The sequence below is a fragment of the Metopolophium dirhodum genome, chromosome 7, assembly GCF_019925205.1.
Source record: "Metopolophium dirhodum isolate CAU chromosome 7, ASM1992520v1, whole genome shotgun sequence".
In the NCBI taxonomy this organism is placed as follows: domain Eukaryota; kingdom Metazoa; phylum Arthropoda; class Insecta; order Hemiptera; family Aphididae; genus Metopolophium; species Metopolophium dirhodum.
Window position 1 is genome coordinate 21254944 of NC_083566.1, and position 131790 is coordinate 21386733.

The 131790-nt window shown below is 30.7% G+C and overlaps 1 protein-coding gene and 1 long non-coding RNA gene across 3 annotated transcripts; both read left to right on the forward strand.

Annotated features, from left to right (window-relative positions):
- The first annotated feature begins 28132 nt into the window (after positions 1–28132).
- On the forward strand, positions 28133–69007 carry LOC132948455 (protein charybde-like). 2 transcript variants are annotated; one of them, XM_061018907.1, is made up of 4 exons: positions 28133–28307; positions 65933–66125; positions 66307–66462; positions 66592–69007. In XM_061018907.1, the coding sequence occupies exons 1-4, from the start codon at positions 28175–28177 to the stop codon at positions 66674–66676; spliced, it is 567 nt and encodes a 188-aa protein (XP_060874890.1). In that variant the 5' UTR covers positions 28133–28174; the 3' UTR covers positions 66677–69007. The 2 variants fall into 2 exon arrangements, with proteins under 2 accessions (XP_060874890.1, XP_060874891.1); XM_061018908.1 differs by lacking the exon at positions 28133–28307 and adding an exon at positions 65248–65718.
- A 42563-nt stretch (positions 69008–111570) lies between these two features.
- On the forward strand, positions 111571–117442 carry LOC132948456 (uncharacterized). The gene is made up of 3 exons (XR_009665025.1): positions 111571–111719; positions 111824–111884; positions 117087–117442. It is a non-coding gene; the product is annotated as an uncharacterized LOC132948456 (long non-coding RNA).
- Positions 117443–131790: the final 14348 nt, after the last annotated feature.

The window sequence follows — 131790 nt, forward strand, 5'->3', positions numbered from 1 at the left end:
GTTTTGAGTAGATTTTCCATGACGGCTTGACTATTGAAAAATATGCAGAATCTATTGTTTGAAATACGTGATACAAATTGTATATTTTCTGCAGGTATAATTTTACTGATAGCGGTGACGTACTCAATTTGTTTGATATTGTTAATGGAGTTAAATACAATTGCTTGGTTCATTTTTGGTAAAGTAACCTTGGAGTTATCTCTGCGAATGTTGTAGTATTGCGTATATGTTGGGAACCACTGTCTGTGATATTCATATCGTCAGATATGGTGACGGGCTTATCGTCCATCGTTATAGATTTGGGTATTTATTTAATTGGAGTAATTAGGGCGATAATTATAATCGTAATCATATTACCTGCAACGCTGTAGTTTGAACAAACTGGTGTGTTACTGCTATCGATAGCTATAAATGCGATACTATAAGAAACACACGTGTGTCACGGTCGGGCGTTGAACACGAACTGATTAATTATTATTATATTATCAATTATATCATTTAATTTATGAATAAACCTATATATTCGTACATATTATTTTACCAATTTCTCACTACTTATAATAAAATAAATAATACTAATGATAGAATGTACTCCGTGTCGCCGTTATAATATGCGAAATAATGCTGGAGTGCCAAACATCGTGTATAAACGGGTACAGAAACTATACTCTGGAATATAACAGAACAATCTGGAACCACTGAACTGTATTATAGTATGTATATAGTGTATACAGTTCAGTGTCTGGCCACAGAGTGCTGGATTCGGATACAAAACGTAAATGCTCGGCCAGGTATAAAAATAAACTGTATATAACAGGGATCAGCGAGTCTTCTGCAGAACAAACATAAAAAGTGCGGCCCTTCACGGAACATTTTACTCTCTTTTCGTAATGGTAATTTTTTAAACATTTTTTTTTTTATTAATAACAATTAATACACATAATTATTATTTTAGTCTCATATTCCAAGTCAGAATACTTCTAAAAAATATATTGATGCGTAATAGTTTTTTTCAATCGATAAGCCGCTGACGCTTAGACGAGTGACGACGCGGGGCTTGGCTGAAGGAAGATGTACAGAAACATTTTGTGTGTACATTAATTATTCGTGTAAATATTTTTACAATCTAAAAAAAGGACCTATATAGGTATTAGTTTTCCGAATAATAAAAACCTCGTATGTCGGTCGATGATACGTTTTCGTTCGATCCGCCCAATCGTCCGCGGCATCAGAATCCCATAAAGGTTATAGCTCACCAGCTCACGTGTCATAACACACACATCTCGTGACTTATTATTTATAATAGTAATGCAATATTGGCACGCGAACCGCGTACGTGGTCGATCACACGCACGAAGCGTATATTCGCGTCGTGTTATTGTGAGTCTTTTACGTTTTTATTTTTTTTGTCTTCGTCTACCCGCCACGTCGTCGCGGCAGCTTTCGTATTCATAACATTAATATTATGCACAAGTACACATCATTATGGTCTATTATTATTGTAATACCAGTACGCGTATCACATTGCACCGAAATGGAATAAATTCGTTTCCCCGATGTGTCAAAGTACCTACCGTGCGGGCAACACTATAAGTTATAGTGTTATAATGTTATAGTCTATAACACTATAATTTATAGTGCCTATATTAGGTATACCATATTCCTTCTATTATATTAAAATCTATTTATAACGCTTTGACCTTTGGAATTTACATGGTATATTTGTTTTGTAAGGCGATATTGGATGGCGCGCAAACATGTTATAATAATATTATTATTAGTGTACACAATATTACATTAATTGTATAATATAATTCTTCGAATTATTATAGTCAAAATCGCGTGTGCTCACTCACTCAGCATCTTTACGAAAGTCGTAAAATATTTACGTTAGTTATTATGCTTATTATTAGGTTTTGATAATATTAAAATACATGATATTTCTACAGTCTACAAACGTTCGTTAATCGTTTGGTATAACCGTATAACCACGTACAGAATAATAAATAATAATAGGTATTATTCTAGGAAGTAGGAACTACATAATATAGATCTATTATATAATACACATAGGCAAAGCAAATTCAAGCAATCGACAAATATTTAAAATTACATTGTACACAGGTAAAACTTATTGTACAACTGTACAAGTGACAAGTGTACGATTAAGTATAACCCCGGAAACGAGTGTCCCTCAGTGGCTCAGTCCCTCGAAATATTATCATTTTTAAATTTTAGTTATATTATTAAAAAATAGTAAATACAAACTGTACGAACATTTTAAACCAACGTCAAGCAAACCTTGCAAGTCTTGCGTTTTTAAACACCGAAAAGTACCTACAGTCGATCTGTTGAATGCTGATGCGTACCTATACTTTCGTCCTGACTCCTGAATAAATGCGAAGTATATTGAATTTAAGTAAACTTATTTTGTTACTTTATATTTGCTTGGCAAGGTATTAATTCTTAAAAGAAACAAAGTGTGATGAACAAAATAATTAAATGGTGAAGGACTATTAAAATATAACTTATTATTTCAAAATTATTATTATTAATATTTATATACTATTCTAAATAATTCCTCGCCAAGTAAATAAATTATTGAAATAAAATAAGTTTACTTAAATTCAATTTACCTACTTAGCATTTATTCGTGATATAATATGTGCTTAAAGATCTTATATTTTTTTTTACTTGTTGATGTTTTGAAGTTTACTAGGAGTTAATTAATGCATTAGAAAATTAGTTATGTCGTATAACAAATTTACCTGTATTTTACACAGTTTAAATAGGCAACTTCTGCTTCGATATACTATACACACACTGTCGTGCAGTTATTATTATTTTTTTACTTGGCTCGCGCCACGACTGTGGCTCTGGATATATACCTAGCCGTCCTAGCCCCACCGGCGAGAATTTCTTCGGGCGCTCTTGCTTCTGAGTCCTGAATTACTCCGGATAAATCCTAATGTATAGTCGATAAATATAATATGTTATGTACCACACAAACCACTCGAGTGTGCTGTTAAACCGCGTACACATTTTTAACATTTTCTGTTACGCCGTAACACCGTTCCACCAGTTGTCGGTAAATTTGGCCGCATCAAAGGATGTTAAGCGCAAATGTTACAAGTGTGTACGCGGCTTTATACACACGAATAGCCTTCCAATCATTTTAAAACTATCATCCTATCATTCATTCGAATTGCCTCCGACATTATGCAGTAAGTTGACCATTTTAATACTCGAATCGTCTCCGATAAATATAGTACAATTGGTATATCGAAATTATTTTTATAAAATATTTATTCCATAATCGACAATAAAATCTAAAGTTATTAAATTTGCATGTTAGCGCACTATTTGTTTTCTCTCACTGGCACACGCAGCCACGCGCCGTATAGACAAAATTAATTTACGCAGAATCATTTTTTTTATGTTTTTAATTAATCTTAGATTAAAATCACCCATTACAAAAACGATAGAGAATACTATTTTGAGGGTATGACATAGCGATTTGTCTATACTATATTATTGTCTCAAAACAATTTGAATATATAAATTTACAAAAAAAATTGTATTTTTAAAGTCAAGTAATAATAAAGTATAACATCGATAAATTTCACTGACATCCTCTTAACGAATTATTATTTATTATGAATAGAATTTATATATATATAGTTATAAATCATAATAATATTATACTTTAACTGATAGCTGGATTATTAAACAAGCTAAACAATATTTTTTCGTACCAACGTTTTTTGTTCATTTGCTAGATATTAAACAAAACTTTCATCCATCCAAAATTAAAATGTTTTACCTAATTTACTTAAAATGTTAATTTCATATTTGTATAGCGAACGTACGTGTTGATAACGTAACGGTACGCAACCGCAACTGATTATGTTGTACTAATTTTCAACGATTTTTAATGATCGACGATGCCCAAAAATCTAAAATAATAATAATATTTGTTTAACGAAAATCCATATAATTCAATAATAGAATAAAATGTATTAATATATTAATATGGGTATGATATTAGAGGCAATTCTAGTACACCCAAATAGCAATAATAGCAATATAGCAGACTACTTAATTGCCTCCAAAAACAGCTGGTGACAATTCCAGTAAAAAAAGGTCACTTATCTAGATTTGGGAGGCAATTTGTGTGCTATGGTGTGGCGGTGTCTATAATTAATGACTAATGAGTGTCAGTTGTACAAATACGACTAATATTTAGTAAATAATATTTATATTATTATACGAGGTGGCAATATTGTCAATACTCAATATTACTATACTGCAATCATGTTTGGACTTTGAAATATAATTACTAATTAGACATGTTGCAAGCAGTATTGTAAAGAAGAATACAATTTTTAAAGAGGGTTAATAGTTAACTATTTGAAAAATATATTTCAAATATTATATAAGGACATAAGGTACATTTACTCAAATTATAATTTCGAAGTATAAAAAAATTTTTTTTAAAGTAACCTACCTACTGATGTTATTTATGTTACCCAATATGCGTTATCGCCGTTATCTGTATAATGCAGTATTTTATATTAGACAATAATAGGTAGGTAATTATTATTATTAGTAGTATTGGTTATCTAACGTTTATCTAAATTATTGTTTATTGTAAAAGGTAGGTAAGTACCTAACTTATTATAATTTATTTTAACGTTTTAGAATCGTTAATCGTTATTAATAATAACTTATTACATATTATAATAATTTTATTATAAACCATTAAATGCTTATGATTTACTTTTTAGAAAACGAACATTCAATAGAGGTGCCTATATACTTCTTGTATAAAAATATAAAAATCCGAATACTTAATTACTCGCGGCGTTTATTGAACAATAGGTATGAGAAAAACAAATTGAAAAAGTCAAAACGTATCAATTACGCATCATATCTAAACGAGACGGGTATTTTAATTTTTCATAAATGTTGTAATGTTGTGGTGAACGGTAAAATTTCGGGAATATTTCGGTTTACAGGGTATTGAGCCAGGTATGGCCGTATGGGCAAATTGAATTTTTCATATAAATGTTGGTATTAAATATGTTATATAACTTTATTACAATTTTAAAGTACAATTAATATAATATATAGATTACATTAATTATAGGTGGCAGGTAATATCATTAAATTAATTACTTACTAAAAATAAAACATAGGTATAACAGATGAATTGGAAAAACACATCTACCAGCTATTCCAAATTCCAATTTATTTAAGTTTTGATAATTATACAGTTGTTTGGCATGATCTGCAGTTGTCATTTATCACGTAATTTTGGGTGAATAGAAGATTTAATACATATATTCATCTGCATACCACGAAAGGAAAGACTGGAATGAAAAGACTCGCTGGGTTAGGTCATCGTAATCAGATCACTTACCTAAATATATTACTGTCAAACTGTCAAAGTAGGGTCATCTATAAATATTGTAGAAAACACGGCTGAATTAATGTATAATGTATACCTATACTTTATAGCACAGGTGTACGGATAAACCAGGAATAAAAGTATTTAAAAAAATTCACATTTTTGAAGAACTGTTAGCCAGGGGCGTCATTTTATGTTTTTTTTCGGGTGTTCGAGGTTTCAAGCAGGTCATTTTTAAATTTCGCCATGGCCATATAAAAATAGATATAATACGTATATGTACATTATCCTGTTTTCATTATTTCCATACATTATGGACCGAATCAATTCGGAATCATTACATCAAAATAAATAGTAAATATCAATTAAGAAACTAAAATAAAATAAAAAATTAATTACCTTAACAGTGAAAACCAATAATAATTGATTTAATTTTAATCATATTAATAATTGTGCATTCATGGCGCGTGCATTATTTTAGGCCATCAGCGGGACGCAGGCCAATTGGAACTATTTTAAAAGTAAGGGGTGCTACCGCACACTCTGACCCCCCCCCCCCCAAATGACGCCCCTGCTGTTAGCTGCTATAGTTTTAGGCAATGTTTTATTTTTTTAATAGTATTTTGTTCTGTGAGCACTTTTTGTGGTAAAAGTTCTTTCTCGTATTTCATTTCTCACGTTAATTTAATTTTATTGAAAATTAATAATTAGTCTTTATGGTTTTCAGTACCTATATAATATAATATTATATATTATGTAAATTATTTTTTCAATGTCGTTCTCGGAATAATGGCATTAAACCTATTATTTCATTTTTATATACTTATCGTAAATTGCCAAAAATGTCTTATCGCGTACAATGTAATTACGTTCGTGTAAAAGCACATAAAAATGTTTGTAGCCTAATGCTATGACATTGTAACGGAAATTTGGGACCCGAAGACAATAATATCGTGGAAGAGTGGAACTTGCGGAACGTTAGACGCACGGCCACAACATTTTGCCAGCGGTCACGCCATTGAAGAATTGGTAAAAATAATGATACATAACAAGGTTTCTAATGCATTACGTATTTTGTTTTTAAAAAATTATTAATCCGAAAATACAAAAAATAATGGTTGATGTAACTTAAATAATAACTTGAATATTTCTTAACTATTTACGCAACTTTTTTAAATATTTTGACAACTATATTATTTCCATGAAAATATTTTTATGTAGTGTGAGGCGTGAGCCATAAATTAAAAGCCGTAAACCGCTCAAAACAAGTCAAAATTGTATCGTGTATAGAAAATGCTAATATAAACATTCAGTAAACATTTCATGTATATACGGTTATTTGTTTCAGAATTACATATACAATTAAGTATACACCAAAAACCAAAATTGAATTTGTCAAAACCCAATATTTCATAAAAATTACCGGTTTTTCTAAATTTTTGTTTTGTTTTTTCCTGTTTTTTTAAAAATTATTGAGAATTTCAATTTTTGACCTCCCGAATGCACCAACTAGATACACTTTTCCATCGAACAAGATACTGTTGAAGAAAATCGAAGCAGTGTTACTGCCAAAAACGGTGATGACAGACACAAAAATAAAAACACACATCATTGTAAAATCAATACATTCATCGCTCCGCTGAGAATCTAAAATATGTGTGGACTAGCTGATCTGCTGCATTGGAAGCGTTGTTATGGAATTTTTTCTAAATTAAATTAATAAATGTTTTATTTATTGCTTGTTATTTAAATTACAATAAAAAGCTAGGTCCTTGTGTTTCTAGATTTAGATTCAAAAACTACTTTATTGATTTTGATGAAAGTTTCTGATACATTATTCTTGGAGATATCAAGTTTAGAGATAAGTTTGAACCACGTTCGAAAATATACCAAGTGCTACATCCAATCGATTGCCGATCTAGTTTAATTAGTTCACGAAGCGAAACGTACTTCACCAATGCCGTTTTGCGCTCGAACTGAGATACGGGTATATAGGGCGCTATAATAATAACGAGAAATTTTTAATAACTTCATTATATTTGAATTGTACAGAAAATATAAATTTGTTTTTTTTTTTAAGGAGAACACAACTTACCACTTCTGTTAACTATTACGCATGCACAAAAAAATCTTCAAACACCCACAAGCCCACCTAATACAAATTCTATTTGTTTTTTTCGTCTATATTTGTACGAACTTTAAATTATTTTACTTGAAGAAATCGTATTGTTCCTAAAAAAAATATTAAGGTCGACCACGAATGCTAAATTATGGCTCACTGACGTAGTGACGTGACATAAGAATAAGCCAATATTCCACGGCCATTACTCATTTATAATTATTAAACACAAAACAAAAAAAAACAGTAAGTTATGAACCAACAGGTACATTATTATACCAACATTACCATTGGATGTTCTTTACTCGCAGTCGTCTTAAGTATATTATATAATAATATATCGACCGGAGAAGTGTTTAAAACTTTAAACGATATAGGAAGTTTTCATGTTTTTCGACTTAAAAGTTACCAGCTATGAACATGACGGACTAATTGGATAATATTTTTTAGAAACAAATTGTTATTATTAACGTGTATGCGGCGCGTGTACGTGAAAATCAATATTACAAGAGGAGTTAGTTGGACAGGCACATATTTATGTACAAAATAAACACGTTTGGTTTGTACACATACAATATAAACGTATATTTTAAGTGATATAATATATTGTATATTTTTTTTTAGAAAATTGAAAAAACTCTTTTACATAAATATATTATATTAATTAATAATTATACTATAGGCTAGGAAGAACTCGGAGGGGGAGGGTCGACGATGTCCGGACATTTATTTTCTACAGGCTCGCCTAGACAATATAACACTAATTACACGGTTTTCGATTTGCCATAATGTTTTTAGGCAATAATAATTGACCTCGTTGCAGTAATAACCGTTGTAAAAAAACCTCCTTACATTACCTAAGTATAGGTAGTAGGTATACGCTTCTAAGAATTGTACATATACGTACTTTCTTACGTAGTGTACCAACTTACTATTATAATATGTCTCTATATCACGGTTGTCGGGTTGTAGATATACGTCTAGTTACACAACTGAAATATTAAATTGCTTATCAAGACATAATGGACCATTCAATATGATGTCTACGATGAGGCACAGAATAATATTATATTAAGGCCCCCCGTATAACTTGATTGTAGTGAGCCCTAGCGGCAAACCTCATAAAACTGTTGTACAGACTTCTGATATCTTATCTTATCTAGATAAATATTTTTTAAGTCACGGTCTTAGAAGACCGTGACTTAAGTTATCTAATATTTATCTTAGATGAAAAAATTCCGTACCTGACTAGATAAATATCTGTACATATCCGTGAATGATTTTAAATTTATTGTTATGAAATAATTAAAATTAAATTAACTATTCTTGGAAGAGTGTTTTAATATTATTTATAAAAGTAATTTGAAAAATAAAACACATAATGAATAAATGAGAATTCTTCAACGTAAAGTCTATATTATTATATACCACATAGATTTTATCGACTTCGTACCTCTATACCAATTATGGTAGTATGTAAGTATTATGTAATAGAATGCATGTTTTCGGTTATTTGACAACAAAACAGTGGCGTAAACAAGGGTGGCGTGAGGATCAGATCCACCATCGGCTTTTTATTACCTTAGTGAAAAGTTTTGAGAGGGTGGGGGATTTTCCAATTTCCCCCTCCCATTTAGCTATGTCGTTTTTTTTTACCCTCCCCCCCTCAAATATCATGTTTATGCCCCTGCATCACAGAGTATTCATTTAATTAACAAGATAATATTAAGTATGTATTATTATGTTAAATTGTATAAAATGTTTCATCTGACCTGTGGGGATAGTATGAAATAGTTTTTAATACTTAGGCACGTAAATAAAATTGTAGAAAAATGGGTAACAAAAAAAATGCATTTTTTAAAGTTTTTTTGAATTTGTGAATATAGTCCCTAAGAGCTTTGCAAAATAAATGTCATGGCTTTTTGAAGAGTTGAATCTGTAGTTTTGCGCTTATAAAATAACAATATAGGTTAGTCATTGCGACCTATATTCATTGCATATATTTGCATCATTGCCTTAAAATTATAAATGAGCGTATGTCATATGATTATTTTTATGAAAACACCACTGGTAAGACTTTGTCTTCAGCAATCCTCATTCACTACTGTCTTAAGTCCCAGTTACTTCAGGCAGCAATAATTTTATTTTTTAAATATTATCTTCAATTTGACAGTTTCTATTAGTATTTAATAGAAATTACACGAAGTAAAGGGGATCTAGATCACGCCTGACGCCATAGTCATGGCGGAGATGTTTTGGGGACTTTATATTCCCCAAAAAGTATTTTAGTGTTGTATCTCTACTTTTTATTATAATATTTAATGTATTAAGATGTTGTTGATACTTATACTTCTCATTGGTAATATAATTATAGGTATAATTTATGTATACGATAATCGGATAATGTATAAGTTGAATATACCAGCTATATGTAATATGTATATACCTACTCAATAAGATAATATTTTCTTGTATTATTCCAACAACAATTAGTAGGGTACTTGAGTATATTCTTATTGTAAATTAATGTAAGTTATATACTTATATAAGTAATAATGTAATATAATATGTATATTATATAGTATAGGTATAAGGTATATACTAATTCGTCTAACAAACGTAGTTAAAGGTACAACATGGCAAATTTGCGTCCACCAGTGGAACAAATGTTGCTGGTTTTTTTTTTCGATTACTTATATAGTTATGCCGTGGGCATTGGGCTGGTCAAAACTTTTGCCAACCTCTATGGAAAATTTAAATGACACTACAGCAGGTTTATTAGGTCATGGTCCACGACCTTAATAAGGTAGATATTTCAATTAAAACATTTTTAATTACTGTAAATCTATTTATTTTGTAACCTATACTTTTTCTTTTAGTAGAAAAAATATACATGCCGTATGTTTACGTACGGTGATGATGTACACCTCCGTTGTATTGTGTTATACAAATGCTAATTTTTACTTTTAGACTAGTTTTTGTCTTTTCATATAGGTATACATTTTTGTTGGTACCTACTAGGTACTGTACAATTTACATTTGACGGAGTATATTATAATGTTATACAGAAATACATACTGCAGTAGAATCTCTTGCAGACGTGTACATTTTGTTTTTATTTTTCATTAGGACAACGTACATATAGGCATAGGTATAATATTTACTTACGGTATATATTACGCCAGCTACCGCAATATTATTATTTTGTTAGTAGCATAATATGTTTTTCTACCTTTAAATAACGTAGGTAGGGATTAAGGAAGCAAGAGTAACATTGCGGTTGCATCATTCCGTTTGCTCTGTCGAATTTGTTATTTTATAAGCTTTTTTTATTTGTATTTTTTAAAAGCTTATCTCTTTTTCACGCCATAAAACCCCGTAAATTACGGTAATCAACTACGAATTCCTTACAAATTAAGCCAAGTGAAAAATGTTAGTTTATAGAAATGTACACGCGAGAGCAATTTATTTAATTATTCAATTTTTACGGGAAAAAAACAAACAAGGATTACAGTGGTATATCCGGTTATTATATGAGTTTACACTGCTTTTTTATGCATAATATTAATATTATAATATACTAAACAATATATACAAGACCGATTCTATGTAAAATATACAAAACTATATTTTCTTCCGAATGGAGTAAAATCTAGACGTACAACACATATAGGTATACCTATTTGTTCTGATCCTTCTATTTAGTGACATATTTAGTTAATACATATAATAATAATATATATTATACATAATATATAATATTTAAGACTGGACTAGTTACTTTATTTATTAAAAAGTAGTTGAAGTTAGTAAAATATAAGTAGGCACAAGTGCACTAGTGCACAACACAGTACGTAGTATTATGTTTTATTATATACTAGGAAGTTACTTATTCTAAAATATAATTTCTGATATTATAAGTATTTATAATTTATTTAGGTATTATAGTTTTTGATCGGTGATAAATGATGATCTGTAGATAGGAAAATTAAGCTTTATTTCAATTTAATAAATTGATTAATGATTACACAACTGTATCCATGAAAAACTATTTATAATTTTATGTTATAATTTGTTTTGATTTTAAAATGAAAAAATTATAGGCATTGTACAATTTATTTTATTTTATTTTATTTATTATTTTCTAAAACGTACAAAAACGATACATGATTTTAAATCATATTATGCAACGAATAAAATTAAATATTATTATATTAATTGTGTTATTTTTACTATGCAATCAGTAATCATCCAACTAAAGTGCTTCTTTATCACCGATCTACTTATCGTATATACATATAGCTGCTATAGGCGTAACTAGCAAAATAATAGGTATGGAGACAGTGAGTCACAGTTTTAACTTATAAGTTATAACTTTATAAAAAATAAGTTTATCGTGTTATTCAATATCGTCTGTATTAGTTTAAACTAAACATATTTATAGACATTTTTAAAAATTGTATAAAAAATAAAAAGTTATAAATATCTGCAGCCATCAGGTATGAATACATATTTCAATATTTTCTCAAAAACATTTGAGTGGGCCCCAAACAATAAATTCTGCAAGAACCTATATTATACTTTGCACATTGTAGGTACATATTATATTCCGTAATATATATATATATATATTATTTATTTTTCATGATACAGCATCAACTATTAGGTTTATATTAGTACTATGCATTCTCATTTGTAAATTAGGTAGGTACCTGGTACGACGTATACCTACGTGAAATTGGCACGAATTGGGACGACTGGTTTGTCAGAAACAACGGATAACGATTAACGATGCACAATTTTTGACTAGTAGTGCAAATCAGTGCTAATTAGGTATTATGTGCATACTAATTATTGGCGCAGAAAAAATTTTGAAATTAACACATTGATGGACTTGAAATATATCAAAATTTATTAAAAACCATGCTTAAATTGGTCAATGTAGCTATAGCAGTAGTATTTACTTGTAATCTATACGTTTTGCATTTTCTATTTTAAATAGGTTATGTCACCATTTTTCCCAAATCCTACCTCGCTAATATGTCACTTTGTAATTTTTATAGTGTAGGTATGCAAAATAAATAATTTGTTTTTGAAAATGTATCCAAAAAAAATATGATTATATATAAAGATTAAAGGTACATCATAAATGTATAATACAATATGAAGTAAATTGTAAGTGTATATGTATGTATTATACTATACAATATATAATTATATAAAGTGCAAAACTTTTGGTTGTTAATTTACCAGTGATACCTAACTATTGTCCATAAAATATAACCTGTAAATAATAATATGAGAGTGATGTGTAAATAGTAAATAAAATATTAATATACAGTATTAAATATTAAAATAATAAATACAATTCTAGTTGGTAAATGATAACTAAAGTTAATAAGAAAACAAAACATAAATAAAATATATGGTGTTTAACAAAACAAAATTAAGTATCGTTCTGGCTAAAGTAATACATATTTTCCCGTTTTTATATAGCAAAAGAAACTATAGAGGTTATACCCCTCTTCCTATCATGTGTACACAACTGATTACAATGGGTAATTAGATAAATTGTTTCTAAAACGAAAACTTATTTAACCCTTTCAATTGTTAGTTCAAAACTTCAAAATGCGATTATTCCGTTACTATGGACAACAATATACAGATCGTATTTGCATGGGTCAAGCAGCATCATGGAACTTTTAATTTGTAATTTGGTACTAAACATTTTACTTTTCTTTCCAAACCAGTGGAAACATGATATACTTACGTATAAAATATAATCATTGTGCACAATGATTATGCAATTTATAAAATATATAGTATAGGTACTAGGTAAATAGGAACCTATATACATAATATTATAATACATTTTAACTTTAACTAGTTGAACTCAAACCCTAACATCAACTATACACTAAATTGTTTAACCTAATTCTAATTTAGCTACCACAACTATAGATTAAATACCTTAATTAAATTTTAAACAATTCGTGGTAAATCAAACTTCTGACTAATTTTAAATCGAATCCGGAACACGCTATTTCGTTACAGCTGTATGCCTGTATGACTGTATTATATAAATAATATATATATATATATATATAAATTATATATACATAATACCTGTACAATATTAAGCATTTATGTAATATTATTTAAATTTAAAAAATAATTATTTTTGCATACGTTTAAAGTGTAATTGCAGTTAATTTCAGTTAACATATTGTTGTAGGTTAGGTTAGGTTAGTATATTATATACGTAAGAAAGCACAGAATAAATCCCTACATTATTACACATATAATGTTCTTATTATGCGGACTTAATGTTGCGAATAATGTACATTATAAGCATTTATGTGCTCGTCTCTATAAGGTCATACCTAGTTGTACCGTATAGGCACCATACAACTAATTAGGTGTGATAAAATAACACTGTTTTATTTAAACCTTTATAAGCTTCATAAATCATAAGTACAAATTGTATATGCTTTAATAAAATTAATTAATTAAAGAACCGTAAAAAATGATTATAGTAATTACTATAATATAGCATTGATTAAATAATCAAAAATGTAATCAATGCCTGCTACCTCCCCCCTCCCACCACAAATGAAATGTCTGCAGGGAACAAAAGTTAAGTGTTATATAATTTTTATTATGCATTATTGGTATTACGATTTTGTTTTCTATTATTATTGTACTATCCGTTATCATTTTTAATAAAACTAAATAAAATATAAAAGTAAAAATAAAATGATATAACAATATCATAGTTAATAATTTATTATTATATATTAGGTAGGATAATATTATTATGCTATATTTTTGGAAAAAGTTAGTTATAGAAGAATTAACTACCAATAGTAATATAAATACAGCGGGTTTGTCTTCGCTCTGAATCGTTTTTCGTATGCAATGATTTGTCATGGAAATATTGAATACAAATTTAACAGATTCATTACAGTGACTTTCTCAATATGATAAGGTATATTTGAAAGTTTCAAACAAATACTACACAGCAGAGCTGCAACTTCCCCTGTTTTTATTTTAATTATATGGACAAATGTCCCGGATTTATAATTCCGTGACAAAAAAAATGAATATTTAATTTTATACCAATTATTGAAATATAAACAACAATACCGAATTTAATTAATTTACATCATTATTTATTCGTCATTGCTGTTATTATTTATTTTATATTAACCCTTTTTGCTATCACGAATATTGTTAACGTCCCGTGCTGAGTGTAATAATATGTTTGTGTGTATTTAGGTGCACTCGTTATGGTCAATATTACACGATTTAACGATTTCTATTGTTTCGTTTGAAATGCACCACAATATGCTGTAGATGCACGCAGACGCTTAAAAATTCAAATTGATATTACGACGGGCGATTGTAAACTCGGCCCGGGGAAAAAAAATATTCAAAAGGTCTATTGTAAACTCGGCCCCAGTTTTTTTCAGGTAAAAATTATTTAGGTGTAAACTCGGCCCGAGGTTTTTACAGGTAAAAACGATTGACATGTAAACTCGGCCCGGATTTTTTTCAGGTAAAAACGATTGACGTGTAAACTCGGCCCGAATAAAAATATTATACGTATGAACGTATGTACTTATAATATTTTTGAGAACCATCTAGCATTACCCAGAGGACACCACGAGGAGGTGATTCTCATTATCCTCCAAAAATTATTTTCATTTTCATATTATTATTCATAGTATGAAATGCGTTATATAAATGTAAAATTGCATGTGTAAAAATTTAAGTAATATGTTTCATATGTTGTAAAAAAATATAAGTAAAATGTAATAATGTAAAATGTGTAAAAATATAATAACTAATAATAGGTTATAATATAAATTTATTTTTTGAAGTGAAAAGCCATATGTTTGACGTATTCAGTCACCGATATTTCCTTATTTTTATATTTTGTAAGTGTTTTTTCCAATAATTCTTTTTTTTTTTGGTTTTTGTGTTTTGAAACTGAAATGGTGCATTTAGGCTATGACAGAATATATATTGGGGTGAGTTGAATTGAAACTTGCATTAAAATGTGCATGAAATGATTCACATGCATTGGTTGTTAAATGCGTATCAACTAATGCACAGGCCCACACATCAGGCGGAAAAATAGCGGTTTTCCACGTTGGGACTCAACTATGCTTGCCATCGTGACGGTTGTGTAAACACTAAACACTAGTGAAACGTCGTTTCAAAAGTCCAATACGAAAATGAAATTATTTGTCTCAATGTTTAAATATATTTTAGCATTCGAACAAAATATTGTTCACGATAAGATATAGATAAGTACGTTATTTATTATTTGCAGATAAAATTATGTCGTGATAATTATATATTATTGATCAAAATTATCGGGCCGAGTTTACAACCGGACCTTTTTTATTATCTTAAATTTTCCGGCCGAGTTTACAATCTACCTATTTTATTACCTAAAATGTCTGGGCCGAGTTTACAATCGACCTATTTCACTACTTAAAATTTCCGGGCCGAGTTTACTACAAAAAAGGTAACCGCGGGCCCAGTTTACATTTGCCCATTACGACATATAGTCCATGTGTCCGCATATGGCATATAATATATAACCTACAAACAAACCTTCATAATACCTATACCTGCATCGGCAATACACGGGCGATTGTAATCGATTGGTTCAATACTACTTGACGGGAACATGTGATCTCTCCCGGGTCTACTTCAGTACTACCTGTAAGCTTTACCTGGTCTACTAGCATGGGGCATTATTCGCATTACACATTTTGCAGTTGGTAACACTAAAATAATTCAAAAAATATATAATATAAAATAAAAGTAACAGTATAAACAAAAAACACATATCTGTACTATAATAAATGTGAAAAATACCTCTTTTACAGATGGTACAGAATCAACTTTCAGTTTTTGTGATTAAACCCACTTCATCTGTATACATGGGTGGTTAGGCCTACCGGGAAACCGGGAATTTCCCGGTGGGCCCCCTTCGTATTTCGGTAATGGGGCCCTTTAATAAAATGCAATTACCTACGATAGAAATAATTTGAAATATCAAATAAAATATTTTTATCTTATATCTCATATACATTAGGTATATAAACGTATGAACATATGGACAACCAAAAATTCCAAAAAAAAAATATGTACAATCGGCGAAACAAGATGGTGGTCCAAAGATGCAGCATTGACAAAGGTTTTTGGACAATTTAATGAACCCGAAAATGGATTGTATGTTGATCTCATAACTACATTAGATGAAATTGAAAACAATTTAGGTATAACTCCAGATGCTCGATTCAAGGCAATAAATTTAAAAGAAGGTTTGTTAAAATATAAAACTATTTTAACTGCCCAAATGTACTTGCGAATTTTAAAAAAAAACCACTCCTCTATCAAAATATTTACAAGGGCATGGAGTTAACTTAATTGCAGCTTATCAAATGGTGAAACAAACTTTGAATGATTTACAAGACTGTGCCCGCCAATTTCAATGTATAAAAGAAGCAGCCAATACTTTTGTTGAATATACCAATAAAAAATTTGATGAAATGGAGAATAATACTTTAGAAATTCTAAATGAGTTACCTCATATTAGAGTAAGAAAAAAAAAACAATTTACTGACTATGAATCAATAGATGATCCTATTACAGATCCATTACGTACATTTGAAATCAATGTTTATAACCAAGTATTTGATACTGTTATTGAAAGTATTTCATCAAGATTTGAAAAACATGAACAACTATGTGCCGATTTTTCTTGTCTCGACCCAAACAATTTTCAACCAGATTTACCACTTCCAACAAATGCTTTAATAAAAGTATATGAAAAAATCAGAAATTTTATTCCGGACATAACTTACGATGATCTTAGAAATGAATATGTTGACTTTACATCTAAATGGAGAGAATTGAAAAAAACCATTGATTGTGTGTATTATGAACTAAATAATCAAGTTACTGATGATGGTGATGATTCAGAAAATGGTAATCTATATTTATTTTTACGTAAATATTAAAAAATAAAATCATCAATAATTATGTTATATTTTATTTTATGTTTTGTTCTAGGACTCAAGAGTGATGATGATATTATAGTATGTGTGCATAGTGCCAATACCAAGTATTGTGTAACCTGCTGTTATGAAGTGTTGGTGAAATATAATTTATACGCAAATACATATCGTGGCCTCCATTTTGCATATAAATTTATGCTTACTTTATCCATCACACAAGTAGAATATGTGAACGTACATTTTCGAAATTAAAATTTGTAAAAAATTATTTAAGAAATACAATAGGTCAGAATGTATTAATTTAGAGAGTATGTCGCTAATGAATGTAGAGAAAGATATTCTCAACAAAATTGATTCCGAAGACATCATAAATAAATTAGGAGCTAGGAGCCCAGTATTTGGTAGAATGTTACTATTTTAAAATGAAAAACTAAATTTGATTAAATAGCAAAAAAATGTTTTGTTATACATTGTTGGTTATGTGTTATGATTTATTTTGATGTGGTACTTAATAAAATTCATATAGTAATGTACTTGCGAGCGAAGCGAGCGACTTTTTTTTTCATGTGTGGGGCCCCTTTGTAAAATTTCCCGGTTAAAATTGGCTTATCCGCCCATGTCTGTATACCTACCTCTTTAGGAAATCTATGTAACATAATCCTTTTATGGATTCTAGGAACTTAGATAAAATAACTTGATAATGGTAATAATGATAATAATTAATAGTTATAATGAAATAAAATATAATGTTTAAAAACATTCAGTGTAAAATAATACTAATGAATAATATTGTATTATACCAGGGTGATTCACAAAAAAAGTCAATTATATAAAAATAATAATAATAATTAATAATAAAAATCAATGTCGCTGTGAGCTATAATATTATAGTAAAAATATTACTTTTTGTATTGTATTATACAGGGTGATTCACAAAATTCAATATAGTTTTAAATATTTAAATTAAAAATAGGAAAATGGTAATTAAATATTTAAATATTTAAATAACAAATCCAGGTTAACGGTAATACAATTGATAAGCCAATATTGCCAATTCATCGGGTAGCAATAACATTCAAAACAACTCGGGAGAGTTTACCATCGGGAGAGTTTACTAGTTTTAAAAATCGGGAGAGTTTACCTCCACCCGAATACACATACAAAATAAAATGATAACGTCTGCATGACTTTAGCCTGTAGGTATTACGTCCCGCTACAAATTATTTATTTTTTATCATAAATTATAAATAGGTAGTCACGTGAATTATCGTAATAATATTATGTATATAGAAGTAATAAATCACACACGTTTTTATGATTTTCGTGATTTCAACTCCATTATTTTATTATACTCGCATCATAGGTATTTTTGAGGCAATAGCCATATCTCATCACATAAAAAATCTTGCTTTTAAAAACTGTACATTTTTTTTATTATATAATAATTTATTTTAAATGCCTTGAAAATGAGTAGTATCTATTTTTGTTTTGTTGTATTATTCAATTATTGTAATAGTACCCTATGTAATTAAGTTGTTTCATCCATCAATAAAAAAAAAGGAAACAAATTGACAATAAACCACTGGTCTTATGATAAATAAAAATTATTAAAATAATTGCTTTATTATACCCAATTAAACTAAAATACAAAAAAACTTGTACATTCTGATAAAGAACGTGATAAATTTTTGAGAATAATAAATTTGAAATGGGATTCTCTCGAAACACAATTTTGGTAGATCCGCCCTTATATATTATGTGGAACAAACGACCTCAATTGCACGATTCGTTTTGAGACCCTTAGATTAGAATTTATGTCCAATTATACGGGTATTTAAAAAAATTAAAATAAATGAAAACGTTATAACGACGCTACTGTAAAAGTGTAAACTGTAGTCTGTATAATAACTATTTTATTATATCAGACTACCAGACTATCAGACACTATATAACGATATTATTTAAAAGTCTAAAAACGCTGTTCAAATTAATTATAACCTAACCAGAGAGAATTAAGAACGAACTATTAATATGTTACAACGTAAAATCCAAAACGGTTGAGTATGCAAATCACAAGAAAAAAGTAATTTGTTTTTAGATTTTTACTACGCTTTATTATGAAGTGCTTCTGTCGCAGAAGACAGAACTTCTGTGTCGGTTTAAAAACAAAAAAAGTTAGCTTGCTTGTAGATATTTTTGACTATTTATGTTTAAAATATATTTAATATTTTTTCCATCAACAAAATAGTTATTAGCCGATAGTCGATAGTCAATATACTTTTTTTTTTTGATGGACAAAACTGAAAACCGTACATGCCACGGGCGTCCATTGGGGTAGGGGGGACATGTCACCCCTGGTTTTTCTGTACTTATGGTGGGTTTTTTCAAATTGTATCAATAATTAAACATATAGTTATGTTATAAATATTTATGAACATATAGCAACAATGCATGGACGTAATGATATAATATTAAGATACATAATTTTACCTATGACAGTTTAACACAAAGGGCTATACAATAGGCTACAATTTGAAACCGGACTTTACAATATGTGGGTTTACACGTTCAGTTATAATATAATACTTCATAATGTAAAATTTAATGGAAAATAATTCACCTAAATTTTGATAGATGTTCGACATCTATTAAAAAAAATGTCTACAATTTTCTGTTAACTATATTGGAAAATAATAAAACGTAAAATCGTAAAACTATTTGATATTCTACTTAGTTATTTTTAGCGTACCTATTGAAATAGGTGTATTTATAATTAGATCAGTAATAAAATACATATTAGAAATAAATAAATAATGTTGAATAAAATTGAGACTATTACAAACTACGATAGTAACCTATTTTGTAATTTTCAACTAAACAGGTGTAACAGGAAGACCTGACAGATTAAATAACTTTTGTTCTAATCATTATTTAAAAATGTTGTTTTTTATATATAATTTATATTCACTTGCGTTACATGTATAATATAAAAAAAAAATATTATTATTTTTTAATACTGAAAATAAAAATTTTTCGTTTTGATTTAAATTTTTTTGGATAAATTAAAAATAGCCAATTTGTTAATCTGATTATAAGAATAATTTTGATGAAAAAAACATTTATCTAAGTCAAGTAGTTTATTTTTTAGAATTTTTTTAAAATATCAATATATTTTTTATTAAATTAATTTGGAACGTAATAACTTTTTTCAGATATTATTTTTGGGAATTTGTTAACATGAGTATATTTATTAAATTATTTACTAATATGATTTTAACAATTTTTGTCAAACGTTTAAATAACATCATTTTTTTCCTTCCTGTTACACCCTGTAATCTGTATATATGTGGATGAAAAACCAAAATTACATTCAGATTTAACACCCTATGTCTTTTTTAGTTTCTACGTAAAATTAAGTTATATCGATTGAGTGTTGCCTGAAGTCTTATGAGATATAAATGTGATTATAGGCCTAGGAGTTGGGTACTATTAAAAATCGAAACGGATCATTAATCATATTAATGTTAAATATGTACCCATTGTTTTTTCTTCTTCTCTATTACTCACACAAATAAATACAATGTATTTAATATATACAATAAAAATAATTTTAGACTTATTTATTATCTGCCAACGGATAAAATAATGTATGTGTTATAAATTATAACCACATTTAAATTTATAACCATGGCTTAAGTTCTTCAACAAACCTAACGAGCCGCCACTGATCAGTGGTCAATGATTTTAATATGTTAGTCTCGCGATCGAAATTAATTTCGTTCAAATTCGCGTGTACTTTTAAACTGTAACTTATTCATCAGAAATTTTGCTCGCAGAAGATTTTGTTTACTGTTACTAACCTAACATAGGTGTGACAAATTTGTATGGCCTCTTATCATTTTAGTATACTATTCGTAAAATCGAAAGCTGTAAAGACGCAGAGTTACCATCATAAGAACGTGGCCAGCGCGTTATAATTAGACTACCTACACAACATTCCTATTATTTTTATACAATTGTATAAATAATGAATATATATATTGATATTATTATTGTTTGATAAAATAAAAATAAAACATTCATATATAATATCAACTGTCTAAATATCATTTTAACACTATAAAAGTTAATAAGTACTTTGAAAATCAATATTATTATTTAACAAAATGTATAATAAAAATAACAATAAAGTAAACACGAGAAAAAGACAGTTGATTTATGTCCGAGTAAAACCTAACAATAATAAAATAATGAGACGTCAGGTGATAATATTATTATTATACACTGACAATAATGGTTCATTTAAAGAATATCTAATGACGATAACAGGTTGTGAATTATCATTTTAAAATATTTAATTTACTCTTTTTATACATTAAAATATAAAATATATTTTACTGTCCTTTATAATATTATTATATATTAATAACATTGCTATAATCATTATTTATTAGCTGCACTTACCTAAATAAAAATGCTTTAAATCATAATAATATTCAATGTTATAACTTATAAGCTATATATTATTATTGTAACACAAATAGTGCCATGATATAAATATTAAATTATAATGACCCCAAGATATAATCCATAATCCAAGTCTATAAAAAAAACCTATTAGGTTTAGAGTGGTTCAAACCCATAAATTATATACAACACAATAATTAGAAATTAACAAAAATTATTTGCACACCCAAGTTGAGGCCTTAAAAATGAACCTAAGCAATTTTAAACCGTTCTAATACAGTAAAAAGTTAAAATATATTTTTTTATTTCGAAATACCAATTGAAGTAAATAAATTTAACTTATAAAATATAAATGCACGTGTGGCGAAGTCCACCCCCTGACTTTACAAGATCAATTCGAAAAATATGCCAACATTTTTCAAATTAATTGCCTTTTTTCAAAATCATAATTAATTACAATAAAGTGTTCAACGAACCACATAATTTTACATAATTTCTCACAAATAATCCCTACAAAGCCTTATAAGTAAATATATTTAAATACATTATAGTAATATAGTAAATATATTTCTAATTAGTAGATATACGAATTTAATCACTATTACCTATGGCTGATAATATCCTGATCGGAATATACCACGAAAACGAAATTATAAATAATAATAATTAACATTTATCATAATATCCGATTTGTTTTTGTAAAAATAAATTCATTCCTACGTATTTCAAATTGATTTTATTTTGTGATTTTAATAATTTTAAAACCAATGGTATTACTAATGTCTTATAAAATAATTTAATTACTAACAGCAATATATTAAATTTAGTAAAATATTCAAAGAAATATAGGCTGACGGACATTCTCACTCGAAATCGTTTTTCATCATATATTTTTTATCGTATCAATTTTTCATTGAATTTAAATTAACACAGCCATTACTCCATCACTGCGATCTACTCAATGACGAAGTACACTTCACATCCCACTAAACAGCAGAGTGACTTTTAATTATTATTAACTATTAATATTTACTACTATCTATATAAACATTTTTTATTTAAAAATAATTTGTTAATATATATTGATATTTAAAAAGGTGGGTAAGTGGATGTCGCTCTGCTGTACATTAGGTTACAAGTGGGTATTCTTTCCCACTTTCAAACTTTCAGTTCCAACTGTAATGGATGGTGTTAAATTTGAATTCAATGATATAATATCATTGTATAAGAAAAACGATTCTGAGCGAAAACGGTCAGTCAGCCTATGATTTTACCAAGTATATTTGATGATATTATTGTGAATAAAGTAATTTATATATAACCTATTTACGTGGAGCCTTGTTTTAAATTTTCAATCCTTAGCCATAAAAGTTAAAAATTTATAAATTAAGAAAATATATAATAAAGAAAATTGTTACATGAGAAATCGAGTAAATATCAAATGTTGTAAAAATATAAATTTCAGACGCTCATAAAAATTTAATTTAAGTTTCTTCTAGACATTTTTTTTTTGATAAAGGTATACAAACTTATGAGTAATCTTATATTACATTTTCAAATCTTAGATTTAAAAAGAAAAATTTTTATAAATTCTCAACTCAAAATAATTTGCTATTTTTCGTGATTTTTCCGTATTTTGTCAAAATTTGAACTTTAAATGCTTATAAATAATAACTGTGACTAATGCCCGGTTGCACATACGACCAATAACTAGTTATCGGTCCAATAACCAGGTTATCGAATCGATAACAATTTGACAGGTTGCACAAAGGATCAATAAGTTTTATCAATCCAATAAATATTGTGTTATCGGTTCGATAAGTTGTAGACCTGATTTCGGTTCGATAAATATTCAAAAGAGTTCTATAACTTTATTGATCTGATAATATCGAATTATTTTGTGATAACTGATAAGGTAATATTATTATTTGTCATATTTTAATTAAATATTTTTGAAACGAGTTCAATCTTATTTTCTGCTTCATCAGTGTTAGGTAAGTTACAGTTTGTCAGTTTATAGTTTACTAATATCGAAGTCAATACGAATACCAGCGGGTAACTTCTCTACTTTGTCAAAGTAGTAATGTATTTATCATCATCATCATCATCATCATCGAATTCCGATGAAGAACATGAAGTGTTTGAAGTTTTGATAAACCTTCCTCGACCACGAGTTTATTGAATAAAGTATAAAAACGATAACAATTAACACTGATAACATTAAAAATATATGATAGAATGATAATTTCTTGTAACCATGGTATCTAAACTATGGTTAGAGCACTAACCATTAAAATGTTAAAAAAATGTCTGTGCAACCGAACAACACTTTAAGGAACCAATAAAGTTATTTATCCGACTGTTTATTGGACCGTTATCACAGCTTATTGAACTGTTTTTATTGATCTTTTGTGCAACCGGGCATAAGGATTTTTAATTTTTTTCATCTGCCTTTGAAACAATAACCTAGGAGCCTTCTATTAAATTTTCAAGCTTTTTTACTCAACAGATAAAATTTCATTGATATTTATAGAAAAAAAAACTAAAAAAATTGAAAACTGACAATGGCCGTAAGCAGCTCAAAAAGAGTCAAAATATTTTGTAAATTTTATGGTGTATAGAAAATTCTAATATAAACATTCAGTCAAAATTTCATGTCCCTACGGTCATTTGTTTTAGAGTTACACCAAAAACCAAATTTTCTCGAAAACAGATTTTGCGTAAGAATTCCCGTTTTTCCTTAATTTTTCTTTTGTTTTTCACGTCGCTTTTGAAAACTACTGAGAAATTTTTACCTTTGTCCCCCCAAAGTACCAACTAGATTCACTTTCCTATCAGAAAAGTTACTGTTGAAGAAAATCCAAGCACTTTTACTGTCCTAAAAGGTGATGACAGGCACAAAAAATAAAAAATAAAAAAAAAAACACACATCATTGTAAAATCAATACATTCATCGCCTCGCTCAGAATCTAAAAATGGAAAAAATGAATTTATTCCCTTTTACCCGGGCACCATCCTATTATTCTTCACCATTAATCCTCAAGCACTGTCTTCTACTCATAAAGATAGATCCAAACACCTTTTCAATGTGACTCATAAATCATAACTGATATTAGTCAGTAATTAGAAACATCAGATTTATAAACAGGACTATATAGGAGCTATTTGAATACTTCATTCTCAGAAGATATTTTTTCATTCATGCTTTTGTACTATTATAATATACTTCATTATAGGTTACTTACAGGGATCTTGAACATATATGTTGATTATATTAGCTGTAGATAAAAAATCCTCTTTCACCGTAATCTGCTTATGATTTTTTTATTTTTTATTTTATACACTGTGCTGCACGATAACACGTATACATTTTATTATAGGTTCATACTATAAATTTCGTAGTCCGTGGTTACTGATTATGTCGAACATTCTAATTCGATTGAAAAATCTACTTTGGTAGGAATCGGGAATGTATAGGATTAAGAGACCAAACCAACAAAATAAATACTAATATTATAACAAAATATTATCTAATGAAGTAATGACCAGGAATATAAATGTAGTAGCAAGTATCAACATCTCAATTTATACCTCCGACCGATTTCAGAGAATGTTTCAAGAAATTCATTAATTCCGATGATCCCATAATTCTAAAATTTGTATTCTAATTAAACTTTGATTAAAATACGTATTTTGATATCTGTAGGATAATTGGTTCAGGATAATTTAGCTGCTCAGATTACACAATACACTTTGACATTCCATAGTATTTATAGGAATAGCCTGCAGTGGCTACATCCGCGATTCATTTGGATATATACGAGCGCAAGTGTACTTCAGAGAGTGCAGATGATATAAAAGAATAAGACTAATGTGACATGGCCAAATTGACGAATGCAGTAGTAAGTTCCATAATCGATTGGTACGATAAGTAATATGGAAATCGTTCTTTGTTATGGGCAGAAATAAAAACTGTTGTGACAAAGTCGTACAAAATAGAAAAAAAGTAGGTATAGCCGTGTAGAGGTATAGAGATGTAAGCTTGAACATTTTTTATTTATTGAAATACTTTGAAAATTTGATTTTTTATGTACTTTTCTTAACATAATTAATTTTTAGGTTTTACCGTGCCTATGTTAGTTATATGTTTTATTGTTATATATAAGTTATTTAATTAAGAATTAAACGACTGAATATGAACTACAATTAAAATATATATTCATATAAATGATATATTTATCAATAATAAATAGTTCTGACTTACGGTCTTGAGTTAAAACTTAAAACTAGATGCAATGTAATTTATAATAAACTAATAACTATAATGACTAGGTACTCATAAAAAGAAGTTAGTGTAAAATTGTGATTTGTAATAACTCAAACAATAAACAACAAAAATGGAAAAAATGAATAAATGTAAGAAAACGTTTATACTTTATACACACAACACTTAAACTGAAGTAAAAATACAAATTTTTTAGTAATAGATAAAAATGCACATTTATTACAAGGATAAATTAATTTGGATTTTAGATTTCCTATATTATGTTTAATAGGGTAATATTAATATGGGTAAATGTCAATACTGCAAGTACACAGTTGTCAGTTTTAAATATAATTATTAATTATGTAAGATGAATATACTATTCCTAAATATTATCAAGGGATTTATTTAATAAGAAATTAATAAGAGAAATTATAAAATCTTACACACCAAAAAAAGCTTATGAAAATGTACATCATTAGGTATAGGATATAAGTATACCTACATGTTAATTATTTATAAAAACGATTTTTAAAATATTTTAATAGCCTTAGCAATTTGAAATCAATTGAGAAAAAATGTCGATAACTCTAAACGTCATTCAAATATAATTCATTACAAAATTGTAAATAAATAGGTTTGGTAGGTACTTACATGCGAAATACTTATAAATAAAAACATGCGTAAGATGCCATTAAAATAAAATATATATTTTAATTCTGTACAGTATTTACTCTTTTATAAGTTAAAATGTATTGTACTTATACAACATTTATAATATTTCAAAGGTAGGTATGTAATTATCATATTATATAAAACATTTGCATTTTCACGTGTTTCACTGTGGCAACCAAAATATATGAGCGATTTTCGAACTTTCTTAAATGTCAAATATGATTTGTATATTTTACTATGTATAATTATAAATGCAACAAATTATTTAAAAAAAATTAATTAGATTAGGTGTTTCAAAAAATATAATTTTTCAGACTTTATGAAACATTTTTTGATGTATTGAAAATAAAATAATTCATAATTTTAAGTAAGTACAAAGTATAAAGAAATATTTGTAATGAAACTAATATTTTGACTATGTCTCATCAGTCAAGTGTGAAATTGATAATTGTTGAGCATTACAGCTTTTTACCCTTTTAGCTGGCCAATGGCCACTGATATTTTTTATATCATACTCTTGATCAGACACTTTTTTCTATAAGTGTTTCAATCAAAAGTTTATTACTTAGGCATAAGAATTCAATGTTCACACAGAGTTGGATTAAGGTTGGTTGGGCATTGCTCGCCACACCACTCTCCTTCATCAACATTGGCAACACTTTAAAATTACTGTTCAGAGTATTGCGTATGTAATTTAAGATAAAATGAGTTGTCATTGAGAGTAATAAAAGACAAAAGTACAAAATCTACGAGAACGACAGTGGAAGGGTCGCTTTTCTACGCCGAGCTTGTTTAGTGCTGTAAGTAGATGTATACGTCCTGTACCCGTACACGACACAAATACGCAACGTCTTGAACTTGAGGATACTTTTTTTTTCTTTAAAAACAGTGGAAACCTGGGTTGTAAAAACGACGGTCTAGCGCGTCAAAAACAAAAAAATAACAGAAAAATCGGTCCGCGTAGATGCGGAGACAAAGGAATTTACGTGTATAATAATAGGAGAGTCGCGGTTCGACTCGATCAGCTGTTGGGTTCCTCTCTCATATGTTTTCGGGCAACGAAGAGGCAACAGCTGTTCGCCGCCCGGCGAAAGTAGCGGCGGCGGCGGCGGCGCGGCGTCCCGGCAGGTCGTTGTTGTCAGGCCACCGCCGCCGGCGATCAGCAGTGTTTTGCCGACGACGTTCCAGTACGGTCTTCCGTCATGTCCAGCAGCAGTCGCCGTCGCGAAGTCGTACGGTTATCGGACGTTTTCAGAAAAATTGCCGGCATGTGGCACAGTCAAGACGCCCTAGTGGCCCCTGCCGACAAGGAAGGGTCGCTGATCACTGCTGCAGGTCAGTTTCTCGCTAAACATTCGGCGCTGTTCGAATAACAAAAAAAAAAAAACCGCGTGCAGGATAATATTAAATTAAACACCGGGATTGCGGGATAATCCAACTGTATTTTTTAATACCGGCTAGGGGCGACCGACGACATGAAATATTAGAATATTATCACGTACGGCACACAATACACAAATTAACGTGTGGTAATTTTCAATAGAAAAAATAATAATAAGTGCAGTATGGGGATGAAAATAATTACGATTCTCGGTGACACATGAAATCATAATTTCTTGTTTTAACAATACTTTATTTTTGTCGTTTTGCACGTAAATTAAATAAATTATAAAATATTATTTATTTTTTATTTTTTATTTAAATTATTATTTATTGATATGTACCGTATTATTGTATAGCTATAATTGTACGTGATACCGCAAAACCTTACAATAACAAAAAATTGCCTAACCATCCTTAAGTTAATTGGTATAGTGGATACTCCCGCTACAGAACTGGAAATAATTAACGTTTTAAATATTGTACATATTGTTTTTTGGTTATCCACGAATTTCTTAAAAAATATTAATTTATAATCTCTGTTTGTTGTAGCCTATGAGTGCTTACTGCATTCTACTAATTTTGATTTGTCGAAATGCCTCAAACAGATTTTAAGGTTTTAGATTTATTAAAAAATTTACTCTTTCTACTCTTTTGATATTTTTATATTTTGTTTGGCCGTTTTAACTTTAACTCATATTATAATTGAAAATGTATGATTAAACCTATATATTATATTATTATATTGACATGCTAAAAAATGATGGCACATTAAAAAAATAAAAAACCATAAGGCACAGTAACACTATTAAAAATACTATTTCCGTTTATTCTTATCAAACTCTCAAGGACTACCTATGATATAATTGTGAAATCGAAGTTATCCCGACTTTAATAACTGTATTAACTTTTTATCTGAAACAGTAATACAAATTAAAAACATTTAATTTCGGCCGAACCTCAAAGAAACAATGTCAAAATTGCAACTGAACTCTCATGGTAACAGTGATTTAATAAACCCGAATGTTAATTGTTATGACCGTTTGATTATAAATCATAAATGCATTTTCCAACATATTATCTAAGATTTAAACTTTTCCTTTTCTTTCAAATATATTTTTGACACAGTGTTAGATTAATTTTGTCATTGTTAATTCGAAATGTGTAAGGCGTGTATATTTAGTAGTCAGTAATCACTAATTTGTATTTTGTAAATTAATATACTAAAAACAATAAGTACCTATTCATTAAATAATGATAGGTCATTAATAAAACAAAATCTATAAAATGTTTAATTAATTAAAATATGGATTATATTTCAACATCGTCGAGTTAAAATAAAAAAGTACTCTACCCGTTTTAATACTAAGAAATTTTATATTTCATTCAATATTGAAATATTATATCATTGATACATAAATCATAATATAAGTATGTGTGTGTTTACGCTAGTAAAAAAAATTGAAAAACTGGGGCATTTTGATAGTAACAAATTTCGGGTAGGTATACACAATTTTTATCTTTCATAGGTTAAATGTTAAATGGTCCTAAGTGAATGTACTTTTATTTTTTTGTCATGACGTTTGTCTATAGAGGATGGTCATAGTTTTTTAAACACCGTCAAAATGTAAAGCCATTAGTCTGTACCATATTATATATAGGTGCAACTAGAAATTACATTTTGTTGGAAAAGATTTTACATTACTCAGCTATTCTAGCACTACACATAGTTAATTCTAATTAAATAATACAGCTGGCTGTAAAATACAAATCATCGACCATTTGAAAAATATAAATATGGAAGACAGTTTGAAGGAAATTGTTTTTATGCACATCGAGAATTTAAATGTATCAAGGTTTTTTGATAGGTTGCCGTAAATTATTTAAAATATATAAAACTAATTAAATGTTACATATTATTATTTTTTAATATTTTGATGAAATTTTAAGTGAATTAAGTGGCTATATCTTGTACAGTTTTCTTATTATTATTTTATTTTTAACAGCTTATACAACTAGGTACGAGGTACTTATCACCTATGCTACAGTTTCTGATTATGAATATTTGTGTCTCTTTCTATTTATTACCAAAATGTTATTATCTTTCAATATTTAAATGACACCTTATATTTTTAATTCTTAAATGCTGGATGTTTTTGTATATAATCCATATGAAAGGAAAGCTCTTTTTACAATAATTACCTGATTTACTGTGATGTAGTCTTAGCCACTCGAAGAAACTTGTTATGACTTAATTAGATTGAAAAATCTAGTTACCTAATAATACCATCATTTTCAAAATCTTTTATTCCATTAATATTATAACGATTCTGGACAATATTGATTATTTCGATTATCAGTTGTTTAAGGTACATGGTAGTATTATACTCGGAGAAAAAAATAACAGCCCAAAAATGTTCACACAAAATTATAGTTAGAGCTACATATACTCGTGTCGTGGAAGGGGTGTTAAATTGTAAGCACTTCCTAATTACCACACTTGTGGAATTGCCCGAGATTTACTAATATGTCCTTCTTAAAAAACTGTATGTGTACGTAAACAAACAAACACACTAGGTAGGTACACTAGATGAGCACAGCTATAGGTATAGTGCTATATAATACCTACCTAGTCTATATACCTATGATTACTGATTAGGATACAATGAGTATTATAATTATCATATATCCCATTATCCCAAACAATCATAATATATAATATAGTCGCAGTATTCCATGACGTTAAATTTAGGTTTTTATATTCCGTACACGTTCCGTATTAGGTTTGAACATTGTGTATAGGGAGTAGAATTTAAATTGCATATCGCACACGATCAACATTTTTTAACCATTCAGATGGCATATTCAAATTTGGTTTTCCAAAACACTTATAATGTTTACTCAGCTGGAAATTAATAACTGAAAAACAGTTGTTTTGTTTTTACTAATTTATCATTTGTTTCTTTATACGCGACTAGTAGCCATGGAATGATGGACGGTATTGACCCATTATGTCCAGAACCGATCTTTATCGTCCGCACGATTTACCCGTAACGATTCAACCTTGAATGAATGGCCATAGTACAGCGGAACCTATATCTACACAACAGTGGGTTGTTGCTAACAATAATTGATGGGTAAAATTTTAATGCTGTAAAACATCAGAAAAACAAACCATTGTATTTTTGATGTACGGATGAGATAACATTATACGTTTTGCCCAAATTTCTCAGTCTTCGCTATTTGGTCATTTTATATTCTAGATTTCTATATATATATCATATATGTGGGTGTATATAAATATTGGTATAAAATATAACTACAACTACTGCATCCGAGTCCCCTTCGTGCGTGGACTATCGAATTATATTTAATGACTACATAATATAGATGATATATCGATGTTAATATTTGTATGTATACGATATAGATATACAGATAAATAATCATTAATCATATATTAGTATAATAGTATATTACGTATTTTTCCGAGGTTCTTTGATTTTTTTTTCATTTGAGAATTGGATCTATAGTTTCAAATGGAATATTATAATTTATACTATACATGAATTAAACATCTATATGACATACGGTATACTTACCTAAAGTCCTTAAGACATTTAACAAAATTCATTAAATTCACTAGACTCTACTCAAGAAAGCGACAATTCAATATAAAACGTAAAAAATGATTCAAGTAGGAACAATTTTGATTTAACCAATTGTTGGAGTATATTTTTTATAATATATTTCTATATGTCAGCGTGGACTTGTGATAATAATATTTTTCTTAAATTAATTTAAATGATCGACGGGCTAATATATAGTGTTAAAAAATGTCCAGAAGCCCATGACAATATATAATTAACTTATGACAGTTTTGTTGTTTCGTTTAATTTAGGGTTCAGGCATCAAATGCACATTATAATATATCGATAGTTGAATACCTATAATATTCGTTGACGTGTATAATGCATATTATATTTCTATGGCCAAATCATAAGAACGAATACTTATACGGCTATACCATATTTCGTTCTTATTTAATTATATAAATAATAATTATTATCAGTTATCGCAGACCAACTGTCAAGTTTTTAAGTGCATATACCTCATCATTCGTAATTACACGCGATTTTACATCTCATCCATAGGCGCAAATAGTGTTTGGGATTTGGGGGGGGGAGGGGCTGAACTCAGGTTCATACCGATCTCTTCGAAAATGTTCAGGTCTTTTTTTGAGGAGGGGCTCTATCTCTAAGTGGTTAAGGGGTTAGCCTTGCAGTCCCTCCCTAATCTCGCCTATGATTTCATCAAACCTTTGAAAGATATCTAAGTTAAATTAAATATTATAATAGACAACTGTATAATTAATAATTACAATAATATTAGAATAGATTTGCATTTATTCTCTACTGTGAATTAAAAGATCAATTTTTAGGAATAATGGTACGACGAAACTCATATTTTATCATTGCGCCATCATTGTCGTTGAAACATTTATTGAACACTCAAAATTTTTACTCTTTTTTTGTCACCTATTTTCTATTGTGAGCGTTTACAGTTAAACTTTAAAAAGACAATATTTCCACCCTATTTGAATTTTTGTAAGACGCCGATAAATACAGGATAACAGGTGCGAGTGGTGAAGAATGTGCATTTTGAAACGGTTCTGGTAATCTGGTCTGTTGTTGTTCACTGAACATCGACGGCATTTTCGTCTGGCAAAGACCAAATATATGGTAATAAAAACACTGACGTATTGTAGACATCGATAATTTCTGTATGTAAGAGGCGTTGGTGGTCCCAGATTTCGTGATATAATTGTATGAAATCGAGCTATCGTCTATAATCAATTATAGACGATCCTCTAATTTTATATTTGTATGCATTCGAGCAAATAATAAAACACTAAAAAGACGGAAAAGTGGTAATTATTCGTAGTTCTCAAAATATGTAACTTGTATTATAGAGTATCTGTACTACCTAAGTGTTGTATTGTTACAATATTATATACGAATACATTCATTGGTATATTGAATATTCCCATATCGCACGTCAGGGACTGCACTGCAGACAGTGTTGTGTCGGCACGGACATACGAACCGAATTTTTATAGTCGAGAGCTTATTATTATACTATAAATTATAATTATAATATTTTAACATTACATTCTGTATGATATAATACTAGAGTCCCCCTCTCATGACGTAATTTTCTGTCGGGCCTTTGAAACGTCGTTCTCGTGGTTACGCTATTCCGCGTATATAATTTACACATAATTATATGTTAGAATCTCAATATAAGAAAAAAATATATATATATACACATGCCGATGTATCTACATAATAATATAATCGTGGCGTATAGTACTGGTCGCCAACTATATATATTTAATATTTATATTACATTTATCATTTATGTAGGTATAAATGCATAATGTATAATATTATAATGTTACGGTAAAAGTACGAATACCGGAATATCGGTGAAACCTAGAATTTACTGGTAAAATCTAGGATACACAAAATAATTTGGTCTAACCTCGAATGATTTTTACAAACGAGATTTGGTAAATCTTAGGATGAAAAATCAGTATTAGTAAAAAACACTAAAAGTCCGACATTTTTACCAATTTTGTGATATTTTTCCATTGCTTACTATACTTACGAGTATAATTACTAAATTATACGTTAATTTAAAAATAATAATTATTATTATTTAAGTATGTTAGGTACTACATTAGGTATTACTATTTTTATTACATTTATTTTATTATTATAATACATTAATCCAAAAATTAAAATTATTATTGCCTATATAATTTTATGTTAGGTATATTTGTATGACAAAAGTTATTATTTATGTGTGTGCATAACAATAGTATAACTCATTGTACAAGTATATATTCAATAGCGTAATAGGGTTGGCTTTGTTATCGTGCCACCAAGAAGAATAAATAAGCAAAGATTAAGTTATTGCAATCCTTGCTTTCAAAAATAAAATTAGATTTTATATTATATATTTAAAAAAATATATAATTTTACTATAATTTATTACGATTGGTATTACTTATTTTATTAGAGCCGCACTAAAATTTGAATTTTCCATTCCCCCTCCCCTCGATAAAATCATAAATACGCCCCTTTGTTGTTCTATTAAGGAGAAGATTCGTGATTGGAACGTATACGGTATACGTACAAGAATGATGTGGCTCATTTCAGCATTCAAGTATACCCATAGGTATATCTGATATCATAATATAGTATATAATATCATTATTATTATACATATATACACCTATGTGTTGTACTATAATATAATATATAATAGATATAATATCGTGCAGCGGTCCAACCCAACTCTTAGGTAGGTAACGCGGTATAATTACCAGTTACCCAGGCGTTGTTCTGAGAATACAGAGATATAGAACGCCGCCGCAGCTCAGTTGAGAACGCCGTGAATCTCTCCTGCGCCTCGATCGGTGCGAACAATAACAATTCGTGAAAACCCACTGCAGAGAAATTCGTATAATGTATATTATTAATTCATTATTATTATGTATACCTACGCGGTTTATGTTATTATATATATTATATTATTATTATTATTTTTTAGCATATTCGTACATTTTTGCAGTTTGGTGTGTATTGTTTTCATCCCACCCGAGCTTGACCCACTTGGTCGATACTGCTACAGCTAGTTATTTAATTGTTTTCAATTTACGCGCTCGCTCGTGATGTTGTACACAATATTATTAACTAAATGTCTAAATGCTAGCTAGTAGCTAATTCAAATTATTTAAATAACAATAAAATAATAAATATACTCACGTCACAAGGCGTATTAAATAGGTGCCTACTTGTTTCGACAATTATTAATATTATTATTATTTATTAGACGCGCAGTGCGTGCGTTTCGTTTCCTCCAAATAAATAATAATAATATTAAAACAATTTCACATCATTATAGTGTAGCCGGGAATCAATAATAGGAACAAAAGATAATCATTTTTAATAAAAAAAAATGACAACCATGCCATTATCGCGCGAGCGGTCAGACAGACTCTGCAGTGTTCGTACTATAATAATATGATACCTATATTAATACCTTATCTTGTACTTTTGAGCGAAATATATACAGTTTTCCCGATATATACATATTATAATATTATTAAAATTAAAATTACTTTCTATTTTATATTTTTTCTGAACATCAATTGCGCATAATTTATGCGTTTTAATATATTCAGAACTTGAACTTGAAATATTTAAAAAATATTATCAAAATTATATTTACCAACTTTTAACATTTTATACATCAAACCGGCAGCGACAGGTTATTCAGCTGGTTCAATATTATAATATGACAATATGATATACATATTATTATATACGTGTAGTACGAGTGTATAACGCGCACCGTATACCTACAAGGCGGTTCGTACGGAAAAGATTTGCACGAACAGTGAAAACATACACAATACAATAGGCCGACGGCCGTTCGCTTATTATAATAATATATTACTGGAATAATAATAAGTAATAACAATAATACACGCGTGAGGACTAATACGCTATTCCTTTTGCGCTTGCGATCGTACGCGTGCCGTCTATTATAATATTATTATTATTGTACTGCACATAATTCGTGTGTGTGTGTGTGTGTGTCTGTGTGGGTGTGTGGGTGTGTGTGTGTGACTGCGATCGTGCCGTGTTATCGGTGCGCACAGTCTTCGCGGGCGGCGAATGATTTGTGGTGCACTCGTGTAAGTCGTTTATTGCACGCTGTACACGCGGTAGGTATATATTATAATATATTACCTATATAATAATATATGATATTATAATATAAAGTAGTAGCAGTATCATAGTACCTATTTATTATGTATATTATGTAGGTAATTGGTATAATATCAAGTGACTATAATAGTATAATGTATAATATAATAATAATAATAATAATAATAATAATATAGTGGCTGAATGCCTGAATAGCCTACATTCGGCGTAACGTCCATGAATCGCGCTGCTCCCGTGTTGTATACAGTGCGTTCCGCTTAAAATGTGTAACACGAAATTGTTTCTACGGAAAACCTTAAATTCCCATCAATGCATTGATTTTTTTTTTTTTTTGGTTAAGATAAATGGAACGTTTTGGGATTTTTATAATTATTAATCTTTGTGTTGCGCAATACAATTCACACTATTTTAATCAGAATGCCAACGTTTTTTACATCTGGTTCGTATAGACCAAATGATTTAATAGTTTTAAACCAATTAACTATAGTCCTAAATTCAAATGTATCAAAGATGAACCAACTTGAAAGGAATGTGTACTATGTACAGTGTATATATAGGTAATGATTAATTTGTACACTTAAGTAGATTTTTTTTCATACCTTCGATTAATATTCTAATTTTAAACTGATTAACGAAATTACATTTTTATTGGATTTTATATTTCTTAATTAAATAATCATTTAAACATTTGAATTTTGAAACGTTCACGGAGTGTGCGTTACTTACCATCTACAACATTTTCCTTTACCAAAATACTAGATTCAAATTCAAGGTCTGCTGTAAGAATATTCTCATGTTACATAAAATGTGGAACACACTGTATACAATGAAGCGATGATAACATAATGTATGTAAAAAGGTATATAGTAGAGAGGCGTGTGTGCTGCCGAAGGACATTCAGGCCTCAGGGCGAAAGGCATATTATACCTAATATTAATATATACATTATTGTTGTTACGAGCTACGTGCAGCAACAGTAGCACTAGTAGCAGTATGTATATATTTTATTATATATAGGTATATATGCCAACATCTTCGTCGTATCTATATCTATATCTATACTTTATATTATATTATACTACTATATAAAATGAAGTCAATTTTTTTTTTTTGTTCGGGATAAGCTCCGAAACTACTGAACCGATTTGGCTGATTCTTTTTTTGTTGTGTTCGTAATTGTCAGGACAAAGTTCTTATGAAAGAACATTTTAGGAAAATCCACCAGAAAAGTAGGAAATATGGATGTCAAAAATACAATAGTGGCGCCATCTGTCCAGGAAAAAAATAAACTGAATAATAAAAAATTTAGTTTATTGTTCCAGATTAAAATAATAATAGTGTACTATATATTGGTTGCTATTGGTTAATCGGGCATGTTTGTTGATTTGTATTATTATTTTTCGTAAAAATATGTATAGGTATATATAAATGAATGTTTGTGTGTAGATTAGACCTCTGGGAAGAAGATAGATTAATTTAAAAAGGGTTACATTTGATTTTAGTATGGTTAGGTTAGGTTAGGATTTTGTATTAATTAATTATATTAATCCACCATAGGTGGAATCAAGTAAAAACGACAAACTTCGTATAACTTTGATACTTAAGAGTTAAATTATACATTTACGAACAAACAGCTCGGTGTCCGAGATCTACCTACCTGATAATATACATGCGAAGCAGAATTTTTTTCTGGGCAACGGAAAAGTTAAGATAAGTTTTGAACACCATACACCGATTATTAAATAACGAATTGAACAAAGTTTGAGTCATACAGAGTTGGTACTTACATTTAACGGGCAATGAAGTGCAAGGGATCAGCTATTTTTGATAAAAATATATTTATCATTAATACCACTATAAACATTTCAATACGTTTTCATTAACCATTTTTTATATTTACTTGCCGATCACATTAAACGTTAAAATTTGAATAAAAATTATACATATCATCTTCCGGAGGCAAAATAAACAACCAATCACGGCCGAAGCTGTGACGGGTCGGCTAGTAATCTATATACAGTAATATAAAGTAATATATAAACTATATTTCCCACCGACGATCCAGTTTCTGTCGACCTGCACAGTTGTAAGTTTCGTTACACTTATCGCATCTCTACATTCCGTCTCGCAAATCGTTCTATACAATGAATTTAACCCTACATAATAGATACGTTTTGATACCGATTTCGGGTGAGATAATATATTTGTGTATGTATGAACTCTTGTAGAACTTTGAACATTTTCATCTAAGCTAGTCGGGCAACTGCAGATGAATTCCGAGAATGGACTCGAGAGTATAACATATATACGTGAAATCGAAAATCAAATATTTATACCGATTTCGAGAGGAAATCGTATGTGAAATGCTTTCGGGCAACTAATATTTGTGTCCATATTATAGCGGATACCTAAGTGACTCGAAAGTTATTCGCGAAATGTCGGCACAAGTCTGCAAGTGATCTTTGCTGCAGTGCATTAGCATATGGTTAGCAATCATTGCATCCGATATGTATCATAGTAATTAGTTATTACATACACTTCAGTGTAATATTATATGCGTTTAATATAATAATTGTGTGTGACAACTGACAACTGCAATGATCGCGTGTCGGGTAATTATCGATTAACAGACGTTTCGCGAGACATAATATAACTAAGTGAATGGTCCTTGGTAAATATAATAGTATATGGAAAATCTATACGCTCCAGTCTGACGACCTTTCGCCAGAATTCGTCAGATCGGAGTGTGGAACGATGTATTATTATTTATTATTAAACCGGAGAGACAGCTATCAGTTATTATACTTATTACTATAGGTGCCTATATAATAATATGATGTTATATAATGCATTTATGTAATTTTTTTTTATTGATTGAGAAGTCTCATTGGTGGTATCTTTGGTATAGTTAAATAGTTGTATATTTTATGTTGTGTAGGACTTAGTCCCCCAACTCTCACCTCCATAATTTTGAGATCACGTATTATATTTTTCGGTGGGGTAGGACACTCCGTCACTTGGAACTGAACCATGAACATTCCTTCTAATTTCTATACACTTATAAGGGTCCTCTAAACCAACCCTAAATTGCCTATATATTGTAGTATATATTGTATAACCGTGAAAATAGAAATATCGCCGACATAACAATGCATATAGCGTATTATCTAAATAATAATAATATAGTATATACTATACATATATACGCGCGTAAATAGTATTTTATTTTCATTAATACCCTTGTTATTATTATAGTCAATATACCTAACTAATAACTATGAATGTATAATGATAAATTAATAACGTGTGCATAATAGATAAATTTATAGTATGCCGTGGCCGCCTGAAAGTTTGTATCGCGCCGCAAAAATGTATATATAAAAAAAAATACTAAATACTACCACAACTCCGCGTGCAGGGACTGCAACGAAAAATCGCTCAACACGTCGGCGTACATTATAATTTTGAAACTGCGCCAACAATAATCTCTATACACAGGCGATATAATTGATGACACGCCACCTACCCCTCCTCCCCACGCCAATGTAACCACCAACAATTGTCGGTGGGTCGACTTTTAAATGGAAAATCCTTGAAACCGAAATGCCGTTCGTTCACACCGCTAATATATTTAAAACTAATATTATACATCGGGGGCAACTGTATACATATAGGTACGTTTATATATATATTTAATTAATCACTACATTATTATGTACACAAAAACAATGTTTTCAAATGCTTAATTATTACACATTTAGATTTATTATTCGCGTTTGAAAATAGTCGTGCTCAATACATCGTTAGCATACGTTAGCTTTGAATGATGTTTTTATTTTTATTTTTTAAGAAAATTCATAATAATATACAAACAGTTTTAATGAATAAAACAAATCGCATTCGTGCGAGGTAAAACGCACAGAGCTAAACGACATGGAACCGGAGGATTCGCTTATGGTAATATTGTATTCTCTTTCGCTGAACATGGTATATTTTGTACCGAGCCTAATATATTATATTACCATGGTCTATAGCCAGTATAGGTAGATAATATTATGGAAAACAACGCCAAATGGTAACGGAGCGTGTTTAATGATAACTGCATTACAAATGTTATGCTTATGAAACATCTGTGATAAATAATAATTGTGTTGTAAAAATATCAAAATTCAAAACATTTACGAGTAGGTATTCAAAATTAATATACGAAAATTAACATTTGCACTGAAATAACACATACAATGATAATCTCGGAAATCCTTCTCCAAAACTTGCAGTGATCTATATACATACCTAGTATATAATATTATTTTAGTTGATCGTTTCATTATTAATCGGTTTTGTTGTTACGTCGTGTTTCATTTTGTTCACTTTTGTAAATGATACATTGTCCTCATTTCATATCACAGTTATAGTTACACTATTAGCATGTCTTTAAATATTATCATTATAACGCATGCCCTTGGTTCTCTATAGTAGTATATAGTCACAAGTGTAATATAATATAGCATCAAGAACTATGATTTTTTCGAATCGCGTACAAATACAACATTACAACTGTTGTACACTTGTACTATATATAGTGCTCACATTTAAGGCAAGATGTATACTATGTACATATTATTATTGTGTACATTATATACATGTTTAATATATTGGTCTGGTTATAATATTATGGTATAGTATTACGATCCGTGTCCACTGATTAAACCCGTCCCTATTGTAGACAATTCTAAAACGCGACCGTGTAAAACGGCAACAATGTAGACAATATTTTTCGATATTTTTTTATTCTTCTTTATTTTGCCTGTATACACGTTCGTTTGCTTCTCCGAACTGCACGCGACGTATAATAATATTCTATAAACACACTTATAAATGTGTATTGTGTACACAATACATCTATAGTATATAAAATATTATATATTTATATATATGTATTATAGATATTGTATGTAATATATGTGCTTCATACCGGACTCGTATCGAACGCTCGGAAAAGTAAATAGTTGTTGGCAAGGTTTTAAAATATTTGACTGAAATCCCTCCTAAGTTCGTGCGTGGGTGGAGAGACGGAGAGTGTAAATACATCGGCCATAGTTTAACACGTTAGAGCAAATAGAAACCCATCGATAAGTATTGATTCGCCGTTGAACAACTTTTTTTCTTAAACGAAAGTGGGTCGTAACATTTTCCAAGATTTTAATATTTTGTGACACGTTTATACACAATATCTATTTTACTCATACCTGGAGTACAACGAAATATTATTGTATGACTTTCTTTCGTTTCCCAAAATAAGTTGTACATTATTATAGCTTTCCGACAAATCCCAGAACTACCGTATTATTCGTATATTATAAAATTGTGGTTGAATTACTTTCCAAAGGTTTATTTTTTCGGATGTTTGTTTTTTTTACACCTCCGGTGATTTAATAATTTATTTTTGTAACATAGACTGCGTTAGTTAAAAACCTTATAAATGTTGTTAGATCACACATGTCATGCTTACGATGCGGTAATTTAAAATTGGAAAAAGATTGTTTCGTATATTATTTTACAGTCCAAAACGTTGCATAATAATATCAAAACAAGATGATGTTTGTGTCTTCATGGAAACAAAAAAGAAAAAAGTAAAAAAAGTCGAGAATTGATGTACAAATAAAATACATCATACATCATTATTTTTATATAATATGGAGTTTCAATACTTGATAAATAATCAATTATGTTTTAAAATATCCGACATACATGGTAAACGGTCTATTGTGAAGACTGCCAAAAGTTAACTTTTACCATCACTATCCATTTTTTTTTTGTATTTGGAAAATAATATTAATTAATTAGCTTTAATCGGTGTTTAGAATTGTCATTAAATTTAGTAAACCTTCCGAGTGTTTACGTTAGTAACCGCACAATTAATAGTATTCGTGTTTGTACTCTGCATTTTTAACTGTCTAAACATTAAATTGATGACGATTACAAAGAAAGGCAGAAAACCAAGTCAAATATACATAATATATTATTACGTATTTATATACATATATATTAAATATATACTAATAATTTTTAATTCGTTCATTTTATACAATTATATGTTATATATCATAAAATTAAATATTTTTAATATTTTTTATTTTATGTTAACCTTTTTAGTACATAATACGAATATTTTAATTATATTTAATCAACTACTTTATACATTAATGACTTAATAAATTATTTTATTCGTTATTTTATCATATTAAATGAACGCGCTCCGCGTTCTGAATTGTGTACAGAAGACTGTACAAAGTCAAAATGGTGTATAATAATATGTAAACGACAAATAATAGAATATATTTTGTTGATATAGAGTTTAACAATATAATATAGCAATCGACACACGATATTCGCACGAAAACAGTTTGTGTAATATTATTTCTATAGTTCTGTTATTATTATGATACCTATTGGTTCTCAACTTTTCTGAAATTTGCTTAAAATAAATAGAAACAATTTCACGAAATAAGATAGGTAATAAATTGTATTTGCTGTGTATTAAATTTATACGTCGGTTGTCGGTATATGAAATTTCCAATAGGCAACAGTATACAAATAATTAAAATATATACGTATGACCACGTCTAAACGATAATATATTGGCACGATTATAAGTTATAACTTATAATAATCTCGAATTTTAAATGTTGATTTATTAATATATAATTTCCGCCATGGTACCAACAGCATATTTCATTGGTACACAACTGACAATTTATAGGTATAGCTAATAGCTGTATAGGTAGTAGATACTATATACTTATGTGCATTTAGAATCGATTTCGGGAATTTATTTATAGCCCCCCCCCCCCCCTTACGAAGATTCACAAGGTTAGGAGGGTTACGATAAAAGTCAATGTTCTTATTTAACTGGTAATTATATATATATATAATATAATGATATTTATATAATTAAGCTATATATGTATATATAATATATATCATAACATTGTACATTCGTTTGGACGATTTCCCAGACGAAATTTCGATCATGGCTAACTTCCTGATAATGATGTGCCTGTGTTATTATTGTGTAGTGCTTACAGCCGTGAGGTATTCACCACATATTAGGTCATTTATTATTTTATGTACTTATCTCGTATCCTACCGCCGTGAACTATAATAATATCATTGACTATCACGATATCTGCAACGTAGTATATTGTTTTTAGGTTTTCTTCATTGGAAAGCTCGTGTACGTGTGACGCGGATTGTTTTTCTTTGTAAAGGTATGACAAGCAGCGTGATGAGGGGGTTTTCCGGGGGTTTTCTAGTTGGGTGGGTAGGTACCGTACTTGGTGTCTTTGAAAACTAGACTAGAGATATTTAATTAAGTAAGCAATAATTAATTATTAATAGGTAATTAATGCAGTTAAATATTAATTATGGGAGTGGGTGGATCGGTGTTCTGTATTTGGCCCCTGCTCAAAAAGTAATTCACCACGCCACTAATACCTGATACAATTGGCTCCGATTATTTTAGATCGGGGATTATCCCCTGAACGGTATTCTGCATCGATTATGACTATATTATGTAATATTTTGAACATTTAGAGGCGCGCATGAGTCAAAAGAAGGGTGGGGGGCTTCCCCGCGTGGTTATTTTCTGGCAGCTACACAATCCTCTATTTTTGACTCCAGTGGATTCGGATTTGGTGACTTTGGCGCGCAAGGCCATTTCACATTCGTTTAAAAATAATATGACTGTATTTCACAGCATATATAATAATATACGCGATGGATTAAAATATAGTATACTATACTAACTATACTATATTGGGAAGCTGCGTAAGTAAACACTAAGTATATAATATATTATAGAGATTTGAGATTCGGTGGCATTTTTACGGGGACTACACAAAGTTGTATTGTGTTGTATAGGTACGTCTTGTATATGTCAAGGAAAAATCTAAATAATTCGTTTCAATCGTCATATTTTCTTATTTTTCTGTGTTAAGTCCCGTGCTGCTGCCACCAGCCGAACACGATAGAAAGTTGGCTAGGATCCCGCCTACAATGCCAAACGAAAGAGAAAAAAAATTACAAAGAATATAAAAGAAGACCCATACACGACCGATTCCAATGTCAAATTCAAAACTATATGTATATATTATTATATATTGCAAACACACACACACACACAGGCGTGTGAGTATTTGTATACTCTACTCAGTATAGTACTATAGTGTAGGTCTTCTGTTGGCGAGTGTATAATATACATTATTATAAGCCCTAGTATGTATATGAACATATTTTATTTCCACGACTGAAATTCGTTTTTTTTTAAATTTTACTCTGAAAATCAATGAAATTCTATATTATAATATTGTGATAATATGATATATAATTGTATTATTGCTCGACGCTCCGACAACGATCCCGTATAATATTATTATTATTATTAAAAATCCACCGATCGTCGCTACAGTATTATATTTTATTATTATTTATTATACAATACAAGATTGGTACATTATTCTGTAAAAAATTAGTATTCATCTCATTTTCCCATTGATTATACAATACACAGTTGATATATCTATTCCTATAATATATCGGATAACCAAAGACGATACATTTAAAAACTGAAACGTTATCCGTCTGTTTTATTTTTTCATCTAAATTGCATTTGATTTTAAAGTATTCAAACAACTCTATGCATATTATTATATTAGATTATATCCTGTGTCTGTGCATTGATTTGCAGTCGTCGTTAGTCGAGAGGGTTAATACGCCCATTAAAAAACGTTAAAAATATACATTTTTAAATTAAAAAATATATTAAGGGGATCGATAGCGGACAGTTATTTTACATAATTATGAGACAATCATTTTTAAAAATGTTTTGAATTTTTCATTATGTCTACTTGAGATTGTTTAGTCCACTTTTCCAATTTCACCCCCCCCCCCCCCCCCCTCAAAAAAAAAATTGTTAAATATAACAACATTTTCATAAATAAATGACTTTCAGATAAAATTTGTCAACAATTATTTTTAACTCCACCCCTCCGAAAAAAATTTTGGATACGCCACTGTCTATAGTAATATTATATTATAATATATATGTAATTTGTTTTTTTTTGAAAATTATAGTAATTATAATTACTAATAGAAAAATAAATTAGTAATATTGAATATACTTAGAAATATAGGCTAATTAAGCGGAGACAGACTGTCTCCGATCAGATTTGTTTTTCGTATTCGATAATTAATATAACTATTGAATTCAAATTTAACACATCCATTACAGCGACCTACTCAATGACGAGGTACACTCGACACATAGGTACTATACAGTAGAGCGACTTCAACGGATTTCATTTTCAATTCTTGATACATGAAATGGCAACACATTACATTATGGGAAATGGGAATGGCTTATAAAAAGTAATTTTCGAAAATGTGGTAAATAAATAAGAATTTACAAAAAAGTTTTAATGTGATAACGCGTTATTATACTATTGTTTCGAATTTCGATACCTACTGGCTACACGATTTAAAGACTATAAAATATATTATAATATTATCTTGGTGTTTACAAACGAAGTCGTGAGATTATTGTACTGCAGTATGAGACACGAATATTGCAGTATAATATTATCGTGAAAAACAATATCCTGACCAACGCTGTCACCGGATCTGTGAAAAAAAGAATTTACAAAAAAGTTTTACTTCGAATAATTTCGAGTCATCAGATTCACGTCGCGCGCCGCCGCCGCCGGTCAACCGGCCGCGGCGTCCACGACCTGCGTTTCTCCCTCCGGAACTCCTAAGCTGCAGTGCAGCGCACACACACACACACAATACCGATGGATGTCCAAGGACACAAACACCAGACACGCACTTAATCATTGTCCAATAACGCGTGTTTGATGGTTGGTACTTTGGTAGGTAATAAGTACCTACACAATGTAATATAATACACGTATAATGTATTAATATGGGCCTATAGCATGGCCACATAATAATATGATAAGTGGTAATACGGTAGCCACTGGTCAACGTTATTAATACCGTTTGAACCGAGCGACGTGCCGAAGATAACGCGGGTTGTAGGCATAGAAATATAGAATTAAAATATTATAAATTTATATAAGTATTATAATACTATATAATAATAATAATAATATACTATATTATAATACTATATAAACGTGTAATAATAGTATAATGAATCCGGTGATGGATATTAAAAATAACAACATTAATATTCCAAGCCGTTTTCTTCTCTGACGGTATAGCATCGACCGGGCTTTGTTTTAATACTTTGTTTTCATAGAGCGATAAAATTAATGTAATTTAAGTGTATAGGTCATTTTTGTTTTAAGTGTTTAAAAACACTAAAAAGTTGTTGTTAGTTTTTTTATTTTGTGTTAGATGTGTTTAATAAAAAATAATTGTAGAACCGTAAAGCATATTAATATGATACATAGTATATGAAATAAAATTGTTATTCTAAGGCACCTTAAAACGTTAAAAATAAACCCCAAAAGCACAATAAAATGTCGTAAAATGAAAAAAAATACCCATTCAATACATCTGAAGGAATAACATACAGCTATAGTATACGATATAATATTTTTTGTGTATAACTGCATGGCTAAATACTATTTTTAGTGCGACTGTTAATACTTGATTATTTCGAACGATAAATCAGTACAATATAGGTAAATAGATTTCTAAATTATTTTTTTTTTCAATTTTCTCAATATGAAAACAGTTTTCAATTTATATATTAGGATATTTCGATTTCCTCCATTGCAGTTTTTAAAAACCGTTTTAATATACAAAATAGAACAGGTGTGTTTGACTGTATGCCTGTCGAAATTGGAAATTAAAACTCATTATTTCGCAAGTAGCGCTATACTTCCAATTTTAAAATAATACATATTATGTTTAAATAAAGATAATAATATGTAATAATAATACAAGTACTTACCATTATAATAGACTAAACTTTTTTCGCGGACATTAGTACAATGTATACTGTATGTTAGCAACTATATTAAATAACTAACAATAGTAGACACATAAATAGTAAATACATTTTATTTTAACTTCAGTGGTGCTCTGAGCTCTTATTAACTATTATAACTTATAAGTAATAATTATAGAGTTGGATATTATAACTAATAATTATTGATTAATGATTATATTAATATCTGATCATTAATATATATTGTATACTGTATGTATTATGGTATCAGCATTAAGTTATTCAAACTGTAACTATATCGTAGTTGTCTACAAAATTTGTAAAATCCATATGAATATTTATGAGTCTGCCGAATCAAGTAAATAGTTACACGGTCTATGTTTTTGATAAATCATGATCGATAAAAATAGACATCGTACTCAACAGTCATCAAAACCCACAATAATTAACGGTACATTTAACAGCCATTAAAACCAACAATATTATATCACGAACGTCGTAGACAAAGTACAAAGACAAACGCATACTGATTATAATTTATAAGTACTGACATTTTCTGAAAGCGAATATTGGGCACCGACTGGCAACTACCAATGTATCATCATCATTGATTTTATTATTGTCTATTATAAAGTCGGCGATATTAAATTGTATTTACATCCATTAGTTGTGTACGGTGTACGCAAATTACACGACACTGCGACAGAGACATAATAATATTACTATTACCGACTGTATACATGTACGATGTACCATAATATAATATGGATACGTATATTAATTTATAATGTATCGTATAATTCGATTATCGATTTCATTTGACTATAGCGGGAAATTAAATTATAAAATTCCCCTACTCGAAACGGATTACAATTTTTTCTATTAAATCGGTAAATAACTCGAGATACATCGATCTAACAATAACTGACACACTGAAACATTGTAATAATTCGTTGTCCGCTAAGTTCTCTAAGTTTCCAACGCTGCACATAATATTATGCTTTTCAATAAAATCATGTACGTCTGCTCGATTATAAATTCTACAAACTAATTTACTACGTTCAAGGCTAAATCCCGTGAAATAATCAACTTTAATGTTCTCTTTACCTGTACTTGGTTACTACTAATTAAGCGATCCGCAGGGAAAAAAATTGAACAACGATATACCGAGCTTAAAGTATACTTAAAAGTTAAAATATTTGTCGGAGTGCCAAAATTCGAATATAATATCAAAATTAAATTTTTTATTAATTATAAATTATAATAAAAAAAAGTAAAATAAATTAGTGGAAAGTAAAAGGATTATATTAAAAAACTTTACGGGCGAACAATTTTACCTTAAATCTATTCAAATATTATTCTAATTATAAAAGTAAAATCTTAAATCACTGAAATGACTGATGATTCTACAAAAAATTAAACTATAAATTGCCGCCATAAAAATTAATGAGAAACGTCTAAAACGACGAAAACAATATATTGTAATTTGATCGATTATAATATGTTTTACTTGCTAATTTGGAAATTATGAACTCAACGAGCATAAATCTCTATACAAACATTGAGGTAAAATAAATTATGATTAGCCAAGTAAAAGTAGGTATATGTCCAATTATTAATGTTGGTATCTATATAGGTACATATTATATCATTATGTTTTTGTCTAATTGAATGTATCATAGACCGTAGTATACGTACGCCAATATTTATAAATGTATTTTACGTGCCACATAAAAAAGAAATTATAACAATTAATGGAAATGTATATTTATATAATTTATACACATAATTATTGTTTAATAAATTATAAGATAATCATAATGTAAATTTATAGTTCACACTGGAAACATTTCAATTCCTCTTAAATTACACCACAATTGTGTATGATGTATTGATGTATATTGTGTATCCCGTATACGTTACATTAATTAAATTTAAGGAATATATTATGACATCACCATAAATAAAATTGTTCTAAAATCATAATATGATATTATGAAGAAATATATTTTGTTTACTGAAAACCAGGAACATCAAAATAACAGAGTACAATATTGTTTATTTATTATTATTATTGTCCGAAGACCTCGTCGGTATTGGATTGATTTCAACGACATTACAATGAATACAATGTTTTATGGGTGTGTTTGCGACAATAATTGTGAGTTATTCACGAGATTATTTTTTGTTTTAATTTTCGTATACGTTGCTCGGGATTTCAATAAGATGAAATGCTTACCTACGATCGTATGAAATGATGAAATCAAAACACCCGTGTGGTGTCCGATATCTTATATCTTCATGATATATACTTTTTTAATCTATTATAATATGATTGTAATAATATTATACCGTCTCGTACGATATTATAATAATGCTATGTAATATTATGCGTGTTCCGCCGCTCGAAGTAACCCTATACCTAGCACCTACGACTTACGAGTCGAATAATAATATCCAGTCTCGATTGAAACCGAAACGCATTAATTACGGATAATGGGATTCGTCGTTATACCGATCGGTATTCACTATTCAGTCGACTGAACGTTTTAAAAACAAAATCCTATAGAACAATTCTGACGACGACGATGCGACGGAGTATTGTACGCATACAATTAAATAGGTACAAGGTACCTATTAATTATTATTGTTACCTATACATGAACGTACTGATTCGTCGCATCCTGAATTGTTTGTGGCGTTTTTAGTGAATGCCACGATGGCGAGTGACGCGCTTATTGTTCAGACGTGGATGGAACGGTAAAAATTATAACGACCTAGTCGAATTTTCCAGAAGACGCGCGCAACGTGTAGTGTACTAGTGTAGGTACAATAGGTACATACTTAACTATAATATCTTTAATGTATTGCGTGTGTGGTGTACTGGTGTGAGGATAGCGATTTAAATATCATGACGTTATATTATATAGCGGTGTAAAGGTGCGGTCCCGCAGGAAGTGTTTGGCGTTTTCAGCGTTTTCAACAAAATCATAGAAATTATAGGTACATATAGGTACGCATTTTAAATTTCGTATACATAAAAACGTAAGTGTTGGTACGCTAAGTATTACGTATAGGACCTATTTGAATTCCGACGGCGAAATACAATTATATTGTATATACCAGATACCTACAATGTCCTACATAATATACAAAAATCTTATATTACTCGAATAATTGGTGCCGAGTTTACTTTTCGGGGAAAGTAAATCGGGGCCGATATGACCTTTTTACTATATAAAATTACCAGACCGAGTTAACAACGTCAGAGAAAAACTGTAAGTGTACGGGGCAAAAAATACGCCAATTGTTTTAGTGGTGGTGGCGTTTAGTGTTTTTTATCTTGGCAGTGGCGCGAGCACTCGACGGGAGAGAAAGAACCCGAACAAAGCTGTTATATTATAATATATACAAGTGATCAAGTCCGTTAGGTACATATTATATAATATTTTATTATACGTGTAAGTATATAGGTATACTGCATACCCGTACTTACGTGGAAAAATTGCGGACGAATTTTTTCTTTGTTGAGGCTGGCTTTTCCCCCTTCTACCGACACCACCGCTATAAGAGGCCTCGTCGTATAACCCGTAGGCATTGTTATATTACAATATTTAACCAAATAATACACATTATACACATATAAACGCACTAGTGTACGACGTATATCTATAATATAACGTTATATATAATATATATGCGCGTGTCGGATTTCACTCCCCCCCCCAAGCGCAAGGGCGCGGGCGCGAACGTGAACCTAAAAATAATAATAAAAGGGAAAACTACGACTGCTGTGACGGAATGAGGAGAGGAGGAGTGAGAGTGAAAGGGGCGGCCTACCCCTACCCCACCAATACGCTTGTACGCTCTTCTTCACCGCCGCCCACCACCGATTATGTATAAATATATATATATAGAGACGTCGAGCGTTAAAAATCAGCGGCGTCATTGTCCCCCTATATATACACCGTACAACAAGGGAACACACCCCCTACCCCCGTCGTGTGCTCAAAGTCACCCCTCGCCCCGCACAGCTGCGCAGATCAGGGGTGGTGGTGGCGGCGGCGGCCGCGGACGGATGAATGAAGTGCACCGGGACAAAGAAACTAGCAGTGCGCATGGCCGCGGTGGCCGGTAACGATTTTCCGGCGTCCGCCTCCCCCTCCCCCCCGGTCCACGTACGCCAGCTGGTCGCCGACTGGCTGTGTGGCCTTTGCCTGTGCGTGTGGCGTTCCACCGTCGCCTTTGTCAAGGTTGACTATTGATTTGCCGGGTCGATGAAACGCGTCCCTTTGTTCGCGGCCGAGCGCGCGCGTGTCGCTTTCACCCTGAGCGCTGCAGCGATAGTGTGATACATTTAATAGTCTTAGTAACGCTCGCTAATATTTCACTATGATGTGCAGGAAAATCTAAAACGCGACCTTACGACGTTTAATATTAATGTACGACACACTTTTTCAAATATGGTAATAATATTATGTTATATTATTGTAATGTCGCCGCGTCACCGCGGCCTTTATTTTGCCTTCGCCTAGCAGCTTCTTACGACCATGTAACCTGCACGCGAAAACGTTTTTAATTTTCGGTCGTTCGCCGTTTCGCACTTTTCCTTTTCATAACGTAAACACGATTGCCCAAACCGTTTCGTATGACGTGGCCTGCAGTGACGGGTTAAGTAGTACAAAACGAAATAAATATAATGTACACTAGGGAAAATCACTCTGCTGTCGTTAAATAGGTATTACTGCAGTAAAGTGTACATGTTAAATTTGAAATGATAAATTGTAGCACATTAGGTATACGAAAAACCACGATTCTGAGCGAAAAGCCGTAGACGGCGTGTCGCCTCTGTATATGAGGATATTTAATTTTTATTGTAACTAAAAAAGATATAGGTATGAGCATAAACAATAAAATAACTAAAAAAGTCGAAAATTTTAAATGTTTTTAAATAGCTAAAAAAATATTTTAAGCCCCACTTGGGGGACATAATGGGACATTTTAGTGACCAAAGATTTCTCCGGATACAACGGCCGGGAACTAAAAAACGGGACCGTCAAGTTTTAAAAAATGAACTTATAATAATTATATGATCACCTTAACCATGGTATATCTTTTTGTCACTGCCACTATTCATACTGAAATATCTCGGTTTTGTCTATACGGTGTAAGTTGTGAATCCGGGGTGAAAACCAGCCCTCCAACTAAACGTTTTCTCTTACACAATCCATTCCCCGTTTAATTTTGTTTAAAAACGGCATCCCCCGTCTATAACCAATTAAATACATTTTACATATTATTTATTATCTATAATATATTTGTATACATCTTCTTATTGTGATTAGGTTAATATTACAGAGGTATTAATTTCTTGGATATTCTTATACCTTATGCCTATTTAATTTAAAAAGTGAAACTACATTATACATTGTAACATGCCTAAGTGAAATTTTCAATGTTTGAATACCAATTTTACCATCTTTAATTCTTAAGCCACTTCGACCCTACTAGGTATATTGCTATGGTTACCATTTAAGCATTACCCATATGAGAGATTTCGTGAGACGAGCGAGTCCGCAGTCCGGTTCAGCCAACTTGTGCAAATGACGACATTTATACGACAATTATTCTGTGATTTAAACGCATCCTTGACCTGAACCGCGTTAATGACGGAACATAAAAAATTGCACATTCAATGATCGAAAGAAAGGAAAAAAAGCCATACCTATTTTTACACTTAGATGTTCGTGACGCTTTAATTCTCGTACATTTCTCGGTTTACTATCTTTCCATTTGTGTAGTAGGTAGTTAACGAAATCGTTATTTGCAATTACCTACGGCGCGATCCTATCGTTCAACCGATATAGCATGGTGTTAACAAACCGTAAATGATTCAATTTTTTGTTGTAGTTGTAACGTTATTTTTCTATATTGTGCTCTGTCCTTGCAATATTGCAGTTGCATCGAAAACCTAAGACCTAACGACCGCGGCGGTGTATACACTACTTAGTATAGACGCTCGGTTCTTACTTATTATAATATTTAAATATTTAATGAAAAATATGCAATTCGATTTTATCACATATTGCAATTGGCGTAATACTTGTATTTTAAAAATTAAAACGATTTCTCTAGTCCGAGAACTAAGAAGAATGACGTATATAAAATACAATTATGATACAATAACAACACTTCAAAACAAAACTGTGGTTTGGTGGTTAAACACAAAAGTTATTTTAAATAATATTTAATATTTGTATATAATATTATTAAATACAAAAATACAATACATAATTTATTAATATTTGTATACTGTGTGACCATCAGACCATTAACCATACATATAACATAATATAGGCGTATCTATCGATGGTAATAATGTAGACATTATAATTAACAATCATTTTTAATTTCAATAGGTAATAAGTAAGTTCAAAACATTTTATCGGTAAAAATAGAACATTTTATATGCATACTTGTCATACGCACATATGTCTTTAATGTCTTGCATATCACAATTTTATATTTGTTGTACTTTTGTATAATGTAAAAGGTTTTTAATGCTAATGGTGATAAGCTGATATAAGGATTACGTGAAATAATGTAAATACTAAATAGCTTATTTACAACAAGTCAATAACGACAATAACATTACTGATACTGATGAAAAAAGGCAAAACATCTATTTTTAAATGTGTTGTATAGTTTATTGCACCGAAAGATAACATATTATTATAATATTATTATTTATTAGTTATTACTAAATATTTTAGTTATTATAGTGTTATTACTTATTAGTGGTTATTACCAACTTATTATCCACATCATAAGACGAGTTTATTATTATTACTATTATACATTAATTTTATAGCAATAGTTTCCTGTCATTCTTTCTTGTCTATGACTAAATAAATAATAACTAAAACATTATCTTGAGATTCAAATACTTCTAAGTTTCAACAGTGAATACAAAATATTACAAATCGCAACGAATTAATTAGTTGTAAGCCATTGATGGGTGTGAATAATACTTTATTTTTAAATTTTAAAACTTATGCAAGCAAAAAATTTAAATCAAAACAAAGAATAAGATAAACTGGGAAAGTTGGTCTGCTTCTGTAGAGTAACTATACTGATATTTTATAATACAATAATAATTTCTCGTACTGTAGGTTCGTGGTATAAATAGCTTCACATTTTTCTAAATATTTTGAAAATTCCATGGTGTATAGAAAATATTAAATAGTAATATACTATACGTAACGGCGAAAAGTTTCAAGGCCCTATTATTAATATATAATATTTTTTGAATTACCACATATTAACTTAAATCATGATTTTTTGTGAATATCTAATTTTGTCAAAATTAGAACTTCAAGTGTCTTTAAAATAAATTGTTCGTGTGTATTTCCTATATTTTTGGAAAGCTATATAACCAACTTATGAAAAACCATGTATTACATTTAACTATTAAAATTGATAATTTTATAAATATTTAACTACAAAATAATTGCACATTTTCGATATTTTGAACACACATTGTAAAATACATTAAACGCTCCCCTCAATACTCATTAACTATAACAAACCATTTTCGATATTACAATTGTTAATATTATATAACATTTTATTATTATGTTTATCTAAAATATTTCGTTTCTAGTGTTTCGACAAATCGACAAAGAAAAAGAATTAAATCGTACAAAAATAGTAGGTATTATATTATAGTCTAAATAAAAAACGGACAATTGTAATTTTTCGGTGACCCGATAAGACACAAGTCTATGATAAGTTGCTCCTACAATGCCATATACATTTAATCATTTGATACACGCTTACATTACATAATTTAGTACTTATTATGTAAACAGGCGAATGATTTTTTTACTGCAAAATCTGTCATCTAATGTTTCGACAAAAATAAGAGAATCGTCGGAACGTCGGTATGTGCAGAGTGTTGAGCATTTTCCAAAGCCCAATGGAGCGATGCTGTGAAACTCCTGTTGTTTTTTATGTCGTAAATAAACCTATATAAGGAATTGCACGCATCGAAAACAATTAATTTGTTTCGCTGTCCGTTCACAAGTACCTACGTAACGTCGGTTGATCGACAAACGGTAGTTGTGTAAAGGTTAAATAATAATAATAATAATAAAAAAAAATAATAATAATAATAATAAACATCGATTTTCTCTTATAGAGTTAATTTAGCGTACCCATCTATATACCTATCTATATCTATCCATCTACACCAGAAATGAAATATAATGGTAGTAACAAAAGGATCGAAAACCTTTTGTTACCTACAATGTACGATGATAGTCCCGCATATATTGTATATTTATACGGCAAAACCAAAAATAATGGATCAGGTTTCACAAAGGTTTAATATATTACACTATTATGGTATATTGATATATAATATGTATATTGAAGAAAGAAAAAAACTTTAAGAAAAGGCCGACGCCAACACCCCTTATATTGTCGATAGTCTATGATTTTCGTACGGCATAAAATGAATGTCGTTCAAATTTACTTTTAAGCATCAAAGAACCGATAATAATTGTCTAATTGAAAGTTGTATTATTTATTTGGTAATTAAAAAAATGTGAGCAGACATATTAATATGATGACTTTGGTCTTTGGAGGTGAGTCGAAGAAGTACGTTTTATATAGGCTAAAGTGATCAAATGAAAAATATGTACCTACATATTTGATTTCTTTTATTCATTTATATACAATAAACACACAACAAAGTGAACATAGAGATCCAGACACTCGACTTTGCGTTGTCATAGTATTTACTAGTTACTACTATTGTACTACGTCTAATATATTTCATATTGTATCATATTATATTCTGTATATTATATTAGTAGTCACTAGTCACTCAGAATTATAATTTTTTAACCACCACCACAATAAAGGTTAATATAGGCCCGCAAAGAATATTAAATTTTATTCGGGGCGAAATTATTTTTGTATAGCGCTGCTGAGTGAAGTTTGTTGTGAACATTATTGTGACTTGTAAGTTGTGAGACGTGCTCTGTTCCGGTTCGAACTACAGTGAATAATTTATTATAAAAATAAGTCACTCGCCAGGCGCATTTCAAAATATGACCGTCGAAAACAAGATGAATGTCAAATCCGCGTCGCAGTGCATCAGTTGCGTAATTAGAGGGAGTAATTTGGGTGACATATTTAACCCCTCCCCCTTCTTGACTTTTTTTAGAGACCCACACACCACATTTATTTACTTATTTAACACTAGGTACTATATTTTATTTTCTAAGAATAATTTTTAAAAATCCCAAAATCTCTTAGCTGTACATAACGAAGATAATATTATTCCGTACTAAACACTATTGCACAGTTAATATTGTATTGTGGTACTAACTACAAACTACAAGCACGACCCACTGAACGGTCGAATATTATTTTATCGCGAAGCGACGATGCACATCAGTAACATCGTAAAATTAATAACTTCATTAATAAATTGTATGTGAATATTAGGTATTGTGTAATTATTTGTTTGTGTTTATATTTATACGTATACTTATATTATAATGTTTATGGTTGTGTTGAAAGGTGCTCATGATACTTGCAAACAATTTTTTGGGGAGTAATAGGTAAAATGTACAAAAATTTCACCAAAAAATAAAAATACAATTTTGACTTTGAGCATATTATACAATTTATAAAGTATTGAATTTATTTTTTATATCTGACACGTTATTTAAGTTATATTTTAATAAGGATTTTCTAGTGATAAAATTAAGCGAATAGTAGGGTACTTATTATTATGATAAACCGATTAGGTTTATTACAAATTTGTGGAAATCATAATATTATTGTTGTTGTATATCTAGCCGGGGACACTGGAATTTCACGTACTTAATTCATATATTTTGCAATCAGACAAATATTAAAGGAATTATAATGGGAAAAATGAAAATATTATTATTATAATATAGTTAATTAATATATTTTAGACATATAATATTTATTAAATGGTAAATAAATTGAACGTATTAAAAATCGATCGAATTCATTAAAAATATAAACGTCGTTCACGTTCACGTTCTACTTGCAAAAAACGAGTGACGTTCACGTATCGTTCATTATATATGAACGTGAACGACGTTCTTTCCAAACACTGGTCACAACTCGGTAGGTTATGACCACATTCATAATGTTAGATGAATGAATTTAAAACGCATGTGCATAGGTGCATACAATGTGCTGTGCAGTATATTCGTTGTGCAGTTGTAGGTAATAGCATTGATTATAAAATATACTAGTATTCGCCGTCTCACCGTTTTAGTCCTCGTGTATAGGTACTATAGGTATTTGAATAGGTGATGAATATTAGTGATTACAATTTTACAATATTTACATAAAATAGCTCTATATATTCTATGCAAATTGATTATCTCTGCAGAGAGCAGAGTTTTAATAATAAATACTAAAACCACAATATTTTGTTTTTTCCAGCTTTGATATACCAAAAGTCACTACAAGTTATAAAAATATTAAATAATTGACAACATTTTATAATCTACACCATTTGCAATGACTCAACACACAACATTATCGATTTCGAGCCCATCGCCAAGATTTTATAATACCCATCGTATCATCCATATATATAATATAGTAATATTATATACAATACATTATTATTATTATTATTATTACCATGTTCAAAATAATGGAAAACTAAAAACTACCGATGTCGTTATCGTCGTCGTCGTTGTCGTATATAGCTGCTGTGTAGCAAACAAACGATTATTATACGACCGGTTAACACCCACGACCATTGTCGTGAAGTTTTTTCACCCATGAAACCAGCAGAGAACAATCTTAACAAAACCCCTCTCTCCACCCCCAATCACCTCCAATAACTACCACAAACCACCACCACCCGAACATCGTTGTAGTAATATTCGGTCATATCTTTATAGAAGGTAATAATTCTTTTATGTCGTCGTCGTTGCAGCTCGTATATATAATAATAATATTATTTCTATTCATATTGTGTGATCGAAACCAGATTTACGTATTTTTACTATACACGACCGTGTACCGTACCGTATTAATATACTTATATTATACTATGATATTAATATATTATATTGTCATTATTATTGTGCGCACACACGGCGGTATGGTGGGTAGTTTTTTTTATCCTCTCGTACATTATTGTATAATACCTATTATGGGAGGGAGGGCCTCTAATCCGCGCTCAGAAATCCCTGTGAGAAGGCCACACGCCGACGCGAATCGACCGGGGACATCCGCGCGCGCAATGGTCAGGAAAAACGCATCAACCCTTTTGGGTATTTTTTCCTTTATTATTTTACAAATGTCCTCGGCGCGAGGGGACCGTTACTACGACGGCGGTGTAGGACGGAGAGGGGTCGACAAAGAGGACTATTCAACTCGTACACTTTGTGATGTATATATATATATAGGTACGGTACACTTAACACAATGTCCCTCGCTGCACGGCTATGTATATGTATTCCATTATTTTACACGCGTATACAGATATTCTCTGCAAGGCATACGCGCGGGATCTATCGATCATTGGACGATGCCACCCCTCATTGTTGTTATTATTATTATTATTATTTTTATTTTTTACAATCCACACAACGCGCACCGTCGCTGTACATATAACATGTATAATAGGTAATATGTTTTGCCGTCATTGTGCAGTACACGCGGTACAACGGCGATTTTTCGCGTACAAACAATCCTACAATCATGCTATGTATACACCGAGTACTGGCGATGACAATAATGTGCACACAAGCACGTAGTCGTTGTGCAACATACTTAATAGGTAACCGCCGGAAGTACCATTATTCGCCCTAATCCTTTTTTGTATTTTTCGAGTGTGTACCTTTACACAACTTACTTGTAACGTGCAAAACTGTCGTACCTACTCGTGTCCTGTATAATAATTAATAATACGTGGGTGTTACTGTGATGGCAGTCTATATAAAATATGTATAATATAAAACATATTTCGTTTAATAATCCGTTGGCGATTCTGATGCCATATTGTGTCGGTTCGATAATTGGTTACCTAAGGACTTAATTTTTTTTACGAATTCTGTCTCGAATCGATTGACTAACAAACGTCCCCCCAACTCAACGTCGATTTATGTTACCACTTATTATCTCTCTATCACGGTAAGTTGAAACACACTAACACATGGGTACTATACTATTTAAGCAAATTATTATACCTTTGTTTCCAGCATATTAATCAATTTGTTGGTATTCAAATTAGGTAATCTAGGCTTGTTAAAAAATATAATATAGGGGAAATTTAGTGGCTTACCTAGCTAGTGCTTTGTATAGTGTGAAGAATATTTCAATATGTTTATTTTTAATATGAGTAGCTGAAATTATAGTTGAAGTTGACAGTACGTTAAAAACGGTTGCAGTATTACTACAATACATAATTAATTTAATTAAATTTCGTGGCTAATAATGGATTATGATTATATTACTTATGCCTAACTTGAACAGTTTATCAGATATATTTACAAAATAAGAAAGGTGGGTTTGCTATATCAACAATATTAATGTATGTGATTGTGATGAATGGAGGTCGGAGACAACAAATATTTCATATATATTGACATCTGACAAAATGACAATAAAAATGTTAATATTCTCCGATAATGTGTGGTTTACGTTGATTTTGAAAATATTAACGGCAAAGAAGCCACCAAGTGTAGTTGCCTATACCAAACTCCTTAAAAACGTGTGGACGAGTCACACTGATAATATTATTATAAAAATATAATATAATATTTTTCTTTCGTCCTGATTACATTTTGCACTTTTGCGCGTTGCGTTGCCTATCGCGTTCGAAATACAAGGCGTACAAATTTGTTTTCTTATTATTTCTTGATCACTGTTTGTAATGCAACGAGCTTTGAATGGAAGAAAACATTTAATTCACCGATGCAATTTGCTCGTGAAATCGATGCTATTGAGTTCGTTTATTTTAATTCCGGACTATAACTGCGATATATTAACTAGGTAGGTATATATTATATCATCCGTCGTCATAGTATATATTAGGTACTATCTATGTCATGTTTTTATCAGAATGATACAATTAATGTTATTTGTGAATATCGATACTCTGACACCGCTCAATATTGGTCATGAAGAATTTCCTTATTGTAATATTTGTTGTAAAAGAAAAGTGTTCATTTTCCAACCCATAAATTACAATATTTTTCGAATTAATTTCCGTGCATAGACGTTCAAACTTGGCGGTAACACGATCGTTTATAATTTAAGCGATAATATTATTGACTATTGTATAAATGCATTTCGCCCATAAGCGCGTGTGTAGTACAACATAAGTACCTATGGTATATAAATATAATAAATATATAATAGTATTATAATATTATACCAGATAAGAATGATGCTAAGCGTTATTAATGACTAACGAGATAAAGATAACATTATACTAATACATCTGTTAAAAATGTATTCTGATAATTTTTTTTATATTCACATATTTTCTACAAAATACATATTTGCACGGTATAACATTATATTAATTACTGGTTTAGTATGATAAGAAATAACAAAAACTTCTAGGACAAAATTTGTTGGGTCAGCAATAGACGTTTCACGTTTTAGACAGATAAGGAAAAAATCATACTATACATGGTCTTATACGAATAGTAAACTCAAATAGTACATGAACATAATATAGGTACAAAGATCATTATTATTAACACAATGTGGACAATATGACTCTCTTTATCTCCGAAAACTATTTATTAAATCCTATACATAGAATACCTATCAATAATAATTTATCATTATAATTATTATGGACGGTGAACTAGCGGTGCTCATAGATCATAGTTTTCCTCACAATATTTATCTTTACATTTCATGTTTTAATCTGGTTGAAATTAGATTTTAAATGTTCGCCATTCTGATTTCTGATGTGAATAGTGCGATCAACCCAATACGTCATATGAGATATATGCATACAATTTCATTGTTAACATATTATAGTATATTTTCAGAGAAAACATCTATTATTTATTTACTCTTAATTTCCAATAGAAGTTTCCTTATTATTTTATTGTTCCACCCATCGAACAATTTACTTATTATTTTGTAAGGTCGATGTCATTTATCTTCTTGCCCGACACTGTAATGCCATTGACTACTGTGTGCGGTGTGCACATCATATTTCGTATACATCCAAACACCTTATTTTCCTTGACATGACATAAACATTACATGTATATTTCTAAATATATTATGGAGACACACTTGGCTACTTGGGGTCAACTACGCGATAAAACTGTTTTTCGTATCGATCGAATGGCAATAAAAACCTCTGAACAACAAAATTGGGGCTCGGCACATTTTAGTAATTTATCCATGTATTGTATATTATGTAATCAATTGTCGAACCGACGGAAATTCATTGATATTTTTTCGATTTTAAAAATCAAGAAACTGTATCTGTTTATTATGTACTCAAAATATTGTATATTATAATATTATGCTTGTAGGTACAATAGGTAGTACTACTAGTAAGTAATAGAAATACGCAATCGAGTAGTCCGTATGACGGGTATTTAGAATATTTAAATAATTAGTTTTGGTTCCGAAATAAAAGTATATTCATCTGAGGACTGCGATAGGTATAGGTACTATTTTAAACAAGCAATACTGCTGACTGTTAATTATTTTTCGTATTTTTCGCCGACGACATAATGTTCTTATAGTTTATACACAGCACCGTCGCTGTACTGTGTATTGTGTATTGTGTTAGACGTATAATTGTATATACCTACCGAGGTGCTAAATTGTACAAAATCGAATAAAAAAACTCGTTTTGAAACATTAGCGTATATAAAAAAAAACATTTTCGTAACCCGTGTTTTATCAACGAGAACAATACACGAAAACGTATTCGGATTGTAGATTTGTAACTACCTCGAATGGACCAGGTTTTCACAGTGAAAATAAATACGTTTATTGGAAGCCAAAAACTGATAACAGCCGTTATCGAACAATCGTTTTGTGGCTATTGTTATAACACCTATATTATGTATTATGTGCCTACTACCAACCTTATAACACTATAGAGTCGGCGACAGATGGATCCTCACTATTAGTACGTGTTCACAGTGTAGATAAATATTGATTTTATCTAAATCGTTTTAGTGTTATAATAATATGCAAGAGGACGTTTTACCCGTCATGTGTTGACTCCGTGACTGTGTGCAAAACTACGCGTAGCATACCGAATTTCACGTCGGAAGAACCCGATTTCTTCTGTTATTTTGTAAAATTTTAAATTTTAAAATGCTCATAACTTTCGTTGAAATTAATATATCAAAAAAAGCCTACGAGGCCCTAGCAAATATTCTCACTTTTAAATTTGATAACAGGTCTATTTCACTCCAATATTAAAAATAACGGAGTAAAAAAAAAATCGTATAATTTGCTATATGTTATGCCGTTATGCGTTACACGGAGACAACGTTACAACGGGTTAATGTTCATTTTCATAACGCCGCGCGGTTCGGTCTCGTATGCGGATAGGAACGGTTAAACATATAATAATATGATAATTTTCCGCTGCAAATCAAATGGTCGGTCGGAAGGGGATCGCTCGCGTAGGAGCGTCACGATGATAATAATACACGATATATACTGCACCGTTGGATTCTCATACCCCCTGGCGTGGCAGCGGGTGTTGTTCCCTTTTTTTTTTCTGGTGAGGCGGGCGTCGGTGATAAAAGGCTTGGCAAAAGGGCCGATAACCGTGTCCTGTCTTCATTAAGCTCGGGCGCGGTAATAGATCGGAGGAGTGGTATGCAGTCGGCCCGAGGGGTGGGTAAGTAATTTCCCCTTTAACCGCCCGCGATTCCGCCGGACGTGTAATGATAAGTACACCGCACAAAATGTAGGAATACGCGTTGCACAGGACGAAATGAATAATATTAATATACTTTAATTAATTAATTAATTAATTAATTAATATTATTATACAATGTGGTGTGCGCAGCAGCTGTATACCAGATTTCGAATGATGAAATATTCGAGTAAATTTGTAACAGACCTATTCAGTGTATAATATTGTATATTCGGGTGCCTATCCGACGACACGATATTACAAATATATTATGTATTCGTACCTATGGTTTCGTAATGTTTAACATTCAAATAATTGGATAAAAACTAACAATGTAAGATCGTAAGAATAAGAAATATAAAATGTAAAATTAAATATGAAATATAATAATTAGGTCGGATATAAAAATGAGAATTATAATTCGGTTCCGGTAGGGAACAGTAATTTTATTGTCATTATTTGAGTGCAAGTTCTTTAATAAGCTATTGCTCATTTGTCTGGATTTTTGTTGAAGTTATCGTTTAAAGTGCCTTCGAATGCGTAGAGATCGCATTCAATGAATACAAATTATATTATATAATATTATGCATCATCGTTTGTTTGGCTGCTCGCCCTGCATGATCCACATTCACATTACTTTGGGTCTTAAATGTTTAATTATTTAGTTCCCTGGTCTGCGTGGAGTCTATTTAGTATTGCCAATTTCCCGAAACCTTTGTTCCGTCTTTGTTCGATTGAGTCGTTCCGTTTTCTCGCCGCGTTGTAATATTAACCATCCGTCCGTCCAGTATGCCCGTTACCACACGGTACAGCCGTTCAGGTTATAAAATCATTACCCTCCGCCCTCCCCCCCCCAAAAAAAAAAAATAATAAAAACCGTATAATATAATACAACGATCTTTTGTCCGAGTATATTACTGTTTTTGTAATATTTATTGTACGTTCATCCCGCGCGTCTATTAAAGCATAATAATGGTATACGCTCTGTCGTACGATTCGCTCAGGAAGGCTCTCGTTCACGGCTCTTGAATACCCGACGACCTTTCAACGTGCAGTCAGTCACGTATACACTCGTTCCGCCGGGCCTCGGGTACCGACGCCAGCTTTTTCATCAGTAAATACATATTTATATTTTCAATAATAATCGTTACCTATTATAATTTATTATTTCGAGTGATTAACTCGTAAGAAGAGATTTGTATTCGCGAAAACCGAACGAATACCGGCTACCGGGTACTATACACATCCTAATGGGCGGCAGCTGCCGTGTGGCGGAGTTTGAGTTGGGGGGGGAATAGGAATTGTTATAATACCGTGTTGTAGTAGCGGACAATGTGTTCGCGTATTTGTTATTGTCCGTACGAGTTTTTTTAAAAATCCGTTTTCATTACGATGCAATTACGCGGCGGAGCAGCGTTCAAGGCCGTGGCTGACACACGGAAAATTTCCGAAGCCATTTTCGTCGCGGCAGTGGAAAACTGCATTTCTATTTTGTAGGATATTCCGGTATATTATATTATATCGCTGTTGTAATGCGTAATGTCGCCCAAAGTCCAAATCGACAACGATTTCCGTAAAATCTCCGCTTTACCTACCCAATGGACAGCGTTCGAGCGGAACAAAGGCCAGCTCGGCGACGGTTGTCCTATCTCTGTCGGTCGGGTTTTTGGAACGGAATCGGATAACGACGACGACGACGACGAGAGAAAGACACATACGCACGCACACACACGCACACACACACGCACACTTACAGTTGGCGAGAGACACACACACGTACATACACAAAGAGAGAGTGAGAGAGAGGGAAAGCGCCTTGTCGACAAAGAACGAAAGACCAAATAGATAGATGCGGTGCGGTGGAGGGCTGGGCGGCGCGGGGGACCGAACAAGCGTAATCGTCGTCGGGCCGAGATACGTGTACGCGTGCGTGGCTGTGTGTGTACGTGTGTATTATTTAGGGCCCTCGGGTACGGAGTAGGATTTTCGGTGGCCGGGCCAGCGGTGGCGGGGGGTTAGCCGAGGGGTCCCCCACTCCTTTGCCGATCGGCTGGTGCGAACGCCGCCGCCGGTTGCGAACGCTCGTCGCACGGTGGCGGGGCGTGGGGTTTCTTTGTTCGAACAGCTGATCCGCGTTGCCGGCCGGCGGATGGGACTGGGACGACCGTCGACCACCGCCACTCGTCAGTACAGTACTAACTGCTATAGCGTGCCACGGGCCACAGTCGTCAGTCCGCACACCACAGCCGCACGTAGCGTTTCGTTGCCGTCGTCAGTCAGTCGATTAACCGCCGCGGTCAGATTCGGTTCACTCCTTAGCTGCTGTACGAAACTCGATCGAGCTTAACGTTTTTTACACACATCACGACAGTGTGTGACAGGCGACTTAATCTTATTTCTCCGTTGTTGTGTGCTACGGGCAATTCGTGTTCGTCGACCGTACATGTTTGTTATTGGTCAGTCGTAGTATTGCCGGTTTCGAGAAAAATATTTAAAATATACATTTTCTTTTAAACCTTTAACGAAAATCGGTCATCATTTCTTTCACTACCTCTTTCGTCATTACAATAGCTAGGCGCGAAAAAAAACCGAAAAAAATGGAAGTCGTACCTCCGTATTACATACAACCGTCATACCCGGTCCATTCCACTCTCGGTACTTATAATTTTTTTTTCGAACTAAAAATTATTTTTTTAATATTTTTTTTTACTATATTAAATTTTTATTTTTTATTTTTTCCAAATAAACTTAAATTAGATTTTCACAATTTATTTTTATTTTTTATTGATTTTTTAATTAATTACATAAATCAATTTTATATTTTATTATTACATTATTCTAAAGATCCGTGTTATTTTATTGTACACAGGAATCTTAAAATTGGAGGACATCGAATCGGAAACCAGCGCGTTTATGGCATTACACCAACGGCTTGAAGAAGAACTTCGAGCCGCCAAGCGTGCTCAACTGTCGTGCGGCGAAGTCTTGTTGCCGCCCGACTTGCTCCACCGGATAGCTCATGACGTTCTCAAAATGGCTGAAAGCGAACCCTGTGGTCTCAGGTGAGTTTCGTTTTTATTTGTTCGTTGAGAATCATATGTCACTTTCCCCGTTTATCAACTTACTCGAGACTTTCCCAGTGCCCACTAGGACATTTGTTTTTTTCCCATTCGAGATATTATGTTTTTTTTGAAAAACGTATCGACTAAAATAACTAATGAATTTTTTTTTCTGTCCTCACAGAGGATGCACTTTGTACCTGAATTTCGAAGGTGAACAAGAATGCCGGAAAATCGGCACGATCAAATGCGACACTAACACAGTGTCCACTTTTGAGTTGTTCCTCACGCTTAAACAAAACCCTAGAAATGCGTGGTCGCTCATTCCATTATTCATTAGGTAAGATGACCGAAATGTGTTTTAACTTAAATTTATTAATTACGCGCTTCGCCACACATCGACGTTTGATGCGGCGTAGTATTTTTTTTTCGACTCTAACAAGATTCGTTTTTTTTTCTTCTGGTGTAGGAATTTTACAAGCGGCGGCACAATTGTGATCGATCACGAATTCACAATAGAAAAACGGAAGCTGTATAGGTCTTTTTTAGAATAAAGAGCGCCGGATGTCCGGCGCCGCCGAACGCCAATTCCTCCTCCACCTCCTTCTCATTATCAGTATCTCATCAAAACACCATCACCACCACAACTATAAATCCAACCACAACTAGTACGACCTATAGTACTCGTACCACTAATAGCACCGCCATCGCCGTAATTGAGAGAGAGCCAAGACTGATCCCCTCGGAACAGCCTGTGCGTTACACAAAGATGAAAAACACTCGTATCTTGCAGTAGCGGTCTTGTCGTCGATTTATCATCAAGTAACAAAAAAAAAACCCAATTTATAATATTATGACATATTATACGCGTAATAATATATTGGTCTCGTGAGTGTGTGGAAGTGAATATTTATATAATATAATAAATAAGTTTAACTATGAAGATTAAAAAAAAAAAACTAGCATACGGAATGATATTATAATATTGTTTCATACGTTATAAACCGTGTGCGTAAGTTAAAAAAAAAATCAATTGTGATCAGTTCTATATGTTACGTTTAGTTTTTTGTTCTCGTTATTATTTTTGTCGATACATTTATACATTGGATTATATTTATATTATATATATTATATATGTCACCAGATTATAATATGATTATTATTAATAATTTTTCCTTTTTTATTTTTATTTTATTTTTTTACCCATATAAGTCGTTGTTCTTTATAGGATTTTTAATAAAAAAAATATAATATATATATATATATATATTCATAGAGTGTAAACATTTAAGGTTAAATTATTATAGATTAGAGTTTTATAGAATATAGTTTAAAAAAAAACAAAAAAAAACGTTGTGTATTAGGTGCAAAATAATTTTTTTATTAATGTACGTATTTTAAGTGAATGGTAGAGAGAGAGAGATAAATAAATATATATAATATATAAAGCGTATTTAATTTTATTTCCAATATATCAGTGAGGAATAATTAATCAAAACGAAAAAAAAATATGTTTATATTATCGAGTGTTTGATGTCGCGTGTGTCCTCCAGACAATGATAAAACTAAAGTAGAGCTTAGAATTTTAACCAATATTAACTTATTTAGTCTATAAATAAATCGCACCAAAAAAAAAATATATTTAATATAACTAAAAGAAAAAAATACCCCAACTCATCAGGCGTTTTTAATTTGTTTTGCCAGATGTCTTTCATGTTCAAGTATCTATATTGAAAAAAGATATGTTAACCTTAGAGTAAGTGTTCCTAACTGACATCACACATACAATTAATACAATAATATGCTATGCATTTATATATATATAAATATATATGTGTGTGTATAGATATTAGCGATTTTAAATAATTAAAAAAAAATCCCTAAGAGCTGTTATTATTTTGTGTGATTATCCCACAAATGTGATATAATTTAGTATGTTGTGCGTGTATATATTTCCATAATATATACATGTATCGACGAGCGGAATGAGATTATTATTAATAAATTTGAAGAATAAATGTTGTAGGTCTTTATATTTTGCTTATGCAAATAAAATAAAAAAAAATATTTTAGTATATTATAATATATGTATACATATATATATATGTATGTATAAATAATATTTTATTTAAAAATTCAGTCAAAGAAATTATAAGAATTGGCATTAAAACTAATAGTTTGTTTTTTATAATAATTTTTTAATTTAAATAGGCTAGTGAAAAATACCTATGTATTGTGATAACGGATTTTGACTTTTTTCCTTAAACGTAACTTTCAAATTTCGTAGGCTTTAAGCGCGAGTGCGATGTGAATTTTTTTATATAACAGCCTGTTTTTCCTCCCAAAATTAATAATTAATAATTCTATAAGAATAACTAAACCATTGTAATAAGATATATTTTTATTTTTTTATTTTTATTTTTTTTTGGTTATTGTAATGTATTTCTGATCTCAGTGGCACTACATAAAGTGTAATCTTAACAGTATTTTTATTTTATTTTTTTTTTAAAGTTAAGTTTACCTTTGAATTGTGTTAAAAGCAAAATAATAAAATGCTGCGCTAAGGTCGAGTAGTAGTACTGTACTACTCAACAAAGCGTCAAAAAGATTATATATTTTTGTTTTTATTTTATATATATAATATGTATATGCATATATATATTATATTATATTATATTATATTATTATACTTTTTTTTTTTTCGTTTATACGAAGAGTCCCCTTTTTATTGTGGCACAACCTCACCACCCCAGGCCAGTCATATCACTTCATAGCAATTGTCATTTTTTTACTTTTGTTATGTAGTAGATAATGAACAAAAGAAAATAATGCAAAATATAAAATTTGAAAATGAAAAATAAAAAAAAAATATTTTGACAAAAAAACCATTGTTACTTTTGTTTTTTCCTTTTCCATCAATGGTATCTTTAATATTATAATTTACAACATTATTACAACAGTAATAATCATCGGTGTTCGACAAAACCACAATTTTGTTTTGAACCAGCTGTGGTGGTGCTTGTCGCCGGGGCATCGAAACGACGAGCCATTAGCGCCGACAAAAGACCGGGCCGATTAGTCGGCTAATAAACCGCCGGTAATGTTGCAATACTGTTGTTATTTTCTGCTCAAATTTTTTTTCTCGGCTCACGGAAATATTAATTGTTGCATACACCATAGCGGCATGTTGTTTTTGTTTGGTTTTCCGGAATTCAAAAATAAAAAATTGACCCCGTTTCCACAGGACCCGGGTCGTTGAACCACACCACCACCTCCGCGGCACGCGAATAGGTCGAAAGTATAATATCGCGTCGGATGACGATCATATTTTTTATTATTATTCAGTGGCGACCGACAATAATGATGGTGATAATAATAATTGTTTCGCTCGTGTGCCGAGTGCGTGCGGTGCACGAGAGAACCACCCGTGTGTCGTGTGTGTGAAATTGCACACACACAAACTGTTTTGCTGAATATCGCGTGTGCGTATGATAATATTCGCTTTCTACAAATCGAACGGCCCAACAATAATTCACGACCTCACGCCGATATAACCGGCTACCCGGTATTCGGTAACGAACGCCGGTGATGATGATAATCGATAGTAGTTATACGGACTAACGGAGACAGTGGTGTGTGTGTACAACATTCGGAAGTGTGAATAATAAATATCGTAATATTCGTCGTTCGGTTTTGTACCTACTCTTGGGCTAGGCCGCCATATACCTACATGTGTGTACGTTATCGTTGTGTATTAATGTGCACGCCAAATAATAAAATATACATAACGGACCCGTTGGTACTTGGTAATATAGTTGGTATCCATTTTATGGTTACGAAAAAATAAAGTGAAATAAAATACACAATAGGTACACATCCACACTAACTTACCCGATAATAGGATTGTCAGTCGACACACACACACAGCGATCGACCCATAAACACCTTTCTACATAACTAATTTCCCCACTTTACTACCGCTGTCGTCACAATGTCCTTCAAATGTCTCCGATGACGGCGGTCCGTAATAATAGTGTGTGTGTGTGTGTGTGTGTGTGTGTGTTCGAGCGCTTATGACCAGACTGGTATAATGTTCGTCCAGAACCACGGTATTCGGTGTGAACAATTATTTTTATTGTTATACGAGTCCTAAATGTTGTCGCAAAACCTTTGGCGGAAGTGTGCGTTAAAAAAAAAAACAAAAGAATGGGCTCCGGACAAATCATTACAGGTAAGTGCTCGGTCACGAGATTCTGGGTGCAAATGTTGAGATAAAAAGAGTTTCGAGATTTTGTTCTCGAGCGGTCCTGTTCCACCACGACTCGGCCAGATTTCGAGATCGTTACCAGCCGCAGACACGGTAGTGGTATGATATCGAAAATACAATATTTCTATGGAACCATTGCTGGAAACCAGTTCTCGAGATCGCAGCCTCTGGTAGCCGGCCGGCCCGTCGCAGGTTGACGTGCACCGACCTGTGGCGAACGTGTTTCGACCGGTCGCCGGGCCGTTATTCATCCGACGGCCGCCGAACCGCCACTCTCTCCTCACCCAACTATGACGACGACGACAACACCAGTCCTCACCCGCTACAACAGGTCCATGTACCCTCCCCCACCCACACCGAGTTACTTAGTCCGTAAGTTTTTTTTTTCTACCTTCCGCTGATAGTCCGATGCACAACCACACACACACACATTTTATCATCGTGAAAAAATCATCGGAAACAAAAATATTGTTCATTTCGTGTTTTTTTTGGCCGACGACTATCCCCATTGGCGCAATTTCAATTTTTTTTCCGAGGGCTGAAAACACAAGACCAAATGACCAAGGTGGTCAAATTAAAAATAAAATTACCGTTAATGTGTGGTACCTATGACCTATCGACTATTTTTTATAGGTACCACGAATATTGAGATATTATCATATGAAGAGGATGTCAACATACAATATTTTGATTGCTCTTCTCACCTACGTCCTATTCTAATATTATATAATTTAGCAAAACCAATCCTGTGTTGTTTGTTGTTACCTTGTATCTAATTAGGAGGGGGCAAACGTTTTGACTGACCCATCACAACACTGGGAAAAAAACAATAACGAGCTTATTTACTCTTACATTTTTATCTTAATACAATTGCTTTCGTACATAATTGATCATAATCCATAGATACAAATATCGCCCAAATTATTTGTAAAAAATATGTAGACGCTGCAGGGAAAACGCACCTTTAGACAAATATTGAAATAGTATAGTTGTTTATATACCTACTTCGGTGGCGTAATTTTAGATCTTACTAGAGGAGCCGAACACTTTCAATTACGATACTATAAAAGCAGTAACTTACTGTGAAACTGAAAAATATTATAAACTTTTAGAGGTTTTTTAGAAATCACGGACACAGTGGACACAGTGGTTGATTTGTGGCTATCGCTTTTATTTTGTCAGTATAAACTGAAGCGCAGGAATGAAAAAATGTAATTTTAGAAATAAAATGATATATTGTGATTATGTCATGATATTGTCAGATTAGATAAAACTGTAATATTGTTGTTGTAAATACGTTGTACGCTGGTACATACCCGCTTAAAAATATTTCAAATCCTTGTAATGCATGTGTTACCTAATCTTTATAACAGATCATAACTCAACAAATAAATATATTACAAAATTAATAAATATTAACAACTTGACTGGTCCGCATTCAAATACATAATATTGTATAATATTTTCAATTTTGTTCCATCACGCAATTAACACACATAACACACACGTGCACACAATTTACATAGATATCTTGATATTATACATGCCCACGGCCACGTGACAATATAATTTATTCTAATTATTAAATATTAATAATTAATTGTCAATTATCATCATTATCCAATTTTCAATATTATGTTCATTATTTTTTCACCAACAACCGGACTGCTTTCAAAACGCAACAGGGGAGAATGCCAACATTACCCCCACCCCCCTCTCAAAAAAAAACAAAAATTTTGCATTTTTCTCCTCCGTCTTTGAAAATCATGTTAGTCCACGTTTGAGCGCAGAAAATAACTAAAATTGCTTTTATGCGGATAACATTCTGCGCATTACCAGTGGTCGGTTACTACTTTGGTTATTTGGCAGGTACTAATCAGTTATCACTAATGTCAAATGCATAGATAGATGCATTAATACATTATGTACTGGTAACTTTCTGCGTACAGAAACGCGATTAAAACTGGATTATAGAAATGATAAACAACAACAAAATAACCGACATTCCTATATAGGTTAGGTCGTATAAATGAATAATTATAGCCAGAAGTAAAAATACATTTCAATATTACTCTATGATAACAATAATTATCAGTGCGTTGTTGATGACTCGTATCTATTCGACGATTAAAATCTAAAATCGGCATTGTGTACAATAATAATAATAATAATAATTTATAACATGTGTGTGTGCTGATTATTGTCGATGTGATTTAATGTGCGACAGTTCAAAGTTTAACGAGCCCCTCCTAATCGTTTCAAGTTTTTTAATAGCTCCCCTGGAACCTGGCGGACGAATAGAACAAAAAGTTATATGCTGTCGCCGAATCGCGCACATTGCGAGCGGACGAGGGCGCTGGCGCCGTTTAGTGGAGATTTAGTGATTTTTTTTTTTACTATATTATTGTGGTCGGCGAGTTGCGAGACAAACTCGACATGTCGGTTCGACAATTCCGCTTTATTTTTTTTTTATAGCAGCTGACATTCGAAATTGACTCGATAAACTGATAATCGTGGTTCGGAAATCATTTTCAACGGACGAGGTCGACACACCGACATGGTGTGATGAGTAAACGAATTTCCTCGGCGTTCTCCGCGTTTTCTATTGCCATGAATAATTATCACACGCGCGTACGATATTATTTTTAAAACGTATTCGGCGCTTTTTTTTTGTTTGGCCGCAAACGTCGTCACGTCGTAACAAAATTTAATACAATATTACAATATAGATAGTCCGGTCCGCGAGAACGAGAGTGCGTTATTAGAATGTCTATAAATAAAAGCTCACCGGGTTTACGACTGTGCGTACGCGGTCGTCGTCCATCTATCCCACCGGTATTATAATAGTCCCACCTAAACAATTGTATGATCGGCGACGACGACAATGATCTTAATATGATACTAATGACAGTTAATTATAACCCACTACCTATTACTCGTGGGAAAATAATAACACGTCGTATAATGTACCAATATTTATAATAATATTATGATTGTTTTCATTATAATCGCGCGTGGCGTCTCCTCGGACAAAATAGATTGACAACGCGACGTTCATAATATTATTATTATCATCGAGAGACGAGGATAACGATTTTATTATAGTCTCGAGAAGTTTTCGCCTTTCACCCACCGCCCTCAGGTACATAATAATAATAATAATAATAATATAAATTATAATTATAATATTATATTATTATGTATTTCCAACGGTAGTCGACATGTTCGCGGTGCGCAGCGATACGTACAGGTCGTCGTCAGCCTCTGGCAGCGGTGCAACGAGCTCACACACACCCGTGTGATACGATAAACTGTTTATTATCATAAATGTTAGATGCACAAAATGTTACGATAGCTCTCTCCAGCGGGTTGCCAACAAGTTACAACTGTAGCGCTGGACTTTCGCCGTTTTTCATTCGATCGTTTTTACCAGTTAATGGGTAGGTACCATCATAGAACATTAATGTTCCATGGTACCATCATTGTCGATTGCCGATTAGGTTTTTTCCTCCACGGCGATTTAACGGTTTTGCGTACTCGTTCTTCAACAGTTCAATCGTCAGAGACGGCCGTCGATCTCGTACCCATACTCGTACGGGGCTATACAATATAATTATAATGAACAAAATAACAAATTATAATGTAAATAATTATCATCATTGTAATACGCTTTTTATCGTATTCAATTTCCGAGCACACCGAACACGCGTATAAAATAATATTATGGTTATTCGTGATCACGATCGAATGCTCATTTCCTTTTTGGTTCGCATTATAGGTTACGTTTGCGGTTATTTTCCTGACTCGGACTTGTTGTTGGCCACAGCAGCTCGTAGGCGAGCTTGCGACTTGACTTTGTTACAACTTGGCTATTATTATATACATTTATTATTAAGATTCCGGTATTGGGCAGTATTACAATTACGTTTTGTTTAACATTATTCATTTTTTTCATTCAACATTTCGTGCGGCATTCCTCTCGGTATCAATAGACAATAAGGGATAATGGATATTGATCAAGTCTAGTAGTTGTTACTTTAAAGTTTAAACTTTTGAAGCAGTGGCGGAACTACATATGATTGAAGGCGGGATTTTCCGCGGGCCTCATCGTGAAAGGGGCCTCGGCGCCTCGCAGCAAAATGTACTTTTTTAACAAAATTTTGGTTCAAGTAAATAAAATCATTGAATACTGAAATAATACTAAGCATACTGATAGCGGATAACCATACACCATACTCAGTATTTAGTAGGTATTTTTTTTATAGGTACTATTAATAATTAATGTGAATAATAATATTATACGAGTATAATAATATTGTCATGTCTTATCGCGATATGCGGGCATGCGGCGGCGATACGCGGTAACTCAGAGTGGAGCCTAAAATAGCTGGTACAGGTACACTAAATTATAGAAATAGATTATTATATACTACGGTATACGGCCCAAGAAATAAATTATTTTTTTCATTTCATTCTGATTTTAATATGAGAGTGGTGGTATTGGGTGTTTGACGGTGTTTGACGGTGTTTGGTGAATTTGAGGACTTTAATCCAGCAGAACTTGCCACACAATTTGAGTCATTTAAGTGTCTATTTGTTTCTGAACTTAAGTCTTGTAACAGCGTTTTTGATATGACTAAATTACTAATATTTGAAAATAATAATTTGATTACTAGTTTCCCTGACTTATTAACGGCATTTTACTTGTTCCTTACATTACCGGTTACTGTGGCGAGTGCAGAAAGGACATTCTCAAAACTTAAACTAATTAAAAATTATTTAAGAAGCACAATGTCCTGTCCAAAACGGCTTAGTGGTCTTGCGATGATTTCAATAGAAAATGAGCGTGCTAAAAAATTGGACTTATCATTATTGGTGAAGACGTTTGCTCAAGACCGTAGCAGAAAAAAATCATTTTCAATGTAAATAAAATATTATTATTACTGTTTCCGAAATTATAATTAAATAAATTATTAATTTACTATAAATATATTTTTTTTTATTGCATACAAATAAACAGCGAAATGTTTAGAAGTTTAAATTACAGATATAGGGCCTCCAAAAATATTGTATCCACGGGCCTCAATGATCGTAGTTCCGCCACTGTTTTGAAGAGATCATTTTTTGTTGTTTTGTAACAAATTTACAATAGAATACACCGGTCACCGACACCGTTCTCATGCTCCTGAGGCATGGCGTTTGCGAAATGGGGTGTTTACGAATTACGGTTGTGGGAAAGCAGACCAATTACAATTATTAATATTTTAATATAAGTTATGTATTTTACATAATATGTAAACAGAAAAGTATAAATTCATACTATCCGAGTTTTATTTTGGAAATCCTCGTGTACACGTCAAATTTTGAAAGCGGAGTGCTATATAAAATTGATGTTTAGCCTTTGTGTAACGTCCCACAGATGTAAGCACTAACGCACTGGTACACGCACACGTGTACGCATACAATGTGAAACCAGCAAACATGTAATATATTAAAACTACTTAGCTCCAATTGGAGTGCATATAAATATGGATCAGACGGTGCAGACCCTACTAATGGTGTTTTAAAAATATTTTTTTTTATCTCAATTGTCTTAATACAATTGTATGCTGTCCTCTTTTTTTTCGATTTTTTTCCTTCATCAAAGTGGGAAAATGAAATATCACCAAACCACACATTTGTATTGCCCCGCAAGACGAATTTCACGTTATCATATTAGATAAATAATGTTTTGCGTGCTTTAAAATATGATTTTTTTTACTCAATGTGTAAAAATAAACTATACCACATCTAAAACCATTTATAATATTATTATTGCTTATGTTTAACTTAAAAAAATGTAAACTAATGAAATATTATGAACGGTGAATACGGTATAACTGAATTTGAACATAATAATAACCTAACTACGTATTATCGTTCGATAATCGATGACATTAAAACAACTGCTGCATTATCGCTGATATTAATATGGTATACAAAGTATTGACAAATCACAGTGATAGAAAAATATTTTTAAACCGTGATAAAAACGAATGTGTAGACCACGCGGATCGTACGATGACGAATATAATTTTACACTTACAAATAACGTAATATACTTTTAACCAAAGTCGTACATAATTCGTCTTCAGAATAAATTATATTAAATGCTACAACGTCTACACCATGCGTGTGTGCATGCGTTCGTTCATCGTATCGCATCGATCGAAGACCAACCATCGAAAATCGTTTCTAGGGACATATTTGTCGTGGTACACCTTTACTTGACAATAATGTGATGACTGATTTAAGGTATACGGCGAATGAATATTATTTTTATATGGTTTTCTAAAGTATTATCAGAGACAATTGATCGCGTTAAACATAATATAACTTAAGACGACGCGCTGCCGAGATTTTCCACTCGCGTAGGCATAATCATTTTTTCCTCTTAGATTTAAATGTTATTCATTTAATTTTTTACTAATGTAGTCTCCGTCTTATACACGTACCACATAGACAAAATACGTTTACGCAGTCTGAGTAGGACTCGGTCAATTTTGGTTCTAGAATAAAAATATTCATTATAAAATTGAATTATGACAATATTTCTGAGGGCAAGTCATTGTGTTTTCCATTATACCCAATATAACGTACACTATATCGTTTAGAAATATCAAAAATTTCAACATTTTAAAATACCTTTAACTTTTCAAAATTTATATTTTTTTTTAAAAACTCAACGTCTTGCCCTCCAAAATATTGTCATCTTTTAATTTTGTTATAGTTGTTTTTATTCTAACACCAAAATTGAGCGAATTATATTCAGACTGCGTAAACGCGTTTTGTCTATGTCGTACGTGTGTAAGACGGAAACAACACATGCGGGTGTGACGTCATCTTAAATGTGAATGTTTTGGAGCTCAATAGACAATAACAGAGCTAAACTGTTTACCTGACACCGTTTTCGATACTATCTTATTATAAAATATTAATGTTAAATTATTGTTTTCTACAACTATAATAGTAATATTCTCTTGGCGTTGCTGGTGGTAGAAGTGCCCGGCCGTTGTGGTTTGGTTCGGGCCGTTCCGTCAGCCTAGAGTCACGGTCAATGGATTCATGCCAAAAAAAAAAACCCTACCGTCAGTTTACTACCACACAACAGCTGTTGTGATTTCTTTGTTCGTGATTTTTCTCTTCTCATATGCGGGTATAATAGTATAAATAATATTTATTCAAAAATACCGTATATACCTTTTATAATTTATAACCTAACGTCTTTTAACCTCATATCCGCCGAGTGTCGTTTCCGATAATTTGTTCATGTCAATGCCGCGTTACACATAGCATGCTCGTGTCGATGCGTTGTACGTAGTATTAAGACTGCTAAGTGTTTTGCCGTACACTACATTATACTAAATAGATAAATATTATGGGTACTTACCTATTTAACTGTTCGATAAGCTTGTTCGTCAAGTGTTTTTTTTTCCTACCCAAAATTTGGGTATATGGTTATTTGATGAAATTATATATTATGATAATTACGTAATCATTATAATATTGTGAATCAAAGTGTTGTCGGTTGGTAAAATTTATTTAACAAAGATAATAATATTATTGGTTATTATCATTATATATTTTTTAATAATAATGATAAATTGATATCGAACGACAATATTACTCGACGTCAGATTCTAGGAAACTTGAAGTATTTGTTTATGGTGTTCGGATATTTGTGAACTACAGCGGCATAAATTATGAATTAGGAATTTGGCGTAAATTTAAAATAATCACCTTGTGTTGTCAAATATACATGATACAATCCATATATAATCCATAAAAGTATATATAACATATTATATTCTATATACCCTATGGATATAATATACAATTCAATAATGCAACATGCATTATATTATACTATTATAGCATACATAAATACATTTATATTTTCAAATTTTAATTATAAAATCTTTACATGGGGGTATATTGTTTATATATACAAGTAGACGTAACGTCGCGTCGTGGCTAAATTATATTAAATGGCATTATTATTATTTATTAGTATATCACGATTTACAATTTGTAATTCGAAGTGGACGTCACAACTGCAATACCGCATAATATGTTGTGTCTGTATTATTATTGCAAGTTATAAGAATTTAAAAATTCTCTGGACTCGCTAAAGAGGAGTACAGCGCACTATTTGTTTTCTCTCTCTGGCTCACGCGCAGCATAGACAAAACATATTAACGCAGAATCATTTTTTCTATGTTTTCAAGTAGTCTTAGAGTAAAATCACCCATTACAAAAAAGATAGAGAATAATATTTTTGAGGGAATGTAATATCTTTTTTGTAATGGGTGATTTTACTCTAAGATTACTTAAAAACAAAGAAAAAAATGATTCTACGTAAATGCGTTTTGTCTATGTTACGCGTGGGTCTGGCTGAGAAAAAACAAATAGTTCGCTGACATCATCTTAAAAATGTTATATCGTAGAACACCAACGTAAAAACACTGATAACATCCTATCTTTAAGTTTGATTATAGCATATAATAGTTCAATTCATTCTAAAGGCGCATTCACAGCTACGTCGTGTGTCGTGTCGTGTCGATTAAATCGCATTGTGATTGGACGTTACTTTATTGGTATCATGTAATAACCAAGTTGCAACCGAGTATACCAAGAATTGACTACAACTTAACTTTTAAACCGATATAGTTACCAGTTGTAAGCGTACAGTTACCACGTTATCGCACGACAGCTGAAGACGTAGCTGTGAATCCGGCTTAATATTAAATTAGATCGAATCTACACAGAATCTGGTTTTTGTTTTATTTGCGTTTTTTTTTAAAACAATTTATAGATTGTCCCGTCTGTTTTGAGAAAAGTCGAGTTTATATTTTGTTACAATTTATTTTGTAATGTATTTTATTATTTCTAAACCTGTAGTTTTAAAAACAAAAAAAATATTTTATATAAGTCATTTTACATTTACTATTTTATTTTACCATTAAAAACGATGTTGTTCCTAATACATTTTGTATAATGAATGAAATGTTTTGTCCCCCGAGAAAATGGCAGCCGTTGACAGCTGAGCTTCACTTGATAACAATGTAAATTATATAGGAGTACCTCATCTAGTTGGTATATAGATTATATCTGTGGTCCCTTTACGCCAAGGCTTAAGGTTAAGCTGCCAATTTTGTTTTTATCATCAAATATTTGATTGAGAAGGGGTATATTATATCCTTGTATAATTCAACCACATATTATTATGTACACTGTACAAAATTACAGAACTCAAAATTAAATGTTGAACGTTTATTCGAGTATTACGTTCTTAGAATGGGTTATTATTTAATTTTAGAATTGTTTTTAATGATATTGGACATTATCGGTCGACAGACATAATAATAATATAGTCTATCAGGCTTATCGTTAATCGTTATGGACTTATGAATAATATTATGTATACGCTACACCCGCATGAGTTGTCTCTGTCTTACAAACGCATAACAGCAAATTATACGTGCGGAATAATCCATTAAACTCTATTATGTTTAATATTATATAGAGTAAATTGAACTATTACCAAATTTAAAAATTAAAAGTAACAATATTGTCCGGTGAATCTTATAGGTTTTTTATAATTTTAATTTTAAAGCGTGTTATGAGCATTTAACAATCGTAAATTATAAATATGTAAGTCTGTATGTTCTGTGTAATATACTTACATTATTATTCATCAGATAATATTATGAGTTATGGCATTCGTAAATAATAAAATGTTAAACATTTAAAAAGTTATTAATCCGAGACCTAGAGTAGGTATGTACAAATTACTTGTAGAAAAATAATTATACCTACATTAAATAATTGTAATACAAAACGACAATAGAAAAAACTGGCGAATGAAGTCCATAATATAAATATTATAAAATAAATAATTATAATATTAATAATATTATCCATATACAAATTACAAATTACGATTTGCAAATTGTACAAATTATTAGCGTCTGCAACGACAATTTTTAGGTATCTTATATTCTTATCACATTGCGAGCGTATATTGTACAAGACGTCAACGTCTTTTGTTGGTGAACGCGTTTTTCTTAAGAGCATGTGAACGCACTATTTGTTTTCTCTCTCTGGCCCACGCGCAACATAGACAAAACGCATAAAAGCAGAATCATTTTTTCTATGTTTTTAAATTATCTTAGAGTGAAATCACCCATTACAAAAAAGGTCGTGAATAATATTTTTGAAGGAATCCATTTTATATTTTATTGTTATTTGACTATTCAACTTCAAAAATAAACAAAAAAATGTTGTAAATTTAAATTATGTTTAAATTGTTTTGAGACAATATTTAGACAAATCGATATGTCATTCCCTCAAAAATATTATTCTTTCGTTTTTTTTTTTGTATTAGGGTTAAAGCTTCGACTACTAGGTCATTATAGCCTCGCCGCGGAAGTAATGCGAAAGCAATTCCCGCGGCGTCGTCGGTTCAAAAAGGGGGGAAAAAAAAAGAAAAAAGAAAAAAAGGTCATTATGGCCTGTGGTACTGTAGGGGAGGGTACTATAGATTTGTTTACACGTGTGTGTTTGTTTTGGCAAAATTTTTGATTTGGGCACCTGTAGGTATCTGCCATGCCCGGGTGGGGGATGGCGGAACTTATTCTCCGGACACCGTGACTTGCCCGAAAAAAAATGCCGCCCGCGACCGAGGTATCGAACCAGCGCTGGTGTGCGTCGCAACCGACGGCTTAGTCCGCTCGGCCACTCCGTCCCTCTCTTTCTTTTTTGTAATGTGTGATTACTCTAAGATTACTTAAAAACATCGAAAAATGATTCTGCTTAAATGCGTTGCGTCTATGTAGCTCGTGGTCCAGAGAGAGAGAACAAATAGTGCGCTGACATCCTCTTAACGAAAGTCGTAACAGGACGGTGATGTAAAAACGAGACTGTCGACAAACGCAAACGCGATGAGTGCCGTTTGGAATAAAACGCAAATAAACGTCTTCGTAAATATGTCCGTGTCATTTAACGTGTCATAACAATATTCGCAAACGACGTTATAATAATGGAGTACAGTAGTTTGTAGGTATGAATAATAAATTTATAATGGTATAATATCTCCTGTACCTTAAAAAAATGTTTACTAAAACAGTAAAACGTATAAGTTATCGGTTGCGGGCGGTTTTTATGGGCGCAATCGACTTGGGCGTTTGACGCGTACACATCTGAAGATTCATTGGTAGATATTGCCGTGTTGGTATAAGTAATAAGTGTCTTATAAAAGTTAAAAGGTTTCCTCAAACTATAATGTAATTATACTATTCATTATTTTACCCGTATCTATAATACGTGGTAACTGGTAAAGTGGTAACTCGTTATCTGTCGTTTTCACGGACTTTTCATAAATGACGAAATAAACGACGTTTTCCCTGCAGCGTCAGACAGTGGAACAGCACGGCATCTATCGACTATAGAGACGCCGATCATGTCCCGTCCGGTGTCGAAATTGTGGGGAAAACTTAACGTAACCTACCTTTAAACAATTGGTAGGAAAAAATTAAAAGTTGCCAAAGGAGTAAGGAATGACAAGTGACGAACAGAAACCATAATGATATAAGTCGTAATTACATACAAATAATATTGGATATTTGAGTAAGTATATTATTATAATTTATATTAGAATCGTCAATCGTAGTAAATGTTAATTTGGTATTTTAATCATATTGTTACAATTTCAGTTCTGTGTGACCTTTTTAAAATTTTTTTACTTAATTTTATTGTCTTACACTGCAGTACACAAGTGATTGTAATATTCATTATGCATAATAGTACATATAACATTATTACAGGGTTTATAATATGAGTTGTATAATTTCATTAAGTGAAACCGTAGTAGTTATGTTGCTTGGGTGTCTAAAAATACCTCGCTCGTCAGTTTTTCGAAAGCTATCAATTTTAGGGTTAAAGGAACGGTGGTGGAAATAATCATAAATACTTCTCTCGACATGTGGAGTGGCGTATTCTAAAAAAAAATCTGGCTCTGGCCGTATATACAAGTATACGACACTCAACAACTCTGTAACACTCTTTTACAAAATAGAAAATTAAAACTAAAAGTACGCGTCCAACTTGTCCAGTATTCTGTGTTTATACAACATTAAAACTGTATAAAAATATATGACATCTTATCATCAATGTTGTGTGAAATACTGAAGCCCTTTTAAAGTATAAAAATGTAGATTTGTAATTCGTAGCTGTATGCTCCTTTATAGTTTATAGGATGTTAATATTGTGATCCTATCCTAACCTCAACATTTTTTTTGAGGCGGCAAAATTGTTTAAATCAACTACTCAAGGTAAACGTACTTTATAACTACCTAATATATACCTGTATGGTGTATATATCAATAATGCCTAATATATTTTATTTTATTATTTTTGAAGAAACAGTATATGCGTATTAAGGAGAGTTCCTACTTCACGTGACGTGTATAATGCTATTCACTTCCGCCTTGAACACACGTTACATATAGATAAATAGGTTGACATAGGTAAATAATTTAACATTGGTAATACAGCTACAGTTTCAAAATTAAATGGTGATAAGGTATATCATGATGACTGATATAATTCTGTGTACATCTTTTGATTTCAATATTATACGACCGTGTACACGAAATTGTTGAACTAGATCATAACCACACGATAAATTGGCTTATCATATGGTACGAACCAAAAACCACATTGGTATACCAAAAGCTTACCACGGCTGACGGCTACCAACCAATCATGGCGTAACAAAGGATTTTTATGCATGTACATAATATGCGAACGTCTGTGGTGGAATCCCATCTTCATAGACCACAGTAATAATTAAAATTACATGATTTTGTTTACCATTATGGAACATTGAGCTCATGTGAATCTCGTAATCCATGCGTCATATTAAAATATTTTTTTTATTATTTTTTAAATATATAATTATTTTTAATTTGTGGTAGCAAAATTATAGTTTTGCAAAAATATTACCAAGAGGTGTCAAATCTCGATAATGGGTACCGGTCCCCTCAGGCAGAGCCGGATTGGCCCATCGAGATTTTCACTTCTATAAGCGATCCATTTACATATTCAGTGGCCCAAAATGACGTCTATAATTATTACGAGCTTATAGGTAGCCAATCGTATTTTAAACATGAATTTATTTTCAATCACACTCACACGACCGGCCCAAACTTTAGGCGGCCCACAGAGATTTTCTCGGTAGCTCACCTAACCAATCCGGGGGGCCCTGCCCCTAACCTACGACATCAATAATTGTACGAGTCTGGCAATCCGATTAGGACCGGTGAATACAGTAATTCTCTTTTGTAGAGCGTATTTAAAACTAGAGTTATTAAGTGGTTGCCAATACAACTATATTTATTATACTTTAATAATATATCACCTATAATAATAAAAACATACTTTGCCGAAAACCATAAAAATGTAATGCAACAAATAATACTAGTAAAGTTAAAGTGAGGTAAAGTCTCACCAATACGTTTTTATGTTTCGTATAAACAATTTCGGTTTCCTTAGAGGCCTTCGTATTAATAATAGAAAAGAACCTTTTAAAACATGTTCAAAGTATTTTAACAAAACCTCAGTGCTACGTCAATATGACACTGGTAGCTATAGCATGAAATGCCGGTTCTAATTTGAAGGACGGTTATCTACTAATATTTTGTTTAATTATTATTAATCTGAAATAATAGATGACATTATTTTTTATTTATTGTCATACCACTGCAACTGCGGTCGGACTCTAGTGTCCGATTTTCGTCGTTTGGCTCTCTCTTTCAATTCAGTGTTTTGACTCTCTTTCTGTATTTAATTGTAAAAAAATTAATATAATACAAAACTATCCACTGGGTTTGGCTGACTCCAAAATGTTTAAATTTTTTTTCTGAAAACACAATATAATATGGGTACGAACAAAATTCTGTTTAGACGACAGTTTAGATGCTGTGCTCTCCGACCAAAAAAAATTTGTCCACGACACTACTCTTTTGTGTAAATAATAAATATACAATGTCCTAAAAATACGCAATAAACCGCCAATGTACGCATATTTTAACGTATTCTTATCAAACGAAGTACGAACAATAAACAAACATTTTATTGCCGTCACAGATTATATTCTCCGGTCGTAAAATACACTTACGGTCCGCTTGCATGTGTATATAATAATATATTCTGTGATTTTATTACGCGCATACTAACAATGCAACCATTTATATTATAAATAATACCATGTGTGTGTGTGTGTGTGTGTATTCACATTTTCACAAGGTACTTCGGGGAGGAAATTTGTCTTAGGGCGAATTTAAACGATTTCTGTCGGGGATACATTATTATTTTTATAGTGAAACTGCTCATAACCTTATAGTACGTTAAAGAAACTATAATAATAATATATTATATACATCCAAAGATTGAACATTTAATGGGGTTTTCTTGACATTGTTAAAGGATAGATGGGGATGCATTTTTATTTCTTTATACCATACAGTCACTTTGTGTCTCTGTGGGACAAGAAAACATTTTTTCTACGTATTTTATGATTTATTAACCCCGAATATGTAAATGTAATGTAAAATTCTATTTTATTTTAAAATTAATTACTATATTACTAAGTGCCTAATGAATACAATTATTGAAGAAAATTAATATTTTCAGTATAATATACTTATTACCTATAGGCTATAGGTATTAGTTATTAGTAGGTACCAATTACATTTATTTATGCTCTAAATTCGGTGGATGGATTTAATTATTATCTTTGAATTCAACGTTATACAATAAATTACGTCACTGTCTGGTTTTAGAACATTTTTAGAAGATCTAATTATTGTATACATTTTTGTCATAATATTGAGGTAGACGCTCGCGTGTTGTACCTACTTTTATAGCGTAGTCGTTTGTACCGTTTATTAAAAAACCTATTAGGTATTAAATTTGTATATTTGTATCTAATGTTTATTTTGTACTGTACTACTACTGTAATAGTAATAGAGTGTAGTAAACAATAATAATTGGTATAATTGAAAAAAGTACAATGTATTATAATTTATAGTAGCACTCGTTTATGACTATTTTAATATAAGACGTAGGCATTAGGAATCGATAACAAAATAGTTAATAAACAATTTAGTTAATAATTTATTATCATTTCATGTACCTTCCTATAATCAAATATGTATACATTTAAATTAACTATGTAAATTAATTCTGACAAAATGTTTATAAGTTCCTAGACTGTTAATAAGTAAACATACAAGGTGCAACTTAAACACAATTCAATTCATATATTCAAGCAATTAATAAATATTAAGCATATTATAAACTGTGGGCCATAATGTATTAGATAAACAATTTTATAATACATTGAAATATAAATATTAGATAAAATAAATAATTAGTTTCATTATGCCCTGGTGTTTGTCAATATTTTTGCTGGTAGACAAATTATTGAATATTTTCATATGGGTATTAAAATAATATTCCTTTATGTATTTGAATTGGACATTTTACAATTAAGTTATTTTAGAAAGGTATTCATTTTGAAATTTGCTAGTGATATATTAGAAGTAATATACCTGTTCTGGTTCAAGGAATAATTTTGCACTATTTTACAACTTTTTAATAATCTTATAGGATCTTAAATTTTTTTACCGATTTGTACCTAATTAAAATGTATATAATTTTTTAATTTTTTATTTAATTGCAAATTTATAATATTATGTAACATACAATTATCTGTATTTAATAATCATTAATTAACATATTTATGTTTTATGTAAACTGTGTTTAGTACAATAAAGCATGCTCATTATTATAATTTATATTATATTATTGTATAATATATTATATCAAAACAAAATTCTAAATCTCCATAAGTACCTAGTTTATAGTGTTTGTGTACTTAGTTTTGGTTTTAATTTAGTATAGTTCTTGAATACTAATTAACTTTCTAAAAATATAGACGATGTATTTTTTAATCGTGTTTACTTTGCTTCTATAGTAAAACAAAACATAATTAGATATTTAGGTAGGTAAGGTGCCTACCCCAAGCCCGTGGCCGTGATATCGGTGTCGGTACAATATATACTTATAATTTATATACATATGATGAAATACTATTACTATTAACTATATAATGTTCGTTATATATAAATGTATTTTGTGTAAATACCCATCGATGACATGCAAAATACAATGCGTCCCGTACTCCCGTGGGTCGACGTCACTGCTTATCTAAAAGTTTAAATGCAATAAATTGTTTTACGTACAGCTAAATAATTTTTGGAATATTTTCGCAAACTATTTAATGCTCGGAACGCAAACACTAACCCACGCAAATTGAACATATTTGAAGTTCCAAACAAAGATTTATGATACCTATTACCTACTCATGGTTCTACAACCGTAAAATAGCTATAATTTCTGCAAAGCGCAATTATTTTGTTCCACAATAATAAAAAAGTGTGTTTTTAAAGTTTTTTTTAAGTACTTTTAGATAATTTTATTGGCGGTTGTCACTTGTTCAGTATATTTCAGTATAATCTTTAAAAACAGTCAAAAACATTTGTTAATAATATAAAATCTGTTTTAAGACATTAGTGTGTACCTACATTTTTTATCTATAGAAAATTTAAAAGCAGTAAACAAAGAACGTAACAAGTTTTTTATGATAGCTTCCCGATATAAAATGTGGAGTGCATTCAGTAATTTATTGTTTAAGATTCTTAGTGGAGCGATGATTGTATAGGTTTTACAATAATGCGAGTGTGTGTTTTGTTTTTTCATGTCTGAAGACACTTTAAGTAAAAACAAAAGGTTTTTGGTAGCAAATTGTATCTTGTTTGTACTTTAGGGTAAAATATTTCAAGTAAAAATTTTATTATAAAAGGGAAATACAATTTTTTTTTAAAAATTGGAATATTGATAAGGATAACCTAACATCAGTTTTTTTAATAAAATCAATTTTGCTTTTTAACTATAATTAAAATGTATCCTATAGATACCAATTGTTTAACATAAATACTTAAAATTTGATATTTATATTATAATTTTCCAGACACTATATAATTTTCAACATAATTTTCCTCTTTTTGATCCAACTATAGAAATGTGAAATTTTGCACTTTTTAGTTAAGTTATTCTCATATTGCGCTAAATGTCCAATCAGCAATCAATCAAATTTATAGTTAGGTAACTAACCTATAAATGAAAATACAGTTCATTAATTTTTTTTTTAATAGGAACTACAATATACACATATAGTACACTTACTGTTTAAGTATAAATGATAATAATAATAATAGAATAATGAAAATGAAAAAATAAGATTGAAAATTATTATTTTAAGAAATTGACAGATTGAAACATTTATATATCGGATTGATAAAAATGTTTTGTGTATTGTAAGCCTGCAATAACCACAACCCCATTATATTCATTAGGTATGTTAACTTATTCACTATTCTATCATAGCATACCTTCTATTGTGTAGATTATAGGTATGTCCTATTCGCATTATATGATATTATCTATGAAACCCAACCCTCTCGATTATATTTCAACAATGTGGTGATGATTACTGATAACATATTATACTATAGTATTATGTCTAATTATCTATATCATTACCTCATAACATTTTCGACCCCTTCAATGCGATTACTAATTATTTATGCGTATTTTCGTTTTAATAAATATTAATCATTTTTCTTAGTATATACAAATTATTTATATTACGAATAAAAAATCTTAAAATGTTGAAAGATATGTGCAGAATGTGTATTTGAAAAATATATATTTTTAAAGAATATCAATGTTATAAAATTTTATTTTTTAATATCGTGATTTACCTACATAATAGGTACTTCACTTATAAAAAATATGGTTTTTAAATATCATTTAAATACCATTTAATAATGGTGTATATGTCTGGAATCTGGATAGTATTAATCTTGATGTTCTTAGTTTTTAGATTATAAGGTGTAAAGTTCATTGTTAGTTTCTGTGTGAGTGTGTGGCTATAGAATCATAGAAGTAATTGAACCATGAATAAATTATGGTGTAAAAAATTAGGTAAGAGACAAATTAAACAAAATACTATAATATAATACATACAAAACCCGGGGAAGTCGCTTCTGCAATAAATGCTGAATATAGTATACCTTGTCTGCGCTTGTCATTGAGGTCACTGTAATGAGAGTAATGGATGTGTTAAATTTGAATTTTATGATAAATCATTACATACGAAAAACGACTTTGACCGGAGACGGAAACGATTGGACTAGTTATTGGTAAAAACATAATATATAATATTATTATATTATATTATTGTTAGAACGGCGTACGTATATAAGTATAAGTGGTATAAATAGCTTAAAATTAGTCGTAATGTTTGAACAATTTCATGGTGTGTATGGAAAATAATAACATACGTAAATGCGAAAAGTTTCAATTTCCTCAATTGATATTTATTGAATAATTACAACAAAATATTAAATAACTACAATCGTAAAAGAAAAATAATAATTTTTTGTTTAAATATCCAATACTTTTGTCAGCATTTAAAAACTTCTATGTCTTTAAAAAATTGCACACTTGTATTTTTTATGTTTTTTTAATTCTTTAATAACAGGTAGTAACTAATCGAAAACATACTTAGAAAAAGATTATTTTAGTGACATTTAGAAGGAATTGCTAAACCTGTGTCATTTCATACTTTCATCAGCTTATTCAAAATTATTTTTTACGTCTATAACATTTAATGTTTACTAATATATTTTATTATTCATTTCTATTCAAATTGTACCACGTTTATTTTAAAATGTATTTAATTTACAAATATTACATAATGGTAGGTAATGATAATACTTGATATTAATTATTATTGAATTTTGAAATAAACATTTAAATTGTATGTACTATATTATTTATAATGGAACTAAATATTTAAACGGAAACTTTTCAGTGTCTACCTTAAAATGACGGTGGTAGCCGATAGGTCATATTATATTTTACAAAAAAATAGATTTTTTTATGAATATAATAAAATACGACCTTATAATAATAATGTAGTTTTCCTTGAATCAATCGAAAATATGATTAATTTTTATTGGGTAAACAAAATGAACTTTTAAATATTCAATTTCGTCCCTGAGAGGAATACGAATTAAATATGTCCACAAGGGCTGTATTTAAAAACTCTCAATTCATAATTAATTTTTAAATTAAATAAGACGCTTTTTATATTATTCTTTGTAAAATATATTTATTTTGGTTTCCGGTATATTATACACTGCAGTGTGCAGTGTACGTGGATGATAGGTACGTTTGACATTCAAAACATTTAAAAAAATTATTTTCATCGATTTTTTTAAACTGAAGGTCACGTTTAGCCCACTATATGGGCTTTGGTTTTTTTGATTCAGAAAATCAATTCTTCAAACAGTCTGGCGATAATAATAGATAGAAAAGAAATCATCATCTCATGATTACGCTTAGAGCCTCACGATAAAACTAACTCGTTCTCATGGCCATCCATAACATAATTTCCCCTCCCGACCACAGATATCTACGGTGCCACAGGATATTCATTTAAATAAAAATATTAATTGTTAACCCATCCAGAAAACGTATGTCTTAAAAGCCATAAACCTTATTTAGAGTTTTTTGTTGTCTCCTAGGTGTATATTATACACAATATTGTTGTTGAATAATAATTATATATATTACTGTCTATATAGTGTCTACTAAACGTCTTATACGAATAAAAATGATTAAGCCTTTTTTCGTCGTGACAGTTGGATATTATAGTAGGGATTCTCTGGTTATTGCCTACAGCAGGTTTAATAAAAAGAAAAAAAACATTTTAGGCGACGTGGGTTTAAAACACTTTTTTGAAAACGTACCTACGTATAGTTATAGTTTTGTACAACTAAGCTACGCAAACCAGTTTGTGTTACTTTCCAACTGCGGAGCTACACTTTGTTATGATGACGGTCATCTGGGTGCAGCCAGCCCCGCGAGACCGGTTTTCTGGCGTTATTATTATTTTTCGAAGCCGTTGCCAAATTTCAATACAAAATAATATAAAATGTTGCCATGTTCCATTAATAAACAATATTATATACTGTGAACTCGTTGAAAAAATAAGAAACTTTAGAAAGAAAAAAAGACAAATATAATGTTTGCGAATTTTGTCACATCTTTAATTTAATTAATGTAGATTTTGACAATATAATATAATAGGTAGACTATATGAGGTACGCAAATTCATAGATTTAATATTCAAGCGCTACCCGCGTAGAGGCCTATTCAGTTAGGTACTGTAAAATTACAATAATTGTTTCAAATTATTTGGAAATTAAATCATTAAATCAGAATTTATAATTCAACCAACTGTTAGTTCGATCATCGTAGATGTTCGTAACGAAACCGTTCTCGTAACACATACGGAAATTGTATCACGTCAAACAGCTGTACGCACAATTTTACGTTTCCAACTTATAAGTGCAACCGACGTGATTTGGAAATACGTTTCTTGTTTGTACATAGGTTCTCACGTGTGTTATATTCTATTGTTCCAATAATAATTGTTACTCGCGTAATACGGATCGTATGGCATGAATACAGACAAAGAGCAGTATATATATAATATAATTGGTCAATTGTATTTTTGTACCTATATTACCTGTACGGTATATTTTCAATTACCTACTTTTTTGTTGGATAATTAAATTAACCAAATAAAATCTACTGTTTGAGGTAGGCAAATTTTTTGTGGGTACACATTAATTCTTTTGAGCATATATAATAGGAACATATTTTATAATAATATAATAATAATATTAATATTTAAAAAAATTAAAAATAAAACATGTAAACATGTTTTGAGTGTTGGCTGGAGAAATCGGGAAATAAACTGGTCGGAGGAATTTGATTATGATATTATTATATTATACTCGAGTTTTGACTATACTCGCTTGTTTAAATGTCAACAATATTAATTTTTCGAAAAGCCATGGTTTGGCATTGACTTATTTGTCACTCACTATACATTTATTAGTATATTGTTATTTGAGTAGCACTAAAATAGAATTAATAACAACTGCCTAGCGACTGCCGACTACTGCGAGTACCCGGTTGAAGTTACGCATATTCGATCGTATACCTACACAATGGGTACCTACCTACCTAGCTACGTTATTTATTTATTTATTTCAAAGGAAGACATCAATACAATTATTTATACAACTCACTTTTATAATTTCGTAGAACAATAAAATTTTTGTTGCTTAGATTTAAAATGTATTAATTTAACGCAATAATGTGGGCTGTAAAAACAATTTATCCGACTTAATTTAATCGTTCAATGTTATTTACTTATTTATTTTTACGAGATAAATTATTTAACCTATATTATATAAGTTTATAACTATTATAAAAGTGTTGTGTGCTTGGTTCAATATTAGGATAAAATGTTTCGTAAATAATAATTTATACATATTATACGACATACCAGCAGGTAATGGCTAGTATATATAATAATGAAATAAAACATAATAGACTAATAAATGTGCAAGTTAATAAATATGAATTAAATAAATAATTTGTATACCTAGGTAGGCATACAGCTGATGTATTAAAAAAACTCAACACTGAATCCAGGTAATTATCGATTATTATAGTAGAATTGTATAAAACAAGATTTTACAGGAACATTCGTCAAAAGTTATTTTGAAAATAATAATATTAATAATTATAACATGGTACTTACCTATAATGTTATATTATATTATATTTTGGTTTTACTTTTTAATTTTGTAGGTGGTAAATTAAAAAAAAGTTCTATGCATTGTAGGTAATACTCGTATAATAATTACCTATTTCATAGTGTTGAAGATTAGTATAATGTGCCCACATTATACAAGGCTATCGCCTATCACACTCTAGCCGTTAGAAAATTAAAAATTAGCACTGTCACTTTTATTGAAAAAATACATGTACTTATAGTATACCTAGGGTACTCGTACTAATTTTATCATCACTTAAAAAAAGAAATATAAACTTAATTAGTTATACATTTTAGAATGATTATTCTTTCTGTAAAATAAGTAAATATAGATATAGGTACCACAGATAAACACAGAACGATAAACTATTGTAATTCGTGATAATATACAAACTATCGAAAATAATTTCAAATAATAAGTAGGTACATTTAATTATTACAAATATAGTTATTGTCACATACGATATTTTGATCAATTAAAAAGTACTTGTAATAAAATATTACCTAGGTACCTTTATTACCTATAGGCTATATTAGAAAATTTAAACGGTTAAATGTCCACGTGAAAGTTAAAATTAAGATTATCCGTGAACTGTTATCTGCTCTTGATCGATATTTTATTTAAATCGTTCGTTTAGATAATATGAAATGACTTTAAGTAGGTTATTACTTATTAGTTGGTACAAATTCAATATGCCGATTTATAGTGGTTACCTTACATAAATGTCGTTTTCAAAACAAATTATCGTAATGTATGAATGTAAAAATGTTACTATACCTATTATAATTACTAAAATTAAGAAATGAATAATAATCTTTTTTAGTTGAAACATAAACAATGATACGACCAACAAATGTTTTTGTAATATTCGTAAAATTTTAATTGTTTAGTACTTTAATTAAACAATACTGATATTTTACATTATTAATGTCCTTTGGGCTTTGACCAGGTTTGAAAAAAACCTCAAAGTTGACTTATGATTACAAAACATCAGTTAGCTAGATAAAATAAAATCAACTAAACCGTTATTTTAATAATAATGTTTATTATAGATTAATACTAGAGCCTAGAACTATTTGTTAAATATTCCTCTACCTCCGGGTCTAAATTAATTAGTTGTCATATTTTATTTTATTTTTCATCAAAAAACTTTTTGTTATAATAATTATAGGAAAGCATAAAAATACATTTTTTTCAGCGTTCATTTTAATATTGTTATCTTGGTTTAAGACGAACACAAAAAAACTACTGATGAATTCAATTGCAGAAAATATGAAATAACTTTAGTTTCACAACTGTTATTTATATAACAAATAATGAGGAAATTGGTTTCAAGATTGAAATTACGTTTTCTTTAAAATTTATGTTTGTCATTGTTTTAGATTCTGAGCGATGAATGTATTGATTTTACAATGATGTGTGTTTTATTTTTATTTTTTTTGTGTCTGTCTCATCTTATTTTAGGACAGTAAAAATGATTAGATTTTTTTCAACAGTAGATAAAAAGTGAATCAAAACTATATATAGTTCCTAATAGTTTTCAATAGCGCAGGGTAAAACAAAATAAAAATTAAGAAAAAACGGGAATTTTTACGCAAAATCAGTTTTTGGTGTAACTCTAGAACAATTGACATGACATTTTCACTGGTTGTGTTTATATCAGCATTTTCTATACACGATTAAATTTGAAATTATTTTGACTCGTTTTCAGCTGTTAACAAACATTTTCAATTTTCAATTTTTTTAGTTTTTTTTCTATAAATTATAATAAAACTTTATTTGTTGAGTTAAAAAGCGTGAAAAGTTACTACAAGGCTCCTGATATATTGTTACAATAGTAGTTCAAAAATATTAAAAATACATAAGCACAATTTTTTTTATAATCATTTAAAGCTTAATTTTTGACAACATTTATTCAATTTTAAATTTTAAAATGATTTCGTAGTTAAAAATTTATAAAATGTTCAACTTTTATAGCTAAGGATTGAAAAATTAAAACAAGGTTCCACGTAAGTAGGTTATTCTATAACTAAAAAATCCCAACCGTATACAATGATATTATATCATTGAACTCATATTTAATACCATCCACTAAACAGTGACCCACTATTGTAACCTACGTACAGCAGATCGACATCCACTTGTCCCCTTTTTTTAAATTGTTATTGTAAAATAATATCGTGGTTCTAATATTATAAAACATATTGTGTACCTACGAATCATAAATAAGCAGCACACCGGAATTACTGAACAGCGTGAAAAGTAATAACTAAGAGGAACTGTAGAATCCAAATCATTTGACTTTGTATTTAGGTATATACCTAATTGTTTTATTTAATGCTAGGCTGATGATTGTATAGAACTATTCTTTATACAATTATTAAACACACACTGTTGCAGATGTCTTAACAATTTAACGGTTAATTAGTATATAATCGTGTACATCATATTAGGTATTTAATAACTGCAAGGGTAAAAACCTCGCTGAAATATGTGCTTTGATTCAGTGCAGGGTTCCAAAAAAGTTTATGCTAAATTGATGTTGATAAATATACGTGCAATGCGTGCAATAAAAAGTCTTAAAATGTTGTTATAATCGCTTCGGTTTTCCGGAAACCGTTCAATAACCGTTTTGCGAAGGTTTCGTAACTATTGATTGCAATTTCGATTCCCAGAAAAATGTATACTTTCTATACTATAGAAGGACGATGATAACAAATAACTGTTTTTTTTTGCACGTGTAGGTTAAATAATATTGATAATTATTATCGATCAGCATCTTGTCTGTTATAATATGTTAATATATATATATATTTTAATATAATATAATGCATGCGATTACGTGTACACCGTACAGCTGTTAGGTATACAGCGTAATATGTACCTACCATGATATTATTAAGTTATACGGCCAAGTGCCAGCCCACTACCAAATTTTAAAATATTCTACACGCGTTTATAGTTTGTTTGTATGGTTTTCATTATTATTTTTGTTTTTTTTTTTCAAACCGGTGTCTTCCTCTGTCGCAGCGGACACGGCCGCGCCGCCGGGGTCGTCACGGTACACTGACACGCGACGACGACAACAATATTCACTCGCGACTTACCGGCTACCCGGCCACCGCATTTTCTTCCAGGATTTTGTTTCGACACATCAACGTCTCCTGGCGAACCACGAAAATGGCCAAACATCCCGGAATACGCTATAATATAGTGCCTATATGGTGTATCCATACTTTTACCAATAATTATTATTAAATAAATCCACATCAATGCGATACCTGAAAAGCAGCCACACGTGACAAGCCCATATTATTAGGTATATCGGATATATATATATATAGGTATTATACTCTATCCAGACACACAAACTGTGTTTGTGTCAACGATATCGCGTTGCACGGTTGTGCCTATGCGTCATATATTATTAATATTGTATTATAATATTATTCATATTATAATTATTGTCGACACAGTTTTGCGTTAAGCGATTGTTTACTCAATACACTCGGGTACACTAAATAATAATATTGTAATTTTCCGCGGCGTTTCACGTAATTAAACAACGTCGCTTTCCGTGAAATTCTGTAGTTGTACAGATATTATCACACGTCCGTATTGCAGTAATTTCCAAATGTTCAATACTTTTTATATTTTTATTCCGTACCTATGTCTAACCCGTAAGCGTACGGTTTAAAACGCCAAAACGTTGCGCATCGCTCATATTCAGTAATCACTGTCCGACCAGCGAAGCGTTTTTAACATTATATTGGGTGGTGTTTATGTAATAGGCTTTCAGTCTGTACCCGATGGCTATTTTAATAAAATATAATGTAGAGTATTAAATACGCATGATAGGTTTGTTCCAAATGGGTATTTTATATCATTTTCCCGTTGCGAGTCCGTTACATGCTCGGACGACGACGATAATAATAATAATAATAATAATAATAATAATCGTGAAAATGGCACTCGGATAGAACGACTCGCGCGCGAGATACATCTACGCAACCGGTTTACGGCGCCAACACATTTTGCAAAATCAAAACATGTTTCGTATTTTTTTTTTTTTTATTATTTAGATAACGGTCTGTTTTTGTTGTTTACAACTTTCATTTCTGGAGCCTATAATAATATATAATATTATAAACGCGCGCTTCCAAATCGTATAGCCCACGACCACGGCTGTGCGGGTTGTGACTCGTAGGCAAGCCAAGCAAGCCGGTACGTGGTACGTCCATGATAATACTACAATATTATATTAGAATTATAATATGGTATTGGTTAAATAACGCGTGCGCTCGCACAACACATTATAACGACTTTAAGTCTCGCGCCGGGTCAAAGGTGCGAGTCCGCAACTCGTTTTTTAGTGGTCGCGTGCGTGCGCGTTGCAGTGTTCTTCCGTACATTTTTATTATTATTATTATTATTATTATTATAATCGTTATAGGAACGTTATCAATGCCCGCCAAGGCGCTAACCAAGTCTAAGCGGTTCGCCGGACGACGGCTGAGGAATAAAAAAAAAATATATAATCTTATCTGGAACGCGAATTCGGAGCGCACATTATTTCAATAGTGAAACGTCCAAACGGATCGCGCACACGGCCACTCGGCTTGTATTCGTGCTCTCGTGTGTGGACGCGCCTCACGAGTTCACGACTCGATAATAATAATATTATAATAGGTATCTACCTTCAACAGCGATTTGTCTGTGTGCGCGCGCACAATATGTAGCAGTATTATAATATTATACACAAATATACGTATTCTTGTATTTGTGTGTGTGTGTGTATCTATATATAATGATAATATATTATTGTGTAGGTAAAAGGTGGTATAATCATATGTATACCAGTATACCCATTACCCGGTGTCGCGGCCGTCCGTTGAATAAACAACGACGACAGCCGATTTCTATATAATATGCGTCTCGCACGCCTCCGATATACGGTAAATACTAAATAGACTTTGTAGTTTGTTGTCGTACCCCGCACGGATGGTTGGGCTGTTGTACATGGAAAGAGTTCTTCTTTCTTTCTCCGCTGTGATTTGTGCGCGGCCACACTTGCCTTATTTGCCCCGTCGTATCAATACCTGTTGTTATTATTTTTTTTTTGTCATTAAAAGAGCCATTATCGTCGTGGACGTGTTACTATACAGCGTATTGTAAACGTTTTAAGGCATTTTCCTATCCGGCCGGTTTCTGGGTTAAAATCTGTACGTGACGTTGCCGAAAAACCGCTTTTCTCTATAATATATATTATATACGCAAACAGAATCATAGTAGATGTTCTCAAACGATTATAGTAATAATATAATAGGGTATACCTACATAGTTTTCATACGAATATAAGTTGAAAAATCCCAAAACTATAGACTAAATCGATTAAAAATCTATTTAGGTCAGATATTTACGAGTACTGGGTGTTTCTTTTAACAGAGAAAAACTCGCTGAAAAATATCATTATAATTTATAGCATAACCTCTAGCATAAAAGTTTTTAAAAATATTTTACTTTACATAATTTGAAGTCTTTCAAAAAGGTTCAAAACTTAAAAATTATAATGATAAATATATAGAAAAAAAATAAATACTTTTTCAATATACCTGATGATTATTTTAATGATTTCATTAAATTCGCTCTGTGAAAGAAAATGTAATCAAAGGTTCTTCATAAATTGTTTTATAGCCATTTAAAAAATTAAAGATTCATAGTTTTGCGACTTGTTTTATAAGCATTTGAAGTTCGAATACACGAATATTTGCAAATTATGTTGTAGTTAAAAATGTATGAAATGTTCAATTTATATAGCTGAGTTTGAAAATGTAATATAAGGTTCCTCAAAACTAGGATCCTTATGTGACCAAAATATGTATAAATACATTTTTTTTATATACATTTTAAGCTTAAATTAGATATTTACAAATCGGATATTTAAACAAAAAATTATGATTTTAATTATTTTGTTATAGTTTAAAAATATTATTCGTAACTCGTAAGTATAGATATTTGAAACTTATAACGTATATTATATTATATTATTTTATACACACAATGAAATTTTCAATTACAATGTTTTCGGGAAAAATTATTTCAAACTACCGTATTACTATAATAGTATAATAAATTACTTTATTATTATATAATAACAATATATAAATATATGTATCATAAAATATACTTATAGTGGTATAGGCTGACACACAGTCTTACCGCACAGAATCATTTTTCGTATGCAATAATTTATTATTAAATTTAAAATGTACACATATTATAGTGATTTACTAAATTGCGAGGTACACTCGACACCTATTGTATACTGTACATCAGAGCGGTTACCTACTTTTCCTCTTTTTAAAAATAGTTTTTCTCTATTATGAGACATGGGCAATATTTCATATTTTTTATGTCACATAAATGTACATCATGGGTATTGTATATTATGTTGTAGTGAAATAAAATATTCCCAACTTTGACTTACAATATTTGTAAAGGGGATCTGTGGTGGACATGGATATTTTAGCTAAACATACCAATCTTTTTTATCCATTCATACTGATCCGCCTAGTAATGCGATAGTACTTTTTAGAAAATTGAGTTGGATATAAGTTGTAATTATATCTACTTTAGAATATTGTATGGAAAACATAATACCGAACCATTTGAAAAAATATGATGGAATCCGGAATAAATATGATTGCCATGTCATAATATTTATTTGCATTGTGCAGTAGGCAATGCTAAAAAAAACTAGAACATATTATATTGAAAAACGGCACTAGCGACTAGCTAGAAGGAAGGTTCTATTTTTTTTATAGCTACACATCTACAGCACTCCACATTATAATTTAGGTAGGTACCTACATAGTACATACTACATACACACACCACACACCGGTTATCGCGTATCGGCAGCGGGTTATATAGGTAGACAGTAAACACGCAGCACCGTATATTATACGAAAATAAGTTTTAGTCGTAAAGGTCGTGATCAATACCAAAAAGTAATTTAAAAATCTCATCCTTGGATCTATTAGCCGCCGGGCATTGAGCCTGTTCGCAACATTAAGCACAACACACCTGTAATATAGGTATATATCCGTAATAATATAATAAGTATTATTATTGTACCTTCGCATCACCGTCGTTATAATAATATAATCGAGAGTTGCGAGATTATAATAAGTAAATCACCGGCATCACCCTGTACATATAACGTATACCTACACACATAGAAATAAGAAGGACGTACAATCTATATAATACTCGGTATATATATGTATACTTTATACGTTATAATATTATAGTATTAAAATCGGGTTTAATTACACACGCACCTTATGAAACACTGTATACTGCTATACGAGCCGATTATCATTATCGCCGTTATATTATTATTATTTTTTTTTTTGTATTTTAATATAAGTATACCATACGCGCATATACCTATATTATGATAAGGTCGAACGCGCGCCGATGAGTCATCTCGTACACTCCGACACACGTACTACACTATAATATATATATAACATATTATATTTGTGTGCGTATAACGGCGGCAGCAGCAGGTGTGCATGAGGCGACAATAGGTCTGGCCGGGTTCGTTCTCGCGCTGCTTTATTATTATTATTATTATTATCATTATGTATTATTATTTTTTATTGCCACCGCCGACCAATTCAACGTCATTTTTGCTACTGATGTTGATGATGATGCTGCGTAGAATGACGGCGGTGATGTGGTCGAAGAAACTCCGTCTTAAGAAATTGCACACACACACAAACATTCACCCCATCTGCACAACCAACGTCGTCGTCGTCGTCATCGGTATTGAAATTTGTGAGCGAGCGCACACTCATACACACACACTACACATTGACTAGAGAATATTTTATAAGACGCGAATACGGATATTATATAGTATACAAAAAAAAAAAACAGCTGGTGTCTTGAGTCGTTCTCACGGTTTATGCGTATTTATTATTTGACGAGGATGAAAAAAAAACCGACCGTTTTGCCTTGCACGCGATTAGGGGATGTATAATATTATGTGACGACTGCCGATCGAACATGTAAAATATTCTACGCAATATATTATATTATTGTTCTATAGCAGCTCTGCATGAAGACATGTATAGTGTTGTTAGATATATAATAATACAATATAATATATTATTATTAATAGTAATAAATAATAACGACAAAATTTCTCTACAATTTCTATATGAGACATTTTCTTACGTAATAATAGATCGTTGACCGCCACCACTGTACTTATAGGTGTACTATATAGTACCTATATATACTTCACATTTCTCTTCGTCTTCCTTCCTGTACGTGTCATTACGCACGCACTGTCAAGCACATACGCTCGAACGTCTCGTTGTTTTCGTTCCGTCGTATCGTCATTAACGCGAACATTTTGGTCAAACTCGACTCGACGTATACACACGTACAATTTTACGCGTTGGTTATACGCAATGCAGTAATCTGCAATTCTCCGCATTATATTATCTATTGTCTATTTCACGCACGATTTGTGTAACATCTTACGAATTTAATGATATAATATTAGTTATTAGTACTTATTACTGTACATAGAATAATATATTATTATGAATATTCCTTGAAATAGTACAGAAAATAAAATCGCCGATTTTTCTCCTATGACCTGCTCGGTAAGACACGATAGCGACGACGTTAAAACAAACCCAGCGAGTGTATTGCAATTTGGTGACGCTCGAATTGCCTCCCAAATTTAAGTAGGTGACCTTTTTTCACTCGAATTGCCTCCCATAGCATATACCTAGATATAAATTATAGATATAATATATATATATTAATACATCGTTAGTTGTACGTGTACAGTAAATTATTACATCGATATCCGTAATCCGTAATATTCAAAAATATAATTTTTTTAAGACATACAGGCATACAGTATTTTTGAATGCAATAATGTTGTCAGTTATCTGATTATCAGTTAAAGATAAGTCCATCATTACCAGTCCAACATATAGTCAGCTTCGTTTGCGCTACTGTTATAGTTGCCATAAATAACACGTTTATATACGTATAGGTACATAGTTTTATAAAAATTAACGGTATTAATGAAAAAGGCACAACAATTTTAATTTGGGATGGATTTAAGTTTGGATTTGATAATATATGTAGTACACATGAGCTCGAGTATTATACAAATTTAGTATCATATAGGTATAGGAAAAATATTCGTATTTATATTATATAAATATAATTACGTTCCACGGGTATAATACATTCTATGTTGTGTAAGAGAAAGAGATCATAAATTAATAATGCTGCAAGCTGTGTGTATAGTTTATATACTTACTGACGAATTAAATCATTTTCCGACACGTGCTTCCACGAGGAAAAAATAATAATGGATTCAGATAAGGCATTAGAATTAGTGATTAGTAATTAACATAATGTATTGCGTCTAATTTTATTGAGAAATGCTTTTATGATTATTGATTGGTTGTATATGTACCTACTTGTATAAATATTTAAAAAGCGTATTTAATATTTTAATTTGTGATTTTTAAACTGATATTTGTGCTGTTAAAAAGCGTATTTAATATTTTAATTTGTGATTTTTAAACTGATATTTGTGCTGTATTATACGCATTATAAATGGGAAATGTTCGTCGTTGATTTTTCACAATATATGGACGCGTGTGGACTGAGATAAGAAAATTATAACATCAGAAATATTTTATTACAGCAGATGTGCCTCTTTTAGACGGATCAAAGCGAATAAAATATGACGCGAACCTACGCACCTACCTGATATTATATAATTACAGCATGACCTATGTAATAATATGAAGTAATATAATATATGATATTTAAATTCGGTAGGAATGTCATTATTTATGAACATACATACCACACGGTTTTGTGTACCGTAAATACGACGGGAATATGCGATATACTTACGCATATATTTTTCCTACGCATATTTTATAAATATTTTAGACTTCCCGGAAAATTATACACCTGATGTTTTTTGGATGGTGGTCGAGCGAGGATCGCAGTGTGAGAGTGCTCTAAATTAGATTTTTTACGTAAAAAATTCTTCCGTTTCCGGGCTTAGTGGTGTGCCGCATTTAAACGAGCCAAAAGCCACGAAAAACACTATGCGCGTTCACAGTCGCTGCTGGCGATTTTTCAGAGACTATTATATTATTACGTATGTATCGATTATTAGTCATTTTTTTAATCGCACGCGAATGTCATTGTTTATGAAAAAGTATAAGTCTTCCAAGTTCCGACAATGGCTAACATGACCGTAAAGAGGATCGAATGTTATTGTGAATTTTCCATTTGTAGTCGATGTTCTTTATGTGTCGAGTAAAATTGTTTGCTAAATGTCTGTACAAATGTCAAACGTGTTAACATTTGTACATAATAATATATATTAATATATTATGTTTTGGGAAACGATTTTGGGTTGAAACGAAACGCTGTGTGAATCCACCGCAGCAATATACAATCCAATGCAGTCTGTGCGGTTGCAACAGGTCAGTGCGAGAATTAAATATCATTCGATACATAGGTAGATTAGTGTTTACAAAAGTGTGCGTACCTATATACCCTTCAGTACCTACACGCTGTGTCGTTTCGAATGTCTCCAAGTATTACCGGAACACAAGAATACTTGTATTAATTGTGAGCGTTGCGGTGCAGATGTGCGCACAGGTAGGTTTTTTGATAGTTCGTATTTGGTAAATCGTTAAATATTATATTATTACTACGTACAGGTACAATAGCGATGATACATAATAATATTACATTATTATATAATATATAGGTAACAATATTTCCGGTTTCGAAGAAAAAATAATGGGCTAAAACGATGAAAAGACGTGACCCAGAACAGGTATCGGTATTCGGTATTTTCGGTACGTAAAGCCATAAGGTACTATTCCGATTCTCGCGGCCGTTTATTGTACGACAATGGGGTCAAGTGTTCAAAAATGAAGACGTGTACCTACGAATAAAAAGTATTCAAAAATACACATGTTCATATTATGTTTATATTCACGAATTTCTGTTCGAATGCATTTTTATCCGAAAACTTGACTATACTTACAATGATATTATGAATATCTTAAATATCGATAACTTTAATTTACCTATAGGTACGTAATAATACGTTCAGTTTCGATTCAAAAACTTTCCAGATTACTTCAAAATGACCTCCAAACAGACACTCATGCATATCTCCTTAGTTGCGTTAAAACAACAAAATTGTTTTCTACTTTCATCGTTCCAATATGCACCACACAACATGCTTCTAATCACCATTGTAGGGACTAAGGATTATGCTCATTGATCATTTGAAAACAACACGCTGAATGCATTAGAGTAATAGATAATACCTAGTTCTATAGTAAGATATAAGAATAATACATTAAATAATATTTTTAGAGTCATATTTTAGAAGCAACATTTTTAAGGGGATCGGTGGCGGGCAGTTTTTAAGGAGTTCAAAATAGGGTCTGGTAAATGTGTGCGTAGTATATGATCATTCGTGTGTGTGACAGAGTGTAAAAGAAATAGCGGAGAGCTCCCACACGCGAATGTTTAACGTTCGAATATTCCGAAATTTCAAAATAATCAAACTAAATTTATAGTTATTTGGCGGGGGGGGGGGGGGGGGGGCAAAAATGAGAAAAGAGGACTGACCGATCTCAAGTAGACATAATCACGAATTTAAATGATGAGCAAAAAATTGGTATGCTTTGAATAAAATAACTGACATTTTCTTTGTATTTAATATTTATAATTAAAAAGAAATGTTTTTTATCGTTATTATTTTTACTTATAATTTCAAAAGTATACTTAAATGTGCATTTTTTAAACAAAATATAATTAACAATTATTCGAATGAATAATTATTATTTATATTTTCGAACACTTTTTATCTGTACACATTTCATTTGAACACTTAAATTTTAACAGATAATCCCTCCCCCATTGTACACGTCATGTACCTATGATCTATATCTAATCTATTGAAAATATAAGCGAACTCTACAGCATTGTATCAAGCGCGTGGCATATTATCATATTATTATATTCTGCTAATGCCGCTAATGCGTTATAATATTATGTGTTTCCGTATTTCGTATTATAATACTATGGTATAATATAAGTGTATTGTGTACCGATGTCATGACTCTGGAACACCTGTCGTATTGAATTAAAAATCAGAAATTTGTGTGTTTCGCTAGACTAATTTTAACCTCGTCGCGTTTTCACTGTTTGTACTTAGAACCCATAAAGGTATATAATATAATATTATATTGTTGGTATTTAAAACACACGCTTTAACGTAAATCTTTATTGAATGACGACTGACTAGGGCCCATAACAGTTTATTTTTTTTCCACACATGTAATAATATCATATGAAACTATCGCAGCACCAATGCACCATATGCCTACAAAAAGTACGTCTGTCGTCTAGATATAGAAAATATTATAATAATATTATATAAATTATATAGATAATAATATAGATACATAGAGAGCGCATATCCAACTGCAAAACAAACCTTAAGGGTTGAATACTAAAAGATAAAGAGAGGTAGGTATGTACACTCGTCTCGTTCAGACTCTTCTTTGCTTATGAGATGGTCTTGTTGTCTTAAATTAGAAAAATTGATGAACCAACGTATATTTTGAATGCAATAATGGCCATTATCTATATGCGAAAAGTATGTCAGCAATATAATTACTGTCACATGCTAGGACGAGCGATAACGCCACACGAAACCGACCGAACAAAATTAAAAAACTTCCATCCGTCGATGTTTCGAATCGTATATATTATATTATTATTATATTGTCGTCGGTAAAAAATAATTAAAGCTGAGTCCCGGATAGATTAAATCGTACCGATAGCGATAGGTATGTGTTATTGTGACTTAAATTACTAACGAATAATATATAATATATATATATAATGCGTAAGTCGTACATATACATAATATAGACGACGACTGTTTTCATTCGGTTGTGCTCGTGACGTGGGTGTCGGTGCAGTGGCGGCAGGAGGTCTACATGTATAATATTATTATGTGCTGTTGCACGGATAAAACAAATTATCATGGAATTTTTAAAATTAAATAAAATAAGAATTAAGAGTTACGACTGAGAAAATGTCTTAATAATTACTCGAGGCCGGAAGTCGACGTACATATTAGTGTATATATACTTCCTCAGTAAAAATAAGACTGTAAAAAATACACTTAAATCCCCACAGAGTAACCTTAAATACGTGTAAAAGAAATCGCTGGAAATATAAAACATATTGGCCAAATAATCTAATTTTTTTGCTTAAATTTCACGAGAATTATATATAAAACATGCGTGTGTTTGGATTAATTTGACATAAAAAAAAGCAACGACCTCATCTTAGGATTCAAATGTTTTTCGAATATAAAAACTATATGTTAACTCATACTATAGTAATTGCAAAAGTCTGTGTGTTTCAAGTTTCAACTGACTTCATATTATAAGCGCAACTATAGGGATACAATTCTGGGGGGGGGGGGAGCTACAGCCCACCAGCTAACAAAACTATTAATTTTAAACATCCCATGGCCCATAGGTGGATTATATCTAAATCAATAGGGAATATTTTTGGGGAGCTAAATCTTAGTCAGGGGGGGCTAAGCCCCCTAGTTGTGCCACTGATCATAGAGTCACTGAATTTCGTTATTTTTTTTCCGCTACATTAAAAGTAAACTTACTTATGCTTATGGCATCAGATTTCGGTTGCGTTAAATAGGTGACTCACGTCAGCTTCATAAATAATTTTAAAATATTACAAATTTATACGCTACCGTGTTTGTAGGTATATGCGTTTCGTATTATGTAGGAACGTATAAATTATCCATAGGACGTATATCCGTCGACGATAGTTTAATATATTATAATCGTAGATCTAGAGAATCTTTAAAGGCTCCCGTGTGGCCGTGTATATTAGGTCAAACTGAACATTACTGCGATTTATCAAATTCACCGCGAGATACATTCTAATCACCAGTAGATCATACACATTTAGGTATTTACATAATATGGCTTTGCAATACACATAGTCTGAGAACCACTGCCTTATAATATCTGACAGGAAGGACACATTTCCCCCCAAACAAAATATGTAGATAACAGGGAAAATAAAAATCCATTTCGAATACTTAAGTATAACTGAATGAAGCATTAGTACTTCAGGTGATTGGTTCTACAAGTGTGAGGGGACGTTTGACGTTTGTCTATACCACACGATGGCGGAAAATGATTTGTATACCTATATATTATTATTATACATTATAATATATAATGGGTGATATATATAGGACATGAGCCTTAATATGTCTGAAGATAATACGTGTTATCGAAAATTGTAGGTAGGTACATACAGTTTTGATTGTGGTCATCTCAACAGTTAACATTGATAAGTGATAAGTGATAAATCCAGTTAAATTAAAAAAACAAATTTATTTTTTAATTAGTAGGTATAGTTGCATTTAATATAATTAAATTAAATACTAATTATAAATACTGTATTATTGTAACAATATTGGTTTTGAACAATAATTAATTTTGTGTGCATAAATATAATAATCTAAGAGTCAGAAGTCCTAAAACAAAATTACGTTAAATAAATGTTTTCTTTTCAAATATATTATAGGTAATATTCATTATTTTCAATTGATAAAATATATATGAGAAGTAGGGGTTCACCCATAAGCCACTGCTGTAAGTACACGTAACCAGTGTGGTATAACGTACCTATATTATTTTCGAACATATTATTATACCGTATTATATATGTGGTGCACTGTTATCCACGTGTATAATGTCATAGATAATAATATTATTATCTATGCATGAGCCATGACCTTTGACTTCCGTTCGGCCGCAACTTACAGCAGCCCGACATGAGCTGACAATATGTATGGGTGACTGGGAGTAGGAGAGTCCAAGCTTTAAGCGATTGCCGACACCGAAGTCCGGCACAATTCGTACCCCCTCCCCCTCCTATCATTGCAACTGTATAGATTAATTCGGCTGTATAAATCGAGTGCGAATTCTTCGGTTACTACACAATATTTTTCATGGTCTAATATTATACGGTTTTATTTTAGAACGTCAAACGAACAAATCCCAAATTGAAATCATAGTACCGCATATCACATAAAAACGTGAACGATAATATTATATAGATGATACTATAATAAATCGAAGCACGTGGTATCTATATTACTTTCTAGCCTACTGTGTGCGTAAAAACTCTGCAGGTTTTTGTCTATGACCATTGTTACCGATACTTACCTACGATGAATCATACGCGTAGATTGAACAGGTGCAACAATTATGATTACTCATTCGGTAAAGTAAACCATATTTTGTAAACACGGTCGGTACACTTTTTTGTTGGTTTATTTTTTTTTTTAAACGCTGTTCGACTGTGCACATACTTTATAACATATAAGTACGACATTATACACCATACACGTGTATAGAGAAATTCCCTGTATAATAATTTCCGTCGGAAACGGCACGGCGCTTGATGGTCCACGGCGAGACGTGGCGTTAGGCTCCGACGAGAATATTGAAACCGTGTGCAGGAACTGATAATACATGATGATTAGTCCGGAACATTATCGATATTCCGATTTCGTACCTATAGTTGGCTGGCTATATAACCATATCCGGACTTGTACACAAACGTAATTCCGAAAACTAAAATTGTAGGCATAAACATAAAATACCTAGGCAAGTATAGGTACCTAGTCATTTGGGTACCGGGTATGATGTCGGTATGAAATGGGTCCAATGGGTCCATATTACTCAAAAAATGAGATACAGTTTTCCTCAACTGTCTATTTGCCTCCACAGAAAGATATTAGTTTCCATTTTCCTCCAAATATTAAAATTTAGAGTATTTAGTCGATATTTTACCCTGTTAGCACTTTAAGCTCTTATATGTCCGTACCTATGCATAGTCAATTTGTGTGTCACATAAGGGTAGGCGGGAAAAAAGCCCAGAAATATAAATATTAAATATAAATGTGAACACATGTCTACTCATAATTAGTAATTACCACATACCTATGACAAAACATAATAATATATTAAAAATTATAATGAAAATAAAATAAAAATATAAATATGAACACAATTATATGTATACGTCATGATATATTGTGTTATAACTTATAACTTATAAGTTATAAGTAAAAAACCTTAAGTCTTAGGTACATACATACTAAAATATTATCTGTTATTTAAATATATTACACTACCACCTATAGTTTTTATTAACTTATTATATTATTATTTATATAGTAAAGTTGTGTAATTTTTGTATACATTTTAGTATGTTTAGTATGTTTTTTGACTTATAACTTACTTATAGTAGTATCTATACCTATACCTAAAACTGATATTTTTTTACTTTTAACTCATAAGTTAGTTATGACACAATATATCATGACGTATACATAATATTGTATTCATATTTATATTTCTGGACTTTTTTTTCGTGGGATTTTTTTCCGCGATTCCTCATAATTTACATATAAATTGACTATGCATACGGACATTATTTTTACTTATTCATTTTATTTATGTTAAACATAATTTGACAAAAATATAACAATTGTAAGAAAAAATAATTGTTAGGTACATAATAAATCAAAGAAAATTCTTTTTTTTGTTTCTATAGTATTATGACTTAAAATTAGGTATATTTATTGGGATTATATATAATATATATTATATTGAATATACTCTTAAAGGGATTCGATACCGTGATTTTCTGTTTTTGTCCAACACACGCGGGGCATGATATCTTAGACGTGTTTTTTGCCAAACATTACAATTGATATATTGAAGCGATAAGAATTCTGAAAACAGATTTGAATTTATCGTCAAGTCTACTTGAAATCGACTTTCCCAGATGTTTCATAGTATACCCCAAATTCCTAAAAATGTCATGTTAAAAATTGTCGTATTTTAATTTTTGGAGAAGTTAAAATCAAAAAATCAAAAATGTGGGAAAGTCGATTTCAAATAGACTTGACGACAAATTCAAATCTGTTTTTAGAATTCTTATTTCTTCATTAGATCAATTGGTATGTTTGGCAAAGAACCAGTCTAAAATCCTATGCCACGTGTGTGTTAGACAAAAACAGAAAATCACGGTATCGAATCTCCTTAATTCCTTATTGGAGGTAGATAGGTAGAAAGTGATTTATTTCAAATCTAATTATTTAAATTCTGTAACTTTTTGATTGTTGATTTACACATCGACTGATTATAATATAGGCAATATCATATTTATTATATTATATTATATTATAGTAATATAACTAATGAGTTATGACTAATATATTATCAATGGCAATAAGCACCATTACACCTACATATACTATTTACATAATAATATGCCATATCAAAATATGAAATGTAATATACTTTTGTACTAATATATAATTTATGAGATAAAAAAAATATATTTTGAAAACTAAAAGTTGAATAATTATACCTTATAAGTCCCACAATGAACTTCGAAAGCAATTTTTACAATTTAGTGATTAGATGCAAAGTAAAACAATGTTTAGTATTTTGGTTGTTATTTCTATCATATTTAATTGCAATAAAATTAAAACTATTAGCTGGTTATATAGAAAGAAAAAAGAAGAAAATGTAGCTAATCATTAGCTTTTGTTTGGTGCTGATTTAAAAGTTCTAGGACAAAGTGGGTGGGCCAACTTCACAAGTTCAAAAGTTTATAGCGGCCGCCTGATGGACTTGCAAATTTCAAAAAGGGGCTTTCAAATACTTGCTAATCATTAGCTTTCGTTTGATACAGATTTCGAAGTTCTCGGTCAAAATGGGTAGGCTACGTAAAGTTGGCCCATCTTTACATTTTTTGGATTCACGGTGAAAGTTTGGACTTGCAAATTCTAAAAATAGACTTGCAAATACTTGCAAATAACTTGAAAAATAATGATAAGATTTAATAGAAATTGAAGTACTTAGGTGGGCCAACTTCACGAACGTGTATCTATTCTTATCTAGTTTTGTGGAAACTACAGTTGGGGAGTTGGATAAAGGCATACGGATTTTTGAGGAAATATAGACTCGTCACTGAAACGATGCTATATTTATATGACACACTAACTTAGGTGCAACTAGACATTTGAACAAGGGGTGCTTAGCTCTAAGCTTGTTTCAATAGGACCTAACACCTTTACTTGCCTATATGTAAACAAGTACCTAAACACAACCACTAAAACAAAACAATAACCATAACTTTGGGCCCACGCAGAACAGTCCAAATTATTTTTAAAAACAGAAACAAAACAAAAATCATACTTGGTGTTATAAAATGTTATATTATAAACAATGCTATTTTGTGTTATAATATTGTAAATTGATAAATTATCAATTTTTAAACGATTTTTTAGGAGATGCTAAAAACCCAAAGTACCCCCCTAATTGTACCAATACTGATACTAGTCATTGGAAGGAACAAATAGGAAAAAAAATATAAAATGACGAAAACCCTATAAACGCAAGGACGAAAATAATTGTCATCGTCGCCCGTCTGCCGAATGAAATCACGATGTTTTCAACGTGATTTAGTTTTTTCTTTTGTTTGGCTTTTTGTACAACTGTCTTTCGACTCGCGAGTCACGATTAATTGAATTCGTTTTCAGTGTGTCAAAAAGTCAGAAATGATTAATTAAAACAATCTATACAGTTACATGTATATAATATGTAGTATAATAATATACACATTATAATTTATAGTATTATGCACACCATATTTCTAAAGGACAAAAGATACGTTTTCGAAATCGTATACCATAATATTATATTCCTGTTGGATGCGGAAATAAGGACGCACAATATGATATATATTATAGTATAAAACTTTGATGGTGGGTTGTTCTCGGAGACTCGAGGATTGACATTCAAAATTTGCTTTTCGATAGAAAAGTAGGTACCAATTAAATTGGCATTGTATATATATTTTGTCGAGCTTTTAATGAATTCACACTGGTGTACAAATGAAAAGTTGATTTTGTGCCAAACTATAGCGTGTAAATAAATTGGCTTGGGATGACTAACCGCGGGCAGCATATTGACACACGCACACACACACCACAATAGTTAAAAAAATTTTAAGCACACATTTGTTTAACATTCTGCAATGCCATTGTATTTTATTAGTGCATTATGGGTTTTTGACAAAAAAAAAATATAATATGCAGCAATTGTCATGTCTATTTTATTATATTATTTCGTGTACCTATATATTAAAAGCTATCGGTAATATTTCGAGACGAAATTGTTTATATACTCTAGGAACAAGGTAATATTGTTATGATTGGACAACTTACTAATAAAGGTATAGTTTTTATATTGTCAGTATTCTGTGTAGGTGCACTATAAATGTACCTACGTTATAAATTATAAAACTATGAATTTAATATAATTTTTATTTGACGATAGGTATGTCATGCAGTTGATTGGAAAAACAAAACCTCCGCAGTTGCCAATGACTGCCGCAGAAGTGAGTGCAGAAACGAAACCAAATTTTGGAGTAGATTTTAAAATTGTTTTAATCGTTTGTTGGTAATTTTAGTTCAATTATTTTTTCCTTCTCTTGTTATCTCTCGGCGTGGTACGACAAGAATATCGCGGGTATTGTGTGTCCACAGGCACAAAGAGAGAATAACTACAAATAATTTGAAATATTTTCTTTCCCCTTGTTCTGTTTTGTTAGTTTTTCTTAACAATTTTAGATTATAAAATGTATAATAAAGAGCATTGGCCAACAGGAAACAGCACATACAAAAATGTATATATAATAATATACTTATGTTCTATATACATTATACTATTATCCTATAGTGGTTCATGTTTACTTAATTTACAATTTAAATAAAGTATATATACTGTATACATACAATATGTTCTAAATTTGTATCCGTCAATGATTTTTAAAATAAAGTTTTTAATAAAATATGCAATGAAACATAAAAACAAGTTCAAACTCTAGATATGCTTTAAATGAACGCTAAAAAATATGCAAAAATAGGTATTGAATTATAGATTTCAATATTTATATGGATATTCCATGAATCCGGATATTATGTATTTCATTTATTAGGTATATGATTTCTGATTTAAACTGATATGCACAATAAATTGAATTCATCTACTTGTGGATAACGTTTACAAAGCGAAACTCATAATTTCAATATTTTGGGAATAATAAAATTCCAAAATATTTTTATGTTAAATGATTTATGTCGTTTATCATAAATTGTTTAATGTAACACTCGTTGTTCAGGGTAACTATATAAAAGGGCAACTATATTAAAACGCATAATACTATTATTATTCGGCTTTTGTTCTAATAAAAATATTGCCGCAATATTTAATTACAGTATTATAGTAGGTTACATGACAAAAAAAAGGTAAATAAAAATAGGTGATTGTACATCACTGATGTATAATCACATAAAACTAATAATCGTTCAGTCAGCGTATTTTCCTCACACCCGGGGCCTATGTCGTAGTACTCCGCTTTCGATTGGGTGGTTTATTTTCTCTATGTTAGATAATAATATGTTTGTGTGTATGTAATTACCCACCAATAATAAGTGGACGAGAATGGCGATACAGTCGAAGTGTGAAGGAATATTTGAGCGGGGTGTGCTATCAAACAAGTTGTACCTACCTATCTATTTTGTCACGGTAGGCATGTATAATAAATGATACCAGTGTGCGCGTCGTGCGACAAACAAAAACATAATGCAACAGTTACAATAGTTACATCGGTTACATACCTATATTCATTTTCACAGACTATTTTACATATTCATTAGATCAACCATTGAATAAACGGCTTTTTTTTTTTTTTAATGTTTTTCTATATGTAGGCAGTAGATACACAAATATTGTCAATAGAAATATTTTTTTTTTTTGTTTAAATTTGAAATAGAATTTCTAGAATGTTCTATCAAACGTCGAATTGGCTCTGTGAAATATTTCTCATGTGATTGATTTACAAATATTAAAATCGACCAACAACAACAGCCAAACAGGAGCTCTGAAGCTATTTATACGATTGGCCTAGTCAACTGTTGATATATCGGTTGCACAAAATAGAAATTATAATTTTGGGTTATTTAACGGTTTTTAGTTAGAGTTTAGAATTTTTTTTACCCATTCTTCCGGAAGCCGATAACCGTGGTATTATAATAATAATATATAAATAAAAACTGGGGAAGTTGCTCCACAGTATTAATAATAGTAAGTGTTGACTGTTGAGTGAACATAATACATCGTCATTGAGTAGGTCACTGCAGTCTACAGTGGATGTAAATATAATAATAATAATAATATAATAATTTTATTTTGCAAAAAGAATACAATACATTTCAAAGATAAGACTATAGACAGTATGCAACACTCCCTGTAAGCATAGCTTGTATTAGTAGAGTGGAGTCCAGATTATAATTTAAGTATAATACATGTTATTATGCCAAAAATGTCAGAAAGAATAAAACAAAATTTAAGATTAAGCAAAGTATAAAAATTTAACAAAATACGAGTTAAGATTTGTTTATATAATATCGAAGTTAAGATTATACAAAAAAAAAAAAATAAATTCCTTAACACTTATAAATTTAAATAAATTAATACTCAATTTTTTACATAAATTTGATCTTACATTTGAAGTACAATGAGAACCAAAAAGTTGTATTACTATTAGAAACAATATTAATATTAGGTTTATGTCTGGTATTATAATCATGACTTACATTGGTCAATAGATGTTTATGTTTATATAATAGTAATAATACATTAATAGGTATACATAACGCAGACGTGATATTTTACATATATATACAAATATTTAATGTACCTACCTAATATTATATGAAATGTATATGGAATAGGGCACAGGATGTTTCGGGCGAAGTTTTAATGAAAATGTTAATTTTAAAAAACATAACCACTATATATTAAAAAACAACGAACGCCAGATTTATGTTTTTCGTGTATTATTGTTCCTGAACATTCGAATGGAAATAAATAAAGAAACAAACCCGTACATCAAAATGCGTTTTTAATGAAAACGCATATACCTATTCTCTATAATAAGTAGGCACCTCTTTATATTATACATATTATACATAATACATTACAATGGTGTAATTATATAGTCCGTTAAAAAAAAAATGAAGGTATATTTACCAACTCGCGTAATGAATATTTACAATAACGACGTTTTTAACACGATCACGTACCAACACATTAATTTTGAAGTTTACAACAATATGAAAAAATAAAAATTGGAAGATTCGCTAAGTACGTTCCAAATGTTTTTCCTTTATGGGGAGGGAGGGGGGAAGTTCGCGAATCAGAAATGTGTTGTGCCTCCGGATAACAATTCAATTTGAGAGCAGATTTTTAAGGCTGAACACAATTTCTAGTAAATAAGATTACGAGTAAGATTGATTATTAAGCACAGTCTATGGGAAAAAAAATTATACAAATAATGTATACACTAAAAAAATAATACCTAATATATATATTAAGGTACTTTGGCTGCGGCGATAAATTGTTGTTAAAACCTAACCATTGATGATATCGTGTATTTTATCGTATAATACAAATATCATTACGAAACTGTTTTTCGAGAATTTCGTATAAATTACATATTGTGTTTGATATACTATAATAATGCTGTAGAGGTATCCACCTACTTTAAAAATTATATTTGTTTTTGAATGTCTGTAGCTTTATATTAGTATTCGACTTCCGTTTGTCCTGTTTGTCATATTACGTACGTACATTACATCCCAAATAAATATGTATGTAAATGTTGTTCATAAACCTACAGAAAAAAAGGAAATAAGGTGATAAAAATAAGAGCCTCTATACCTACTACAACAGCCGCTGAATTTTTCGGCATCCGGTGACGAACAATCTTAGTTTCTTTGATTTCTACAGATCTTAATTTCATGTGATTTTTATATAACTTTAATGATTTAACTTATTAAAGTATCATATTTAATATAATAATATATACATCCTGAATCTGATAATAATGTGTCATAATTATATGTAATTACTAATTTCAGGGTAAAATTGTTAATTACACCAGATAGACACGTCTTAGATATACATACCTACAGTTACGTGTGATATTATAATATGACAGTGGTTCCTAAATTGTAAATTGTGGAGCGATACGTGAAGCTAATATTATATTTAGGTTTATTTTTATACTTCGTGTTTGGATAATTTGATGGCCAGGTAAAGTGTATAATATTATGGAGTTAATATGTAGCTATGTGGGTAATAATGTAATAGCATGGCATATCTAGGAATAATTTTTTTTTACCTCTAATAATATACCACTAACGTTTTTTTTTAAATTTGTAATCAATCCACAAATAATCTGTAACAAAATAAAGCTAAATATAAACTTGAAGCTTCGACAACTATTTTCAATTTCATCGATGGTTTCTTCAACAGTTACTGAAATGTCTCTGCGAATGCTCATCAAAGCAAGTCTATTCGACCACTCTCTTCAACGATATTTCTTAAATAGGTTCAAGGTCACCGTATTATGGAACATTTTGGTATCGTTATCACTTTGTATGTTTTTGAATACATTTTTGGATTACATGACTTTTAAGTTAGATAGTTACTGTTTCCAAACTAAGAACTCACAGTTTACAGTTATAAATTATTAATCGTGATACAAAATTATCGTATTTATCAAAGAAAAGTGAATTAGAGAAAGCGACAGAAAGAAAAATAAAAAATGTACAATTATATTGATAATAGCTTTAATTTAATATTCCATAGATTTATATTATAATATCTAACATTCAACAAAAAATTGTGATAACTGTATTGCAAGAATAGTTATTGCTATGATTTGGATTGGAAATAATTTATTTTGCCATATTATTTATATTACCTATATTGTTCACCTTGAAATATATACGCTCACAGAATATAATAAATATAACCACAGAAATCTTTGTATGCGCTAGTTCTTATTTTTCATTGGCAGGTATACCTACTATAGAAAAATATCATCACGTTATTATTATTATTATTAACTATTTAATAAAAATAATTAAAAATATGTAAACCATTTCGTAATCCGTTTTAGAGATAATCGAGTAAAAAATAAAAGACATGGTCTAGCGGGGGTATTTTACACCTAGATCATACTATCACTTAAATAGTTAAATGGGTAATGATATAACTATAAGCTGCTCATAGGCGTAGCGTGATGAATTAATATACCTAGGGGGGGGGGGGCTATAGCTCCCTTAGACTTCCCCTCCCATTATACGTCTATGGAGCTGCATTCAGGGGCTATAAATTATATTATTGTGTTTGCGTACCTAAATCGTACGCGGACGTGTCGAGTCATGTTGCACAGATTATTGATAAATTATAATATTATAATCACAACGTTTTATATTCGACGTTATCGCACCGCGATTGATAGCTGTTCGAGTGTCTTCTCTACGGATTGGACACTATATATTGTCATTAAATCCCCATCGTACTACGCATGTCCCAAATCTGCTGTTAATCTGTAACCGTACGTACCTAAGGTATTATAGTATCATGTAAATTGTCAATCGTTGGCAGGCGCGCGGATTTTGCTAGAGGTGACGCAAGGGCTATTATAATATGTTATGTACCTATCATGTTTTTTTTTATTATTTAGACGGAGACATGACGCATCGCTTTCGACCAAAATGTCAGCAGTGGCGATTTTTAGACGTAGGAGAAAGGAGTTGCTAGAAGCGGGGAAGATTACCTCGGACAACACGTTTTGTGGCAGTGCATTTTAATAATTAATTTAATTTTTATAATAGGTACTTATAATATACTATATTTTATTTTTATAATGCTAACTCATCATCATAAGTATATAGCTTATAAACATTAAGAGTAAATATAGACTATATAGCTTGCTTTATATTATACCTATACAAAGGGGAGAATGTATAATATGTATGCGAAATAAAACACCTGAAAGCTTTTTACGGAGGCATTAAATAAAATAAATGTGTAACATAATATTGTCGTTTTTTCCTTGTTAATTATATAGGCAAAGGAAATTATTTATGTTTCCCATGCTTAGGGAGGGTATGCAGGAGTTACTCCAAAACTCAAAGTTATATGGGAATAAATCAAAAATAATTTTACAATACAAATTTGAGAAACTATTAATTTTTATTATATTTTGTTCATATGCGAGCATGCGATAGGATATAATAGCGTGTGTTCCGTATCAAAATGAGATGTGCATTGTTGGTCAGATGAATATTATATTTTTGTACGCTTTAATTGTGTGTAAGCGTTTTAATCTTGAATAATTAAAGAACCGTAAGGAATAATTATTGTAAACCGTTTATGATCATTATAAATTATAATAACTACCATCACAGAACCATCGGATTGGTACAAAGTGTAAAGCGTCCGCGGACGGAAAAATATTATTATATATGTGAAAACTGCAGCTATACATTATACATGGGTACATGCATCGTGCATAATATTGTATACGAAACGATATATGTTAATGCATATATGCTATATAATGATAATATGTACATTTTCACGTGCACTTATATATAATATCAATGAGTAATCATTAATATAATATTATAGTTTTGGATTTTAAAAACATGTATCGTGCGTTTAATTTCAATGACTATTACAGTACCGCTGTTATGATTTAAATATATAATTATAACGAATGAATAACATTGCAATAGCGTGGATAATTATATTATTAGTATTATTACTATAACAAAACTATAATATTCTGGTTTCGATATTCTTCTTTCTCGTCAGTTTTACACACACGCAATAACGGGCAACAGCTAAACAAAGTAATGGTTATTAAAACATCAATTTTTCATTTCCCCGAGACCGCACATTAACTTTTTTTCTTTTTATTTTACAATTTTATTTCAACGTAAATTATATAGATCCTTTTCACGTATAATCACTTTTACGTTTTGAAATGTCGAAAGCCCGAGGGGCGACCGGCTTCGGTGATTTTTAATATGTAGGTACTATGTAGCGTGTGCAGAAAGAGGCTACCGAGGTCCCACACTGGCTGCAGAGTAAGTCGCTCACGACTTCGTGCAATAGAAATTATAATATTATATTCAAGCAATTTTAACAACGATAATACTTAACTGTACTACAGGGGTGGTTTGTGGACATTTCAGCTACTTGAGATGTTCAAACATTTACCATTTATCAGTAAATTTTTTAAATAAAAATTGTTGATTAGAAGAAAAAAAAATAGTAAAAATGGACTTCTAGGAACAATCTCGAAGCGAAAATTGCATATACGCGCATGTCTTCTCTATTCAGACTTGTTTAATATTCTTACGATAAAGCTTAAAATAATCTTTCGGCTTAAAGCATAGTATATTATTATGTAACTTAACATTGAAAATCGAGTGTATACTAATATTTTGTCAAGTGTTTGTAATAAGTACCCAGTGTTATCAGCTGGTTTATTTTTAAGTATTCAAATATGTATTTTGATTTTTGTTATATAACCATCGAATTAGATTACTATTTTAGTTTTTAACTAACTGTGTATCAGTGTATAAGATACATCATACATCTCATATCGTACTTTTCCGTCAACTTGTCTTGTCTACTTAATTTTTATCGTTTTTTTCATTTATTGTATATATATATTACCTACTTATATAATATATTATGACAATATTGTATTTTGTGTTTATGTTCTTAATTTTTACATATTTTAAATTAATACGCTAAAATAAAACTACATCGACGAAAATGCACCTCATGCAACACAACAACTACAGTTAAACACCTGTTAACCGAATGCCTCCTGAGTCCTGACAAAAGACTCCAGAGATAGACTGATGCTCCCCCATAATATTATTTCTATGTGAAATACTAGCACCCGACACAAAGCCGACATCGATTCTTCTTCAACTCCTCAAAGAGATGAACCTGATTCAGAAAATATGATATATATAACACATAGATTATATCACACAAAATTAAATTAACATATAAGCCGTATCATACATAAAATTGTTTATATAAAATTATAAAATGTAATGTCTTCCAGAAAGGCCAATATCCTTAGCAGCTGAGGCGTATAATATATAAATTAAAAAAAAAAAACCACATCTCTAGATATGACTATTCCTTAACTGTATCCTAAAGAAGTAAGAACCGATAGAACCGAAGAACCGAAAACCAGTACCAGCCCATACCTTAGTTTAATATATTTATACCACAAACCTCTTAACACTGTTCTACGGTCAGTATAAATTACAAGTGAATATCAGCTAATATAACTACTAATATAACCTACCGTATTACTGATAATAAAATAATAAATAATAATTACGTAACACGTAAGTACTCTAATAGAAATATCAATATATTATCATAACATATAATATTATAGGCTGACCGCTGACAGACGGTCTCCGCTCAGATCGTGTTTCTTTGTATATACATTAATTTATCATTAAATTCAAATTTAACACATCCATTACAGTGACCAACTCAATGACGAGGCACACATACTAGACAGCAGACACCTATTGTAGGTATTGTACGGCAGAGCGATTTCACCAATTTTTTTAGTTTTAATATACATTGTTACACTAATTATTTTCACACTCGAATACTATATAATTTAAAAAAATATTTTTAAACTAAATACTTTTAAGATCCTTTTTAACTATGGTTTTTTTTTAAAAATATTCATGCGTTATTCGGAAATGGTATTTACCCGCTCAAATTCATAACGCCATAACGACATCGACCTATGGCCTCATGGCATCGTGGTCATCAAGAATGGATATGTATATTTTCACATATAAAGACAAAACAATAACAAAAATCCATTATCATTTCCCAAATTATATTATATTTTGATGCTACTGATTTTTAAAATGAAATTTTTTTTTACGTCATTATACATAACCATTATAATATAGGTAAGACTTTCGATTAGGTACTATATTCCTAATTAATTGTAAAGCAATATTGTTATTATAACCAGCTATTGTTATTCCGAATAATATTTTTTAATATTATGATAGGTACTATGTAGTATGTATATATACTGTTATTGTACAATATATTGTTATCGGACTGAGAATATTATATGTCGGCTTATTATTTCATACAAACGATTAAAAGCCGCATAATTATATTTATAATTCTCATGATAAATAAATATTAATTATATATTGGTAATTAGCGTGTAATTTACTATATTAAAATTTTTATTATGAGTTACTATTTTAAATTTTTTTTATATTTACTAATAAATTGTTTACTTGGACGTGAACAATGCGTTTTTGTACACTCGTTGGTTTAAATCTTATCGATTATAACTTATAAGTTTTTTAGATTCTCAGAGAAGCGATAAATGTATTGATTTTATAATGCTGACGTATTGACGTGTGTTTATTCTGTATTTCCGTCTGTCGACTGTCATCACATCACCTTTTAGAGCAATGAAAATGCCTAGATTTTCTACACCAATATATTTTCTAATGGGAAAGTAATTCTTTAGGTACTTTGGTGGGTCAAAATTAAAAATTCCCAGTAGATACTTTTCTTAATAAGTGGGAAAAACGAGAAACAAACAAGGAAAAGATAGGAATTTTTACGCTTAACCAGTTTTAGACAAAATCTATTTTCATTGTTGTTATTCAAAAAAGAATAACCGTAGATACTTGAAATTTATTTATTTATTTTTATATATATTATATAATAAAATAATTATTTATTTTAAATTTGTACTTAAAAAAATACGATATCCACATTATAGGTCGTTGTACGATTTTTAATTTTTATACCTTGAAACCGGTTGAATAATATAAATAATAATAATACAATTAAGTAATCAATTGCGTTTCAGAAATTGACAATTGTATTTAATTATTAGTGACTTGCTAAAAATGTATTTCGATGTATTTAACTTACTATATCTGAGAGCTTAACGAATACAAAACCAAGCTTACTGTTTAAAAACGTAGCTTTCCAGATCTAATTTGGTTTTTTGACAATTTTACTATTATTATTATTATTGAAACACTCCAAGCTTATGAGCATTTATTTTTTAAAACTATAGATACCTATGCGAAATAAATTTAATTCAGGACTATTATTCGTTGTTGGTGTATTGTTTAGATATTATGTGAACAAATATAGATTAGTGTATATAAATATGTAAATAATATATTAAAAAACAAAGGCATAAAATAGTGATGATAAAATGCAAATAAGTGTAGGTGTAATGAACAGAGCGTAACAGGCAGAAGTAAAATATGAGAGAATATTGTGAAATGCGGGCTCGACGGACCACGACTTTTTTATAATCGAAACATAAACAATAACGTAAAATTAACCTACGAAAATAATTAAACAAAACGCATGATGTGGTTCGAGTAGGTACATACATTATATCATATAGGCACGGCCTATCCGACTATACCTATATATATTATAAAAAAAATAAACATTTAATTATAATATTATGTGGCTATACCTATGCATAATTCTATAATAGTACCTATCAATCATCATGGCTCATCATATATGTAGTCATAATAATAACTCGTCAGGAACGTAAAACTCGAGATGAAGTTTTTGAGAAGAAGTTATATAATAAGTGAAAAATAAATCCATCAAACACGTGAAATGTAAATTATTATAAATATTATATTGTACAAGCCTACATAGCGCGTTAAGCCACGCGTATTTGTACCTATGTCTAGTCAATAATCATACAAACAGATATAATAAAATAAAACTAACAGTTATTACAAAAAATACATTATTTTACCTACATACCAGTAGTAGTGGCTTAACTAGATGGGAATTTATTCAGTATCTACCCCGACTATACGATTACAGTAAAACATCCCTAATTGATTTAGATACAAGCCCCTAGTGGGTTATTTTAAATGAATGGTTTCGTTAGATGAGCTCTAACCCCCCCCCCCCCCCCCCCAGGATTTTAACTCTAGTTGTGCCTAAGTACTATAATAGTACTTACGTAATATAACATACTTCACAGTTTACACACCTTATATTAATCATACTTTAGAGTTAATCATTATATCTTGGTTATTATATATTATATTTAGTGTGTTGAGTTTCGACTCGAATGAATACAACCGCAGCAAACAATCGAAACGTGTTTTGTAGCAATAGCTCGCAATCGATTTTTTCCGAATGGATGATAAACTGATAACCCCAATGCACTTGAACTGAGTTTATGTTTTTTCATGTATCCGAATAGACGAGGTGCACAGCCTCTCCACGAAACCGGTGTGCGAATGTGTGACCCCTTCCCCCTCCCTCCGGACACTGATCACCGAATTGATTGCACGGACAATACAATTATTAATCCGGCGCCCCGTAATGAATTGGTAAAAAGTTGTTTACGTTTGTTGTGTTCGGCTCAAGACGTGAAGATTTTTTTTTACATTTCCGCGTACCTATATACATATGCATATAATAACAGTCGTTAGGTTTTATGACAAAATGCAAATGAACGGCGCTTTGAATCTAAATATTATAAACCATATAAACATCTCGTTTCATTTTTTACACTTACTTGACGCCATATATAAATACATCGCCCAAACCTGTTATGCAAAACCCGCGGATATTACTAAATGTTATTTATTAATGACAGTCTTAGAATGTCCATTGCAAATGTATTCGTACGATGTCGTCCGTGCAAACGTCCACCACATACTATATACCATAATATATATATATTGTATACAACTATATTATAATTTATTATTAATATAATATATTATAGGCTACCCTGTGGACTTATTTGTTTATTCGCAGGGCTATCCTGTCGGATGTAGTGCAGTGTAACATTTTTTAATCTATCCGCTAAATATTTGGCTCAAACGGTAAACAAAAAAATTCATCACACCTGTTGTATTGTTATGTGACATGAATCAGTGATACAGGTTGTATCTATCGGTATTCAGTATACAGATTTGCGTACATTTTTCGAATGCTGGTCGTATGATTACCTCAGGCTAGTCGTGCCTAATATTTTTTCACAGGTATATATTATTATTATGGTGAAACTTGTATTCCTACCAATTCTTTCCATTGGAACTTGGAAACGATAGAAGTGTTATTCAACCCGTTTTAGCCACCATTCTTCACCATTCTTCACAATTCAGAGTTCAAAATTACTCGGTAACAAGAACGACACTAAAACTGTATCGGCGCAATCGAAAATAGAACATTTTTATTTATCTATAGGTATACCTGAAATACCATCGTCTAAAAGAGCACAATATACGTTCTAGTGGAGACTAAATGTGCACAATCCAAGCCACGTGCCTATATCCAAAAGAACACACTTCATTAAACTTTATATTATATAAATAAAATCTTTCTTTTATGTCTCTTATCCTTTTGATTGAAGTGTTGGAAGTACTATTTCAACAGCTCGTTGCTCAGCGTTTTCTAAATCAAATATTATTGCTTCAAGAAAACAAAACGTTTAGCCTTACATACATTTAACAGATATCTCCACATTGCAACACACAAAATATGTGTTGTCTTTGACGGAAAATAGGAAATTATTAATGATAAATAAATGCAACAATAAGCATGCATGGTGATTGTTAGTAAAAATATTTTTAGTATAATGTGAAAGTTCCACACGTCGATATTAGTTGACAAATTTAAAAAATAAGTCTCAATTAGATTACAAGTTACATATTATAAAACTGTCGTTATTGTAGCTATATGTACAAAAAGCGTTTGATTGTGCGAGTTGTAAAACATAATTACATAATTACTCAATAATAGTTAGATTCATGTAGGCTCAAGTCTATTGCGCCCATTGTGCCTATGAATTAAGTCTTATATAAAAGTACAAACTGCATACTGTGTTAAAACATTATTGTACAATTAATAAAATAGTGAACAAAACATTTAGTTTTTATCACAAAACTTCGGTCGTGCTGTTTCTTTGAGAGGGCGCGAGGTTCGTTGTATAATATGTAGTTTTAATTCTGGAAGCGGTGGATTTTGCTGCATGGTTTTAATTAAGATCCGAATATGTGGTAACGAAATCACGCGCGGACGCAAAACGTATACCGGTGATGTAAATTGCTTTACTGTCGACCATTAATATAATTCATTATAAACACACTTATATAGTTATATGCGCATTTACGATTTACAGGAAACGCGTTAGACGCCCCTTCGAGACGAAGACCCAATTACTATTTGAGCGATTTGTATTAATTAGGGAGAAGCGCGATGCGACCGTCTTCGTTGGGCCGTCGGGGTAGTTATCGGAGTCCGTGTGTGCGTATAACTACATATGTATATGTAGATTGTACATATATAGGTAATATCGATTATAATTTATATTATTATATATTATGATTATAATCGATTTGCTTTTAATGTGCAGTACAGTGACGATAAGATTATAATATATTATTATATTGCATCATCTGCCGCGTGTGAACCAGTGGCGTATCTCTACGGGGGCGATATGGGGGTCATATCCCCCCACCCGAGATCAAATTTTGTGCCCAATATAACATGTATATAATAATATGAACACTATAATAAATATGTATACTGATTGTGTATTAAAAATTGTATCCCCTCTCTCCCTTGAAAAAATCCTAGATACCATGCTACTGGTGTGAACAAACAATAAATTATGTTCAACCACAGAGTATATATAATGGAGTATATACGATAAATATAATATAATATATGGAAACATAGTGATCATCATAAATGTTATAAATTAGGTATAATAATATGAAACCTCTGTACACGAAAAATAATGGAAATTTGAATCATTCACCGACTATATCATATTGACTGTTAATACCCTGATGACGATATGTTTGTAGTTTACATTACGAGTCAACAATCATTGAAAGTGTATTACACTTTGTGGGTTAGAGGGTTGTTGGAATATTTGGCTTTCACGAAGTTTATGTAGGTTATATATAATTTATGAATCATCAAACTCGATGAAAATGTAGAATTGCAGTAATTTATTGCACTGGAATTTAATTTGTACATTATCTACCCATCAAACGCTGTACATTATTATATATATGTGGTGGTGAGCTATAAACTGATACCTACGTAATCAGAATCGTATAATTGCAATAGTAATTTGGTCAAAATGTACATTGTATCTACACTTAATGTTTGACTGGAAGCTGAAAGTCTAGAAGTTATCATTACTAAAACTAGATAAAAAATCCACTGCCCCAAAAAAATTTTAAAAAATGTCCGGCTATGGTACTCCCATATAATATGAAATATGTAATTAATAATTATATATTATAATATGAATAAATGATAAACAAATAAAAAAAGAAATGTATTATTATTTTTTTTTTTTGGCAATGGGTAGTAATATTACATTAAAATTAGGCACTACAGGAAATGAAACATTTAAGCAAACATTATATGCGTGCATATTTCATTTTCATAGTTTTAAAATTGACTACTGTTATTTTTCCACATGCATCGATTTTTTTATTATGTGTACTTATATTGTCTCAATTTGAAATAATTAAATGCAGATATATGACATTAAAATATATTGAAAATGTCGGGTTATCTGTAATTACACTAACGTGCTTACCAAAATCAACAGGCCGGAAAGCTCGGAGGTTCATCCGGCACTGAAAATCTATTATGTCGTTATAATAATTATATTATACATTTAAATCCTTACACCATATAATTTTCATCGAATTTTTGTAATAAATTTCTATACGAATTAACATTGTCCTTAATACTATCACAATGTCCACTATGAATGGCGCACCATAAATTATAATACATTTATAGGAAATCTATTTAAAGTAACGTATACAGGGACTATTGTAGCATGATAGTATTACTATAGCCTATTTGCATATTTTATAGTTGCATATTTAATTAAAATTGCAATCGACCGTCCTCGCATTTTCAATAAACCCATAGAGTAGGTATTAACTTATTGTAGCATAGGTATACCCTTTTAAATGCCATTATTACATCATGCCATATAGTAGGTATAAGCTGTGGGTATTTAATCAAGAATGATTCACAGCCATAGTTAATTTATATTGGCATTTACCGATAGTTATCGATGAGGTCATCAACAATAAACATATTATTTAATATTATTTAAATATTTTGAACGTATTTGACCACTGACGAGAAAATAAGTTGGATCCGTTTCTTAGTTTCTATATGCGAATATAATTTACAGAATATGGCTATTTACAAAATAAGTGCATAATATGACATTGTATTTCTCAAATTTTATTTGATAATTTTTGAAATATATTTAACTCCTTAGTTATGTATTTGTTAATTATTGCTCTCTATATTTCGTGTTTCATATGAATCAAACGATAAGTAATAATAGGTAAGTGATAAAATCTTTTAAAACTAAAGTTTCTTGGTGCTTCCAAGTTTGAAACATTTTTAAAACCAAATCGTAATCACAATATACGCGTGAATTCGATATGTTTTATAGATACCCATATATTGTGACGATTAACCACTAAAGCATAAGAACTAAACTAAAACATGGTAAGTTCGCTGAAAAATTAAAATAAATGAAAGAAAAAAAGGTGGACAAGTGGGTACTACTCTGCTGCACAGTAGTTATAATGGATATTTGAATACAATGATAAACCATTGTATACGAAAAACGATTCTGAGTGGTTAGTGTAGTCCTTAAACTATTATTATTTTTTATTCGTTGCTATGGTGATAAGCAAATCGTTAGAAATTAAAATCCCATTTTTAGCGGCTTTTCGTAATTTGTCGGTAGTTTTTCTCGACGCTTTCTTAAAATACTTGGAATTTTCAACTTTGACCTCCCAAAAGTACCAACTAAGTTCACTTTTCTATCAGAAAAGATGCTGATCTCAAAAGTCGAAACATGCTTACTATCTGAAATGTTGCTGACAGACGGAAAAATAAACACACATCATTGTGAAACCAATACATTATTTCACTCCACTCAGAATCTAAAATTTAATTTGTAAAAATGATAATAATTTAAGGCAGGTAGGTACCTAAATATCTAATCATTAATAATTTTGATACGTATTCACGTGAAGACATTTTTAATAGACAAGTCAAGCATGGTTGAAGGGCACCGAAAAATAAATTATACAACTAAGTAAATGAAAGGAAAAAAAATATTCCATTCATAGAAAAATTAGTAATAATTATTGGTACCTAATTATTATTATTTATTTTTAAATGTATGCAATAAAAGACATTTTTTTAATATTTTATTTTTAATGAAAATAAAAAAATAATATATATATATGAGTATATTATTTTGTACCTGTCTTCTGGTTGTAATTGTAGAAATCTTACCTGATTAGACTTTATATGATTTATATTATCAGTGTTATAAGTTACGAATGAAATCAAGTATAAAATCAACATAATATGACGTGGAAAATATATCGACATATTTTTATCAAACTATTACATAAAATTGTCATTTGTCAATAAGAGTAAATGTGTAATAGTCGCTTATTGGCTGTAAGTTCTTTTTTTAATGTATGTTTATTAATATTTATTGATAAGTATAATGTATAGTAGTAGTACCACAGAATATTTATTCTGTGGTAATACAATCACTTATTAGTTAATAGATACCAACCAACATTATACATTATATTATATTATTAACTATTTAACTTGAGCAAACATTCATTTTTGTGTAAACAATTGATTTGAACAATTAAAGGCGTAGAACCATATTGTTTGACGTGTAGAGACATTTTATATTTATAACTATACCTATGCTGCAAGCAGTTGATACATTTAAAATTAAAATAAAACTATACTACAGTACAAGATATAACTATACTAACTATGTTGTGTTTCATTACAAAATTACCTTGAGTCGGTAATCTCTATTTTGACAATAGTATATCAAATTAATTTTTTAACTGCCTTAATTGATTATTGTTCTTCTGCAAGGAACGGACTTTTTCATCAACATATTTGTACAAGCGTTCAGCTATACTTATAATTTCTTGTGATAGTTACCAAAATAACTAAATATAAATAAAAGTGTTTGTATAATATACGAAGCATCTAATTTATATTTTTTAATTAATCTTAACATCAGGGTTGGACGGAGGCGCCAGGAAAATAGTTTGGCTACAGGCGTATAATGTTTTAATCCAGCACTAATGAATAAAATATAAAGGTGTACAATGTGTCTACCTTCGTGAATGTTTAATGACAAACTATTGTTTGACAACCCAACACATTTTGAAACCGACGTGCACGTGGTTATAGACGAAAACCGAAAAATGTGTTGTGTGCAGCCATATGTATAAAAATATATACTATGAATTATGATGTATCTACCTGTAATGCTTGCAGTCATCGTATTATGCATACCCGCCGGCCGCCATCTACAACTCTCCAGCTCTGCAGTCCACTATGGCTGCTATTTAAACATTTAAATTAAAAAAAAATCTATTGAAATACTTGGTGGAAATTATAGTGATTCAACTTTATAAATATTGACATAAATGATCTCTATGACTCTATATAGTATATATAGGGGGGGGGGGGGCTATTGAACCTGGAGTACAGGGGCCCGGATATTTAAGGACCCGAAAAATGAATTTGTAATTTTTAAAACACTTATTTTATATTTAATAATATTTTATGATATAAATGTGTTTTATAATATATATCAATGTATTAAGAGGACGTCACACTCACATGTGTTGTCTCCGTCTTACAAAATATGTACAACATAGCAAAAACTGTTTGGTGTGAAGTAATTTTGTTATTTTAATGTGTGGGTTAGCCATTGGTTACTTAGAAATCGTGTATGAGGCACCCGTATTTTAGTTAAATGGTTATAATGTTTATGAAATGTATAGGACGTTACAAGTATGTTATTGACATTCAACATGGTTAAAAACAAAATCCCTCTTATATAAACTGAGCTACCTAACATTCGATTCAAGCATTTTCAAGCAAATTAGACTTCAAGATAATATTTGAATTGAATGGCATAATTTTATATCAGTAATTGCGTCATAAGAATAATAAAACAGTTGGATCTCAGTCCGATTTCAGGAAATAATGGTATTTTCCAGTAGACACCTGAGCGTAAGTTTAATGTACATACCTACCGAAATTTAGTTAAAATTTGTTCAACTGGCGCTGGACACTCCTTATCAGCCATCAGGTACTATCGATATGTGTTTTTAGTTTTCATGCGTTTACGTATAGTTTCGTCTTTTTATAACTAGTATATTTTTCGGATTAGACCACATGATCACAGACGGATGATAACATTTAATACCATATTGTAACGCATATTAACCACTCCTAATTTTGATCCTGGTATTGGCTATGGTCTTTGTTTTATGTATTTGTCAGTATTTCACTGGATTTTCCATTAGAATCCTTTTACTGGACAGGGTATTGTCAAAAAAATGTAGAAACGTATTATTAATATTGGTCAAATGTGTTAATCACATTTCTAAAATGTGATCCGTGTCGTGTGTTCGTCACTAAAACACTAATGGTGGATAATCTGATTCCTTATCTCCTCACTTGGACTTGGTTAGAGCAATAGAGCTTAGTAGCTTATCGAAGTGGTGATACTGGCTTGGATTTTGAACGATTAATATCTTGGTCATTATGACTTGTTTTGGCTCTAACGAAGTTTTGACGTATCTACTTTTGGTGGATTGGTGAAGCCAGTCGTATTATTATAGTATAAGTATTTTTTATATTCAATTAAATTAACTTATTGCTTGTGGTTTAACTTGTTTTTTTTTATTACAGATAAACTTTTAAAAATTATTTTTACAATGATTTACCGCTTTTAAATTCAAATTTACATAGCGTCTTTTGTTTGTGTGATCAATGGTTCACCGCGTTAGCTGCACCTTCGGGTGTCAGTGATGTCACTGTCTATCTCAGTTGTTTGATGTTGAATTATTACACATCATGAGGTAAAATAGTAAGTTATATTTTATCAATTTTATTAAGTAGTCTTATATTATCATATAGTATAACTAGTATAAGCTGTATTATATACCTAGTCTATAATACTATAATTCATTGATGTTTTTATCTAGGATTTTGGTATTACCCAATAATATGAACACCTACTCGTATCTATATTCGATATACCTATAATATTATACCAAACAGTAGGTATTTAAGTTAGCTTAGAATACATTTATATATAGTATTCAAATATCCAAAATGTCCTTAAAAGTTTTAATTTCAAATACTGTTAAACACTAAAAAAAGTGGAGGGATGGTTACTTCCTTTCACTTCAGTCACTGACGATGATAATAAATGAAAATACCTACATCTATACCTAGTCGTGTACTCGTTTCTATATTATTATAGAATTATACGGTTCCGTTATAGGTGAATTTCAACGTACCATCCGCTACCACCATTATATGAATTGATTTTAATTGGGTTGAACAAAATGGCAATTGATTCACAATCACAATATGTCTAGAAATTAATTCAGTCGTCGATAACCGTCTTACACATATATAATGTTGAGAGGAAAAAAATAAGAATAAAATGAAAACGCCAACGCCGGGCATTCAATCGCTCCACCGGCTATATATTTATATATTATATATGTATACCTACATACATCTACAGAGCGTACAGTTAAATTGATTAACTGAGATCTCGAGAGCTTCTGCGACCGAGTTATTATGTAACCAAAGCTGCGTGGTGTTTAGAGACAATGAACAAGTAGCCACTCGAAATCGAGTCAAGTGGACGAGGATGACAAAAAAAAAAAAAAAAGAAGAATAAGAAGAAAAAGAAAAAGTTAATCTGTATGACGTCAATGCGAAGCCATTGATAATAATATTATACATAAAAAACACTTACTAATGTACATGCCTACTATAAAATACATACATACAAATATTATATATATATATAGTATTATAGTTAATATAATAATAACACACACACGCACACACACGTATTATATACGATAAAACACGCCGCAGGTTAATACGGATAATTGGTTTACCCGTCACGAACAAAAAACTCCCGAAGTAGTTTATATACCTACATAATTTATGTAGGTATTATTATAATATGTCGAGTTGCGTGTATTATAATGATACCAAAATCCTAAATCGATCGATTCGCGGCTTTTGGGCCTTCGCTGCTGCAGGTATCCAATTATTGGCAATTCGTTGGTGGGACAAAATATGTGTTTGACAATGTGTTTTTTGGTCGACCCGTAGCTGTCACGGGAATCGACCGATCTCGTATTATTATTATACAATATTACCTTATATAATATAATATAATATAGTGTAAT

Bases quoted from the DNA above. Each gene is read 5' to 3' on its own strand.
- LOC132948455 (XM_061018907.1), top strand. From the start codon at position 28,175: ATGTCCAGCAGCAGTCGCCGTCGCGAAGTCGTACGGTTATCGGACGTT. The intron at 66,126-66,306 runs GTGAGTTTCGTT...CTGTCCTCACAG, and splicing joins AGCGAACCCTGTGGTCTCAG to AGGATGCACTTTGTACCTGA. The intron at 66,463-66,591 runs GTAAGATGACCG...CTTCTGGTGTAG, and splicing joins CTCATTCCATTATTCATTAG to GAATTTTACAAGCGGCGGCA.